Below are 144,179 nucleotides of genomic sequence, written 5' to 3' on the forward strand. Positions count from 1 at the left end.
CATATTGGTACAAACCCTTCTGGAGCGCCGTAAAATATGTCATACGTGATGAAGACTTTTACCTAGAGGTCAATATTTTGTATGACTTTAGTACCAAAATAACCAATATTCTACAACGAATTGTCCTTATCGATTTTGTCGAAGTCGAAGCATAGAAATGAAATTGAATTTGAGCGGTCAATCAATTAACGTCACATCAAGGAAACTTGTTAGCGGATACAGGAAGCTATTGCTATTGTAATAAAAATATTACGGAATAGGTAATTTCCATATCATTCACATGTTTTTCTGCACAGCTATATATCTCTGACCCATGTGAAAACGTACCCGCGGCTTTGCTAACAACCAAAAACGTAGTGCTTGTGTATTATTGTCTAGAATCTAGATTAAACGTTTTACCGGGCAGGGCTTTGAAATATAAACATAATCCGGATCGGACAAATACAACACGCTGAACAAAATTGCCGAAGTTAAACAAAAACGAAATGCTAATTTTCAAAGAAGGCTAGAGTCGTTAATTTTATGTCTAACCTGTGTGAGTTCTACACAAGACGATGCTAGCTGCGAGTGTGTACTTCGCTCCTAAAACGATGAGGCCCAAACATCCAGTGTATGGGAGAAAGTTGCAATTTGTGACAAGGTCGTATTAAGTCTCTATAGCAGCGATTTCAATAACCTCAACGTTAATAAAATTGTATTTGAATATACAGTAAGTGACGTATTTGCCAATGAAGCTCAGTCAAATATAAAACATTTTATAAACAACCATACGGCAGTGAGGATTCCATGTTTTCCTCTCACACTCGCAGGGTATTCAAAGGTGCGGTTGTGAGCGAATCCCTAACTCTTGCACTATGCGCCATACCGAAGAGCCGGGATTTAGTGTCTTACAGTTTCATAAGTAATTTTCATTCAGTTTCAAATTTTCCGAATACAGTATTCCGAGTATTCCCAAATACCTAGTTAACAATTAGTCACTTCTTATATACATATATTGATATTCGTCACGTTCTATAATTGAAAAATGCGGTAAACTTTTACATATGGTAGATACAAATATGAAACAATTATAATTCTAAATTAAAAGAAATTGATCTTTAAAGTTCATTTGAAAAAGATTAAATTTCATCATGTTTACACATGATTCAGAAAAAATTATCATGATGAAATTATGTTTACTATTATGTACACAAAGTAAAATATGGGAACAATTTTATTTCAGAAAATGAAACACATTGATATTCAAACTTTTTTATAGCAGAACAATCCTCGCTCAAATTTTAAATATTTGTTTGAAGCAGGACTTTATTGAGGATATGTGGACAATGACATATTTCAAAAAACAAAGAATGCAAATTTCGAGTTTTCATTTTATATAAGATAATTTTTTTTTGTGCATTGCATTATCACTAATCTAGTTTGCCTACGGGTACATTTGCAGAAAAGAAATGTGAAAGAAAATTGCGTGGCTATACTTGTATTTGACCGTTGGCGAATAATGAAGCAAAAACACTCTTCTAATGCTGACTTTTTCTTGCTAGTAAATTTCGATTATTCGGCTAATGATCAATGCCGTATGAGTTTTTGTTTATATATATACTAATTTTGCACTCATCTATTTAAATATGACGTCGTTGCATGAAAATAACTTCATATAAAAGATCGGAATACTGCCTTTGAAGGTAATGAAACGGACACTGACGTTTCTTTTTGTCTCAGAGTTGACATATTACTTTGTCCGTTTGTAAACTTGGTGTTATCATTCCTCCTCCTTCATTCATTAGATCTGAATCAACCAAATATACGACGTCTTTACCATAATCGTATTCGTCGTATTCCCAGCTAGTTGTTGGCTCTCCATTATCCGTTGTCGTGAATTCGTCAGTTGGCGAAGTTTGCTCTGTCTGAAAAATAATATTAGAAAGATACACGTAAATTCCATTTCTCAGTCAAGATTCATTTTCCCATTATCGTATCCCAACAAGTAATATTTGGAATAGGCCAAAATCCAACAAACAGCAAAGAAGCACAGCTGTGAGGATGAATAAATAAAATTATAGAAGATAAAACAATAAAAATGCCAGCACCCTCAACATGGCGGCATTGGCGTAAGAAATCGCATCGTGAACTACAAGTTAAATCAGAATGCATAACAAAATTCATTCTAGTGAAAGTAGGCATTGGTTTTGTGTACATGAATAAGAGGAATCAATCCAATGTTTTGTGAAAGATTAATGTTACCTTCTCAAAATTTAAAATTTAGCAACCACGTATAATCTCTTGGGACTTACCATAAAATTTATTTTCGAACCAATCCTTACAGTAATGTATCCACTTTTTGCGGAAAACATCGACATCACGGCATCATATTCCCGTCTATTTTTTATTTGTGCAATTGTTGACCAGTACTTCGCACACACACTGTAGGCCACATCGTAAGTCAATTCAGGTGCAGAGCCAGTCCAGAATAACTTGCCATCGACGGTGATATAATTCTCTGTGTGAAGAAATCATGAGGTAGTTATTATTTTACTGATAAATAGGCTTATGCTACAAAACACTCACAAAGTACGACACGGAAATTTATTGAATAAGATCAAGATATCTCTGCAGTATGTAATAAGATAAAAAGAGTCAATGAATCATTCAAATCGATTTATATTAGCCATTCCGGAAAAGCACAATAAAGAAAGATCACGAAATATTTGCATATATTCATTTGCAGAGCGCGAAGCTTTTTATTTGAGAACAGCATCATCACAAGACAATGAATAAACGCTGCAAGGCAATAATTCACCTTGTTATTTATAGAATTAGTGAATTCCGCTTATATAGTTTCGGAGCGATGCTGTTCCGACACTTTTTTATTGCGTTCCTGGGAAAAAGTTGAACACTACAAATTGAGTTAAAATTAGCAATTACCCGTACTCATACTGGTAGATAAAGAGAAAAGACGACGTAAAAATATCTCAATGAACATGACAAAATAGTAAAGATAACTAATCATGTCACTGAAATCATTGGATTTTTAATATTTGCATAATATGATAACTCTTTAATACCAAAAGATAAGTCATTCCAAACTTTTACCCCGGTGTATCTCGGAGTGCTTTGCGCCCGCTTTGATTTACACCAAAATAGACCCTTGGGATTATGATCGGGTGTGATGGCTATGTACGTACATAAGACTGTACCGTAAAATAATTATCCAAAGCTCTTGGTGATGAATTTGATGAGTATTGGTGCATTACTTTTGCAACTTCGAAGAGTCTTTGAATTTGAGTAGTTTGGAAAATCAAGAGGTACAACTTGAACGAGATGGGGAATTAGATGATATTCAGAGAAAGAGTTATTGAAAATATTCATTTCGAATTTTTTGGTTGTACATAAATATTTCTTATTCTCGTAATATCATGAACCTGTATAAAGAAGTATTGTAATAATATTACCCCCCGCCTTCATCACGACATCTTTTATCAAGTACACTTGTGCAGATTTCAAATCGTTTGATGCCATTTGAAGTTGCTCCAGAGCTGTATTGTTGACTTTCTTCAAATCATCTTCAGATATGCCCTGTTCTTGCAATCTTTTGTTAGTTGAAGTCACTTCACCTTCACGGAAGTGTAACTCCAACTGGGTGATATATTTTCTCTGCTCGTCAATGTATTGAACAAGGGTCGCTAGAGATTTGTTGCCGACTCCAACTTCTCCAATCGGTTGCGTTTCTTGATTTCTAGCTGAAAACACATTTTGTTATATTTTTAAATATTTGTCATATAACGTAACGTAGTTTGATATATGGTTTGTTTCAAACAATACGAAAAGTTTAAAAAATGAGATATTGTGAATGATGGAAAATCTTGAATGATTTCTCTTTTTTAACACCTCCGTTATTTTCCAAGATTCAATGTAAAATTCATGGCCAAACCATCTATGAATACAATTCTATGTTTTACCAACGCTTAATCAATATCCGTTTACGCTGTAGAAATGAAAGCACATTGAAAAGGCTTTGTTAAAACATCCAGTCAAAACATGAAGTTCGTGTGTAAGTGATTGACAAAAAGCGTTCATAAACGATTGGTAAGCACTTATAAATGATACCATGTTTCCCGAAAATAAGACCCAGCCTGAATTTTGAAAAAGGTATTAAAATAAGCCCTCCTTCTAAATTAAATAAGACTTAGTCAATAACGCGATTTTTTTTACCTAGTTTACCTACACGTTTTAAATGATTAATAATCTATGTCTTTCAGTTATTTTGAATAAAAACTGTTATTTATTGATAAATGGATATCGGTTTCCATATTTTGTACTTCTTAAAATCTCGTAATATCTCTACTTTGTAATTTTTTTTTTGATAAATGAAAATATGAGACATCCCCCGAAAATAATCCAAAACAAGCCCTAGTGTTATTTTTCAGAAGAAAATTGAAATAAGACCCAGTCATATTCTTGAGGAAACACGGTATTTAACTTACTCAGCATGTATACTGTAGTCAATCCAACTCCGAGCAGCGCTGCAAACGTTATTGCAATCAAGATGAGGCATTTTTTCTGGCGAACGACATCGCCTACGAAAATACAAAACAGCATGAGAGTAATGCTCAAATATATATGTATACGTTAGCACAATAGTTAAATCTCAAAACCTGGTTTCCGTGAATGCAAACTAAAGAGCAAAAGTTAAAATATCAGGCTATGCATGCCATAAAATTAAAATTAAGGGCCTTCGATATGCCAGTAAATAAAAATTTGTAATCAATTTGTGCAAGTTTTTTCTGGAGAAAAGAACTGAAAAATTCCCAATAAGCATCCTAATAAAAACTCTTTTATTCTTACGGAACAATCACTAATGACTGAAGCTTTAAATATCAACGTACGAGATAGCTTGGAGGTTTGCTTCTCCATATTCTTCACAGAGTTCGTCGTTTCTGTAAGTTCTGGTTTGTGACTTTCTGCAGCTGCATTACCAGCGCTTGTCTGAACAAAATCTAGATAGAACCCTTCATTACTTGCAGTTTGCATTCCACCTGGATAAAAATACAACTCTTTTGTTAGTAAGTTAATAAGGCAGTATTCGGCATTCTGGCATCAAATTAAATTTATGCGATGAACTATAAACCATAAGTTTATCAATATAATTCAATAAGGATTCCGGTATAATTGAACACGAAATGTACATGTGTATCAGATTGGTGAATTCTTTTTGTTGTTTTTGGTGTTTAACTTATTGATATAAATGGTTGTTACTGAGAAAAATCACCTTTTAAGCAAGTAGTATAGCAATCGTTTTCAATATTATATAGTTTTTAATGATTGCAATGAGTTTCGTCATCTGACTAAATTATTTTGCATTTTGTTCAAAAATATTGTGTATCAGCAAAGAAAATACAATGTGGATGGCTATTATATGAAAACGCGAGTGCGTGATGACAATTACTCTTGTATTTTCCATTTTCATTTCCTATTGTGAAATATAATATGTAAATGCAATTAAAATGCAAAATTTTTTGTTGGATTTCGTGTAGATGAGTAACCATAATGTTTAATTCAGCGAAAATTGAGCATAACGAAGATATTACACCTACCGTTTGTATTGTTGGATTTTCATTCATTTTCGTATTTTTCTAGTTTGTAATTTTCAAATCACAGTAAAAATTTCATTAGATGAATATTTATATGCATTGCTGATTTCAAAGTATGTGGTTGCTGATTCTCGCACACGTGCATTTTAGCTGACAACTGTGGTGTTTTCAGGTGACCGATCAACGACGCGGAGAAAAAAGAAAGAAGCTAAACCGCGAGCTGTCATCTTCTGCAAATGTTTATGATTAAATATACTGGGAGTTACATGTTTACAACCAAATTAGTAGACAATTTTTTAAACTTGGGTCTCTCCCATTTCGAAAAGCCTTAAATAGGCCAAACACTTCGTTACGCGCTATCAATTTTTTCCGAAGTTTTTGTAACTAGAATTGAATTTCTCAATTTGACAGATTCAAAAAGAAATTCAATAAAAGAAAAACATATTGCACAATACAATTTTCCGCGATATGGTGGTTTTGTTTGAAATGGAAATTTTCACAATATTAATATTTTTTTTACTCATCAAAGTGGAAATTTAGTAAGAGTATGATGTATATTTTGCCAATTACATATTTTGTTTGCACAATGAAAAATGAACTCTGTGAGGTCCACAATACATCAGCAAAAAGTAAAGACACATTCACGGTACGAGCGCATTCGCCGGTTAACCGTGAGCCGACGGCGGTCGACTTGTTATCAAAATTGCTACACTCTACTTAACCTGACTAGCCTTTCCATTAAAATTTGCCACATGGTGATTGCATCTAAATCATTGTCGAATTCATTCTGTTATATTTCACACAATAAATTGACTCTTATAGAATTTACCTACTGAAGGCTATTTCTTTCATTTTTTGGAAAACATTGCTCCTATCCTGTTGAATTTAGTTTCTTCGTCAAAATTGTTGCTGTTTTATTATTGGGGAACAATTTTTGACCGTTTAACTCTAAATATTGGTTCTATATCGATATTCCCAGCGAGCTATGTGGCGGTACCGACCGACGAGACCCTATTTTTAAGTATGGCCTTTTTGTTTTCAAGCAAGGGCATACAGGACACTCATTATAAGAATACAACTCAAGCATGTGATAAAAGTGAAGTTTTGTGTTAGTAAGTTATGAAAGTCAAAGTATGGTATACATTTCACGCACTCTGAATAACGCGCTATAGCAGTATGCAAAGAATAAAAGATGAACTGAAGACCATAAGTTTACCAATATCAGACAATAAGGACTCGGGTATAATTGAACAGCAAGTGCACATGCGTCGGGTTGGTAAATTTTTTTTTTTTGGTGTTCACCTTATTGCTATGGTTGTTATTGAAGACAAAAATGCCTTCTAGCAAGTAGTATAGCAATCGTTTCTAATTTCAATATGTAATGATTGCAATGAGTTTCGTCGTATGACTAATCTATTTTGCATTTTGCGCAAAAATATTGTGTATCAGCAATCAACTTTCAATATGGAGGGCTATTATATGAACACGCGAGTGCGTGATGACAATTACTCATGTATTTTTCATTTTCATTTCTTATTGTGCAAAATAGTATGCAAATGCAATTTAATGCAATATTTTTTCCGTTAGATTAATAACAATAATGATTGATTCAGCGAAAATTGAACAGGGAGAATATATTACACCTACCTTTTGTATTGTTTGATTTTAAATTTTTTCTTGTATTTCTCTAGTTCAGGGGTCGGGAACCTTTTTGGTCAAGAGAGCCATAAAATATACATATTTTCAATTGCATTTCGCGCGAGCCATATAACATTTCTTCACTTAATCAGGCCTGAAATGTTCACTCAAAAGTCAACACATACAATGTCAATATACATTTAATGTGATTTCTGATGCTGCATGTAGTCGCTGCGGGCCTTGAACGGTTGCTCACATGCAGCACAAGTTAAAATCTACGATACTCATCACCCTTTTTTGTTTAGGCATCTCCGTAGTGTTTTTAAAACTCTATCGCTTTGTGATGTCACAATATATGTTCCAGAATCCCCTTGTTTGTCACAATGCCTGTCTGGTAATTATCTTACATAACATAGACATGTGCTGGACGCGCGTTCTCAAACGTATTGGGAATTTCCTGTCAAATTTGGCTATAAAAAAGTTTGAAATCTCGTAACAATAGTGAGCTTAGTCTTGGGATATTATATTTTTCTGAGAGCCATATGCCGTCACCAAAAGAGTCATATATGGCTCGCGAGCCATGGGTTCCCGACCCCTGCTCTAGTTTGTAACATTTGAATCATAGTAAAAAAAATTCATTTGACGGAAATTCAATATGCATTGCTAATTCCAAGTTATTTGGTTGCTGAATCTCGTACACGTGTATTTCAGCTGACAGCTGAGGCCACGAGGCCACGGCGCGGATAAAAAGAAAAAAGCTAATCCTCGATCTTTTATATTTTGCAAATGAATCAATTTGAGTTTGGAATTATTATATCAATTTTGAAGAAATTTTTGTATTACTCATTAAAAAGGAAATTCACTAGAAAAATAATATATTGCCCGTGACAATCGAAAATTTTTCAGAGAATAAATATGTTTTATTACTCATAAAAATGGAAATATAGTAAGAGAATAATGTATTTTTTATCTTATATCTGAGTTTTTTTATACAATGAAAAATGAACTCCGTGAAGTTCAGAATAAATGAGTGATAAAAAAAAAATTTTCACGGTACTAGCGCATCCCTATATTAACCGTTATTAATCGTGAACCGATGTTGGTCGGCCGGAACATACCCAGAACGCCCAACGACTTATTATCAAAATTGCTACATTTTATTTAACCTTACTAGTTTTCGCGATTCTGACTCGCCTTTTTATTAAAATTTGCCACCTGGTGATAGCATCTAAATCATTGCCGAATTTAACATGTTATATTTCACACAAAAAATCGACTGTGATAGAATTTATCTAAGGAATGTATTTTTTAAATGGCTACAATGCCTGATTTTACGGCAATAATCAACTGTTACCAAACTGGTAAAACATTGGAAATTGAGCCAAACGATCAATAGGTCCACTTTTTACCAATATTATATATGTTATAATGCGCGCTTTAGACCAGGAATAGATAAGAAGAATACATACCTTCACTCACATACGTATTCTGTCCCGAACTGCCGGGTTCCATTGGCGGACGTGCACCTTAACAAAAGAGTACAAGATGATTTATTTCCCACAGTTATGAGATTGCATTGTGGGGATTTGCCTATAGAACATTGTTTTCAGTAAAAACTACAAGCTCTGAAGTTTAAAGTTAGTAAAAGTTTTGATATTGCACGTTTTGAAAAATTTATATTTATAGTTGTTGGCTGAAGAAAAGAGTGTTCTTCGCCAATCACTATATTCGACCAAACAAGTCGTTGAATCTTGCAAAGACTAAATTTCTAAAATTCTCTATTCCATACTTACTTTGTTGCTGTGTATTGAACACCTGTGGTTCCATATGATTTGCATAAATTACATCGGCCATTATTTACAGTGTCGTTAAATTAGCTAACAGAAATAACCTGGTTTCTAAAAAGAACTTAAAACACTTTACTTTTTATCTTAGATAATAATTTGATAAATTATTACTAACTAACATTTTCTTGATTGCATTGAAGTATGAAACCCGGTGATTAAATCTAGTATTATTTACTCGACAAAACCTTGCCAATTTCCTAAAAGTATCCGTGCTGGTTCAAATAGTTTCATTTTTAGATTATTTCACAACATTCAAAGCCCCGATTTTTTACTATAAATTTTTGGTACTCACGTAGTATGTAAACCAAGATGGCGGACACCGGACCGTAGTCGGTGTACCCGATTAGGGTTAGGCTATTTTTTTCAGATACAATTACTACAGGAGTCACTTAGCTAGCCTCCGAACTTGTAACAGAACTACAATAAGGAAAATTGGAATAAAATTATGGCCTAACCCTAACCTGGTACACATACTACATTCCGGTGTCCGCCATCTTGGTTCACATAATACGGGAGCGCCGAATTTTTTTCATCCCAAACGTCTTTCCGAGAACACTATGAGAGTGGTGTTCATTGCCCATAACTGTTTTCTTGAATTTTGTTAAGTCTATTATTAATATCTGTTTTCTGGCACGTGATGATCTCTCATAGTTTTAAATGGAATTAACGTTATTCATGGTATGTTTATTTTTTAGCTACTGAGCTTGCCCTTGCTTCGGCAAAGTGGAAAACCTACACACTGAATAAGAATATTACGCAGCGTCGCCAGAACTCTGTTTATTGAAATACTTTTGTAACATTGTTAAATAACGACACGGAAAAGATAAGAGCTCGCGATCATCGAAAAAGGAAATTTTCTGACTATTGTTTAACGAAAATTGTGCAAAGAAAAATCCAAATGCACAGTGACGTAAATGCGTAGAATTCAACAGTAACATATGGGCATCACGAAACTAAAACATACATTGCAAAGTTTGAATAAAGATGATTCACAAAAGAAAAATTCACGCAATCGACTCGAAATTTTATTGGCAATATAAATAATTGTTGCACAGGAATATAACTACTACACTGGCTTTGTTTAAAATACAAACTAGGCTACTTCCACGCAGATAAGCTATTATTACACATACCAATTCTGATGACTGAAATAACAATCAGAACAAAAACTGACACCAGCACTCCAAGTGGTTGACAAACTGGTGTATGCCATGACGACACAAAATGGCTGTAGCGAATTGGTAAAGTAACGTGGTTTAGTGTGTGCAATCCTACTACAATAGAACATAGTACTCTGAAATATTTTTATTCTTTTATCACATTTGAGTGACATACCTCAGAACGAAATCCTATTTGCAAAGTGTTTTATATTTCTTACAATAATAAAAAAAAAAAAATACAAATGCTAACCGGTATCTCGAACTCTGTTTTAATCTTCCTAATATTATTCTGATTTTGTTTCGAATGTTTAGGGTAACTATATTATAAAAAACCATTGCATTTGGGACATCGTATTTTCCTTTAACAGTCAGAACAAAATTCAAAAATTTAAAAACTGATGCTTTTCAACACTAGTGAAGTTACGTCGAAATGCTATTCTAACGTTTGGCGACTGTTGCTTTTTGACAGTATTGAAGATACTGTAAAATGCTAATTAAACGTTTGTCGACTGACGCATTTTGACAGTATTAAGGTTACGTTTAAATGCTATTCAAGTGTTTAACGACTGACGCTTTTATACAGCATTTTAACGAACACAAGAACAGTGTTAAAGGTGTGTTATCGCGGAAAAACTTTTGTAGTATGATACATTGGTATCGAAATAAACTATATTCTACAACGAATTGTCTTCATCTATTTTTTAAAACTTCGAGTCGGTACATTGAAATAAAATTGAAGCGACAAACAATCAACGCCACATCAAGGAAACTTGTTAGCAAAGACAGGAAACAATCGATATTGTAATAAAAATATTAACACAGTAGGGTATTTAAATATTATTCTCATGTTCTTCTGCACATCCCTGACCCATGTGAAATCGTATCCGTGCCTTTGCTAACAAATAAAAATATTGTGCTTGTGTAATATTTTCTAGATGTATTAAATTTCTTTATCATGCTGCAACGTCTTATTCTGCGAGCATTTCACCACTCCATATAACATGAAAGTGTCGAAAATAAATAATTTGAAAAGTTCATTACTAAAAAAATTTAATTTGAAAAAGACATAATGAAAAAAATTTGGCACTTCCGTAGTGAGTGTACCGCGTTAGAATTAGGCCATACCCACGTGAATATACACTCTGCCCATAGGTTTCAGTCTCATTAAACAACTTGATGTAAAGTAGGCGAACAAAATTAGTTATTTCCATATTAGTACACATACTTCTGGAGCGCCGAAAACTCACTTGATTTCATTAACTTTCCATTAAAATACTTGAGCGTATTATACCTGCCCTAAATATTATATAAACATTACAAATCTGGCAAAAATGTTTATTTTTATATCGATATTCAACTATAAATCGATAATATGCATCTGAATCAATTAGCAAATTATCATAATTCATGTACAGTGATTTGTTCATAAAGTGTTTTCACCTATCATTCAATATATAATGACAGGTTTTTAACGAGTAATTCCCAAATCAGCTTAAAGCTCAGGTATCAGAATCAAGCTATCTTCTGAACCAAGCTGGATGCGGTAGCTCAATTGCCTGATATATTCAATACTGTTGAGAAATATACGAGAACATTAAGATGCATGTAACATAGGTGATATAATAAACTACATGGAAACAGTTTTGCCATAAACAGATATGATGTTACAGCTTGACTAATATTAGCAAATTAAGATAATCTTTTGTTTGACGATTATTTACAAAGTTTCCCATTTTTGTGTTTCAGCTCGATTGCAAAGATGAATTTTTCTACAACTACTTCAGTACTAGAACCCACTGACCCAGTGTTCGATTGGAATGGTTCCATTACATTTGAACCCACGTACATTTGAACCCATGACAATTGCACCTGTATGCTATTGCACCTATGGAATTTTTTTTGTTTCACGGATAGTTAAACCCATACTAACCCTAACCCATGGGTTTTAGCACCCGCATATAGATTGAACCCGTGGATATACGCATGGGTTCAAATGTACATGGGTTCAAATGTACGGTCACCGATTGGAATAGTTACTGGATAGCATCAAATGCATTTGCTTTAGGATACTTTGTACTTACTACCTACATCATGATAATTCTTGTTATTGATATGTGCGTGAAAGGAGTTGAAATCAGCAGAAACAACAGTATCGAGAAACAAATTGGCGGATGGATAAAAATAACGCGGTTGTTTTTGGTTGTCACGTGCGATTTCCTCTATCTAACTGGTTGGCTGCTGCGTAATTTAATTGAGCTTTACTACCCCGAATATTGTCAAGTCTACAAAAATTGGAGATTTTGCCTAATCTCGTGTGCTGTAGCTTTCAGCTATTTAACGGTGTGGCTCAGACATCGTGTAATCTATAGCATGCCTGCAATGAAACATTTAACTAACTCTGTTACACGTACCGTGAGTTTAATTGTTCTGGTCTTGATTGTGTTTGTTTCAACCACAAATGGATTTGTCTTGTTGAGTTTTGCTGTGGCTAAAGTTACAAAGGGCACTGTGTGGTGGTGGGGTATACGATTTCTTTGCAAAAAATTCCGTCGTTGGCTTTTAGCATCTCATCTGTGTTAACGCAGCTATTGATGCTTGGACTGTTTATCCATCCATTGCGGCGACACCAAAGAAGCATCGGCGATGCAGCTGACAATTTGACGTCAATTCTAAAAACGTCTTTCTACTCAACCTTAGTATGCTGCGTCAGCGATACGGGAGCTTCCGTTACAATAGCTATGATTGGAAATACTGTGGCGGATGCATGTATGGAAACTACCTTCCTTCTGAACATCTTCATGATACTAATTTGCTTTGCTGAGTGGAAGACAACACTTTTCAGATGTGTCAAATCTACAACTGGAATCGAACCCTCACAGCAGAGCACACAGCAACGCCGAGTATGAACACAACTTACAAGAAGCCGATTATCAGTATTGGGAAAGCCGATGTCGGACTCAATTCATCAATTTAAACTGCTTGGTTTTTAGTTGATATGAACCGTCTTATATATAATATTTCTATTTTTCTTTCACTGAATAAATTTAATTTGTATAGATATACAATAACAAACTCAGCATACATTTTTATTCACGAAATAATATATATTGTAAGCTGAATAAGTCGAAGCCGCGATTAGGTTATGGTGCTGTTCCGTAGTGGGTGCCGACCATCTATACTTCTTGAATATTGTTCTGAATGCTGAGGGATAATACAAATCCTCGCTATTTTACCAATTTGCTACTGACATTGCTAGTGTTATTTTTTGTATTCATTGTGTAATAATAGGTTATCTGCGCAAGATTAGCCCAGTTTGTAATTCAAACAAAGTCAGTATAGTATATATATTCATTGCCATGCAAAAATTATTTATATTGCGAATAAAATTTCAAGTCGGTTGCGGGAACTTTTCTTTTTGAATCATCTTTATTCAACCTACAATGTATGTTCTGGTTTCGTGATGTCCATATGTTACTGTTGGATTTTACACATTTACGTCACTGTACATTTTAGCTTCTTCCTTCGAAGCCTTTGTCGATTAGCGCGATCTTTTATCGTTCCCGCGTCGTTGTTTAACAATGTGACACAGGTATGTCCATGAACGGAGTCGCTGCGTAATGGTCTTATTCAGTGTGTAGGTTTCACACTAACTAAAAAGTAAAGATACTATGGATAAAGTTAATTCCATTTAAAACTATAAAGGGTCACCACGTGTCAAAATAGAGAGATTAATGAAAGACTAGACGAAATTCAGGAAAACAGTGTCCTTGGAGTGAGTGTCCTTGGAAAGAAGTTTGAAATAAAAAATTTATAGTAAAAAATCGGGGCTTACGGCGCATTTTCGAATGTTGTGAAATAACCTAAAAACATAACAATTTGAACTAGCACGGATACTTTTAAGAAATTTTTTGTCATTCAAAGCAAAATTTTGCTAAGTAAATAAATTCAGATTTAATCACCGGTTTTCATACTTCAATACAATCAAGAAATTGTTGATTAGTAATTATTTAGATGTTAAATGTTTTCTGTTCATTTTAGAAACCATGTAATTTATGTTAGCTAATTTGACGACATTGTAAATAATGGCCGATGTAATTTATGCAAATCATATGGAGCCACAGGCATTCAATGCACAGGAACAAAGTAAATATGAAATAGAGCAGGGCTACTCAACTATTTTTACCAAAGGTCCATTTGGAAAACATCAAACTTACTGGTGTCTGGACATTACAGAAAATTTATTTCATTAAATAAATGAAACTTCAAATGCATTACTAAATTAAATACAAGACCAATGAATGACTCACAAATATGGATACAAGTGTCGCACATCAGTACCAGTAGGACAAACTGTGTAGTTGTGTATGTAAATAGTATCGAAAATTATCTAAAACTATAAAACGAGGCTTATGCTGCCAAAATAAATAAGCAGACGGTCCAAATTGAATGATCGAGAGGGCCGGATTCGCACCGCGGTCCGCCAGTTGAGTAGCCTGGAATAGAGGATTTTAGAATTTTCATTTCTACAAGATTTAATGATTTGTTTGGTTGAATGTGAGGATTGCAAAGAACACTCTCTCTTCTTTTTCTGACAAATATAAATGTAATTTCAAAACGTGGGATATTAAAACTTTATCGCTTTAAGTTAGAACTCATACAATGCTCTAGGCAAATCCACACAATGCAATCTCATAACTGTGAGAAAACGAAGCAACTTGTACTTATTTGTTAAGGTGCGTATCCGCCAATGGGACCCGGCAGTTCGGCACAGAATACGTATGTGAGTGGAGGTATGTATTCTACATATTTCAACATGATTTAAGACGGGCATTATAGCGCATATGATATTGGAAACGAAGTGGACCTCTGAAATCGTTTGGCTTAATTCCTAAACCGTCTGAATCTGGTACCCTTGTTGATCCCAGAAACATGGTGGATTAATGCTGTGATAATCTGGCATTGCAACCATTTGAAAATTCCGTTCGATAGGTAATTTTTATCAGAGTCAATTTATTGTGTGAAATATAACAGATTGAATTCGGCAATGATTTAGATTCGATTATCAGGTGGCAAATTTTAACAAAAAGGCAAGTCAGAATCGCGAAACTACTAAGGTTAAAGAAAGTGTGGCAATTTTGATAGCAAGTCGTTAGACACTCTGGGCTGGATTCAGTCGACCGCCGTAGGTTCACGTCGCCGGTTATGCGCACGGTTAATATGCGGCGGATGCGCTCGTACTGTGAAAATGTTTTTTCTCTTTTGTTGATGTATTCTGGACTTCACAATGTTCATTTTTCATTGTGTAAACAAATTCATGTAATTGATAAAAAATACATCATACTCCTATCAAATTTTCATTTTGATGGGTACCAAAAAATATTAATTCTGTGAATATTGTCACACAATACCACGATATCGCTGAAAATTGTATTATGCAATATATTATTCTTTCAGTGAATTTCCTTCTGATAAGAAATACCAAAATTTCGGAATAAAATGTAGACGTGCAACTAACTAGCAAACATAAATTTCTAATTTTATGAGTAAAAAAATTATTGAATCTGTTAAAATTGAGAAATTAATTTCTAGTTAAAAAAAATTCGGAAAAATTGTTAGCGCGTGACGGGAAAAGTCCCGAAATTAAACAATTGTCTACCAATTTGACTGTAAATTCAAATTCGCGTTTGCCAACATCAAAAATGATAAAATAATTCCCAACTCAAATTGATTCATTCGCAAAACATAAAAGATCGAGGTTTAGCTTCTTTCCTTTGTTCCCGCGTCGTGGCCTCGTTATTCTTTCATTGGAAAAAAACCACAGCTGTCAGCTGGAATGCACGTGTGCGAGATTCCGCAACCACATAATTTGGAATTAGCAATGCATATTGGATTTTCATCAAATGAAATTTTATACTGTGATTTGAGTATTAGAAACTAGAGCAATACTAGAATGAATTCCAAATCGTACATTTCAAACGATAGGTGTAATATCTTCTCTTTGTTCAATTTTCGCTGAATCAATCATTATGGTTACTCATCTAACTGTGATTCTGTGAAGAATTTCTAATGCATTCTAATTGCATTTACATACTATTTTGCACAATAAGAAATGAAAGTGAAAAATACATGAGTAATTGTCATCACGCGCTCGCATTTTCATATAATAGCCATCCACATTGTATTTTCGTTGTTGATACACAATACTCTGCGCAAAATGCAAAATAATTTAGTCACGAGAAGAAACTCATTGCAATCATTGAATATGAAAATTAAAAACGATTGCTATTCAACTTGCCGTAAAGGCGATTTTTCTCAGTAACAACCATATCAATAAGGTAAACACTAATATTGCTAAATTTATGGTTTCTAGTTCGTAGTTTTAAATTTAACATAATGCCAAAATGCTGAAATATACACCGTACTTTCACTTTTATAACCTACTAAAACAAAAGTTGTATTTTTATCCAGGTGGAATGCAAACTGCAAGTAATGATGGGCTCTATCTAGAATTTGTTCAAGCAAGTGCTGGTGATGCAGCTGCAGAAAGTCACAAACCAGAACTTACAGAAACCATGAACGATATGATAAATATGAAGAATCAAACCATCAAGCTATCTCGTAATTTGAGTTCGATATTTAATGCTTCATTCATTAGTTTTTGTCTTATAAGAATAAAAAAGAGTTTTTGTTGGGATGCTTGAGTTTTTATTCCTTTCCTACAAAAATTATATACACGAATTGATTGTAAATTTTTATCACTTGGCAATTGAAGAAGGATATAGGAGTCTAATAATTTTTATTTTATACATAAATAGCCCAAACTTAACATCTGTTTACACATTACTCTCGTGGTGTTTTATATTTTCGCAGGTGATGTAGTTCGTCAAAAAAAATGCCTCATCTTAGTCGCAATAACGTTTGCAGTGCTGCTTGGAGTTGGATTGGCTACAATATACATGCTGAGTAAGTTATGTATCATTTATAGCGGCTCACTAATTGTTCATGAGAGCTTTGTATCAATCACTTTCATACTTAAAATTCATGTCTTGGCTGCACCATTTGACAAAGCCTATTCAGTATGCTTCCATTTATCAGATGGGGCATATTCGCGTCAATGATAGATGGTTTGGCCATGACGCTTACATTCATTTATTGAAACTAATAGACTGGCACCGGTCCGCGTCAACCTTTCTGTCCGTCCACCAATATTATATCTCAATTGCCAAATACAAGACATTGACGGCCTGTCCATCTATTTGCCGAGTTTTACCGCTTATATTTCTGTAAGCCAAACTTGGCCAGAAGGCCCATTTCAGGCCACGAACGGCTGAATACTATTGTGACAGTTTTGTTTATCGCATGAACAAAATGTCCTGATCTCTGTGACAAATCCAGTAACCGCGTCGGAACCGCGTTTAAACACGTATACATAATATCGAAAAATAGCATCAAATTTCTTATTGAATCGAATTGCCTGCTTTGGACTTGCATACTTTAGTCGTAATAAAATTCGTTTAATTAGGTTTCTTGTTTTTGGTCTTTGTTTTTTAGGTTGATTTTGCAGGTTTACCGGTCCGTTTTGAAATTTTACCGTGCACAAAAAAAAGTTCGACGACAAACACTGATTTAGAACGAATGTTCAGAAATAAAACTGGGGAGACTAATTGGTTTTCCCGTATGGCGTGTACCATGTTGGGGTTGGGTAAATTTTACCGTGCACAAATTAAAGTTCGACGACAACCACTGATTTAGAACGAATGTTCAGAAATGAAACTAGTTCGGGGATAGGTCATAATTTTATTCAGATTTTCCTTATTTTAGTTCTAGTGTGAGTTCGGGACTGTCTGTGTTAGCCAAGTGAATACAGCCCCTACCTATAGTAATCAGTCCCTGTACACAACTTGATGTAAAGTAGACGAACGAACTTAGTTACCTCATTATTATACTTCTGGGGCACCGCATAATTAACCCAACAAAGTATTATTTTCAGCTAAAAATCAAGGAACGCAACCGATCGGAAAGGTTGGAGTCGGCAAAAAAACTCTTGCGAACCTTCTTCAATATATTGACGAGCAAAGAAAATATATCATCCATGGCATAATTAAAGATGATTTGAAGCAGGACAACAAAACAGTTCGAGAACGACTTCAGATAGTATCGAAGGAGTTGAAATCTGCACAAGAGTATTTCATAAAAAATGCCGTGATGGAGGCAGGAGGTAATATTACATTACAATTCTTGTGATCCGTTAGCTACAGGGTCATGATATATCAAGAAAGAGAAATATTTGTCTATGCAGCTATATGTACAACCTAAAATTTATTTTAATAATTCATTTTTCTCTTATATCATACTTTCCGATCAGATCTGAGTAGTATAACATTGAGATACTCGAATTTCCGTGAACGTCTTTCGAAAGTGTTATCCAACATATGTAATTTATCAGTAAAACAATAACTACCTCATGATTTCTTCACACAGAGAATTATACCATCGTGGATGGCAGTTTATTCTGGTCCGGCTCAGCACCAGGTTTGACTTACGATGTGGCCTACAATGTGTGTGCGAAGTACTGGTCAACAATTGCACAAATAAAAAATAGACGGGAATATGATGCTGTGATGTCGATGTTGCGCCCCAAAAATGTATTCAATCTCATTGAAGTATGGATTGGCTTGGAAATAAATTTTTTGGTGAGTCCCAGAAAATTATATGTATTGCAAAATTTTTGATTTTGAGAAGGTAGCATGTATCTTCCACAAAACTTCGTACTGATTCTTCCCACTCGTGTTCAACAATTTTATGTCGCCCAATAGTGGGATTAATATTTGTAATGGATTCTGATGTAGTTGTCACGATCCGATAGCTCACCGCCAAATCCGCCCTGTTGAGGTTATTAATTTTATTATTATATCCACAACTTTTATTTTAAATATTCACCCACACGGCCATGTTTCGCTGTTGTTTATTCGATTTCAAGCCTATTCTCAATATTATTTGTTGGGATACGGTAATATGCAAATGAACTTCGATTGGCCAATGAAATTAGTCTGCATCTTTCTAATATTATTTTTCAGACAAGGCAAATCTCGCCAACGGACGGATTCACAAAATGGAATATTGGAGAGCCAACAATTGGCCAAAATTATACAAAAGTCGTCCTTTTAGTTAGTTCAGATCTAGTGAGTGACGACTTTGATGGAATGGTGACCTTTTTACCAAGTTTGACAACGAACAAAGTATTATGCCAACTCTGAGGTAAAAAAGGAACGCCAGTGTCTGTTTCAAACGACGTCATATTCAAATATTCAAATGGATAAGTGCAAAATTAGATTATATGTTAACAATAGCTGATACGCCATTGAAATATGTCATTGTTAATAAAGTCCTTCTTCAAACAAATATTTACAAATACTGGCGAGGATTGTTCTATTTCAAAAAAAGTTTTGAGTATCAATGTGTTTCTTTTTTCGAATTAAAATTATTCCATATTTTACTTTGTATCTACCATATATCTAAAATTATCGCATTTTTTCAATTATAGAACGTTACAAATGTCAATAAATGTATATATTGAATGAATATTTGTTTATGTAGTGATATTTATTACTTGGGTATTCTGGAAATATTGTATTCGGAAAAGTCGAAACTGAATGAGGATTACTTATGAATCTTGGCTCACGGCACATAGTGCAAAGATGAAGGAATACGCTCACAACCGCACCTCTGAATATCCTGTGATTGTAAGAGGATATACGCCACTTTCTGTATATTCGAATACAATTTTATTACCGTTGAGGTGTATTAAAATCACTGCTGTAGAGACTTAATTTGATCTTGTCACAAATTGTAACTTACACTGGATGATTTGACCGCATCGTTTTAGGAGCGAAGTACACAATCGCAGCTAGCGGCGTCTTGTGTAGAACTCACACAGGTTCGACATAAAATTAGCGACTTCGTTGAAAATTATCATTCCGTTTTAGTGTAACTTTGGCAATTTTGTTCAGCTAGTTGTATTTGTTCGATCCGGATGATGTTTATATTTCAGAAGCCCTGCCCGGTAAAGCGTTTAATATATGTCTAGACCTAGACAATAATACACAAACACTGCGTTTTTAGATGTTAGCAAAGGCGAGGGTACGATTTTACATGGGTTAGAGATATATAGCTGTGCAGAAGAACATGTGAATAATATGAAAAGTGCATGTGCTAATATTTTTATCACAATATTAATAATTTCCTGTCTCCGCTAGGAAGTTTCCTCTATGTGACGTTAATTGATTGTCCGTTTAAATTTAATTTCTATGCTTCTACTTCGACAAAATCGATAAAGACAATTCGTTGTGAAATATGTTTGTTTTGGTACTAAAGTCATACAAAACATTGACCTCATGAACATTTTTTTTTATCACGTATGACATACTTTACGACGCTCCAGAAGTGTTTGTATCAATATGAAGGCAACTAATTTTGTTCGCCGTGTAAAGGGACTGGAACCTATGGGCAGGGGTATTTTTTCACTTGGCTAACACAGACAATTTTATAAAATCGACAAAGACAATTCGTTGTAGAAATGCCGGCTGTTTATTTTGGTACCAAAGTTATACATTGGCATACAAAATTGACCTCTATAGGGAAAATATTTTATCACGTATGACGGAAACATTTCTGTACAGTAACTGCATGCGTGAAATGGTTGACTTCATTTTGAAATGGTGTCGCTGATAATAATGTTCGTTGCTTTTCTTTGTTTACGCCATGAAGCTACAAATCAAATCACCGCAGGAATGAACATGAGATAGATAAGCTATGGCTATAAGTCTTAGAAAGAAGATAAATTCAACATAATAGAGTTTTTTGTGTTGTTTTGGAATTTTTTTTTTTCATGTAATTTTTTTTTTAGTTGTAGCTCTTTTTCGTTCGCATTTATCCTGTATTCTGCTTTTTTTTGGCATAAAAAACAACTTATATCTGGTGTCTTGCGCTGCTATTTAGACGGTGGACTTGATTTTTTGATCAGCTACACAAGACGTGTCTTAACTTATTCTACACCATTCCGTTAGAATTGACTTTTGAAATGGGATTCTTCATGATTTTAGCGAAAAACAGAATCACATACAAAAATTCATATAAAGAACGAGCTAAAACGGGATACCAGTCTAATCTAGGAAGTGGAACATCTCACCAATCAATAGCTCGATGATAATCGACAAACTTCAGTCAACTAGCGGTTGTGTGTAGCGCGGTTGGACGTCAAAAAGCCAAGGAATTTTATTAGGCAAAATTATACAATAGGTGGTTAGGATTTGCGAACGCACCTATATTAACTATGTTATGTATTCCTAACGCTTCCCTCAGCTTAGACCGATGCGTCAATTGTAATGACCTACACTGCTTGTGCAATCGGAACAAGCCAAAACATCACCTTCAGTCTACAGTAGTCGAGGCAAAAGGTCGAGTTATCGGTCAGCCCATTTCGTTTATTTCTATAAAGTATTATTCCTATTGCCAATAGAATTTGAAGTTGATTGTGCGAATTATCTTTGTTCACCATTGTTCACCTTTGCGCTCCTTTCGGTTACTATTGAATTTCACTCACTCGCACCACTGTTACATTCTGACCTTTTATTTGCACTATTTACGTTCAATTCAGAAATAGTCCTGAAGTTTCGTTTATCGAAGCCTTTTTTGATTATGGCCAAATTTTATCGTTCTGATGTCGGTATATGACTGTGTAACAGAGGTACTTTCATAATCAGAGTTCTGCTGCCGTTGTGTAATGGACTTATTCAGCTTGTAGCTTTTTTCCCCTCAACAATAACTCTGAAGTAAACGATACTGTTCTATGAGCAAGGTTATTTCCAAATAGACTTAAAGCGTGGCATCACGTGACAGAATAGAGCGATTAATAAAATATAAACGTGATATTATTGGATTGAAGTTTGGCATAAAAAAATAAAAGTAAGAAAATAAGAGCTCACGGCCCAGTTCCAAAATTTTAGTAAAGACCGAAAATAAAACTATTTGAATCAAAACTGATGCTAATTTAAGGAAGGTTTGGTCAAGTGGTATTTTCACCAAATAAATAAATGTAGATTTAAAAAAAACTCGTGCTTGAAAACATCAATGAAATTCTTCAAAATAATGACATGCTGGGTTCTGGCTAGGCAAACTAAAATTTATAAAACTAGAACTTAAAATAATCTGTTTTTAGATTTATAGAAATCTGAGATTTCATGTTATCTAGTTACTTAACTTTGGACAATTATGGCAAATGCGGTGTTTGCAAATGATTTGGAGGCACAGGTATTCAATGTAGAGGAACAATGTAAGTATGAAATGAGAAAATAAAAAATAAGGGGATATAGAACCGCAGAAATATTAGAATATATGTTGAGTAAACATTCCTTGTCAGACTAGTGAAACTTCGATGACAATTATAAAGAATTTTTTCTGTGCTTAACGTTTTGGTCAAAAACAAGTCTCTATGTAAATATTCGTGATTCAATATTCAAATTGTAATCACAGGTTGGCAACTTATACTTGTTATTAAGGTACATACACATCAATGAAGCCAGCTAATGACAGACAGTATACGTACGAGGAAGTGGGTGGAAGTATGTATCCTATTTGTTTAAACATTGGAGGAGACATTTTATTTTGCAAAGGGTGCCCGTCGTTATTTTTAAAAACCTCTGTGCACACTTTGGACTTTCCATCATTATTTTTGTATTTCTTTTCTCCTTTTTTTCCCCATCTTTTTGGTATAAAAAAATTGTATTTTTCACTAGAAGGCTATCACTTTTCATTTATTTCAAAAACTTCTGCGGCCTCTATGAAATTCGTTTTTTTTGTGTAATGACGTTATCAAAATTTTGGGGGAGTTTCACTTTTGCGTAAGTTTAAATCTGCTGCTCAATTGCGATACGGTGCCGGTAGGCTACTGTGATAGATTGCATACTCGTAACACCCCGTGCCCATATATTTGATCATGGCTCCCTTGTTTCATAATATTCTAGTATGACGTCGAAGACACAAATACTTACATGTCACACAAAAATTCACATGTCATGTGCGCACGGATCCATTCATTTTTGAAAATGAGAAACCTGTGAAAATTGCTTGTTTTGGATGTACGTGTAGATAAAATTTCGATTCCCCTTTTCCTAAATCTCGCTTTCAAATCGTCAAATATTGCATACTGGTATGCGCATCACATAATTATTGCCAGTTTCAATTAGTTAAATTTCACAAAAATAAATTACCAGCAAATATATTTCCATATGATTTCAAACGAGTCCGGCAGACCCTGTTTTAAATGAAGTTTAGAAATTTATCACCAGGAACAGCATATCTAAAATTATTCCAACTCGAAAAATGGAGACCAGTCAATTGCCCGCTTTCATTTTCCCACCAAATCTTTTGTATTGTGTGAACTGGAAATTTTTACTATGACTTGATTATCACAAATCAGAAACAAGCCTGCATATGTTCAAAATCAAATCTTACAAACAGCACATGTAATTCGATGCTCTGTTTATTTGTCGACGAATCTATCATTTTGGTTACACATGGAAACAAAATCCAATAAACAGTATTAAAAAATACAGTATTTTATTTCAGCGCATACCCTTTTCATACAAAAGAAACGAAAGTACAAAAATGCTTCGCACTGACAAAAAATAAAACAGCAAATGGATTGGCCAAAAAATATCTTAAATAAAAAGAAAACAAGAAAAAAAAATTACTTATCCGGTCCACATGTACACTTTGTGTTGGATTATTTCCGAATCCTCATTGACTGATATTGGTAAACTTATGGTCTTCAGTTCGTTTTTTTATTCTTTGCGTACTTTCATAGTGCGGTATTCAGAGTGCGTGAAATTTACACCGTACTCTGACTTTTATAACTTACTAACTCAAGAGTGGTATGTTTATCCAGGTGGAATGCAAACTAAAAGTAATGAAGAGCTCCATCTGCATTTTGCCCAGACAAACGAAAGTGACGCTGCTGTGGGAAATCCTAGACGAGAACTCACAGAAGAAACTAAGAACGCTGTGACAAAAATGGAGAATCAAATCTCCAAGCTATCCAGTAGGTTAAGTTCGATAGTCAATGATTCATCCAATGTTTTGTTCTGTGAGAGAAACAGATTTTGTTAAGATTTTTAGAGTTGATATGGATAATTTTTCATCGCAACTAATACAAATTTTTTTAAACTTTCCGTGTTTGAAACTTGAAGAGGGCCATATAATGACACATAGTTTTTATTCCGATATTTCGCCCAGACTCTTTATATTACATTCATGGGACAAATTTTGACATTTCGCCCTTTGTGCCTATATATTTGACCATTACTCTCATGTTGTTTTATATTTTCGTAGGAGATGTGATTCGACAGAAAAATTGCTTCATGTTGATCACAATAACGTTTGCAATAATATTACTTGGAATGGGATTGGCTACTGTATACATGCTGGGTACGATAAGTATCCATACAACGTTCGCTCACTAATCGTTGAGTTGATGCTTCGTACTTTTAAAGCTTTGACTTTTATTTATACATGATTATTGGTTCAAATTCTTTATCGTTTCAACCTCCTCACAAAATCTTTTTTCAGTATCCCCCGGGGCGGGTATGTATTTGGGTTTGAACGTTGAAAAAAAAAACTGGTTTGGCCAAGCAGTTCATATTCATTCCTGAAGATAACGAAGGTCTTGTAAAGGAGCAATCATTCATAATTTCACTCCATTCACAATAAATCAGCCATTAAATTCTTTTTAACGTGACTTAATGAAACAGATAAATATTGAACCACAATATACGCTATTCAAAACGACTGTTTAAAAATATAACCAACGAGTCAAGTCCACTTGAACTAACAAAATATCTTTTCAGTCAAAACTCAAGAAACGCAACGGATCGGAAATGTTGGAGTCGGCAACAAAACTCTAGCGAACCTTGTTCAATATATTGACGAGCAGAGAAAAGAAATCAATCAGTTGGAGTTACGTTTCGATGAAGTACAAGCGGATATCTCTGACATAAGACTGAAAGTACACGGCATATCCGAGGGTGATTTGAAGAAAGTCAACAAAACAGCTCTAGAACAACTTCAAATAGCAACAAACGAGTTGAAATCCGCACAAGGGTTGTTGATAAAAGATGTCGTGTTGGAGGAAGCAGGTAGTATTTTTCTATGGCCTGTTTTATCTATTGTTTGTACTATATTAAGACACTGGAATTTCAGTCGTTTATTTCTGAATGTCTTTTGTAAAACATCTATTTATAAGTAAACCAATAACTATCGCATCATCTCTTCGTACAGAGAAATATATCACCGTCGATGGCAAGTAATTGTGGACAGGCTCTGCACCAGTATTGACTTACGATGTGGCCTACAATGTGTGTGCGAAGTACTGGTCAACAATGGCACAAATAAAAAACGAACAAGAATATGATTCTGTGATGTCGATGATGCGCCCAAAAAAAGGTGGATTCTTTACAGTATGGATTGACTTGAAAATAAATCCTTTGGTAAGACCCAAGAGATTATATGTCATAGCTAAATTTCCATTTTGAGAAGGTAGCATGAATCTTTCACAAAACTTCGGATTTATCCTTCCCACTCGTTATTAATAATTCTATGTGTCTCTCACTAGAATCAATTTTCGTAATGGATTCTGATCCCATATCTTACCATCAAATTGACATTTACAGTATATTATTTTATCTGCTCCTATAATTTTAATCAATCCCCTCACAACTGTGTTTCACTGTTTTTTTATTTTATTTCTGGCCTATTCCAAATATTAATTATTGGGATACGATAATATGCAAATGAACTATGATTGAACAATGAAATTAACGTGCATTGTTCTAATATTATTTTTCAGACAGAACAAATGTTTCCAACTGACGGATTCACAAAATGGCGTGTTGGAGAGCCAACAATTGGCCGTAGATTCGAAAATCTTACGAACGTCTACATTCTAGTTCGTTCTGATCCAACGCATGATGATCAGGGAATGGGGAACGCTGAACGATATTGGTGGTTGAACAAAGTATTATGTCAACTGTGAAACACGCAAGTGTCGGTTTCGTGAACTTTAAAAGCAATATTTCCATCCCCCGTTTGAAGGTATTTTTATGCAACGACGTCATATTCAAATATTTTATCTAAATTGATGATTGCAAAACTAGATAATATTTAAACAAAATTCGTCATATTTCCTTACCCAAATAGTTAAAATTTGCTAACGAAAAAGGGCAGAATAGGTCTTTCTGCATTGATATTCAGTAACGACCAAAAGCAGAGTGCGGCCAATTTTATTTCGTATTGCTATGATACATTGGGCAAACATGTTGCTTTGCACGAAGCAACTTCTGGTATATGATGAAACCTTGAAGTTTGCGTTCATTGTTTACGAAATATCTAATTACCCAGGTATCCTCAATTTATATTCCCCTTACAATTTTAAAATCTCTTACTACATCTTACCACATTTATTTTTCAAATGAACTTTGGAGATCAATGCACTATTTTTCTGAAGTGAGTATGTTCCATTTTTTACATTGTATATAAAATATATATAAGTTTATCCCTTCTGTTTTCTATAAAGTTTAGAATGTCAATAAAGTGATTGAAGTAATGATTATTTAGTTTATTAGAATATTCCTGGATTGAAAAACACTCAAAATGTCTGTATGTGTAAACATAATAAAATTCAATTTTTTCCAAAGGAACGTTGACGATCTACGTCTTTCAATTTTGAATTGAAACTGTTTCATATTTCACTTTGTATCTACCATATGTATAAGTTTATCGCATTTGTTTAATTATTGTACGTTACAAATGTCAATAAATGTATATATTGAATGAATAATGGTTTATGCAGTAATATTTACTTAGATTATTGGAAATTCGGGTTGAGGCGGAATATATGTAAAAGTCGAATCTGAATTAGGTTTGCATATATAACGGTAAGAAACTCAATCTTACTCGTGGTCACAGAGAGATAGTTAATGGTAGCGCATTGGACGCATTATATGGAGGTTGTAATTCGTATGTATCAGATTAAAACTTCACGTCGTGACAACTCACCCAGAGTTCATCGAATCTGTTCCTGTTAAAACTATGAGGTCTCTTTGTTTCATTGCATGTCTGGCCGTCTTAGAAACGAGTTTTTTTACATTCACACTGCCAGCTAACGTCGTTAAGTGTGGAACTGCTAAGTGCACGTTCACGGTATTGACCACACTTTCATGAATAACAATTAGGGAATATAATATTTTGTTCAAATGAGCGCTTAATGTTTTGAGCACGATCGGAGTCGAACCTTACTGTCCTTCGCGATAGCTGTCACAGCGATTTTGAAATATTATGATTTGCAATTAAGCTGGTAAAAATTCGGCAAAACTTCTTTTTAATTTTGAGGTATTTACAATTATTCCATCTACATCTAGAGTGAATATTTAATATCCTGCTGTGCAAACTTCATCAAATTTATAGATTAATTCTATAATAAATCTGTCAAAAAACTTAATTTTAGAAATTAATTCCAAAAAAACAACTTATTACAGATTATATCTATCGGTCTTTCAGTATTAGCGTAAAAATGTAAATTATTCAATCCAGCAGCATCAATCGCCACTCAGCCGGGACTCCGACCTAAGGTGACAAGTAACTCGAGTAATAATTTGGTGACTTTAGTGACAAGAATTTATTTGTATAATGAATTTATCTGCATAATATTGGTCTAGTACTACTACACAACGCTGGAACATAGGTTTCACTAATTATATATAAGCGTGTAAAATGTGTCAGGAGTTTTTTTTATGTATGCATGAGCGAGCTTAAGTAACCGTTAAAGAAAAGTAAAAATACTAGCTTCGATAATGTCACGGGCAAGCTTAGAAAAATGAAATCAAAAATTAATTTGTTATACATTGTGCTGCTGAAATACCGAAGGTGCTGGAATAGTATAAAGTTAAGTCGCAAGTGACCATAGGCAAGGGCACTGCAGAATACTGATCAAAAACTTGAAAAAATCAGGCGAAAAAACTACCATGCCAAATAGAAGTATGACCAATTTTCATATAACACTTCCATTCTACAAATGAACCTCAATTAAGCAAAATAGATGTGGCAATGCGAAAAAGAAAATTATATTATTATTTATGACTTCAAAGTTTGCATTTTTGTTCTTGAAATATGTCATTGTCAATAAAGTTCTTCTTCAAACAAATATTTACAAATACTAGCAAGGATTGTTCTATTTCAAAAAAACGTTTTGAGTATCAATGTGTTCCTTTTTTCGAATTAAAATTTTTTCATATTTTACTTTGTATCTACCATATATTTAAAATTATCGCATTTTTTTAATTATAGAACGTTACAAATGTCAATAAATGTATATATTGATTGAATAATTGTTTATGTAGTCGTATTTATTAATTAGGTATTTGGGTATACTGGAAATATTGTATTCAGAAAAGTCGAAACTGAATGAAGATTACTTATGAATCTCGGCTCTCGGCACATAGTGCAAAGATTAAAAATACGCTCCCTACCGCACCTCTGAATATCCTGCAAGTGTAAGAGGATATACGCCACTTTCTGTATATTCAAATACAATTTTATTACCGTTGAGGTTTATTAAAATCACTGCTGTTGAGACTTAATATGATCTTGTCACAAATTGTAACTTACACTGGATGTTTTGACCGCATCGTTTTAGGAGCGAAGTACACAATCGCAGCTAGCGGCGTCTTGGGTAGAACTCACACTGGTTCGACATAAAATTAGCGACCTCGTGGAAAATTATCATTCCGTTTTTGTGTAAATTCGGCAATTTTGTTCAACTAGTTGTATTTGTTCGATCCTGATGCTTTTTATATTTCAGAAGCCCTGCCCAGTAAAGTGTTTAATATTTGTCTAGATCTAGACAATAATACACAAACACTGCGTTTTTGATGTTAGCAAAGGCGAGGGTACGATTTCACATGGGTCAGCGATATATAGATGTGCAGAAGAACATGTGAATAATATGAAAAGTGCCTGTGCTAATATTTGTATAATAATATTAATAATTTCCTGTGTCCGCTAACGAGTTTCCCCTGTGTGATGTTAATTGATTGTCCGTTTTAATTTCATTTCTATGCTTCTACTTCAACAAAATCGATAAAGACAATTCGTTGTGGAATATGGTTTATTTTAGTACTAAAGTCATACAGAACATTGACCTCGGAAAAATATTTATCACGTATGATAAATTTTACGGCGCTCCAGAAGTGTTTGTACCAATATGAAGGCAACTAATTTTGTTCGCCGTGGAAAGAGATTGGAACCTATGTGCAAGGGTATATTTTCACTTAGCCAACACAGACAATTTTATAAAATCGATAAAGACAATTCAATTCGTTTTAGAATAGGCCGGTAGTTTATTTTGGTACTAAAATCATACATTGGCATAAACATTGACCTCTAGGGAAAATATTTTATCACGTATGACGGAAACATATCTCTACAGTAACTGCATGCGTGAAATGGTTGACTTCATTTTGAAATGGTGACGCTGATAATAATGTACGTTACTTTTCTTTGTTTACGCCATAAAGTTACAAATCAAATCACCGCAGGAATGAACATAAGATAGATAAGCTATGGCTATAAGTCTTAGAAAGGAGATGAATTCAACATAATATAGTTTTTTGTGTGATTTTGAAATTTTTTTCTTTCATGTAATTTTTTTTTTAGTTGTAGCCCTTTTTCGGTCGCATTTATCCTGTATTCTGCTGTTTTTTCCCCATAACGTCAAAAAGCCCAGGAATTTCATCACGCAAAATTATACAATAGGTGGTTAGGATTTGCGAACGCACTATATCAACTATGTTATGTATTCTTGATGCTTCTCTCAGCTTAGACCGATGCGGCAATTGTAATGACCTACACTGCTTATGGAATCGGAACAAGCCAAAAATCACCTTCAGTCCAACAATAGTCGAGTCAAAAGGTCGAGTTAACGGTCAGCCCATTTCGTATATTTCTATAAAGTATTATTCCTATTGCCAATAGAATTTAAAGTTGGTTGTGTGAATTACCTTTGTTCAACTTTTCCTCTTTCGTGCTTCTTTCGGTTACTATTGAATTTCACTCACTCGCACCACTGTTACATTCCGACCTTTTATTTGCACTATTTACGTTCAATTCAGAAATAGTCCTGAAGTTTCGTTTATCGAAGCCTTTTTTGATTATGGCCAAATTTTATCGTTCTTATGTCGGTATATGACTGTGTAACAGAGGTACTTTCATAATCAGAGTTCTGGTGCCGTTGTGTAATAGACTTGTTCAGCTTTTTGCAAAAAGTTTTTCTCAACAATAACTCTGAAGTAAACGATACTGTTCTATGAGCAAGTTTAAATACAAATAGAACTAAGGCGTGGCATCCCGTGACAAAATAGAGCGATTAATAAAATACTTGAAGAAATTCGTTTAAGTAGGATCAGGATATGGGATGGTAAACACCACATACGTGATATTATTGGATTGGAGTTTGGCATAAAAAATTAAAAGTAAAAAATTAAGAGCTCACGGCCCAGTTTCAAAAGTTTAGTAATGACCAAAAATAAAACTATTTAAATCCAAACTGATACTGATTTAAGAAAGTTTTGGGCAAGTGGTATTTCCACCAAATAAATAAATGTAGATTTAAAAAAAAATCCTGCTTGAAAACATCAAAGAAATTCTTCAAAATAATGATATGCTGGGTTCTGGCTAGGCAAACTAGAACTTATAAAACTAGAACTTGAAATAATCTGTTATTAAATTTTTAGAAATCTTAGATTTTATGTTATCTAGTAAGTCAACTTTGGACAATTATGACAAATGAGGTGTTTGCGAATGATTTGGAGGCACAGGTATTCAATGTAGAGGAACAATGTAAGTATGAAACAAGAAAATAAAAAATAAGGAGTTTATTGAGTAAACATTCTTTGTCAGACCAGTGAAATTTCGATGAAAAATATAAATTCTCTGTGCTTTACGTTTTGGTCCAAAACAAGTTTCTGAGTAAATCTACGTGATACAATATTCAAATTGTAATCACAGGTTGGCAATTTATACTTGTTATTAAGGTACATACACATCAATGAAGCCAGCTAATGACAGGCAGAATACGTACGAGGAAGTGTGTGGAAGTATGTATCCTACTTATTTAAACACATTCAGGGAGGCGTGCAATATGACATGAATGTTGTTATTTTTAGTATTACTGGGGTGATTTTTTAATAAGATGCGCATTTTCATCGACTAATGAGGCAATTGATTTGAAATTCTTTAGACTTTAAAATGGGAAATGATCGTTAAGATTATTTATTTCATTTATTCTAATTTTTCGAAATTTTCTCTGAGCCGTGTGGAGTTCGATATTTCATCCATTATTTTGCCTTTTTATTTTAAATGATGAAATTCATTTTATGAAAATGAGAAGACATTTTATTTCGCAAAGGGTGTTTTCATGACGTTATCAGAATTTTAGGGGAGTTTCGCTTTTGTGTAAGTTTAAATCTGCTGCTCAGTTGCGATACGGTGCCGGTAGGCTACTGTAACAGATTGCATACCCATAACACTTCGTGCCCATATATTTGATCATGGCCCCCTTGTTTCACAATATTATAGTATGACGTCGAAGACACAAATACTTACATGTCACACAAAAATTCACATGTCATGTGCACACGGATCCATTCATTTTTGTAAATGAGAAACCTGTGAAAATATTGCTTGTTTTGGATGTACGTGTAGATAAAATTTCGATTCCCCTTTCCTAAATCTCGCTTTCGAATCGTAAAAAATTGCATACTGGTATGCGCATCACATAAATATTGCCAGTTTCAATTAGTTTTATTTCACAAAAATAAATTATCAGCAAATAATTTTCCATATGATTTCAAACGAGTCCGACCGACCCTGTTTCAAATGAAGTTTAAAAATTTGTCACCAGGAACAGCATATCTAAAATTATTCCATCTCGAAAAATGGAAACCAGTTGATTGCCCTCTTACATTTTCCCACCAAAACTTTTGTATTGTGTGAACTGGAAATTTTTACTATGACTTGAATATCACAAATCAGGAACAAGCCTGCGTATGTTCAAAATCAAATCTTACAAACAGCCCATGTAATTCGATGCTCTGTTTATTTGTCGACGAATCTATCATTTTGGTTACATATGAAAACAAAAATACAGTATTTTATTTCAGCGCTTACGTTTTTCATACAAAAGGAACGAAAGTACAAAAATGCATGAGTAATAAGAAGAAACTTATTGTCATCGAGCATTCGCGTTTTGATAATAGTCATTCACATGCTCCAGTTTGTATTCTTATATGGAGTGTCTCGTATGCCCTTGCAAACAAAAAGCCTTACTTACAGATATGTATTCGTTGGTCAGTACCACAACCGGGCTTGCTGAAAAGGTCGACATAGAACCAATCAAAAAATGTTCAGCAACAGAAAATGGATAGGCCAAAAACTAGCTCAAATAAAAAGAAATAAAAAAAAAATTACTTATCCGGTCAACATGTACACTTTGTGTTGGATTATTTCCGAATCCTCATTGACTGATATTGGTAAACTTATGGTCTTCAGTTCGTGTTTTTATTCTTTGCGTACGTTCATAGTTCGGTATTCAGAGTGCGTGAAATTTACACCGTACTTTGACTTTTATAACTTACTAACTCAAGAGTGGTATGTTTATTCAGGTGGAATGCAAACTAAAAGTAATGAAGAGCCCAGTCTGGATTTTGCCCAGACAATCAAAGGTGACACTGATGTGGGAAATATCAGACGAGAACTTACAAAAGAAACTAGGAATGCTGTGACAAATATGGAGAATCAAATCTCCGAGCTATCCAGTAGGTTAAGTTCGATAGTCAATGATACATTAATTGTTTTGTTCTGTGAGAGAAACAGATTTTGTTAAGATGTTTAGAGTTGATATGGATCATTTTTCATCTCACCTAATACAAACTAATTTCAAACTTTCAGTGTTTGAATATTGAAGAGAGTCATATCATGACCTTATACCTAATTGTATTAGACAAGGCTATTAGTTTTTATTCCGATATTTCGCACAGACTCTTTATATTACATTCATGGGACAAAGTTTGACATTTCGCATTTTGTGCATATGTATTTGAGCATTACTCTCATGTTGCTTTATATTTTCGTAGGAGATGTAGTTCGACAGAAAAATTGCTTCATGTTGATCACAATAACGTTTGCAATAATATTACTTGGAATGGGATTGGCTACTGTATACATGCTAGGTACGTTAAGTATCCATACAACGTTGCTCACTAATCGTTGAGTTGATGCTTCGTACTTTGGTAGCTTGGACTATTATTTATACATGATTGATGGTTTAAATTCTTTGTCGTTTAAACCTCCTCACGAAATCCATTTTTAGTATCCCCCGGGGCGGGTATGTATTTGGGTTTGAACGTTGAAAAAAAAAAACTGGTTTACCAAGCAGTTCATATTCATTCCTGAAGATAACGAAGGTCTTGAAAAGGAGCAATCATTCATAATTTCACTTCATTCACAATAAATCAGCCATTAAATTCTTTTTAACGTGACTTAATGAAAAAGATAAATATTGAACCACAATATACGCTATTCAAAACGACTGTTTAAAAATATGACCAACGAGTCGAGTCCACACTAACATAATATCTTTTTAGTCAAAACTCAAGAAACGCAACGGTTCGGAAATAATGGAGTCGACAACAAAACTCTAGCGAACCTTGTTCAATATATTGACGAGCAGAGAGAAGAAATCAACCAGTTGGAATTGAAATCCGCACAAGAGTATTTGATAAAAGATGCCGTGTTGGGGGCAGCAGGTAGTATTTTTCTATGGCCTGTTCTATCTACTGTTTGTACCACATTTAGGACACTGGAATTTCAGTCGTTTATTTGTCGTTTCATAAGTGTTTTGTAGAACATTTATAAGTAAACGAATAACTATCGCATTATTTCTTCGAATAGAGAAGTATATCACCGTCGATGGCAAGTTATTGTGGACAGGCTCTGCACCTGGATTGACTTACGATGTGGCCTACAATGTGTGTGCGAAGTACTGGTCAACAATGGCACAAATAAAAAACAAACAAGAATATGTTGCTGCGATGTCGATGTTGCGCCCAAAAAGTGGATTCATTGCTGTATGGATTGGCTTGGGAATAAATCCTTTGGTAAGTCCAGCTCCTACTTATGTTCACAAACCTTAAGTCTCTTTTTTCGTTATGCATTCTGATGTAACCTCTGCATGATTCAAGATACCATTTTACCTATTACTATTTATTTGCTCTTTAAATTTGAAGTAGTCACTTTGACTGCTGTGTTTTACTGATATATATATATATATATATGTATATATATATTTGATTTTCGGTTTATTCGAAGTATTATTATTTGGGAAACGCAGTCATGTGAAAATGAACATTGACTGGGAAATGGAATTGAGTAACATGCATCATTCCTTTTTTTTCAGACAGGACAAATCCGTCCATATAACGGATTCACGAAATGGTATGTTGGAGAACCAAGAGTTGACAAAGGATGCGAAATTTGTACAAAAGTCTCACTTGTAGTTCGTCCCGATCCATTGGATGACCACCAAGGAATGGTGAACGCCGAACCTAATTGGACACGGGACAAAGTATTATGTCAACTGTGAGACACGTAACCCCAGTATCATTTTACATTTAAACAATTGATGCACCCACGATCGCGGGAATAATATTTGAAACTTATTAGCGAGCAGAAGGCAGGCAGTAATTTTATTCGCATCAATATTGAGTATCGGTCAAGAAAAGTGTAAAAATATTTTTTTAACATAACTTTATTCCACAAAATGTACGGTAAGCAAACTAGATGTTTCTTTGTACAAAACACATTTATTTATCTGATACAGGCTGAAAACTCGAAGTTGCGTTTAGTGTTTTTGATATATGTCATTGCCGGTATATTCTAAATGCAGAGATCCTTTCTCAAATCAAATGTCTTTCTTGATACGAGCAAGAATTGTCCTTCTTTCAATAAACTTCAAAAATCAATGCGTTATTTTTCAAATTAAAATTTAATTATAAAACTGTACAACACTAATTTTCCATTTGTGAATGATGATTGTTTCTATTTCAAATGAAGTTTGACGAACAATGTGTTTTAATTTTGAATCAAATTTGTTCCATCTTTTACTATACTATGTATGAAATTATCAATTGAACTTTCACAATGTTGTTAAATGTATATAAAGATTGAATATTTTTTTTTTCTGTATCACCCGTTTAATTTATTTGAATATTTTTGGATTTTGGAAATATACTAAATATTTTACTTGTGAACGCGATGACCTTGTGGCATCGGCGCTGAACATAATTAACTGGGTGTCTGAGTTCGCCTATATCGGGTTTACCCCTCATGTTGTGACAAATTACTCAGCATGTAGCAAATCAGTTCGTGTTAAAACTTTGTGACTATCTTTGTTTTAGTTCCGGTTTGGGACGCACCGTTTCAGAGGCGAAATTGTACGAATTTACATTGTCAGCTATAACGGTACCTGTGTAGAACTGTTACGGGTACATTAAGGCCATTCACCATTGTATCAGAGACGACGATCAGGATTGTAATACTTGGTTCAACTGAGCTTTTAATGTTCTTGACTGTGGCATTTAAAACTTACATCGCTTCCCGATAAATACCAGTCTCACACAACCTCTTCTCAATATTTTGATATGCTACTTGAGCTGTTAAAAATTTGAAAAATAGAATTTCATTTTGCGGGGTTTATGTCAACAATGTGTAAAGTTAATATCATATTCTGTACTAAGTCGTTAAAAATATAGACTGGTATTGTAAACTTAGTTCAAATTTGTACTGCAAACAGTGCATCGCAAGTCGCTTTGTGAGAGTGAATATTGTTAATTACCGGGTATTACTTTGACGCCATACAGGTATTTCACTGACTTGTGACAAATTACCTCTAATCGTAATGTAGTTTCAAATAGTAATTCTGATTGTAAGTGACGTCCGTTAGCCAAGATAAGATCTGAAAGCGACAAATACCTTCCGACTGAGATGATCGGCTGATAGACTATTTAGCTTACTGTATTCCCAATTCACCTCGTCTGTATGTCTATAATGATTGATAGTGACTTGTGATATATAAATTTCGATATGAACACGCAGTTTCTTTAAATTTGATCTTTATTGACGAATGCAAACGATGGGATAAGCGACACACTGAAAGGCTATATGCCGTGGTACATGTATTATATTAGCGTCATGCAGTCATTGCTGTGAATTTAAAGAATTGTTCGATCTACTAACTACGAGCCAACAACTGTACGACCAATATGTTTGATTACCATTAGAACAAGTAAACAAACAGCTTGACATCCACTGACGAGAAACAAACTCAGAATTTGGAAACCTTACCTTTGCCAAAATCACAAACTAGAAAGGCGCTGCCGAATGCGAAATACAAATCGCATCATTGCACTGACACGTGATCTGTGTGTTGTCATAATTGGTACAATATTAAATGACCCGTGACATTGCCAGAAGCCAAAATACAGGAGAGGTTGATCGTTACACTAATCGAGCCAATCGTTCACAAACTTTTTCCCTGCTTGGAAAACGTTGAATCGGGCTGTCAGCTATCGTACAATTTTATACTATCATCAGCATAATATTACTTAGACAAGTATGGCCCGATCACTAAAGCACATATGAAAAAGAAATACTATATTTTAAAAGGGAATGTGACAAATGACAATAAGTTCTAATTATCTGATCGATAAAAGTGGTTTTTATAATGACAGACACCAACCACTAAAATCAAGGTGTGCTTGGCCGCAGCCATAACCGTGACCTAAGTAACAAGTAAACCCAACAAAATGCCTAACCTGCGAAACATAAGTAATAATGCTGGATAAGTGTTCAAAACACATCAAATGTTATTTTCAAAATTATATGTAATATACATGTTGTTGAGGTTTGTCATTTGGTGAATGCGAAAGTAATGGGGATTGATTGCAGAAGAATTTCCATATTCATCTCAATAATAATGGTCTATTACGCAGTGCTAGAATATTGGTTCCATTTATTTATTCATAGGCGTGTAATATTTAACAAATGAGTTTTTTGCTCACGCATGCATGAACTAGTTCCGGTAACAGTTAATGGAAAATAGAGAACAAATACTCACTTAGAGTAAGTCGCAGATAAGCAAAATTGTGAAATCAATATTTATATTATCGTACAAGGTGCTGAAAGAGGAAAGTAACTCGATAAATATTGAAGTTGCAAGTTACCACATGCAAGCAAGAATTGAAAATTTATGTTTTTTTTTTGTCGGAACTGACGCGAGATTTGAAGACGTTTAGTCTAACGCGATTGAAAGAGTTACTTGTGGTCGCTGAATTCCAAATAATAAGAAAAACTGGCTAATGAGAGTTGAATTTAGTTGCGTCGGTTTGCATTTCACTACTATATACGGAAACATGAAATTTTAAGTATAATAATCTCACATTGACACCCCATAAACTAGACAGCAATGCGCTTGCACTATACACGGTGGCTTTGACCCACCCACTTTAAAAATAAAAAATGTTTTTTTAAGTGGTTAATTAAACTGACATTATTTTAATTGGAATACGTCTGTTGGCAGACAATATATTTTGCATTTCATTTTTCCAAACTGAATATATACCGGAGTAATATTTTCAAAAAGTTTAAATCACATGTCGGCACTATAAAACTAACAACGAATATATATATATATATATATTATAACGACTTTGCGTGGATTCATATGTTATTATATTGTATTTAGGTTATTTTGGAGGGAAGTTGCGTACCGTATTCCCGAATTGACTTTTGGCAAGGAACGCCTACTTTATACTTATATATAGGAATAAGCGCAAATGTTAGTAGTTTTATCCTATAGTGACAAACACGTCGATGGAAACTGATGAAAACACCCACGATATCTATGTAATAGACTTTCGAAAACAAGGTAAACTATGCAATGCTTTTCAAAAGTCCCTAATGAAAAAGTACAGATAAAGGGGGCAGGCAATTGACATTTTGTTTTTGTTATTTTCCAAAATGGCAATCTACTTAATACTTTCTGCGTTTTTAGTAAAAGACCATTTTCAGAGACATTAATTTGCTCTTCAAATATAGGATATCATATACATTAGCATTCCTTCTGGGATTAACAAGACAGGTGTTTTACTACTTTAAATGATCATTTAAGTAAAGTTGTTTTTTGAATTTCAAACATTGACTGAGAACTTCAAACGAATGATATATATAAAAGTCAACTTCAATGTTTAAGATCTTGATTGAACTTCGTGAATATTTCTAGTATTACGCTAGTATATGCTAGTATTACGCCAAACAATATAGAAATTCTTTTAGTATGAACAAGCATGTATCGTCAAAATCATTCGAATATAAATTCACACAATGGTGAATTATTTTACACAAGCAAAGATGATTGGGTTATAATAACAGGACAGCTAGGTGTTCCAAAGACGTTTGAAAACATTATTACAACGGGAGCATTTAGGAAAGGAAAATATTTTCATACACTGTACATGAAACGACTATTTACATTTAGTATTGTCATGAATGACAAAGCTTGGCCAGTATCTTTGAACAAAACAAAACGAACAACGTTGGCATTCTCCGTGTCTAGAACAAAATTAACATATTTTAAAATTTTTATTTTAAACGGCATGTTTTGTTTCCTGCATTATCTATTTATGAATTTGACCTGTTTGTGCATGGCTGAAGACCGACTTGTGCAAATTTTGATTAAACCTGGTGCTTATTTTCATGCGAAATGTTTTATGAGACAACACTTTCACTTTGAACTGCAGAATTGGCACGCAACTCGATGAGAACAAAATCCTATGCAACTGCATAATAAAGTATAATATCAAGTACAGTTACGTTGCTCACAAAATTATGAGGTCAGACATAATTGCAATCTCCGTCTTATTGTTTTATTATGGAAATGAAAGCGATACATTGTACTGTTCCAAAGGCAATATAATAATGACAGATTTGAGAACCTATGCTTTACAGATATGTATTCCAATGTAACTAATTCACATTAAGTTTCATTTTATTAAAGCAGGGCTCATTTACATTTTATATAAATCACGGGCTCTTAACATGTATCCTATCGATTACCAATTGGAAAATCTTGAAAATAAAATTTACGCCATCAACTGGTTATGTTAACCGTAAGTGAAATGTGAGAAAGAAGTCTTTCCGCAGCGAAAGTGCAATAACATCTATCTTAAGACAATGGGTATTGCAATCCCGACAATGTTTTACTCTGCTATAAAAAAAAGACACTTTTGCTTATGTAATTTCTTGGTTGAAAAATGTACCCACAATTTCGGACAAATTTGGGTACTCCCGTAGTGTGTGTACCAGGTTAGGGTTGGACCATAAATTTATTTCAATTGTCCCTATTTTAGTTCCATTACAAGTTTGGGGACTGCCTGTATTAGCCACGTAAATATGCCCCCTGCCCATAGGTTTCAGCCCCTTTACACAACTTGATGTAAAGTAGGCGAACAAAATTAGTTATCTAAATAATGGTACATACACTTCTGGAGCGCCCGAATTTGCCCTCAAGATATTTACTCACTTTAGAAAACTGCTAATATAGAATATTAATGTTAATAATGTCACTTAAACCTGATACACTGCAAATTAACCTTTCTGTCATAACTGGAATGGGTATAATACTAGGATACTATAATACTCCATATGGGTATAATACAGCGTAGCACTAAATAGAACAATATTGTACAATCTAAAATATCGGGATTTCCTCTACGATGATTCTTGAAACCGAGTTCCATCCGGTTCTTTGTTTTCCTAAGCTGTACTCTCCCTCACAAGTGCCGATCCAGAATCCAACATCAACAGCTCCGCTTGGAATATCACTGCAGACACCAACAACTGTAAATTGATAATATATTTTTACAAGTTTTTTACCTGCTCTATAGAATACAAACTGGTTTTTCGGTACTTGTAGTAAGTACTATATGGTTCGGTACTACGTACGTAGTGTGTGAACCATGTTAGGGTTAGGCCATGATTTTATTTCGATTTTCCCTATTTTAGTTCTATTACGAGTCGGGGACTGTCTGTGTTAGTCAAGTAAATATACCCCTGCCCATAGGTTTTTGTCCATTTGCACAACTTGATGTAAAATAGGCAAAAAAAATTAGTTCTTGGCGCTTTTTCTTGGCGAAATCGTTTATTGGCTTCGGAGCTTTTCGAGCGGTCAAAGCGTCGGCGTCGCGAGTACTATGTCTCGCCACCTCAATCAGGGTGTAGTAAATTTAGACCTCCTGAAGTATGCGCACCAAGATGGCGCACAACCTGAACTCAACTTGTATTTTATTATTCCAAATACAGAGTTGAGATCGTTTTTTTAAATTTTGTACAGAAAGGTTATTTGGAGTTGATATTTTTATATATCCGGAATCTAATCCGGATTCTCATTTTCGCCACATCCCCTTTTTTTTTAACAATTTTCATCTCTTTTCTAAGTGTCTTCATCATATCGATGATATATGCATTAATTTTATTTTAGTAAGTATGGTAATAATTGACTCTTTTATAATGGTGGTTTGTAGAGTACATAGATTTATTTTTAAATGTTTGAATCTTAATGTTCCTCAAAAAATCTTATGATATGTCGAATGAATAGAAAACTGGTATCAATGTTATTGTATGTACTTCATTCACCTGACATCGATCTATGTATATTGATAGTAGAATTATTGTCATCCACAAATATAAGGCCGTCAATCGGTTGGGGTGTTGTGCATTCTCCGCCATTAAACGTAAAATACCTAAAAACAAAGACAAAATGACAGAATAACTCGAGAAAAAACCTTGAAAGATTCGATGGGAATATTGAAGCGAACAATAAAAGGAATCAGATTGCAGATTCACGTTCAGAATTTCCAGATAGCCCATTTATTCTTTCCATTCACCTTTATTTGTAAAATATCATTTATATATATTTAACACATGTTATGTTATATGTTTGACCTGCACTTTTAACGTGGTAAGCGTGTTATGATATAACAGCCTTATCATTCTTCTGAAATAAATATGTTAATCTTTCATTATATTGTACTATAATTTGCCACACTTTTGTCCAGGAGAGCGGTATCGACGCATTTAATTTGGAAAAAGGAGAATCCCAACGTTTTAAAGAGCCTGCCAAATCCAAAATTTGTAATGACATACCAGCTCTAAACTATAGATTTATCAACGCAGCAATATTTCAATCAAAGAGAGCATATCGATCATATTTTTTCATAGGATTTGCTAAAGTATAAGAATAAAGCGATTTGTTCTCTAAAAAATTAGCGTATTTCTTTCAATTTCAAACCATGATTTCTGGGAAGCTGGTATGAACAATATTACCGTGACAATTAAAAAACTCATTATTTTTATGTCTAGTCGTTTTTCTAAAGCATGTTCATGTAATTATCTTAAAAGCGTTACCACGCGTTATTTTTCTTTTAAGAACATACCATCTATTGCAGCATGCTGCTCCGGCCTTGCAAAGAATTCTGGTGGACCCGTACCAGCCAACTTTTAGAGAAGTGTGAGAACGTTTCTGAAAGAGATAAATTCAGAGACAAATAAAATATTTCCATTTATATATAGTAGATTTCATTCGGGTCACATAACAATAAATTATCCTGCTCATTATTGTACAGGAAGTGCGAGTGGAATTGCTTATAAACAGAACAGATTCTAATAAACCAGACCTTTATGGTATGATAGAACAATTTTTATGCTTTATATAAGAGTTACACTTTCAAACACAACACAGAAAGATATTGACGCTTATAAATGATTAGTGAACGTTTCCCTGGTTGAATGATTGCTAATTTTAATGGACAATAGATAGTTACAAAAAAAGCATTATCTCATCAAAACTAACTTTATCATAATATGATTCTTAAATACTAATATGAAAATGTTTAGAGTACGAGGCCAGAATAATTTAAGATCTCAATTATATTTTTGTTTTGTTGATAAAATGACGTAATAAGCTACGGTAAGTAAATGAAGAACAGTGATCGTTCCTGTATATTTTACCTTGTTGAATGTGCAAGTCTGGACCTGTCCGACTGTCATGGCAAAGTTCAGTTTGTTCCAAGCACATTGGTGGATATTAGGAAGAAAAAATTCTTCAGACTGAAAAAAAAAAAAATTAAAGCTCACATGAATGTATGAAAATAGTAGCTCAGTTCACAAATAACTGTAAACAACAGTGTAAATAGTTTCATTTTTTTTAATTTGTTTTACTTCCTTAGTTTTGTGAATAAACTTTGATAATTTTACCTGAGTAATTCTTCTAAGTTCTTCTCTGCAGTCACACAGACCTGGATCGCCCTTTGAACCCGGAATTCCGGGTACGCCATGTATTCCAGGATTCCCATCTCTTCCAGGTAAGCCATCACGACCAGGCGCGCCATGGTTAGGAGTTGCTGGTGGGCCCACTGGCGTACATGTCGTGGCCTGTCAACCAAAAACTCATCTTTTAATATGTATATAATCATTATTGTTTCGTTACAATTGATCACTGAAAAAAGCGATTCTTTATTCATTCGAAAACATACACTATTGAAAGTGCCTATTTTGTTGATTATTGTTGTTTAGAGCAGACACTTCACATTGGCTCGACCAGAATCAGTTAAATTTGAATGCCTTATTCCAGCGAAGGGCGTAATCATTGAATTGCCTCTGCCCAGTGTTGATTTGAAATTTACATATAACCAAATTGTTTTCTCCGACTTTGCTTAGATATAACGTTTTATATAAAATAACATATTACATACACCTATCCAACTATAGCCAGGTGAGACAATGATGGGATTCACCGGATTCGCATCGGTTCATCGCGTTACATTTGGTGTTCCGAAAGTTATGTATTAGATTTATTCAAAGCTTTTCATGTTAAAGTATAGCTTACGTAATGATATAACATACACAATTGTCGGGACAATCAAACCCGTCCTTGTTTTTTTGTTTGTTGACGACCACAGCAAATAGGTAATGTGTACCGCAGCTGACAACTAGCGATATATAGGTCATTCCAAAAGTTATTGTATTTTTGTTAAGTGTCTCGTGATGATGTAGCCAACGTAGTTACATACATAAATTTTTTGAAATTATGGGACATGTCATTCGATACAAAATATCTGAAATTTTTAGTAACATCAATGCCTAAGTCTTTATACAATTTTTCCGACAACCAATATTTCAAATTGTTTCCAAGTATTCCTCATTGCTTAAATCTACATAGAATCGCTTTTCTTGTGTTTTCTTTATGAATTATTCATGTGTGAGGAAGTCTAACCTTGGGCAGACAAAACGTTACAAAACTATATTTATTTATGTTAATGTGCAGCAAGAATCTTGAAACACTTGGAATGTCCCAAATGCCTATATTTTTTAAATACATACTGTTGTTTGCTGCAATCAAATAAACAAGTTTATAAAATAACACTGAGTCATACTTTTGTATCTCCTTCTTTTTCTCCGTTTATAGCAGGCTCGTCGTTGAGCTCAATCGGGCCACCAACATCATCATACAATTTGCCTGGCTTGGTAATCCCTGGCGCGCCAATGGGATCTCTGATCACTTTAGAAGTCTAAAATAAAAAGTATATTTTGAGTTTGAACAGCCGTTAAAAAGTAAATCCGTCCTTCAAGCGGTACTTCCGTAGTGTGTGTACCAGGTTAGGGTTAGGCCATAATTTTTTCCGATATTCTTTATTTTAGTTTTATTACGATTTCGGAGACTGTCTGTTTTTACCAAGTGAATATGCCCCCTGCCCATAGATTTCAGTCCCTTTATATAAATTGATGTAAAGTAGGCGAACAAAATTAGTTACCCTCATATTGGAACACACACTTGTAGAGCGGCCTTCAAGCTAAATTACCTTGGCATCATCAGGAAAGATAATGTCTCCATCATAACTCCCAATAAAAGCAAAATCTCCACTTGCATCGTTTGCAACTTCAAGTTTTGCTTTCACTCCTGGCGATGCGGTGTCTTCAGTTGTGGCAACTCCAATTAGTAGAAAAAATAGGATTCCACAAAGACGACAACGGGCCATTTTAGCGAAAATATTTTAAAGGTTTCTAAAAAGATCATCGCTATATTGAATTACTTTTCTGCTATATTTTACGTTTTTAGCTCGTTTGGCAAAATGTATTTCTGACATGATATTTGTAATTTGAAACAATTACGATCATTTCTTGGACAGTCTAGCGAGATAACCGTGTCTACTATTTTTATCAGTGCTCGATAAATAGCCTGCTTTGATTCGGAAATAATATTTCATTCGCAGTAACCTTCTAGTAGTAAGTCTGTGTTTTTTAAACAACTCAATGTTACAAGATAAGGTGTGACGCGACACGCAATCAAAATATTGTCAGGATTTTGGATGGCGTACGACAGGGGTGAGCAACCTTTAATACAGGAACGCCAGATGCAAACAACTGTTCAAAACTGCAGGCCGCACCTTTATTTAACAACGGCTTTCAAGGAGTTGAAAGCACGAAAATCTTGGTTATTGGTCGTATGACTTGCGTTGTTCGCTGCACATAAGCTAACTGTTAGGGTATTGTAACGGGATATGCGCAGATAATTAACTGGACTCGTCTCAATTGGACTAAATTATAAAAACTCGATTTGCGAGCCGCACAATTTTCCCCTGTTGGCTGTATTTGGCCCGCGGGCCGCAGTTTGCACGCTCCTGGTGTAGGGGTTCATTTTGAATTTTTATTCAGTGGTGAACATTAATACAACGCTGTTTAAAAGGTTTCCGTGTACTGCATCTGCATGTTTGATAAAAAAGTTTCAAAGTTACATCTCAAACGCCATCTAAGTATAGATTCTCTTTCATGGCACAAACCTGCAAATTTTACAGACTGTTGCATAATTGAACATTTACAATTAAAATGATGGTTATCTCCAATGAAAGCAGTGCGACATTCATCTTGAATTTTTTTTTTATTACTGAACACCTAAAACACTTTATGTTATAAATTTATTTCTAGTGCACCACTTTATATTTCAATACAATGCCAATTCCGACGTTATAAATTCCATATTTATTCTTTTCAGTACTCCAGTTGTCACAAACACATATCTTGCATATCTCACTGTCTTCCTGCTAAAATCTTCAAACTAGTCTTTCTCTCGTACATTTCAGAACTACTTTGTTCAGCGGAATAAACTGCCTAATTGACATTTATTTAATTACTATTGGAAATTCCAAAATCTTACTAGGCTTTCACATGCTTTAGTATTCAAAATTCAAAAAATTATACTAGAGTTTGATAGGCATTGGTATTCGAAATTACTCATTTCATGATTCAAACAGGTATGAATCATAAATTTCGGGAAAACTGAAAAAGCACGCCCTACTCTGACTAACATTTGCCCAATGGTTTCAAATAAAATTTGAAAGAAGTTCGATTTCCGTAATTTGCGTTGGATTTAAATGCTTCTTTCAACATGACGTAATTTGAATAACATTTCCTTGACGTACTGAACTTATGTACATCGAGTTTGGCCAGGCCGTAAATATGACGATTCAATGAATCGGGACATTCTGCTGTGTTGTAATTCAATGTCAGTAATAGAGAAACTGTCGTATTAAATTTGTATTCACTCACATTGCTCTTACGACCTTTAAACATTTCTATTTATGATGGTTATCAAGATATAGGATTGACTTAATTGCATTATTGGTGTATTTATGTAACATTGTTCGACAATTATTTTTCGCATAAAGTTAATCTCCTAACCTCATTTGCACCTACGCGGGTTCATCAAAGTATTCAAATAATTAGACTAAAGCAAGAAATGCCAGCTACCACCAATTAACAGTTTGTCCGTCTTTGATTTAAACAAGCTCTTTGATTGACGATGATTTCATCTAGTAATTCAGGAAATACTTGGGATCTTGACTATGACGTTTATTGGTTTGTTATTGGGTTGATTTTCACACGTTCTCGGAAATTTGTGTGTAAATTACTTTATCAACAAACTGATTTTGCGCGTGTTTATACAATAAACCTATTATTATAACCTAGGTGAAGTTGTCATTTTAAAATCCCCCATACTAATAACTCCATAGATCTTCAAACTGCAATTACAATACGTATGGGTAGTGAACTATGACAAGCGTTAAAATCTATACTGTGACGTTTATTGGGTAGACTTTTCCACATTTCACGAAGATTTGAAATTGTATGGCTAAATTATTTTATCGATAAAATGACTTTCCGGGTATTTAATCAGTACTTGCAAAAACAATCTAGGTGAAGTGGACATTCTCACTAATAACATGTTTACTCACTTACCTCACTAATAATATTGTTTCATAAATCATCATAGAAGAGATCATTTACTTGCAATCGCAATATGTATGGGCAGTAAACGATGACAAGCACTGTGACCTTGTTATAATACTACAGATTTGCGACTTCAAATGATTGTAAAATTAGTTGATACATTCGATTAAAATTGCAGGCTGCCTTGATGAAATAAAATATAGCACCCAAAACCGTCTAATGAAAGAATTAAACCTCATATATATCCGTGCAACAGTTTATTGAATTTATGTAGATATGCATGTAAATACAATTCAGCAGAGGTGCAAACTACAAAATTTGTTGTTCATAAAGCATAAGTCAATCAAATGTTGAGAGAACTTTGGTATAAGCAAAAATACACATACTTTGCTGCTACTTGAATATAAATGCATTTATAGAAAACGCGTTTGATGTCCAGAACCACACCACGTCTTTACTGATCTCAGAAGTTAAGCAACGTCGACTTTGGTTAGTGCTTGCTTACAAATATTTACACAAAATTTGTTTTCCAGAATATCGCCGCATGATGAGGCGTTAGAATTGGTTTAAGATCCTTCTTCACAATGCAAAATAGATAAAATGTTAGTAATTTTAGGATAAAAAAAGCAGTGGATAATATATTTGGCTATATATTTCATACACGTTTTGAGTAATACTAATAGTTACAGTTATACTACAGTTATAGAAATGATTGGGAAACTTGAAATTAGGATAAAGGTTTGTTTCCTGGTTTTATTTAACTCGAAATAAGACTTGAGTTGAATGAAGTTATATTTCTTGAGATTATCATGTGACTGACACATATACAAATGAACTCATTGTCTAATGATCTGCATAGATATTCGCAATATTGGCTAAACCAGGGTTTCCCAAACTGGGGACCGCGGAACACTAGGGGTCCGTGATGACCTCACGGCGGGTCCGCAATGATATGAATTGATGTAAAAAAAGTCAATTAAAATTTAATCGCTTCTTGCAACGACCTACATTTACTGGTACAATATACTGGTCGAGACTTGCCGCAAAGTCTGATCTACGAGTTGGCTCGTCACAAATTTCTCCGAGAATCGATAAATTGTGCAGTGAAACGTGGCCAAAAAAGTTTGAGAGACCCTGGGATAAACTATATTGTATATGATTACTACTAGTTGTGCATGTTTCGCTAACAAAATTCACGTTAGGTGCAACTGGATAAGCAATACATTTTTGCAACTTGATTTTCAAAATACAAAAATTGAAGAAAACAGGAATCATAATTCAGAACACGTTATAAAATTACTACCCAATACTGATATAACGAAATCTGGTGCTCCAAAAGTGTGCGCACCAAAATGTCGTACAACCTGAATTCTAATTGGTACACACATACTATGTTCAGGTTGTGCGCCATATTGTCCGAAATCTTAATATGTCCACAAAAAATCGATATGTGTGAATGCAGTGGTATTTTCTTCTTAAAGTCCCTCATGTATGAAGGGGTCTTTATCGATAGTGGGAAATATCCTTCTTAAACCCAAGGATGTATCCCTGATATCTGCTTCTCTACGTTTTCGTGAAGCTGAAATAAACAAATTGGATGATTGTCAACATAAAAAATAAAGAAATATAAAAATAGTCACGATTCAATAGTGTAGTGAAGGGGTGTGCAACCTTTATCACAGGAGGGCCAGATAAAAGTAACTGGGTGAAAACGCGGGCCGCATATTCAGTTAAGATGGCATTACCAGTAGTTGCGGAACAAAATTTTTTCCTTTTGTTATTAATCTCAAGCATTGTTAGGGGTCCTTGCAGAAATGGTGAGTTAGAACGCAAAATATTTCTGAAAAACACTTCTATTCAAATTCATTGTCACACCGAGTTCAAACGAATTCAGTGAAAAACGCGTTTTTATAACATTGTGTATTTTGCAACATGTTTTTGTTAGCTGGTTTAAATAATATGGTACTGATATAGACTTTGGGCCGCAAAGACATTGGAATTCCTTGCACGTACCAGATTAACTAAACTAAAAGCCTGTTCCGCGGGCACACCTTCCAAAATGGGCACTTCTCCTCGGGCCACACAATTTTTCATTGCGGGCCGCATTTGGCCCGCGGGCCGCAGTTTGCACACCCCTGGGGTAGTGCAGTGGTTTTCAACCGATCCTAGGGTCTTTTGGTCCAATTCTGGGGTTCCGCAGACACGGTCTCGGGGTTCCGATAGTAACCATTCGATTATTAATATATGTATATTGCTTGATTATAATCGAATACCTATCACGTTTGTCACTACAAGCAAACTTATCATATATTTTTGAAAATCATTTTGTTTTAGCAGTATTAGGTTTTATTTTTATGTATATTTATATTTTATAATATTCCATGTATCCATATCATAACATATTGTATAAGAAATCCGCGAGCCTCTGGGATGTATCGTGGAAGTTCTGCTCAACCAAAAAAGTTGAAAATCACTGGTGTAGTGTAATCCACCCGATTTTTATTTCTGTATTTAAAAAATTTGACCCAAAATAATCTCAGTCCAGTGGCACAATGACACAAGTTGACAGTGCAGGCCAAACATCGAATTTTTAAAATCTTAATTTTTCGGCACTTCGGAAGTATTTGTACCAAGATGACGCACAACCTGAACAACCCTGACCTGGTACACATACCATGCTCAGGTTGTGCGCCATCTTGGTACGAATACTTTGGGAGCACCAATTTTTCAACCCTTTTTATGATTGTATTGCATGACTCTAAAGCAGAGCCCAAGTTATTTGATTATTTTCTATTCTATACCAATAGAGAAAATACCTTTTGCGTAAAGCGTCCTAGATTACTGTCACCTTTGGGTAAAATTACAAATAAACAGAAGTTCGAGTGATTAAGTATAGATTTTCTTCGTTTCCGTGGTGGTTCAATTAAGGAATTTACGGGTACTATTTTTGAGGTCATCTTGCAGATATCCATAAAATGCACAACAGGTGCAAGTTATAAGCAACATACCATCAGCATTTCTTTTCTTTGTCAAACCGCAAAATTCCCATTTTGTGTTGGGATCAGTTGTGAAACACCAAGGACCTTTCCATCTATTGTTTGGATTTCTGCAATAATTCTCTACAAGATTGTGTTCCACGTGATTCTCCGGGTTGCTATAACGAATTTTAAAAGATTTTAATTTTACCGAGATCTTAATAGTCAATAAACAAGAAAATTTATTCAGACGATGTAAACAGAAAATATGCGAATTTTTGAAATTATCGAATGTATTCTGTTATTAAATAATTCAGTAAATTGTAAGTAATCCGTTCATATCATTAGAATATTTTTTTTTTATAAATATTCTCAAAATATTGTTCTTTGGTTTGAATCAAAACAAAACGTAGGACACCGTACACGTCACACGGTTTTGAATTTTAGATATCACAGTTGGAAAATCATTTAAAGTTAATTGTGTATAGTGGTGGTTTTCAATCTTTCTGATTTGCGCGTAAAAAACAACTGTTTGCATTCGTTAAAATAATATTTTTTGTAAAATTGAAAGATGCATGTTGTACCGTTTTTGAATATAACAATTCCTGTGATTTATCCATTTAATTGGATCAATAGAAAAATATAAATGATCTGTGATTTTTTTTATTCTTCATCAATGCTTCGGTAATATTCGTTGTTTATCACGCTGGTAGTACAGATCAAATTCGTTTCAAATTTTTTAATTTTTTTATTTTTTTATAAGCTTCCGCAGTGTTCAACAAAACTAAGCTATTAATACGTTTGGATTGATTCTGAAAAGTATGTTTACTTACAAATCATGTGTGTGAGGTGTCTGACTGTCCCATCTTTGACATTTTATACCAGATTCTGTGACACTTTTGTATCCACGATACGATACTCCCCTGTCAGTGTAGAAGTCCTCGCCTGAATCAGCAAAAGTAAGTGCTTCGTTAAATAGAATGATAATGAAGACGAATGGCCGACTAGAAATGCTACATTATGGGGAAACGGATGATCAAATAGAAAATCCTAAATTATTACAATTATTATACTAATGTAAAAAAGGATATATTCTGTCGCAATTTCTTGGACATTAGATAGAGAATCCATCTCTAACTGCGTATTTCTTACTTGAATACATCTGATAAAATTTAAATGTCTCACAACCAATGCTTCATATATATTTTATCAGTTAAAGTTATATTTACCTCTTTTAATTTCGAATCGTTGAATATCATATTACTCTTTATTTTAGTCGAAACTATAGAGAGACAGTAAAATGCCAACCAAATAAATGTATAGTGATATATTGCAAATCCCAACTGTCTTGGAGTAAAGTGCGTGAACATATAGTTGCTTGTTAGCTTACGCAAGAAAAAATCGTATTCGAAAATATTTCAAAATAGGGTTGTGTTCAGCACAGCCAACTTACCAACTAAGATAGAAGCTTTTTGAGCTCGGTTTGTGAACTGGTTATTTCTTGTGCTGAAATAATAAAAATTCCCAATCGATTCTACAGTTTGTGGACCCAAGTCGAAATAGGCTTCTCTATCGTCCAATGTACCGCCATCACCTGGATAAACAAACGTGTAAAGACTGAGATTCACATTATGACCAAGATGCCAGTTTGTAGAACTTTGTTCGTGGCTTAGTGCTTAACATGTTGAACTTGACTATGATGGCATCACAGTTGGAATTGAAAATATTCCAGTCCGTCCAAACTATAGTAGTTTCTTGACCAGCAGTGGCTGATTGGGCAGAGTCTTGTTCGGAGAGAAATGCGCATAAATAATTTGTGATTTTCAGAGATTGGTATCTGATGACCCTTGTTTTTGAATAATATATATTATTACTTATCGATCTCGATCGGTAAGTATGAGGATAGGTATTTGTCTGTTTTGTCCGTTAGACTTTTCGTATGTTACGCGATATATCACGAAAGTGAGGTTGAATCTGCTCCAATTTTGCATGTGCATTCAACATATCTCGAACCTGAAGCCTATTGATTTTGGATGAATTATGTCGTATAATTAGCGAGGTATTATTCAATTAGTGATTATACACGCGGTGTCGCTATTGAGTAAGAGCGAAGGAATCGAAACCGCAGATTGATAAGTTGGCGGTCTCTGATCGCTATCTCTTCATTGCAGTCATTGCAGGTAATTTGACGGAAATCTGAAAATCTGAATCGACTTTTCATTGATATTTTGATATCATTAAATAAACCTCCGTAATATAAGGATACTCCAGAATTCTTATAAGAAATTTTGTAATTACCTTACACAGGTAAACGCACTTACTTTTGCATTTTAAAAAGGCTAAATCATCAACATGATGTCGTGAAAACCCAAGAAATTCAGATTCAAAAGCTGGGTAGTTTGTCTTCAATGTGTTGTTGGTCAAATCGTCACCCTTTGGAAAAGTCTGAAAAAATATTTGTATTGTCAATTTCCGTGAATTAAAAGTAATGGAATTAAACTATACCATGAAAAGAAATGAGGTCGATTTATAAAATCTAGAGACGCTTGGATGATTAATTTTCATGGATTAAAAAGGATAAAATTGCACTGCAGAATGGGAAGCAATTGGGAAAATTTACAAAATCTAAAGCTTTATGTCTTTTATGGTTTGTACAGAAATACGGGAGGGAATTGTACCTTATCTATTAGTATCGATTGTTGGCTTGTGTCATCGCTTATTTATTTAGATAGGTCTTGGCATTACATGTTTCCTGGTGCCAACCAAACCTATTTGGCAAAAGGTAGCATAGCTTGCAGCTTTCTGGGCGCCCTCTGTTGCCACTGCAAGTTGAATTCCATGGGTGCAAACTTGAAAGCTTTTGGTACTTTTAAAATAAAGTAGTTATTCATGTACCAAAGGCTGCTTGTGTATAACCCTGTTCAAGGTAGTAGCATTATACGGCCAAATTTTCAGCCAACGTTTGCATATGATAAATGTACTAAATGAGCATTATTTTTTGCCACAGTATACAGTATAAACAGTAGACAGTATAAATGGACCCTATAGTTTGCTTTAACGTAACGCTTGACTAATATTTTTATTGCCTACATTTATTTTTTGTTGTTGTTGCATCCATAAAACTAACGGATTTTTACCCTTTGAGCCAGTTGCGCAATATTGCTCCTGTCAGTCTGTGCTTCTCCATTCCCTGCGTTATTTGCAGGATTGCTATCTGATCCAGTCCACTGGAAATGCACCAAATCTCCTTTCGTTATTTTGAGCACGTTAGGCACGAAATCGTATTCCGTCGCGGGGAATACCTTGATACATGGAAAAAATATGTTATTTGCAATCGGGTGGGAATTGAAAGAATGCCCGTCCAATTTTACAATTTAATAATAAGGCTCATATGAGATTAGTTCATGTTTTCCTACAAATTTATCTTTTGGACACGCTTGTCACAGTAAGTTAAAAGTTGTTCATTTTGAGTAATATTAAACGTTTTTCAAACCCAATAGTTATTTACGCCCCAGGTAACTAGCTAAACATTACATACTCGAGAACTGACTTATGCACAGATACTAAACAATAAGTTCGTGCACTGTGGTCTAACTCTTTACGGGCAACTGAACACAAAGATTACGCCCCTCGTGACGATGTGAACCCAATACTTAAAAACCTGAAACTTCAAACCGTATGAAAACCTTAGCCACATATTGTAAAATTCATAAAACATTGTGCAAAGCGTAACGACTCGGCAAAGTAGCGCATCGTGCTAAGCGTTTAGAATACGATCACCACCGCATCTCTGATTACCCTGCGTGTGTTCACAAGTTCGAATGCACGCGGGGATAATTATATGCGAGAGAATTGCTGAACTCCACGCCGCTTTAGGGTGGCTCACCTAATCACTGGGGGGTGATGGCTCCCGCCAAGTCCATGCTTTCGAAACAAATACCTGACCAACTAATCCCATACCCGACTTGAACCGGTAACCGTGATTCGCCATATGATTAGGCCTTCGATCCTTCAAATATGCAAAATCGGGTACTACTGTAGTATGTGAACCAAGATGGCGGACACCGGAACGTAGTATGTGTATCAGGTTAGGGTTAGGCTATAATTTTATTCCATTTCTCCTTATTTCAGTTCTATTACAAGTTCGGGGACTAGCCAAGTGACTCCCGTAGTATTTGTACCTGAAAATATGGCCGAACCCTAACGCATACTACGTTCTGGTGTCCGCCATCTAAGTTCGTATACTACAGGAGTGTACCTAAAATCGGTATTAGACTAACCTGTTGTAGATTTCCACGTTTGCCACGAACATTGAGATTGTGAATAGTTTCTCCGACGTAATCTATTGGACGATGATGAACATAAAAGACGTGCGACCTGTTAATAAGTATGTATGACAAATTAGGAATTTTTTAGGAATAAAAAATATGCGATTGATTTTCTTTGCAAATTTTGACTAAAACATCGTTCATGCCTATTGGGGCAAAAGTTACGAATATTGAGAGAGAAAGGTTCAAACAAGACTGGAAATCTTTTTATGAAGAAGTGAAAATTTTTACATAATTTTTTGTTATTCACAATTTGTTTCTGATGTAGTTTAATGTAGATGTCGTTGCAATGTATGGGTTGTTAATAAAAGGTCAATATTGCAGTATTGCATTGAAAGTACGATTCGGTAATACTTTGGAAAAGTTTTGAGGTACTCTCGAAATATGTGAATCAGGTTGGGATTAGGCCATAGTTTCAGGTACAAATACTACGGGACTCACTTAGCTAGTCGCCGAACTCGTAATGGAACTAAAATAAAGAAAATTGGAGTCAAATTTTGGCCTAACCTTAACCTGGTACACATACTACGTTCCGGTGTCCGCCATCTGGTTCACATACTTCGGGAGTACCATTTTTGAATCATCAAATAGGAGTCGAATCATCAAATATTATAAATATTTGAATCGATAGTGGAAAATTCATGACGATTGAAATTAGTCATTTTATTCCTATTGAATGTTTGAGCCAGACTAAAAATTATTTAAGGAATTTAGTAGCGTTAGGTGCGAAATATCCTTCGGAAAAGTGAAAAACACTTCTTTCTAACAACTGATGTTTGATATCATCACAAAGTTTTCATCCACGTCTATACCTGTCTTGGAATGTTCTTCCGAATTGCGCTACATTCACAGCAATTTGGAGTTGAAACTTTTTCTCTCGTTTGTAAGTTGCGAAAACGTCAAGCTTTGGATCATTTTGGTACACATAGCCTCGCTTTCTGGCCTCACGTTCGGAAAACCCTGATGAATGAACATAATTGTATAGGCGTCCTTAGAGTCTTAAATTTTTTATAATTGCAAAGGGAATTTATCGATACCATATATTGTTTTGGCCCTCACAGATGTATTAAATGAAATAAAAATACCTAAACAATTACTGATTAAAAAACAACAAACCTGGGTAATATATATTGAGAACTGACTTCACAACAAAATTGAAATTGTAAGGGGATCTTATGGACACCCGTATAATTTGTTATCTGGGTTATACAACGACCTCAAAGTTTAAACTCTAATTATTTAATTCTAGTCATAACCCAACAGCTTCAGGTAAAACAAACAAAGATATTTGATAGAGAATTGTAGAGAATAAATGACTAAAAATTTGATTTAATATATAAAATAGACATGCTTATATCGTATTATGACTTAATTTCTATTTAGTTAAGTGGATTTACTTAGATAAGTGGATATAACTAATTCTCTCTCTTTTAATTGAGGACCGAATTTACTTTTTTCAAACCTTACTTTACTATAGGGTGGTGGCTGAAAAAATAAAAAATTTGTCAAACAGCTATTTCTTTTTACAAAGAATAACTTTACAAAGTTTCTTGAAGGCATATATACACGCATAGATGCTCAAAATGTCATCCGTGCACTTCATAGCAGTGTCTTAATCTAGAACTCCAAGCCTATGTAGCGTTTTGATAGTCAACTTATGGGATATCGTTTGGAGCTCTTCCGAGCTCGTTTTCAAATTATCACTTGTAAACTAAACAACTTATTGACAAAATTTCTGTTTTTCTAGAGACCTATATACACGCATAGATGCTCAAAATGTCATCCGTGCACTTCATAGCAGTGTCTTAATCTAGAACTCCAAGCCTATGTAGCGTTTTGATAGTCAACTTATGGGATATCGTTTGGAGCTCTTCCGAGCTCGTTTTCAAATTATCACTTGTAAACTAAACAACTTATTGACAAAATTTCTGTTTTTCTAGAGACCACCCTGTATTGTTATTGTACATTGATTATTATTATTATTATTATTATTTTACCATATTCTGAATATATGCTTTGAAGAGCCAACGTATTATCGTTATGTTCTCCAAAAGTATTCCATGAATCGAAGTCGTTTGTTGAAATATTGTATCTGAGAATACATACAAATTGAATGACGTTATAATGAGGCAGTTGGTGAAATTAATTTAAATCAGTGAAAATTAAAACCCTGTGGCTCCTATTGGTTCGGTAAGATTTCAGTTTTAATATAGTAGCGTCAGTAGTAAAATATCTTAAATTTGAAACAATAAAATTCGGTACAAAAACTTCAGAATGTACAGTCTTATTATCTGTAGATATACGTACTAGTTGGTTGTTGATAAATACTCAATTTTTTCAGCTGCTTCATTCGTTTTTCAAAACTATCGTATGTTGTCAAAAATTAACTGTATACCCGAGCTATCAACGTTTATTGAAAATCAAGTACAAATACAAATCAAGACAAGTCAAAATTTTTTTTCAGCAATGGCGAACTCGCTAAATACAATGAAGAAAATAGTGACAGCGTGCTTTGAGATACTTCACTACATATTAATTAATTTGGCTGAAGTTTATAATATATTTTACTTTAATTATGTTTGTAAAGCTAAATAAATTCCACCTTATTCTGAGGACACATTTCTCTTCGTATTGTGCCAGATCTGGAATTGTCCAATCATATTTCGCAAAATAACCTCCGACTGTGTTGCCTTGATGATTGTCACGTGACCATATACTTTTGTAGCATTCAGGTTTACCGATACCATGCGACGGAACCCACTTCCATTCTCCACGATACTGTGGTATTTAAAGCAGAGTGAGTCATAATTTTCTCGCTCCCGGATATTAAATGTATTATTACTTAACATACATGCATGAAATATGGAGTTAAAAGTTATCCAAATTTGCATAGATAATTGTTTCATTTAAGACATTACGACAAAATTGTTCAAAAAGATATCCCAACAAAATAGACGTATGATATAAACAATTCAATGCGGTTAGATTTTTGACTAGATCACCTAAGTGGATTATCTTGTATGTATTATTGAGAACAGAACATTAACACTTTTCTAATTCCTTTAATTATAGTTAATTCATGATACAACTACAGACAATTTTGATCAAAAAATGTTCAAGTTTTCCCAATCTCAAATTTTGGTGAATAGCTCTCAGCCCCACGGTGTTTTTTGTCACCTGAATTCAGAAGTTCATTTAAAGTAACCGAATATTATGCCCATTTGCTGCAATGTTTATTTGTACTGTTATAAATTTTATCAATTTCACCACATTAAACTTACCGTCACGTTGTCAACGGTGTCAGTGGACGCTTCACACTTTTCTTTGTCTCCAAATAATACGATTTTCATTCTTTTTCGCTACAGTAAAATTAATATTTTTGAAGAGTTCTATTTTATAACTCCAATGCAATGTTTTATGATAGGAGTGTAATGACGTCATCAAACGGATTACGGCATACGTATCCGTAAGTATCAGTATCGAACAAAAAAATATTATTCATACATTTTGAGGCACTATGATTTCTACCGCGCAGAAGAAAAAAAGAACATATACTTTAGTCAAAAACGGCTTCGTTACTTTAGTCCAATATATTTATCGGATTTTTCAAATGTCAATGTTCAAATATCGCAGATAGTTGTCAATCCGAGGTAGTTAATAAATCTCTATTTCACAAAGATTATTACATTTTTCTTAGCCTTTTAAATTGCATATTTCTACCAAAACCTATTTATTCAATGCATTCAATAATGAGCCAAGGTTATTAAGATTTACATACGATACAAAATTTATTAGAAAATGTCAGAAATTCTCCCCACCACTTGCCAGTATTCTTCAGGGAAATCGCACTCGTATCTTCCTTTTTCATTTTGACTTTCCTCTTTATATTTTTCACATCTGGTTGGATCATTAGTGAAGACAACTATGTCCTGTGTGCAAAAATGGAAGTAAAATTTTTCATCTCAAATTAAATATTAAAATATATATCAAAAATATTTTCGTTATATATATATATAATATTTTTATTTTTAATAATTATATTTTTCATTTGGGAATAACTCTTGTTAGCGACACTATATCGCAAGCCCAAAATCACAAAAATGAGGATGCTGCAAGTTCTAATTTATTTACTGTTAGTGTACCACTGGACGACAAGTTAATTGCAAATAACAGTTTTATCCAATAACTTCATTTAAGCGAAATCCATTGCCTCATAGTGGGTTTTGGAACGATTTAATTTGAATTGCTTCAATTCTCGCGTTGATCAGTATTTGCTAACGCTTCATTCACCGCCATAATCCGTTTTATACTCTTATAAGTAGATTTTGAAATTTCTGTGGTCGCCCGTAACTTAGCTCAGCGATCAGCCAGGAGTGCACAAAATCTTGTTTCGATAAATTTATTGAAAAATAAAAAATAAAAAATAATCCCAAACCAATAATAAATACTAAAAACTTGCCAGACAAATATCTTTCGTCTGTATATTTACCTTCCATGGACTTGCTCCCCAATAAGGATAGTAATCCCTTTCTTCTGGGCATTCTAATCCTCTTCGATCGCCATCTCTGTTTTGTCTTGTACTTCTAGCAGATATCCGGACTTGGTGGTTCTAAAGAATGGAATTTTTAAAAATTTCATTTTCAACTCTTGCGACTGTTTTATTATGAGTAAAGTTATTTCTCCATGAAATTATATTTTGAAATTGCGTATGAACTATAAAAAGGCACATCGCAGAGCTATGGCCACATCTGGGCTAGTGGTGCCCTAACTTTCATGATCAGTGCCCCCTTGCAAAGGATCTTGACACTTCCTCTGCTATTTTGTGCATCGCTTTTAATAATAAAATCCTATTAAACACAGTCATTTTATAATGTTGTTCACCAAGTGAAGGCTTTTTAATCGTTGCCCCGCAAGAGATGTCCCGCGTTCATCTTGTGAGGGGTTTCAAGCTGAGTGTGAGGGCTGGGTTATAGAAAACCATCCTTCGACAAAAATGATTGGGTATATCATCAAAAAAAAAAATTTGTCTAACTAATTATTATTTCATAATTCTCTCCTTTATATATTTTTTAAACTTACGGCAGGGCCTTTAAAAAGTCCTTTGTTCCTCTCTCTTGCGGCGCATTTTTCGTAATATCGTAAATTTTCATGCTGACCAAATCTTTGATCGGTGTCGCAACTTGGGTTTCGACAAATCGTGTTTCCAGTTGTTCCATCTCTCAAATGATTTCCACACATATATTGAATTATGATTTCACAATTGTTGTTCTCATCTCCGCATGAATGTTGGTTGGACCTGAAAAGTGTTTTTTTTTTTAGTTTGTAAAGAAAAGATATAGGGAGGTATCATATAAGGATGTGTTTTTTGAGTGTGTGGAAATAGGTGTGCATTTTTCATGAGTGTGAAACTATGAGTATGAGTATGAATGAATGAAATGAAATGAAATGAAAAACTATGAGTAAGAAACATGAGTATGAAACTTTTGCCTATTGATATATGTGAATAGAAATATATTTGCGTATACGTGTGTTTATATGCATGTGTTAATATGCCTGTATATTTTCTTTCGTGAGAATTTACTCACAGTGACTCACTCGCAATTAAGTTAAAAAATAGTCAAGGCAGTCAAGGAAGGAAGTCAAGACAATACGAATATCTAGTCGGTAGCAAATCCAACATAAATGAACTCTTTGAGAAAACCCTCATTAATATTTCTTTGTTTAGAAAATGGTACAATGATAATAAACCTACTAGAGGCACGAAACCTAGTACGAAGGCTAAATACCCTTTGGAGAGAAACGTTCCGAAAGTTCAGAAGAACACATTGTAGCATATTATCTGTTCTTGTTACAATATATATTGGAGAGCATGTGTGATTGTTTGCCAAAGCGTGGGATTAAAAATACATGTGCATGAATCTGTGTGTTTGTACTCATTTTTGAATATAATGTGTTTGTTGGCATGTTTGTGTGAAAACATGTTTCCGTGTGTGTTTGTTTCCAGAATCAAACTTGCAAAGTGAGTGTGCGTCGGAGTGCTTTCGTAAAAATATGTGTATGAGTATATAAACGCTTTGTTGCGGGTATGCGGGTGTACGTGTTTGTTTTGGTACTCCCGTAGTATGTGTACCAGGTTTGGATTAGGCCGTAATTTTATTCCGATTTTCTTCATTTTAGTTTTATTACGAGTTCGGGACTGTCTATGTAACCAATTGAATATCCCCCTGTCCATATATTTCAATTCCTTTGCACAACTTGATGCAAAATAGGCGAACAAAATTAGTTTTCTCAATATTGTTACACATACTTTTGTATACGTGTGCAAGTGTTAACTTAAATAAAACGTACTTACCATTGTATTTGAAGTGTCGTCCCGTTGTAATAATACATCGACTGTTCTCCTACATTGTATCCACCTCTAGCGTTGTTTTGAGAATCGAAAAGTCGTGCTTGGTTATCCGTGTCTCGTTTTGACCCCTTATGTCGATTATTGCTTCCTCTGTGAAAAATAAGAAGGATCATTCAACTGTAAATGTCTATGGCTCACTGAGTAAACAATACCAATGCTACTATTTTTATTTGAGAATAAGAAATCTTTAGTTTTCGACATGTAAAATGAAATATATCTCTGCTGCATTGAAACAAATAAATATGTATAGTTCAATTAATCAAATGATAAACATTTTAAATAGCACTAGGATAAACGATTTTGGTGCTCCCGTAGTATTTGAACCAAGATGGTGGACACCGGAACGTAGTATGTTTATGAGTTCGGAGACTAGCCAAGTGACTCCCGTAGTACTCATACATGAAATTATGGCCTAACCCTAACCTGGTACACATACTACGTTCCGGTGTCCGCCATCTTGGTTCACGTACTACGGGAGTACCACGATTTCCACCACTTTATTATGAAATTCACTGCATTTTTGATACCGAAAAGACGATTCAATTCTTAATGTACATTTCAAAAACTTGTCAAAAAAGCAACCAAATTATCTTTAATATCGTTTATGTATAAGATAGATATTATCTAATTCCAAACTGAAATAATATACCTTGGGTTGTGCATGTAGATATCTGCTAGACATACTTCAAGCATGACCAATATAAGCAGAGAAAACTTCATCAGTATCGTCATTGTGTATGTGTTATGATGTACTAATAACTGTCTGTTAAGTAAACAATAATTAAATGAATCAATTTATATGTTTTCATCAATTTTTATTGTTTTCATCTTCATTTTCGCTCGGAACAAGGGGTTAGATCAGCAGTCACTAATACATTGATCATAGCTATTTTTGAGGTTGCAGGGATCTTTTTTCCGTTCGACAATGCCTAATGAAGTGGATTTCAGTCTTTATTCCATTGTAGCTAATTTTCATCGTCAAAATAAATCTTAGGCCCATAAAGCGCTTAGTAGAAATTGCGAGAAACATAAAAATATTATTTGTTTTAATAAAAACAATACAATGTCAATGACTAACTAATCCTTGTGCCTATTTACCAGTTTTTCGAATTGATATCAATTTGTCTTGATGACGTTTCGTTGGGGCTTACTGCACATGCGGGATCATGTTGGAAAACTTTTAATCGATACTATAACACTCCGGAAGTGAGAGTTGGCACGGAACTTTCTCCTGTGATGGCGATATAGATGTAGGTTACTGACGACTGGATACTATCGTGTCTGTAATAAACTACTGTTACGAACTCAAACTTTTGCCAACAAAACTTACAGTAAATGCGGGAGAAATAAACCTGTAACATGCTATTTCCGGTACCATAAAAGTTAGTTGACTCTCCTGCTTTTAAACTAATGAACTTGATATTTGCAAAAAAATTAGCCGCCGGCAATTTTAATTATAGAATATTAATATAATACGATGTCCATTATGTGGGATGAGTCATAAAAGCGGTGTCTTTGTTACGTCACACTACAATAAATGACATCATCATTGAGAATAAGAACCTGACTGTTGTTGAGAATTAAATATACCTTTTAGGTATATTATTAAGTCTATAAGGTCTGATGGGGTGATCATAAAAATTGAATAGATGGAAAAAATTAAATTTCTCATTCCAGCACATTTACGAAAGAATTCGATTTCAGTTTATTAAGACAATTTGTTGTTACAATCACTTTTATTTTCTGTTCCATTGTTACAGTACTTTTTTACGACTCTGTATTTATATTATTTAATTGTAAAAATCAACTTTATACCATTATTCAACAGTCTGCGATTTGAAAAAATTAAAATGAGTATATGTAAGTTGCACAAACTTTTATTTATTGAAGGCACATTAATATCCCCCGTCTATTCATCGCTCGCACTGCCATCCTAATCCTACTATTTTCTACAATAATCTAACAAAGTGACCAAGTGAAATCAACAGTCTTACGTGCAAAAATGCTACGTCGGTAATAAATTGAGCCGACGTCGATGTCATATCGTGAAGTTCGGTGTATACTCTACCTGGTACGAAATGTGTTTTTTAAACAATATCCGGAACAGAAAATACGCAAATTCTGCAATTTTCATTTGATATCAGTGTACAAAATAAACAAACATTAATCATCTTGTAATCTGGTTTTAACAACAATGAAAAAATACCACCGAACCACATTTGGTCTAATATGAACAAAACATGGCTGACATTCTAGGCAAACACAATCTGTATAATTCTAAACTGGTCATTATAGTTTATATTAATTGCCGTTTGAAGGTTCGTCACTCAAAAATCTTATGACTTTTATACTTCTTACTTTGATTTAAATAACCACTGTTAAATGTTTTTTCATTACAAATCAAAAACCGTCAAATTGTAGTAATTAACTCCTTATTTTTATGCGTATATTTTGCTTAATCGTAATACTAATGTGATGATCGTCGATTGGCAATGTTAGGTCCATCAATCACAAAAAGGTTTATTTAATTTCACTCAATTTCCGATTCTCATGCTTACTTCAACAAGCTGTATAAAATTTATTTTCTAGACGCTTATTCTCGCCTCAAAACGAAGCACTAAACAAACAGCCACTGATATCTATCAACAAAGTTCAACGTTCAAATTCCACGCAACCCCTAGAAATGTAATTCTGAAATGGTGATAATAGTTTATATTAATAATAGCTATATTTCGGGTCAATTATCTTAAAATTTCAGTAATTTACTTCTTATTTTTACACGTATATTTTGTTGACTATTTTGCTGAATTGAAATCCTAAGGTCACGATCACTGATTGATTTTGTCTATCATTCACAAAATGTTTTTTTTTAATACAGCTTATTGAATTTTTTCACGAATCTCATGCTAATTTCAACAATCTTTTTAAAATTTCTCGCATGTTCATTTAAATAAGACTCTTATTTATGCCTCTCGCTTCTAACAAGTTCATGCCCAAATATCGACTTTTATATAACGATAACGATAACGACATTGTCTTCAATTATTTACTCCATGCAAAAATTAACGTTACCATTGAATATTATAAAAATGGAAATTAAAAAAATCTGAGTATTTCACTGGTACTAACTCATTAGTTTTTCTTAAAAAAGGTGAAGCATTCCAGTATACAGCGTATATCAATCCATAATGTTGATTGAACTATTTATTTCGGCGCTGCAGAAGTGTGTGTACCAATATGGAGGTAACTAATTTTGTCTACTCCACATCAAGTTGTGTAAACTGACTAAAACCTATGGGCAGGAGGTATATTTACTTTTCCCTATACCCTATAATATCAATTTTGATACGGTTCATCGCAACGCTGTCCTGTTATTACTAAAAACTATTTGAAAAATATAAGTCATCCAATTTCGTGTTATGTGATTTTATATACCTAAAATGATCTATTCTAATTTTCTACTTCGTAAATGTAGCAAACTATTTTTCTGACTGATCGAAAATAACCGCATATTTGAATTGTCGGAAACGACATCTTATATAGCATATTATGACATCATAGCTGGGTCACATTTCTCAATATCCCTGTTGCAAAGTTGGTCGGGCATAAATTAAAGTCATTTGACAATTTTTGAAATAAAGAAAACTTTTAATAGTGTACTTCATTATAATTAGTCCAAAATTTCAAATTTATACACAAGCATCTCAACCCCAAGCATGGGACGAAGATATTCAGACAAGATGACGTAATAGGACTTGAAATTATAAATTTATTTTTAGAACCATCAAAGAGTTATAAAACTAAAACACCCGTAAAATCAAGCATAATTCGGTCATTAATAAATTGTAATGTGACCGCTGACCGACCATCAACATTTCTACTGATACATTACCTCAATTTTAGCATAAGGTCACTCGCATATCATAGTTTCGGGTTTAATTTTACTTTAAAACTAAGAACTACGTGAACATTACCCTAAATCGTATGATATTTTCCGCTAACGTTATAAAAATGCGCAGTGTGCTAGATTTTTGTGGAAAATTGTTCAACGAAATACCGACCATGCCTAAAAGAACACTATAATTATATTCGAATTTGTCTCATTTATAAGAAGAGTGAGAAATCACGGTGCATATTACTATGGTAAACTGCTTGTCTGAGGAAATCTGACTTTGGTCAGACGAAACGTAGCAGAAACAAACTTGTGTTAGTGTGCAGCAAGACTTTTGAACTGCATAGTAACATATTACAACATTAGGTTTGCTACCCTAACAGTTCGATGGCAGCGGTTAAAGTATTAGACTCGACTGTTTTGACGTCGTAGGTTAAAATTTTGAGCTTAAATTTCACGCCTTCACACGCGGTGCAATAAACATTTGTAAGGCTATGCCGAACCGGGAAGATTCCATTTTTTCCAAAAATACTTGGTCCATTTCACATCGTTAGATATCGGTGTCTAATTTTTATTCAAAGCGGAAAACGCGTCGAATAATAAAAAAATAATCTGAACTAATCTAGTAAAGCAATTTACGAATAAATTCATATGAAAATTTCTGCTTTATATTTCTACTATCCAAATCCTATATACTTTCAATCGAATATACCGGGTATATTGTTCCGTACTGTCCCGTGCAGATGAGAGCACTATTGCCTTCTACGTAGAAACGTATTAAACGAGCAAATTTTGTAAATATTCTTTATTTTGGGACACTTAATACGGACCTATTTTTCTAAAAAAAAAAACAGTCTTTACGTAACTCTATGCAATTGCAACCCCCATTTTACAGGGCAATGTTTAACCTACCTATTAGAAATAAACGGTTCATAGGATTCCCACAAATAAATTCGAGAAGTCTAGGGCACTTTATTGCCTCATAGTCACGCTATTTTGCGACCCCAAATCTATCTTTGGTAAAACTTAAGCTCGTGCTCTGTGAGGTATTTGATGAAACGTCGAGAGCCGTATTTACAAAATAAAGAAGGCTAAATGGTCCTAAGCATCGTCCCAATCGGCCACAGTAGGCAGGAGATCCAATATTGTTTAATCTGGTAATATTCGACGGATACGCGTTTTTACCTGTGACCACTTTATTAGCGACAAAGCGTTAAGTTGTCATTTTGACGCTGAAATTTGATCGCATTCACTTCTATTTACCAGGTGCAATGGTCGCAAAACATTACGGTTGGCATGACTTTGGTACACCTTATAAATAACTATTTTTTGCTTTTTAAACAATCCTGAGTTTATAGAAATAATAGGGATGATATGACTTTGATATTTGTATGACGTTTAATATATTTCATTTTTTTTTAAATAAAAAAAAAGTTTTAGCGACATAATAATATGTCTCATTTATTTAAGTTTACATTGCCTTTTATTTATCTATAATTTGGTAAGAACATACGTCTGGAAATTTGATGCCAATTTTCTTTCTATAGTTCAAGCATCTCGCTACAATGCATTTACATCCGGTAATTTGTATCGATATTATTCAAGCACATCGCCAATTACTTTTCACGCACTGTAAAAAAATTCAGTGGATTAACTTTGGAAAAAAGGAAATTACAGATCATGATAAGGTCAGCATATGTTACTGACCAATTGCTAACTTTTGACTTGCTTGTAATATCGCTTATTCAAAGAATATCGGCAATCATTTTTACCAGATAAAAGCAAGGAGATTAATTATTCGACAATTAGCGGCAAAATGCTATTCAAACCTCAATACTTTAAACAAGTGGTTTAGCGACTTTTCTGAATATAATATAAAAAAAAAACTCGGTACTGTATATTAATTTCGATTTCAGCTCCTTGTGTCACGTATACCAGTGCTTCGTTAGCATCACACAAAGCGTGTTATGTCATAAATTGACTCACTCATTACTCACATATTTCAATACAATATTGCCGCGTTAAACAGTTGATCAACACAATGCTATCATTGGACGTTGCTCCATTTCAATAGTTTTAGAATAAAAAGATCCATTCGAAAAGTTCGTTTTTCTACCTTACGATCAGAAGATGTCAAATATGAAACCTTGTCAAGTTACCGCTCCGTAAATGACACGGAGAACAATGACAAAATATATGTTCTTTTATCTTAACGTAGTCCAAAGCATCAACACCGCGATTGTCGGAGTAATATTTCCTAACTCTGCTGGGATAAAAGCATTGCTGTCATATGACTAGTATTGCATTTATATTACAACGACTGCAAATAGAAATGAATGTCTTGAAAATAATTGCAATTTAAAATAGAGGGAATACATCACTCATCAAACCAATTTTCCGATTACCTTATTAACGTGACTACGTAATTTGGATAGAAACTAACTTCCCAAAAAAAACGAATATATTAGTATTCTGTACATTGTCCACAACACTGTCATATCGCATATTTCTTTTCATAGATTCCTCGCGTAAATCTTTGCTGCCGTTGGTGTATTCCCAATTATACCCTCTCCATGAAACATCGATCGTTCCTTGTTATTACCGGTATAGTGCAATGAATATGATGATTTGCGTGCAAAGTGAACTCCTTTACCAAACTTTCATATATACTTATTAGATTTTTTGAATAGTGTACATAAACAATAGATTACGCACCATGAGTTTGACTCAATTTTCATGGCTTCAATACTGGAGGAATGAATTTTATGTAAAGAAGCTTTGGCGCTCCAGAAGTGTGTGTACCAATATGGCGGTAACTAATTTTGTACGCCTATTTTACATCAAGTTGTGTAAAGGGACTGAAACCTATGGACCAGGGAATATTCACTTGGCTAACACAGACAGTCGCCGAACTCGTTATAAAACTAAAACAAGCAAAATCGGAATAAAATTATGATCTAACCCCAACCTGGTACACCAACTACGGGAGTACCAAGTATATAGTATGATGGTGAAGATGAATAAAAGGAAGTTAAGTGATTGCTGACGTGTAATATGACAAAGAGAACTTTGCTTAGTATTTACGTGATTCAATATCAATTTACATCAATTGACGCAATACTACAAGGAAGTATTGGTTGATGCAGGCTGGTGGCTCATTGTAGAGCGCATATGCTATAGGCAATAGGCTTTGTGTAAAGAGACATTTTTGCCGAGCGCACAGTGAATTAAAGATCGCAGAAAAGCGACGTTTCAAAGTAATTTACACTGTGGCAGATCTCAATTGGACTCTGCGGCTTAAACGAAAATATTTTATCGTTAAGCTAGTCTGTCAGTGCTTCACTAATTTGGTGTTAGCAAAATGTAAATTGGTGACGTTTCTATACAGACAAACTTAATCAGGGAATAATATGCACTGGCGACGTGGCGGCGCGTGGTCATTTTGACAACCGGGGCAAGCTACTGCGGGACCAAGTCACCTCCATCTACGGGGACAGGATGAGCGCTGTAAGTTCTCCCATCATTTTAAGAGTATAAAAACCATTCCATCGGTAACAACCAATCCGCAAAAGCGACAATTTTTAACGATAAGAAAGTGTCTTTAAAACCAGTCCAAGTCAAGGGATTAATAAATATAGACATAGTTTATTTTGAAACCTCTTTCAAAAGGAAAGGCAATATTTACCCAGATAAATACAATGACATATTAACAGAAACTTCGGGAAAGCAGACAAAACCTAAAATAAGGTTTAAAACGTTACTATGAAGAAAGGAAAGATAAAGCAAAGATAAGGACATGCGTCGCTCACTCATAGATATATATGCTGCTAGACTTCTACTGCTTGAACATATATGCAACACGCCGCGGTTTCTTGGAAGCAAAATGCTCAATAACGCGCTGATTAAAGTCATGCATCCCAGAAATAACGTCTCTGTGAATGGATAAAACAGCCAAGGAATTTAATCTATCTTGCTTCATTGTGTTTCTGAGATACGTTTTAATACGCTTCAGCGTGCTGAATGTTCGCTCTGCGTCGGCGGAAGAAATAGGCGTCGTCAAAATGATGTCCAGAAATTTTGCAGACGCCGCAAAGGTAATTACTAGAGTGTTATCTATGAGGAACCCATAGAGCGCGCAAGTTGATGTGATGTTCAAAAAAGTTTGATTGGTGTATATACATTGCAATTCTTTTTCCAATTTACCCACGTTCATCATGGGGTAAAATTTGGAGACAGTAGCCAACAAATGGATGGGAAATTGACGTGCAAATTTTGAAAAATTTCATCAAAGAGAACGCGGCAAGGTGTTCAGTGCGCAGACGATCGCCTATTTGATTCACCAGAATGTCACAGCATTCCTTTGCAGACAAAATCAAACGCTGCGTTGTTTGCCCGCGGCGTAAAGAAGCACTCCATGTGTCGTCGTATTTTATTGTTTCCCGGATACGAGATACAGCATCGCAGAAGTCTGAAATACACGACTGCACAGACGCTCCAACCATTAGCCTTGACTGCAATGCGCCATATAATACATCCACGTGATAGAATATTGTAGAGAAAAAAGCGAGAAAAAATGAAAACTCACCATCTTCTAGCAAACGCTTTAGACCTGCCGCCTCCCTCACCGAGCGTTCGTCTCAAACCGGAGAGCTCTGAATGCCATTGAAACACTCAATGAGCTCAGACCTAATTTCGGACACGCCCTGCACCACGCGTGATTGGAAGTTCCAACGTGTTGGTGCACAAGCTGGGAGACGGCGGCTACATATCTGGCGAAGGAGGTTAGAGCGCTTCGGCGAAACGGAAAAAAATGAAGAAAACCCCGAAAGATTTGCAAAAAATATACGGACGAGAGGGGTATCAAGACACATATTTTTAATAACGAGGTTAAATTGGTGTGCATAACAATGTAAAAAATGCGCATGAGGAAAATCTTCTTTTATATAAACTTGAACACCATGTTTCGACCCACTCATGACTGCCGCGCCGCCATAAGTTTGAGCTATCAATTTTGACTTCGCGTTGTAAGGCTGTAACACTTCTTTCAGTACAGCCGATATCCCGCAGGCCGTGCGATCAACGATTGGTACAAAGCTGTGAATTCTCTTGGTAGGTTTACCATCTTTCACAAACCGAAAAATCACAGCCAGTTGGGAAACGCACGTGATGTCAGTTGTCTCGTCAGACTGAATCGAAAGGAACTGGCAATTCTCAATTTCCAGAGCCAAATGTTGTAAATAAGTTTTATACATTGAGTCGAGCAAATCATTTTGGATATCCTTAGATGTCCCTTTCGAAACAGTTGCGGCATCAAGATGATCTCTCAATACTGTATCTAGGGATGCGGTGTATTCCACCATATCCAAAAATACCCCTCTATTAGAAGAGCCAGCCCGTTCATCGTGCCCACGGAGGGACAGCTCGTGACAACCAATGAACTTCAAAACATCTATCAATCGACCATGAACATGGCGGTTTTTCTCGACGTTTTGGTTGTGCCGACGAATAGAAACCGCTCGTCCTTCATCCAACTGTGCTGCAATATTAACATTTCCGAATGTTCGGTATTTTACTGCATTGTCCAGATGCTCCATAGAAGATTGATGATCCCTGGCACGCTCGGAAAGATGTTTAAGATCTCTAAAACCAAATTTACACCAACGTGAGTCACAGGCGGTAGCACAAAGTAGGCAATAAAAACAAAAAAAGTGCATTTTTGTCCTCGCTGTAACACAACCATTCGTGTTTTTTATACCAAGTTTCTGCGCAGAATTTACGCCGACGCTTTCCTCCGTCATGGGATTGTTCCAGTGAACAATTTTTTGGTTGATAAGGCCCAAGACGTTGTACCTCTAATTTTTGTTCCAGCGGCAGCTGCGAAAACGGAGTGCGAAGTAGTGCATCAACCGTATTCATTATGAGGTCTAAGGCTAAGAAATGCGAAGCCGGAAAGAAGTGAGGAGCTCAAAAGGAATGTGGAAAATAGAAAGCAAATGGACTAAAGGTCTCTAACTGATTCAAATAGCGAAACAAGCGACGAAAACGAAGGCGAGGAAACTATCAACTCTTCAAGCAACCAACGAACGAGAAGGAATGCGTGAATATGTCAACACGTTGTTGGAAGAAACGTCGGCATTGTTTCGTCATAATTTCGGGGCTAGCCCCGATGATTAGTAAAAGAAACAGAAAACAAACGAGACAAACGCGGCGAGTGGAAGATAAAAGAGAGAATACGATATACAATGAGCAACCGGGGCAAAATCGGCGTCGCCCCGTCGACGTTTGGCGAAGGCTTTGCGAGCGAAAAATGAACCATGTCGGAAGAATATGGCTAGTGTAGACAGTCTGTGCAACCGATATTGAGGTATTTTTCGAATATTTTTCATTATACCGAAAAAACAACCGGGGCATTGCCCCGGTTGGCCCTATTGACGCTCCGCCACTGACTGGCGTATATATATATATATATATAGTAAGGTAAATTATCACAGAGAAAAATCTAATGTAAAAACGCGTTACCACAATGACGCAGAAATTTTTTCAGAATAATCGGGCCAGAGGAAATGGACCAAAACGGGCTTTTAGTGGTCGGACCGTGGTTACCTGCAGGTTACCTGCCGTGGTTATGCGGACTTTTTTTTACTTCTACCCCCCAGTCACGCCCAGCCAGGGATTTTGGATTATTGCAGGCCTCTGAATGGTCCTATTAAGAATCTAAAGACATGTGCATAACGAGAAAAATTACTTGAATAGTTTTCAAGTCAAACTTTTTTCTTCTACCCCCCAGTCACGCACCAGCGATTTTAGGCCATATCGCGAGAATGGTAATAGACAGAGATGCCATATTAGGGTTAAACAAGGTAATTGAAGTGGAGATTAGAATGGAAAAAAAATCGTTAAGGTTGAGCGCTCACGGATCCTAAAATTGATAAAATCAGAAGTGATGAGTTTATGACGTGTAAATTAAAAAGTTTTTAAAATGCTTAATTAAAAAATTAATATATTTGTCACGTTTAAAAACTTTCAAACTTTCATTTTACAGTGCTACACAAAAATCATCGCAACTGTATCTGTTGGGGTAATAGGAGGTATATTAGCTGGAGGAGCAGTTTTGAACCCTGTAGGAATACCATTCTTCGTTGGTGCAGGGACCTATTTTGGTGCAGGCGCCCTTTTCGTCAATAAAGTTTAATGTGTGAAGATTGAGAATTTATTGCAATCATGTTGCAACCAAATTTGTTTCCCGCGGTTCCCCCTCAGCTGAAATGCTTATTCCTTATTTATTACAATTTTTAATTTGAAGTGTTCTTTCGGTATATGGTGAAAAATTAACTACTGACTACTGTAATTCATTGAATAAAGAGGCAAATATTGAATACTGTATAGAGTTATGGGTTCCATTAGTCAAATTCTGACAACGTTGCTATAATTTAAAAATAAATTGAATATATTAGCTTTCAAGTGTTTATGTTCTTGTCGCGTGAAGTTTGTCTGCGATCAATAATTGATCGATGCCCGTTCTTTTGAGCAAACAACGATATGGCTCGTATCTCCTAATGTCTGACGTATACGATATAGTGACGCTTGAGCGCTCGAGTATATTAAAATGAATAGTGAAAAAGCGCTGGTAGCATTCGGATACCTAAATGATTGATTGCTGACGCCAATACTGCAAATATCAGGTACGCACTAACTCAGTCAATAGCGGCCATATGCTAATTTTCTGCGTCGTTTTAATGGGCCACAGCAGACCGACTAAAAATCGAGGTTATATTATATTGCTAAACAAACACTCCAAAGCACTGAAAAATAATGGAAAAACCCCCAAATTGAAAGGCTGATATCAGGTTCAGAATTGGTTTCCGCACAGCATGGTTCAGCAATCACTTCTCTCTATCACTTCGCTCTAGACGAAAACGCCAGTGATGAGTGATATGATTCTAGAAACAGATGAATGTATAATGTAGTCGCTGAATTTAATTTTGTACAAAAATATCAGTTATAATTTTAAATATTGTAGATAAAAGCAACTTCGCATTTTGGCTCAATTTTTTCCAAAGCACCAATATCAGTGCAACAAATACTATATATGCTGATTTTTAGAATATTGTCAGGTGCAAATACTAAACAGGCAGCGTTCGTGTGAGGAAATGGATACTATAGTGTGTTGGATCTGGTCATGTTTATGTCACGGTTTAAACATCAAAGGTTCGAAACCTAATTTTAGGCTTAAGAGCGCAGCCAGCCCCATTTTTTTTTAGAGGGGTGGCAAAATTTTATTTTTTCCCAGAGTAATGACGTATTACGACTCTTACTGGTGTCTTTTGCTTTGAACAAAACCATATAAGCAGCCACTGATATCTAGCAACATCTTGAAGAATTGTTATACAGACTTACTACTCTGCTGTCTAAGTTTTTCAAAGTATATAAACGCGCATTTTCATTTATCTCGGTGGTTGGTTCACTTGGTGAAAGGAATATAGATTACAAGCCAGGAAACGTTCGGTTTACAGTAAATCGTTCAAGAACAGAGCGAAATTTAAGCCCCATTGCAAATTCCGCAAAATTACATTTAAAAAAACAATGACGAAACTTGCAGTGGGGGGGGGGGGAGGGAGATCGAATCATGTCTCTCCAACCTAATATTGGATATGTCTACGCTTAAGCGAGAAAAACATCGAGACGATATTTCGATGCCACGTTGGTTGGCGTATTCAGCCGTCGAGCGAACTCAACTGAAATATGTTTGAATTTCTTTATGAGATTGCACGCACACCAAAATGACACCACAATTATGGACAATTTGGCATTAAATTAATATCCCGTTGCGAAAATAAGATCTCGTACCATAGTAGTTTTACGGCGCTGAGATTGCATGCTAAAGTAGCACCAATATTTCTATTAAACATTACAGTCCTTCAAACCTACAGTCGCTTATGAGTTAGGATCTTATATAACCTTTTATGTTTTGTTTTGTTCGTTAAATTTTGCAGGAATTATTATCTATCCTGAATTGATTAGGTCAAAACTTCTATTCAACATTCCAACAACATTCTATACAAAATGATGTGAAAAACTACGTTTATATTGTTGCTGCTTTTGGTGGGAAATTTTGTGGTCGAGGCCCATGTGAGTCGATTGTACTTAAAATAAACTGGTTCATAATCCTAATGTTTAAAAAAATATTTTAGCATATGAGAGGACATTCATTTTTGCGAATCATTTGCACAAAATTACCCCAATTACATCAATACATACATAATGGGTACTTTTTTAAGTTCCAAAATTAATAACCAAAAAAAGTTGCTAGCACTATTTTATATGATACCATATGACCACAAAAGCCCAGGTCATTTGGCACATATTTTGAAAAGAATATCTTTGAGAGAACTTTTTGCAAAGCGTCGTAGGTTACTGAAACTTCTTAGTACAACCATATATAAATTGAAGTTCAGATGTTAAATAACTTTTTTTCATTTCCGTATAAGAAATTGAGAAATTTAGTGTTTCTGTTTTTGTTTTTACTTTTCTGAATTGCCCTGCATGACTGTTTATGCAAAATGGATTGATTAATAGTCAGGCGTTTAATTTTGTCAACCACTTTGCTCAGCAAAAGTGGCAGTCAAATAAGAAACCACACTTCCGTTATTCATAGCCTCACATATTTGGAAGTAAATATTGTTTCAAAATTTAAATATTTCATTTTAGGTAAGGGGCAACGGTGAAGGATGCACTGTAAGTAAAATTACTTTAAGTAATCCGCTTAGATGTGGAAATTAATTGGAAAGTTTTAATTGCTGAAAAGTTCGGACATGAAATGCTTTGTTGCAACGATTCTTTCATTTAGTACTGCTCTCAAAACACAGATCAGGAAAAAGAATAATTAAACTTAAAAGTTCTTGTTTTCATGAGGCCAGACCATCAGTATAAGAACTGATTGTAACCTTAATCCATATATTTCTAATTGACTAATTGAAGGAAATTATTTTGTTCAGTGCACCAAAAAGACAGTAGCTGGTTTCCTGGTCGGGGTGGCGGTCGGTGGCTTTACCGTGGCTGCATTTACAAACCCAGCCACGGCCACTCTAGTTGGCGTAACCAAAGCTGTCGGAAGTATTGCTGGACTCGTGAAGGCAGGGTCGATGTTCGTTGATAGTGTGGATTGCGGAAGATAGATTGATTTTTGTTTTTAGCTCTTGCTTTTTTGCGACAAACTACTACTATTTACTACAGAACTGCTTGCTATTGAACTTAAAAGCAATTTGTAATCCTATGAAGCAACCAAAGCACAATTAGCCCGGTAATGTAACAATTTTTCACCAAAATCGGCAAAAAAACCCAAAGGAAATTACAAATGTTTCATTTCTTTTGTACAAAGCCCCTGCAGCTATTGCGAAAAATGTGAAAGGAAATTCGAGAAAAACACACCCGCCACTTTTAAAAAATGATTAAAAAAATGATTTAAAAAAAATATTGGCGGGGGCTTCGTGCAGAAGATCCTCATTTAGTTATTGTCTGTTATAGTGTGCTTTATGTTAGATACCGATGATTACACAATTATTATAGTGTGACAAAAATTTTAGAAATTTTTGTATGATAAGTTTGAACTATAGGACCTTAATGAGATAGAAGCAAAACCAACTAATATTTACTATTGCTTTGCTACATCTTTTAAAAATAACAAGATGCCTGCCTAATCACTATTAAACTCAGGCATACATAAATGAAAAATTATATAGTTTTGGCTTCTTTGGTTGGCATTATTCATTATTAATTGTGTATTTTGTTATTCAATTTTGGAAATAAAAATTGTGCTACATCTACGAATGCTGTTGTATTGTGAGTGGGAAATATGTTAATTGGGAAAATAAAAGGGAAGTCCAAAACTATTTAAAAATTTTACAAAAGTAGAAATATTATCAAACTCAATCTACTCATTTTGAGTTATTCTTATTTGCAGTTGTAGTTTGAAATTCTTATCTGTAGTTTTTTGAATATCATCTTTATTGAATTCCTAAAAGCTTGAATAGTCTCAGAGATGTTTATTAAAGAAGACTGCTGTCTAATATTTGCAACTTTTTTTCAGTAGCCGACTAATATCACACCTTATTGTAACACTTGAAAAAGAAAAACCCACATATAATATATTGAAAATGATAAACTTACATGAAATACGTTAATTCATAAAATGTTATTATCAAAAAGTAAAAACAGTAGTCCGTCAACTTTACAATTACTTTATAAACGTGATTAAATAAGTTGGATAAGAACTAGCTTCCCGAAAAACAACGAATACAGTAAGATTCGTTACATTGTTCACAACGCTGTCATAACCAATAGGTTCTTCACATAAATTTTTGCTTCCTTTGGTGTAATTACCAACTATAACCTCTGCATAAAACATCGATCGTTCTGTGGCCTTACCGGTGTAGTGCAATGAAAATGATGATTTTCGTGCAAAGTAAACTCCTTTGCCAAACTTACGTCCTGTTATACAATTCAAAAATGAAAGTGAATTATTATTACTGACATTTACTTTAGCAGTGGTTTTCAATCGGCTTTCCGCTGAATCCCCAGAGTTGCGCCAGTAGGCCACTATACAGGGTTTCCACAAGATTTCATTTGAATCGAGATTATACATAATATTATATGCATACTGTGTAAACATAATCTAATACCTATTGGGTTTGCCGCTATCGTTCAACTTGCTGCACTTTACAAATCAAGTTGATGTGATAGTGTTAGGTTTGCTTATGTTTATATTTATAGTTTAATCGATTAAGACAACAAAAGACAATTAAATTAATGCAGAGTGTTTTTTTTTGACCGGCTGAAAAATAACATTGGGGTTCCGCGGCACCAGAAAATAGGAAAATCACTATCTATCCATATCTTTGTAGCCCTACTGATATGAGAAGATACTACCGTATCCGCTCAAAAATAAGACAGAGTTTGATTTCAATTTTATTTCGAAAATCAACACTAGGGCTTATTTTGAGGAATGTTTTTATTTGTAGTTATCAAAAACAAATGTAGAGAATAACAAAAATTTCGAATACATAAAATATGAAAACCGATATCTAATCGCAGACTCGCTCGCGATCCTAGACTGTAAAACACATATATACGACCATGAAGATTTTTACCCCTGAAAAATTAATTTAATCTTTTTTTATCAATGGGTTATAAAACTAAAATATTACATACCATTATCTTCTGCAAAACTCACAACGAATCCCGATGAACAAATGCTTTCAACGTGGCGGCCTTGCGTTCCATGAAAAAGAAATTTTGTTACTTCTTGGCCGTTGTATTTCTCCATCACGTAACTCTTTCTGTTTTTGAATTGCTTGAAAATCATTGGATTTTGTATTTTTTCAATCTTAATGTAAGAATATTATTATGTTAGTAGGCAGGGACTTATCTGCAAGTAAGGAATTAAATGGAAATTAAAAAATGTTGTGAAATGAAATTGTAAAAAATGATTTTTGTTAATTCTCACAATTTTTTAATCTTTGCTTACATGTTTGAATCTTCTCTTCCCTTGCGCAATTACGGTAACTTATCAACAATTAATAAATAATATGATTTTAAGACGAGAAATATATATTCCAGGTAACAAAAAGCAAAAGTTTAAAGAGTGTCGTATTTCATAACCATTTGATGGTGCCCAATATTTCAATAGAAGATATATAGGAAATGTACGCTTATTTTCATTTTACCCTCATCCAAATATATTTGAAAAAAAGATTTTTGGGATTGATCAAGTTTACAATTATATTTCATTATAAGCAATATTTAATTAATCTACAAAATGCAAAATTTAAATTCTAGATCTAGACATAAGGTTTACATTTAATTTGTGAAGTTTTTGAAAAAACTACAATTTTATTTATAGTCTATTTTCCAGTGCCCTCCATATCTCAAAAGTAACTGACCAATTTTAAAAACAATTTTATGGAGAATAGAAACATCTAACTTTAACTAATTAAATTGAAGTTGATGTTTGTAATGTTTTGAAAAAATTTAGATATTTTAATTGAATAAATGTAATTGTTTAAAGATAATTGATTGAATTTGAAAATTAATTTTTATGAAAAAGTTAATTAACCTTTGATACTCTGCAATGCGGTAGTCCGTTTTGTTGAAATGCTGCTAACACGTCATTATACTCTGGATCTCCATGAAAAATTTATCTCTTGTTGTATCCGGTGCCGACTGGTATGTTGGTCCAGTCTGGTGGTAAATCTGGTAATAGCAATATTAACATTTACCTTTACCCGTACGTTTCTTGCTGCACTATTACGGATAAAAGTGAATCATTTCAAATCTAATGTTCAGGCATCAAATTTTTCGGGTCATGTTCACAAAACGACGTAAGTACTTCTGGTTGACGTGGCTAAACTCTTTTTATATATCTTATTCGTAACTCCCACCTGGCTACGTCATTCAAAAATTACGTCACTACGACGTCACATTACGTAATAAGGCCCTCCAATCTATGGTAACTGCCATCCAAAACGCGCAGTCGATCACCGGAAATCGAACAAGCTATTTCTCTCGTTTTCTCTATGAAACGATCCCGATATGAGAGAGATCGCTGGGCCGCTGGCGTTAGTGAGATTCGTTATCGTCGGTGGAGATGCCATTTCGGTCGATCGTAACTCTACTTTGGCAAGCTCCTTGATGTGATTGTGAGGTCGTAGTGACGTAATCTTTGGGTGACCCAGCCAGATGAGAGTTAGAAATAACATATGCAAAAATTGTTGTGGCACGTCAAATACATGTACTTGTATGCCAAGTTTTCCATATAGCATATAGAGTATAGCATAAGGAACTGTATAATATTCAGAAAATGCCTTAAAAAAATCCCCATATCTGTCTCACCTGCTGCAATTGAATTGTTTATTTCTTCGATATCTTCGACTTCATCTGCAAAAAGCAAATTAAAAACTTAGAAATTGGATCTTTGTCATCATTATAATTATAGATTCAGTTTATTTTGATTTTATTTTGTATGCCTTATAAAATAAAATATAGCACAAACGCACTATCGACGGCACAATAACGGAAGAAAGTGACAGATTGGGGTGGAGAGTTTAACTAATAAGTACCATATAAGACTAGACTAGTAAGCATTTACCGAAGTTGTGTATATTTCTCACATCCTCAAAAATACCATCAACGTGGTTTGCAATATCTCTTTCTGCAAGACAAAGAAAAACATCAGCAATGTTGTTTAGTTTATAAAACAATAAAAACGAAATGGGAATTTTACTCTAGCTGCTGATATTACATGATTAATTACTGGGTTGCTTCAGCCATGCTTCAGTAAAATATTGGAAATGCACCTCGTTTAAAAATTGAGAATATTTACAATGCAAAATGAAATAATTGGCAAAGTAAAACTGCAAAAGAGTGTGTACCAATATGGTGGTAACTAATTTTATTCGCCTATTTTGCATGAAGTTGTGTAAAGGGACTGAAACCTATGGGCAGGGGGTATATTCACTTAGCACAGGCAGTCCCCGAACTAGTAATAGAACTAAAATAAGGAAAATCGGAGTAAAATTATAGCCTAACCACAACCTGGTAAACATACTACGGGAGTACCAAATAATGAATATGATACCGAGTTTAAGAACTTTATTTGCGTATAAAAAAAATGTTTGATATGTGAACACTAGATATTTATTTGAGAAACATCGATTTGAAAAACCTAATGCTCGCCACTTCGACCAGTTTTTTTTTTTTGATAAATTGAAAATTTAAACAACAATATTCCAATTTGTTGAAAAAGTTAACATATTTTCAGGCAATCTGTAAAATAAATGACAAAAAAATTGAATGCGAATTTATTAATTGTAATCTAATTTATATTACACTAAATACTCAAACAAAAAATCACTTGAATAGGATGTTTTTACTCCAAACTTTGAAAAAAAAAAACAGACACTATTTTTTATTCATAAAAATACAATAAGAGTTTGCATTTCAAATTTATTTTAAACTTACTTATCCATATCCAACATCCCCATAAAATTGCAACAAATATTCCAAATAGAGCAGCAGAGAATGCTGCTAGAATTTTGAATACTATTTCCAGCTCGTATCCACAAGCTCGGTTACCTGCTAAAATGTCAGTGACAGTTTTAAAAACTGTTTGACATTTTAAAATAATCAGATTAGTTAAATCGTTTTATGTTAAAAACTAACAAGACTTATCATTCGTAAAGCTCAGTTCAGAAAACAAACTATGTTTGCTTCAAAATTGTGGAATGATGTAATCAGATCCACATTTTAGAATGACAAGTTAAGTGTTGAATATTTTTATAATACAAATTGACAGGAATTTGAATTTATTGAATTAATATATAAGTTCTAAATCTGTTTTTTTCGAATATATTGATGGATGTTTGGCCAGGTTCTATACCTTGGTTATAAAAGAATTCGAAGATCTGTTAGTGATACAATCGAAACAAGAGATCGATGCTTAAATATTTGAATACGAAAGCCAAAACGAAGCAGTAGGTTATGGGTATGCAATCTGTAACATTCGACTACCGGTGCCGTACCGCAATCGACCACAAGATATGAACTCCGGCGAGAGCGCAATTTTTAATTAAATAATTATCCTCATCAAAAAAATAAAATAAAAATAGAGGCCACAATTTTTTTTAAAACAAATAAAAATAATAGCCTTTTAGCAAAAATACAATCTGTAACCACTGGAAGTTTCAAAGCAATTGGTTCGGTAGTTAACTATAAATTCGATTTTTTTCGTATCAATAAGAATGTCTAACAACAACAATAACAACAACAACATAATAATAATAAATAAATGATCCATAGGTTCACTTCGTGTCTGTGTCCAATAAATGAAATATATCAACATTTTCAAGATTATTTTTAGCTGTGATTACGACGATCACACGAGATAGAGAAAGCAAGTTGACAATTCATTTCATGTATGTAACTACTTAGTGGTGTATTAGCAAGTTTGTTGAATATCGGTTGGGAATATAATGGGAACCGGATCCATAGTTATAATCGGAGTAAATCCAGAAATCATCTTAGTATTTACTGCGCAAATATGGCGAGTGATAGTCACACTAGAAAACAGCATATGCCTGTTGTTTAAACTCCGATTTACAAAGCTATGTTCACTTTTTATTCAAAGGCAATCAGTGACAACTTATTTACTCTCGAGTAGGTAACACAAGAAACCATTTTATCGATTGATTGATAGCGAACAAAAATTTTATTTGGCAAATTGAACATTATTTACCTCCTCTAGCCGCTTTTGTTACTTCACTTGACTCTTGAGGGCAACACGAAGCAGCTACATCAATACTTGAACAACAGATATCCACATCGCATGATGATTCGGTGCAGCGATAAATTTCTGTTAAGTTGGACAAATTCTGTTAATATATATTCGAAACGGGTTAATAAACGTAATTTCTTAAGAACACTCTCAAATCATTAAAGCAGATATTATAAATAAAAATAAAATTATTTGGCTGAGATACTTTCGGAGTAATAACGATTTTATAAATTGGAAAAATAAACATAGATATACATTATTCTAAGAATTATTCTATTTAATGGGTAAAGTGATTGGAATATAAATTTCAAATGCTCACTTGAATGTTGAAATAGTGATAGCAAAATATAAATGCTCATGTTTTTAGCATTTACCGTTGTCAGTACTGGTAAGGTATATTGAAACAAGGCAACTCATCGACGAATACTGTCCGTTATGAAATCTTGTGTTACCTATTCTAAAGTTAATCTAAACAATATACTAAATCAATGTATAATAACGCCTTAACATTTTTTTCGAGGATATTTGGTACGTGGATGAAACGCCTGAATATAGCAACAGATCTGGTATTAAACTTTTCTGGCTCTATAACGAATGTCCTTAAAAATAGTCATATCACTGAAGATATATGTTTGAATTAAACATAAATTATTAATACCATAAGCGTTTCTAATTGACTAAAGAACCGCCTTCCATTCTGTGTTCTAAAAATTGCAAAAGTATTCTCAGCAAACAAATCGTTCATATGTCACTCAGATCTATGTTATTTATCCTATGTATTACTGTACATACTTATTTGAATGGGATTTGTAAAGTTAATTACCGTGCAACGCTGTTAATACTTATTGTAATTTGTAATATATTAAAATTGAACTAAATTTTAAAAAATTCACTGTACACATTATTAAAACCGAAATTCTTCGAACTTATCAATATTCAGAAACACTTGCATATAGTATGCCAATGTCATTCTTTGTAAATTACAAGTAGTTTGAAAATTGACTTTCATAATCCCCATATATTGGAACGTGGGAGATAGTCTTGGGTAGTCTCGCCACAGATGTATCATGTTCGGCTATTAAACACCGAAGTCATTCTTCTTCTAACCAGTTTCATATACACAACAATCTAACAAGTCGTATGGAAAGTTTTGTAAAGTCCTGCGCAAACAGTGCTCATCGTCCACACGATCCACTAATACAAAAAGGTTTTCATGGTTTCGAAAGAATATACATGATACTTTACACACTGAGTACAAAATTTAAAACACAGGTCTTTAGTCGCGAAACGTATAGTTAGTCACTTGGATCTAATAACGTTGCCATAGCGCGCGAAAAGGTATATGAAAATGTTTGAATTCTTTCCAATTTTGAGTTGTTTTGCAGGTCATAACTTTGATAAAGGAGTTTGTTTTGCAAAAGAATGATCGATGTTTTATGCAGAGGTTATAGTTGGGAGAATACTTCAACGGTAGCAAAGATTCAAGCGCGGAAATGAGAGGAAATTTACAATATGATAGTGTTGTGGACAATGTAGATAATCCGAATATACTCGTTTTTGGGAAGCTAGTTCCTATTCAACTTCTTTGATCATGTTTATAAAGTAGTTATAATGCTGGGTGAGCACTGTTTTCACTTCTTTTTTCAATCTTGATAATAACATATTATGAAGTAGTGTATTCCATATAGGTTTGATCATTTTCAGTATAATATATATGATTATGCAAATCAAGAGTCTTGCTGCACACTAACGCAAATGTATTTCCGTAACGTTTCGTCTGAGGAAGTCTGATTTTGGTCAGACGAAACGTTACAGAGATACATTTGTGTTATTGTGCAGCAAGTCTCTTGAATTGCATTGTGTAGCCATGTTTATTGCTGCTACAGCATCCTTGCATTATACTATACAGATCCACTAGAACATAGGCATTGAGGAAGGATTGGGAATTAGTCTCGCGCAACCTCTACTGATAGTAATTTAAGTAGTATTCTTATAACCCTTTGAGCAAATTTTTAGGTAAACGAATCACCGGCCAGGATCTCGGTCACAAGCATAACTTTGTCTCCAAATAGATAAGTTATTTAATCACTACCAGCTACGCCATGTAAATAAATTTATTTGAAACATGAGTTCTGCCGTTTGCCTTTTGCCTTTGGCAAATTTGCATAGCGCAGTAATTTTGAAATATTGTATATAGCATATTGAATCAAACTGATCTCTATGAGACCGTATTCTCAATTATTTCCGGAAATTATACACGTCGAGGTAACTCCATTGTGTACGGTATAGCAAAATTCTTTCAATGAATCAGTGTGTCATTGTCTTGGAGGTTACTATGGATCGTACATACTGATCACAATTACGCAACAAAATATGTTCATAACGGGAATGTTGGTGGAAAACTGTTTTGTTCAAATGTTGTGATAATAGCAGCCTGGTTATCACGGCATATCATTGTACGATGCTGGTGATATAAGCGTGTGGCATTTCTCAAATCCGATGCCATAGTGTTGGCAAAATATGATTTAGCTTTGCTTCAATTCTACAGTACTTTACTGATGAATGACACAATGTTAAGAACCTATCAAATATTCGCACAACGGTTATGTATAGGTGGAAATGTCTTTTGTCCGAGATTTGTGATAATAAACTATATTTATCCCGACATATAGGGTGTCCATAAATACTTAACATTTTTGGAAATTGCAGAGGTATTTTATCGATACCATATTTTGTTTTGGCCCTCACAGATGTATTTATTGAGTGAAGTAAAAATACCTAAACAATTACTGATTTAAAAACAATAAACCCTTGACTACTTACTATGACGTATTGAACATTCTTTTCAAAACAAAATTGAAACTGTGAAGGGACATTATAGACACCATGTATTACTGTGTTCTGCTGATATTGAGGCATGTAGCTTTTTCCAAATAATTTAGTTTTTAGAATGATTATGTTTCAATTCTTCAGTATTTTATTGATAATTCTTAATACGGTATAAGGTTGAATGAGAAATAAATTCTTGAATAGACACTTCTTCAATGGTAAGTTTGAAAGTGCGTGATTAATTAATTAGCAATATGCCACTATAAAACTTTAGATAAAAAGCATATTGACACTTCGATCGGAAATACTCCGTGATGGAAAATAACCTGGATCTAACACATTGATATAATATCACTCACAGGCATAAAACTTGGGGTTTCGATGCAATTGTAGAAAACTGGCAAAATTTACCTTGTTTACCATAACATTCAACCAGGAGTTAACAGATAAATAAACAAATAATTTCAATGTGCAACACAAAATAGCCACATGGTACATAGAGGCAGGCAGGCATAAGAAGTGAACAATTTCTTATGATATTCATCATCTCTCTCTTCCAAGCTGAGACACACACAAAATTTTATAAAATTCTATATCAACGTTGCACGCTGAAAAAAAAGTGGAATAGTGAAATCTATAATTATAATTTTGGTCTATGAACAATACAGTGGTTCTATTAATCTCTTTAGCTCGGTCAGATTTTAGTTTGGCTCACTTCAAAGAAATATTTTCTCAATGTTTAAAGTTATGGTAAATAATGCTTTTATCTCAAGCATAATGAAAACAAAGTATAAAAACCTAATGAAAAAAATTAAAAAAACAAAATGAAATTAGGAATAAAGCCACTTAGGACCTAACAGCCATGAATATAATGGGCCCAAATACCATGATAATATATCAAGTTAGAAATAAATCATCCGACCATGGAAGGTAGGGAATATAAATATGTTTTGAAAGCTTGATATATTCATTAATTAAATACCTTTTTTTTCATTTCCGTTTAAGTAATTGAAAAATTTATTGTTTTATTTTTTATTTTTACAAGACAATGTAATGAATTAGAGCCACGTTTTGAACATCGGATTTCGAGCCAATCCGAATTACACATACACTAAGTTATACTTGGGATGTTTTTTATGTAACAAAACAAGCCACAAGTAGCCATTTATGCGGGGCCACATGCTAGTTCAGCAAGTAACTCATTAGTCACTATCATTTGCAAATTTATTGTTGGAAGTCGTTTTTGTAATTTGTTCTTCTGGTATTCTATCACCCAACTATTATAATTATTAATTTTATTAAATAACAAACTGCGATGATAGGTGTATCTAAAATCAATCCTGCAGCCTATTTTAATGCTGTTGCAAAACACCCCCCCCCCCACCCTAAAATGAAAAGCTGGGGAACATACTGATTCTGACAGACTGACCCATTGTGCCCCTGGGTCTGTCCGAATATGCCCCACAATTGGAGCACAATGGGACAATTGACAGACGTTTTTCAAAGCATTTTAGTAGTAAGATGTGTGTCGCAAGGGAATTTCTTAGTCGCTGAATAAAAACTACATTATGCATTACTCTATGCATTAGTCCATCAAACTTAAAGTGAATATGCAGGATGAACGGCTCAAAATATGCAAAAAAAAAAAAGTGTCCCAACCTTCCTATAGTTAGTCACTTGAATGTAATAACGTTACCACAGCGACCTAGAAGGTATATGAAACTTTGTTTCAATTCAATCCTATTTTTGAGTTGTTTCTCAGATCAGGTTTCAGGTCAGAACAGGGAGACTTCGAATTTGAAGATATAATATTTTTAAAATAAATGTTCAACTGAAATAATTCAGATATTTTAACAAAAAATTTCGCAAACAAATTTAATTATTTCTTTCCTCGAATCTAAATCTGGAAATATTATTGATTCTCGAATATATTCTATATTGGGCCATGGGTCGAAAGAAATCATGATATTACACAAAATTTGACGCATCTCTATGTCTCTAAGCACTTATTGTATCAAACGCTGTCGAATTGTGCCATGTAGGGCATGTCCCACTGAACCCAGGTCCATTGTTCCCCATAGAAAACAAATATTTTCAGACCATCCCACTGCAAAATTCGGAAGGCACATCCACTCGCCAACGTTATGAATATTTTACAGTGGAGTAAAGCTGAAAAATATCAGACGGTGCGGTTTGTCATGTTGGGAAGGCTAAAGTAGAAAAAATGAAAACTGGAACGGTGAAATTTTAGTTTCAACCTCCCAAAACCAATTTCACCTCATAGCTTGCGCCGCTCTACCCGTCCGTTGTCTGTTCGCGGGGACGTTGTAACTCACCGAAGGGCGGATTAAAACATCGAACCGCGGACAGGATTGCGGATATAGTATCAGTGCGAGAGCTGATTTTTCACTGTGCCCCATGTCCCAACGTGCCCCACCTTCCCCTACATTTCGCGACAAAAGACCTCGGTTTAAATCTTACACGTACCATCAATCTCAGTGTGAAAGTATTATGCATGCTCTTGCGAAACCATGGCACCCTCTTGGACGCTCGGAGATATTCGTACCATGCTTGTTTTAAGTTATGGTAAATAATGCTTTTATCTCAAGCATAATGAAAACAAAGTATAAAAACCTAATGAAAAAAATTAAAAAAACAAAATGAAATTAGGAATAAAGCCACTTAAGACCTAACAGTCATGAATATAATGGGCCCAAATACCATGATAATATATCAAGTTAGAAATAAATCATCCGACCATGGAAGGTAGGAAATATAAATATGCTTTGAAAGCTTGAAATATCCATTAATTAAATAACTTTTTTTCATTTCCGAATTGAGAAATTTATTGTTTCCTTTTTTATTTTTACAAGACAATGTAATGAATTGGAGCCACGTTTTGAACATCGGATTTCGAGCCAATCCGAATTACACATACACTAAGTTATACTTGGGATGTTTTTTATGTAACAAAACAAGCCACAAGTAGCCATTTATACGGGGCCACATGCTAGTTCCGCAAATAACTCATTAGTCACTACCATTACACATACACTAAGTTATACTTGGGATGTTTCTTTGTAACAAAACAAGCCACAAGTAGCCATTTATACGGGGCCACATGCTAGTTCCGCAAGTAACTCATTAGTCACTATCATTTGCAAATTTGTTGTTGAAAGTCGTGCTTGTTATTTATTCCTCTGGTATTCTATCACCCAACTATTATAATTATTAATTTTATTACATAACAAACTGCGATGCTAGGTGTATCTAAAATCAATCCTGCAGCCTATTTTAATGCTGTTGCAAAACACCCCCCCCCCCCCACCCTAAAATGAAAAGCTGGGGAACATACTGATTCTGACAGACTGACCCATTGTGCCCCTGGGTCTGTCCGAATATGCCCCACAATTGGAGCACAGTGGGACAATTGACAGACGTTTTTCAAAGCATTTTAGTAGTAAGATGTGTGTCGCAAGGGAATTTCTTAGTCTCTGAATAAAAACTACATTATGCATTACTCTATGCATTAGTCCATCAAACTTAAAGTGAATATGCAGAATGAACGGCTCAAAATATGCAAAAGAAAAAAAGTGTCCCAACCTTCCTATAGTTAGTCACTTGAATGTAATAACGTTACCATAGCGACCTAGAGGGTATATGAAACTTTGTTTGAATTCAATCCTATTTTTGAGTTGTTTTTCAGGTCAGGTTTCAGGTCAGAACAGGGAGACTTCAAATTTGAAGATATAATATCTTTAAAATAAATGTTCAACTGAAATAGTTCATATATTTTAACAAAAAATTTCGCAAACCAATTTAAATATTTCCTTCCTCGAATCTAAATCTGGAAATAATATTGATTCTCGAATATATTCTATATTGGGCCATGGGTCGAAAGAAACCATGATATTACACAAAACATGACGCATCTCTAGGTCTTTAAGCACTTATTGTATCAAACACTGTCGAATTGTGCCCTGTAGGGCATGTCCCACTAAACTCAGGTCCATTGTTCCCCATAGGAAACAAATATTTTCAGACCATCCCACGGCAAAATTCGGAAGGCACATCCACTCGCCACTCGCCAACAAAATATCAGACGGTGCGGTTTGTCATGTTGGGAAGGCTAAAGTAGAAAAAAGAAAAATTGGAACGGTGAAATTTTAGTTTCAACCTCCCAAAACCAATTTCACCTCATAGCTTGCGCCGCTCTACCCGTCCGTTGTCTGTTCGCGGGGACGTTGTAACTCACCGAAGGGCGGATTGACACATCGAACCGCGGACAGGATTGCAGATATAGTATCAGTGCGAGAGCTGATTTTTCACTGTGCCCCATGTCCCAACGTGCCCCACCTTCCCCTACGTTTCGCGACAAAAGACCTCGGTTTAAATCTTACACGTACCATCAATCTCAGTGTGAAAGTATTATGCATGTTCTTGCGAAACCATGGCACCCTTTTGGACGCTCGGAGATATTCGTACCAAGATGACGCACAGCCTGAACAGCCCTAACCTGGTACACATATCATGTTCAGGATGTGCGCCATCTTGGTACGAATACTTCGGGAGGACACCCTTTTGTACCAGTGGATGGTGGTTCTAGTGGACGATGAGAACTGTCGGAAAATTTAAAAAAATTTGTAATGCTAGCGACATAAACGCTTTGCAAGAAAGATCCAATTTTGCGCTGGGCTTCAAAAAACCTTCCATGCGATTTTGTTAGGTTGTTGTGTATATAAATCTGGTAAGGGAGAAAACGACTTTGATATTCAATGACCGAGCATGACACATCTGCGGCGAGGCAACCCAAGACTATTTCCAACAATCCAATATATGGTGATTATGAAAGTCACTTTTCATACGTCTCGTAATTTACAATTAATGACCGTAATACCACTACAGTAAATGCAACTGTATGCTATCATATTAGCGTCAGTATAATGGCATCTGTGGATTTGGTCAAGCGTTAAAAAATGGGGAACTATGGTAACGCACGGCATCAAATAAAAACCGCGTGGAAGACTCTGAGATTAATTAATTAATAATACTGGAACTACGATTTCTTAGGCGAAAAATAGACAAATGTGATAACATTTTGTAGATTGTGGGGAGGTGTAGGATACTTTGGGAAACGCACAAGTGTTTCTGAATATTGATAAGTTCAAAGAATTTCGAATTTAATAATGTGTACAGTGAATTTTTTAAAATTTAGTTCAATGTTAATATATTACAGATTAAGATATATTACAATAAGTATTAACAGCGTTGCACGGTAATTAATTTTACAGTTCCTATTTAAATAAGTAAATAGTATATTAGCATACTATGGTAATAGTATTCAGTGTATGTATAGTGATACATAAGATAAATAACAAGGTCTGAGTAACATATGAACGATATGTTTGCCCATCACATCACAATGTAAACTGAGAATACTTTCGCATTGGTCAGAACACAGAATGGAAGACGGTTCTTTAGTCAATTAGAAACACTTATGTTATTGGTTTATGTTTAATTCAAACTTATGTTATGGCTATCCTCTAAGGACATTCGTTACTAAAGCAATATGGAGCCAGAAAAGTTTAATACCAGATCTGTTGCTATATTCAGGCGTTTCATCCACGTACGAAATATCTTCAAAAAAAATATGTTGAGGCGTTATTATTCATTGATTTAGTATATTGTTCAGAATAGGTAACACAAAAGTTCATAACGGACAGTATTCGTCGATAAGGCGGGGTTTCTGTGTTGCCATGTTTCAATATACCTTACCAGTACGGACAATGATAAACGCTAAAGCCGTGAGCATTTATATTTTGCTTTCACTATTTCAACATGCGAATTCAAGTGAGTATTTAGAATTTATATTTCAATTACTTTACCCATTAAATGATGCTTAGAATAGTGTATATTTATGTTTATTTTTTCCTATTTATAATATCGACGGTATTATATTCATATCGGTATTGCTTCGAAAGTATTTCAGCAAAACAAGTTTTTTATTCATGATATATGCTAAATGATTTGAGAGTTTTCTTGAGAAATTACGTTTATCAACCCATTTCCAATCTATCAAGATATTAATCGCTGCACCGAATCATCATGTGATGAGGATATCTGTTGTTCGGGTATTTATGTAGCTTCGTGTTGCCCGCAAGAGTCGAGTGAAGTAGCAAAAGCGGCTAGAGGAGGTAAATAATCTTCAATTTGCAAAATATATTTTTATTGGTTATCAAGCAATTGAAAAAACGTTGCATTTCGTTAAACACGAGAGTTAATAAATTGTCACTTATAGCCTCCGAATAAAAGTGAACATAGCTTTTTAAATCAGAGTTTAAACAACAGGCATCTGCTGTTTGCTAGTGTGAATATCACTCGCCATATTTGCAGAGTAAATACAGACTCCTGGATTTACTCTGATTATAGTTATGGGTCCGGACCTAATGATATTCCCAAACGATATTCAACAAACTTGCTAATACACTAAGAAGGCACATTCATGTATCGAATTGTCAACTTGGTTTCTGCATATCAGGTGATGGTCTTCATCACATCTAAAAATAATCTTGAGAATGTTGATATTTTTGATTTATAAGACACAGAAACAAAGTGAACTTATGGATCGTTTTGTTATTATTATTATGTCGTTGTTGTTATTGTTGTTGTTAGACATTGTTATTGTAACGTAAAAAAAACGATTTTATAGTTAACTACCGGATCAATTGCTTTGAAATTTTCAGTGGCTAAAGATTGCATTTTTCGCTAAAAGGCTATAAGTTTTATTTAATTGAAAAATGCGTTCTCGCCGGAGTTGATATCGGGTGGTCGGTTGCGGTACGGTACCGGTAGTCTGATGTTACTGATTGCATACCCATAGACCTACTGCTTCGTTTTGGCCTTCGTATCCAAATATTCGAGCATCGCTCTCTTGTTGCGATTGTATCACTAACAGATCATCGAATTCTTTGATAACCAAGGTATAAAACTTGGCCGAACATCCATCGATATATTAAAAAAAAACAGATTCAGAATTCCTTTTTTACTCTAATAAATTCCAATTTTTGTGAATTTGTGTTATAATGATATTCAACACTTAACTTGTTATTTTAAAATATGGATCTGATTACATCATTCCACAATCTTGAAGCGAACATAGTCTGTTTTTGGAACTGGGCTTTATGAATGGAATGATAAAGATTAAATTAATTAAAATTCTTGTTAGTTTTTAACATAAAACGATTCAATTAATACTACTATTGTTTTAAAATGTCAAACAGTTTTTAAAACTGTGAGAGACATTTTAGCAGGTAACCGAGCTCGTGAATACGAGCGGAAAATAGTATTCACAATTCTTGCAGCATTTCTTGCTGCTCTATTTGGAATATTTGTTACAATTTTATGGGAATGTTGGAGATGGATAGGTAAGTTTGAAACAAATTTAAAATACATTAAACTCCCATTATATTTTATTGATAAATTGGTATCTGTTTTTTCAAAGTTTGAAATAAAAGATCCTATTGAAGTGATTTTCCGTTGGAGTATTTAGTGTAATATAAATTGGATTAGAATTGCAAAAAAAAAATTCGGATTCAATTTTTTTGTTATGTATTTTAAAGATTGCCTGATTTGTTTTTCAACAAATTGAAATATTGTTGGTGAAATCTCAATTTAATAAAGCCGGGTTGAGTTGGCGAGCATTAGGTTTTTCAAATAGACGTTTGTCAATTAAATGCCAAGTGTTCACATATCCAGCGTGTTTTTTCTCGATATCATTTTCATTATTTGGTACTCCCGTAGTATGTTTACCAGGTTAGAGTTATAACATAATTTTTTTCCCGATTTTCATTACTTCAGGTGTATAACGAGTTCGGGGACTGCCTGTGTAAGCCAAGTGAATATACCCCCTGCACATAGGTTCGCACAACATGATGCAAAATAGGCGAATAAAATTAGTTACCACCATATTGGCACACACTCTTTTGCAGCGCCAATTATTTCATTTTGCATTGTAAATATTCTCAATTTTTGAACGAGGTGTATCTTCATTATTATACTGAAGCCTGGCTGGAGCAACCCACTATGCAATCATGTAATATCAGTAGCCAGAGTAAAATACTCATTTGGTTTTTATTGTTTTATAACATAAACAACATTGCTGATGTTTTTCTTTGTCTTGCAGGAAGAGATATTGCAAACCACGTTGATATTAATGAGGACGTGAGGAACAGACACAATTTCGGTAAATGCTTACTAGTCTAGGCTTGACAATTTTGGAATGCCATTTCCATAGAAATTAATGAGTATTACATTTTATTTACCGTTAGTATCAATAATATTGGTATTATTAGTTTTCAATTTACAGGACTTTTGATAGAAATTATTTATTTTGTAATGGAGTACTGAATGAATAAATGCAAATTTTCGTTAACATTAGATATCAAGCCTATCCATGGGATTTTCATTACCAAGCGTCCCATGGGAGGGGATGCAACAGGCATAATTTGTGATGGAAATGAAAAATATATCCCATGGACAAGCGTGCTAATTACACGCAAAATGCAGAGAATTCTGGGAGTTACGAATTGCACAATTTTGACATCAAGCCATAGTAGTTGTATATTTTATTTTAAAAATAAAATTTAGCCAAGTAAATGATACACGACATGTAACTTAAGCTTAATATTAAGCTTGTGCGGGATGTGGCTAAAGCTAATTGTATCGTGACTTCAAATGCAAATTTCAACTCGATGGCAATGATGATTTAATCAAAAAATAAAATCTAGTTTAAAGTATTCTCATATTATATTTCTCCCATTTTATGATAAAATTTTATTCGAATAAAATCTGCAGTATTGTATAAAAAGGAGACCGCAGTCGGGCTTTGTTTTGTTATTGTGACGTCGGCAGTGTATTCGTGCTATATTTTATATTATAAGGCATACATGATCATTTCAAAATAAAGTGAATATATATTTATAATGTTCAACAAAGATCCAATTTCTAAGTTTTTAATTTTCTTTTTGCAGATGAAGTCGAAAATATTGAAGAAATAAACAATTCAATTGCAGCAGGTAAGATAGATATGGGGATTTTTTTAGGGCATTTTCTAAATATTATACATTTTCGTATGCTATACTCTATATGCTATATTGAAAACTTGGCATACAAGTACATGTATTTGAGGTGCCACAACAATTTTTGCATATGTTATTTCTAACTCTGAACTGGCTGCGTCACCCAAAGATTACGTCACTAAGACCTCACAATCACAACAAAGAGCTTGCCAAAGTAGAGCTACGATCGACCGAAATGGCATCTTCACCGACGATAACTAATCTCACTAACGCCAGCGATCTCTGTCATATCGGGATCGGTACGCAGAAAAAAACGAGAGAAATAGCTTGTTCGATTTTCGGTGACGTAATTTTATAATAACGTAGTCAGGTGAGAGTTAGGAATAACATATGCAAAATGGTTGTGCCACGCCAACTAAAAGTACATACGTCGTGTTGTGAACATGGCCCGAGAACTTTGTTGCGCAAACATTTGATTTGAAATTATTCTCTTTTTTCTGTAATATTGCAGCAAAAAATGTAAGGGTAAAGGTAAATGTTATTGTTGTAATCAGCAGATTTCCCACCAGACTGGATCAACATACCATTTGGCACCGGGTACAACAAAAGAAAAATTGTTCATGGACATCAAGAGTATGATGACGTGTTAGCAGCATTTCAACAAAATGGACTACCGCATTGCAGAGTATTAAAGGTTAATTCATTTTTTCATATAGATAAATTTTTGATTTTAATAAATTACCTTTTACAATTACCTTTATTCAATTAATATTACATTACAAACATCAATTTTAATTTAAGTAATAAGTGTTTCTAGTCTTTTTAAAAAAAAAATTTCAAAAGTGGTCAATTAAATTTTAGAAATGATGGGCTCTCGAGAGTAAACTGTAAATAAAATTATAGTTTTTTCAGAAATTTTCAAATTTAAAAGTAAACCTTATGTCTAAATCTGAAATTTGAATTTTGCATTTTAAGATTAAATAAATATCGTTTATAATGAAACATAATTGTAAACTTGATCAATCCCAAAAATCTTTTTTTAAATCGCTTTGAATGAGGGTAGAATGAAAATAAGGGTATATTTCCCATATATCTTCGCACTTATGGCCCCTGTTTATGATTACATGATATTTGTAGTGTTGTTTTGATTGGTAGAATCCAAATCACATTATGTTCTAACAATTCCTGCTCAACAAATCAAAACCCTACGTAAAATACCCGTGTGAAGCAATGAAACCAGGAAGAACGGGGAGTTTTTTGTGAATTTTTTGTTAAAAATAAAATTACTCATGTTCCCACATAACTCATTCACATGTCCCTCTTTCCAATGAACGTAATATATTAATCATATAACAGGGAAGACTGTTAGAATTGCGACAGGTTAGGATATAATTTATAGGTTTATCCCAGGGGAAAGGAAAGCCGATAAGACGGCTTAATCATATGACAAATCTTTCGGTTACCATTCAATGTCGGGTTTGGGATTAGTCAGCCAGATATTCGTTTCTGATGCATAAACTTGAAACTTGATGGTGGAAGTTAACCGTAACCGATCAGCGGTTTCATGAACCACCCTACGGCGGCAAGGAGTCAAGCAATTATCCCCACGGAATTCGAACCAAAGAATTCACACAGGGTAATCAGGGATGCATTGCCGAGCGTATTCTAAATCCTTAGCACAATTGACTTTAATTTCCATTTAATTCCTTACTTGCAGATAAGTACCTGCCCAGTAACCTAATAATATTCTTATATTTAGATTGAAAAAATACAAAATCCAATGATTTTCAACCAATTCGAAAACAGAAAGAGTTACGTGATGGAAAAATACAACGGCGAAGAAGTTACAGAATTTCTTTTTCATGGAACCAAAAGCCATCACGTTGAAAGCATTTGTTCATCGGGATTTGTCGTGAATTTTGCAGGAGATAATGGTATGTCCTATTTTAGTTTTAATACCCACTGGTAAAAAAAAATTAAAGTAAATTTTCAGGGGTAAAATTCTTCATGGCCTTATGTATGGGTTTTACAGTCTGTGATCGCGAGCGGGTCTGCGATTGAATATCGATTTTCATATTTTGTGTATCTGAAATTTTTTTATTCTCTACTTTTGTTTTTGATAAATGAAAACAAAAACATCCCTTCAAATTAAGCCCTAGTGTTGTTTTTCGAAAGAAAATTGAAATAAAACCATGTCTTATTCGTGAGGAAACAAGATAGTACCTTTGTATTGTTCCATTGTTCTCATGTCAACAGGGATACAAAGGTTTAGATAGATTTGAAGTTTTCCTATTTTCTGGTGCCGTGGAACCCTAATATAACTTTCCAGACGGCCAAACAATCCCTATGCATTGGGTAAACTAATACTAAGCAAACCTAATACTATCACAACAACTTGATATATAAAGTGCAGCAAGTTTAACTACAGCGGTAAACGCAATAGGTATTTGATTATGTTTACACAGTATACATATGATTATATGTGCTCTCGATTTAAAATGAAAACTTGTGGAAACTCTGTAGCCTACTAACGGAACTCCGAGTATTCAGCAGAACGCCGGTTGAAAACCACTGGTTAAGTATATATATGTCAGTTATAGTGATTCACATTTATATTTGATTTGTGTAACAGGACATGCGTTTGGCAAAGGAATTTACTTTGCACGGCAATCATCCTATTCATTGCACTACACCGGTAATAGCAGAGAACGATCGATGTTTTGTGCAGAGGTTATAGTTGGAAAATACACCAAAGGAAGCAAACATTTACGCGAAGAACCTGTTGAAGGAAACTTGCGTTATGACAGCGTTGTGGATAACATGAATGACCCTAATATATTTGTTGTTTTTCGTGAAGCTAGTTCGTATCCAACTTATTTAATCACGTTTTTATCGTAAGGTTGGATGATCATTGTTTGGCACTACTTTAGCGTGAGGTCTACCGCCATATGCAGTCCACCCAGGTGCCACATGAAACAATACAGCAATAGGCCTCCCGCTGAAGTACTGACGGGAGGTAAATCTCACGCTGAAATACTGTTTTTGCCTCTATTTTTAATTTCGATAATAACATTCTATGAATTAAAATTTTGATGTAGGTTTAATCATTTTAAATAATATACCAAATTTTATTTTTCAATTGTTGCAATAACGTAATAATATTTCTCGCTAAAGTGCGGTAGACCTCTCGCTTAAGTGGCAGCCACTGCTTTTACTTCAATTTGAAATCTTGATTATACCATTTTAAGTAATATTGTATTTCATGTAGGTTTGATCGTTTTCAATATATTATATGTGAGTGTTTTTCTTTTTCAATTGTTGCAATGTGACAAAATGCAATAATAGTATTGGGGAAAAGTTGCATAAATGAGATTATGTAATGAACATTTCTGAACATCAGGGTTTTTAGGACTTCAAAGTTACCCCTGTCGAACATCTCGTTAAAGGAATTATAACAATAGTTTGGTGAATTCTAGATTTCACGTAATTTTGATAAGACTCCAAAGTGGTCATTTGTAATATATGTTTTGGCCATATAGAAGAGTTAGTTTAAACACTGTGGATGTAATAGTAGCCTAGGTACATTGAATCTTCGCTAAAGGGAGCCCGCTATTCCTACTCTTTCTGTGTGTCTAGCTGTAGCGTATAAACTAGAGGACATGACCTATTCTCGATGTAATTTTTCACATGGATTATTCTATCATCCGAGTAATGTGCGTTTTACCAAAAGTGCGGATTCATGACCGTTGTCACGACAGCGGGGGGGAAATTGGTCATTGGCCCCGGTCATTTGAAAATTTTACGAATTTTTTAAAAGTCGCTATTTTCTCGTAAATTATAACAAAAATTAGTGCTACCCTGCACGTAAATAAATAAATCAAACTGAATTTCGTCTAGATACGATACTTTATATACAGGAGAAGCCAGTTTTAGTGAACATGTTTTAATCATTAACCGCAATAGTCGGTACTCTCGAAGTATGTGAAATAAAATGGCGGACACTGGCCTAACCCTAACCTGGTACACATGCTACGTTCCGTGTCTGCAATCTCGGTCTACATACTTCGGGAGTACCCAATATTCTAACACAGGAATGCTTGTCACAAGATGAGCAGAGCTCAAATGAACTAATGGCTTCGGTAAGCTGTTATTGCAGTACGCTGAGTTATAGGTTTGCAAATTCATCCTGGTCGCAAACCTACTGTTATTTCAATTTGTGTTTAAGCCATTGTCACGTTGATACAAAAAGTTGATACAAAATTTATCAAAGCAAAAATTGTACAAAACCTGTATAAGAGGCAAAATAAAAATGAAAAAAACGTCCTGATATGTGCCTGAAGAATTTTTTAATCTTTTGGTCTGTGAAATTTCGTTCAAAGCGTTATTGAACCTTAGCTAACCAAACAACTTTTTTGAGAGTAACAACTAAATGGGTGGTTGCTTTTAATGCGCCTCAATAATAGGCAGAACAAACGGTGCTGAGAGAAATTACCATATAGCAGTATGTTGAACACACAGAAATAAAAATACGTTGAATATATATAAGTTCCGTTTACGATTATGTCGACCCATCTTAAATTGAATAACGGTCTTTTTGATTCCAATTTCAGTCTTCACATTGAATTGTATTGACGAAAAGGGCGCCTGCACCAAAATAGGTTCCGACACCAGCAAGGAACGGTATTCCTACTGGAGCTAGTATAGCTCTTATTACTGCAACGGTTGAAGATGCTATGATTTTTGTATAGCGCTGTAGAATAAAAGTTTGGAAGTTTTTTAAGCGTGACAAATATATTATTTTACTAATTACCCATTTTAAAACTTTACAATATTCCAAGGTATTGAAAAACCCCTTCACATACATATATATATATTTTGACACTGTGCTAGAGCGTGATGAGGCAAGTGCTATCGTTGTGTTAAAAATAATGCAAACACTATGATTTTAAATATTTGTAAAAAGGGAACCCGTTTAGACTTCATTAAGATGAAACGGGATAAATTATTATCCTGGAATGTTTCTAACTTATACATGCCGAGAATATTTTAACGTTGTAACGTCATATGGTGCAGTGGTTCTTAAACTGGGGGGCGCGCCCCCCTTGGGTGGCGCGAGAGGTCACAAAAGGGAATAGGAAATTTTCATGCAACGGTTTCGTTGAAAATGACGGCTTTTTCGCGTAATACTAAATTTTTCTGTCTCGTAATATTCAATCTATGATATTCAATCTATGACAACTACAAGAATTCGAAATGTTCCTTTATTTTAATGCATTTGTGTTCAAGATAACTCGAGGTTGCGACGACTCACGATAAAATAAATCATTACCGTTCTATAATCCACACCATTCCGTGGACATATTAATGCGAGATCAACTGCCCAATTATATTTTGTTTTAATATATATTGCGCTCATGCGATTTCGTTTTCCTCTTTAGAAAGATCTGGTGTAAAATTCCAGAAAGTATATATTTAATTTAGTACAATGAAAATACGTATAACATATATTAGTAATTCAAAAATACATATTCATCGCCCCGAAATCCATGCGATACGACCCCTAAGTCATGCAGTTGTCGAGATTACACCACTCGTTAAAACAGCATGAAAATGTGCCAGATTACACTTTGTTTTGATTTGTATTATTGCAAATTAGACCAATATTAGCTGTCCCACAAAGTAAAATTTATTTCAAGTCGGTAGTTTTAGAAATCTACAGGCGTGCTACAGGCACAAGGTAGTCCTGAGATTTGCAATGTCTAAGAAAGTATTTTTATTCTGTTGCGGTCCATCCTAAAACAAAACTCATGATGTTTTGCATTTAATTTTAGTATTTTATAATGCTTCTTTTTCAATCAAGAAGCCTTTGGTAGCGGATCTACTTTTTTATTCTATCGTTAGCATCTAGACGCTGATGATCATATAAAAAAAATTAACTCGTTTTTCTCACAAGTATCATGTTTCCTTGGAAGAACGAAAAGAGTAATTAACATCGTCTTTGCGGTACAAAACTTATTTGGGGGAAATTTCGAATTTAAGGAGAATAAACATCTAAATAAAAAAAATTACGACTTAAATATTACGAAAACAATCGGACATTTAAACAAAATGCAATCACAAACGTCATTAGCAACTTTAGTTTGACTCTATCAGATATTGCAAACTGAGCGGGAAAAGGAGAATGTATGATGACCACTATTTGAGTATGGCTTTATACATACGACAGTGAATGACAAAGTTGTACTCCGATGCGTTTTATGTCTAAGCAATTTGAGCAATGACGCTGTGCGACCAACACTCTTACAGCGCCAACTTAATATGAAGCAACCTGCCCATCACAAAAGCAGTGTTTCAGAAACGCAAAAAAAAAGGGGGGGGGAGGGCGCGAAGCTTGTGAAATTATTCAAAGGGGCGCGCGGCTCAAAAAGTTTAAAACCACTGGTATAGTTTGTCTACTTATATTGGTAAATACCTATTCATATCCATCCATCAACACATCATCCATTAGTTACTATATAACAGAAGATATGTACTACCTAAAAATCTCCCAAGAAAACAATTTGGGCTACTTCCATTGGACAAATATATTACATCCGGACTAACATCAGAATAAGATTCATAAGTTTGAATATTGTAATTATATTGTTTTGGATATAGTGTAAAAATATTCAAAGCGCAAAACGCCCTTCGAACTAAAACTCATTTAAACTGTGCATTCACCTTGCGTCCGTTGCTTATGGTACTGTTTGTATTGTTCGCGGGCCACAATAGTGCTATGAATAGGTTAACAGTGCAATACAAAACGAACACTTTTACCTTCCAAAGACATTTATCACTATTTGTCACATATTAACCTAAAACGTGCAAAAAGCACCAGAAAACTTACTGAAACCTGTAAAAGGTGTTATATATCTACATTAAGTGTAAGATTAAACGTGAAGACCCAAATTCTTTTTGAAAGCAACAACTATTTGGAGGTTGTTTTTAAAGCGCCTCAATAATTGTCAAAACAAATGGTTCTGTTTCGTTTTCTTCCTGTAATACATTCCTCATGTAATTTTGATCAATTTCGTTTTGTCTTTGTGTCAACAGCAATAATACAAATATTGAACAAGATATTGAAATATTTATACTATTTTTAATACCTGGGCATGTGAGAACATGACTTGAACAATGTCTGCAATTATTTGCGAGTATTTTTCAAACCCACTTTTCCCCTGGAAAGATAAATGAAATGAGTTATATTTTATTTTGCGAGGACCGTAGTTAAATTGCGTGTTAAACCAAGTCAGGTCAACTCGAATTTACTAAAAAGTAAAAGAGAATAACTCGTATATTACAAAAATAAAATGTCAAAAATAATAGAAAATATTGAATAGTCACGAAATAATTATAAACAAAAGCATTATAGTGCGTTATAGTTTTATCAACGATTATGTTAAAATAAGCGTTAGGTTCTGCTCAACTTACAATAGCTCCTGTCACAAGTAATGACAAAATGAAAATCTTGGTGGAATTCATTATGCAGATCTGTGTTCAGTGTTCAGGGCAAATAACCCCTTAGTTGTTTTGACTATAGTCAAAGACTCATCTAACGTTCTAAAAATAAATGACTCAGATTTAAGATGTGTACCAAAAGGTGAAAAAATCCGTTGGGTTATAATAAATTATTATATAATATTTTTCGTCTCACAAAATCATTTTATGTTATCAATTACTAAAATATACAAAACTATGAGGAGTTTTCTAGACTATAGACAGCTCGACGACTGGCGCATCGTGATAACGCTTTCTATGTGCTGCCGTCCCGGGCTGGGTGACTTCTTCTAGTTGCTTATGGCTTTTATAATTATTCAAGACCTCGCATTGGGAAAGTAACTATCTCTCATATCGTCCTGGATTGGCGATTAAAATAACAACTTAGCCAGATAATTGATTCCGTTATTTGGACGCACAAGAGCAGGGGTGGCCAACCCGCGGCTCGATAGTCGCATGCGGCTCTTGCTCCAGTCTCATGCGGCTCTTTTCGCCTTGGATATTTCAACGAAAAAATTACTTGCAAACTACGATTTATCATGTTTTGAATAAACATGTTATGATTCATCGTGAATTTTTCTTTTACGTCGAAAAGACGTTTTTTTCCAAGGGATGACAGAAGCCCCATGCATAAGTAGCATGCATCAAAATAAATAGCTTGTAAATTTCTGTCGTGACCTTGTTGGTTTGTGACATTTATAATAAATTAGCATTTTGACAGGGCTGAATGAAAAAGGTATATTTGATGTTCAAGTGTGTTCTTGTTGTTAATGTGGCTCTTCGCGGTAAAAAAAAGTACAAAATGCGGCTCTTGGTCTCTGACTGGTTGGCCACCCATGCACTAGACTAGAGGAAAAGAATCATTCACGAATCGCGACACATTAACAAATGGGAGAATTTGATGAATGATAAACTCCTGTGAATAAAGCGTTATTCAGATAGTCCTCGTGTTTGTCCGAACATTTGCCAAATTACTTCTATTATATATTCTATCAAGTTTTTAGATTCGATTTCACTCTGTGATAATTGTTTACACTATATAATATTCGCCAGTGTCCTTTCCATACCATGCCCTGATTAAGTTTGTCTGTATAGAAACGTCACCAAATTACTTTTTTTAACACCAAATTAGAAAAAGCACTGACAGACTAACTTCATGACAAAATATCTCCGTACGAGTCGCTATATCCAGTTCAATTGAAATTTACCAGAGTGTAAATTACCTCAAACAATTCAAATTCCTGAAATTTATTCTGCGATAATTCACTGTGCACTTGGCAAAAAATGTTCCTATACACAACGCCTATGGCCTACAACTTATGCGCTCTACAGAGAACCACCATCCGCCTCATTGCTTCATTCAATACTTCCTTGTAGTATTGCGTCCATGATTTTATTCCGTTTTTTCTTATTTTGGTTCTATTACGAGTTCGGCGAGTGTATGTGTTAGCCGCATGTGAATATCCTCCTGCCCATAGGTTTCCGTCCCTTTACACAACTTGATGTAAAATAGGCGAATAAGATTAGTTACCTCCATATTGGTACACACACTTCTGAAGAGCCCTATATTTTATTTAATAGGAAAACGATACTCAAATATAATTACACGATATTCGAAACGAATTAATACAGGCTGTTACAGTAGACTACTGATACCTGGTACTGGAAAAGTTCTCTTTGTTTCATTTTCCACGTCAGCAATCACCTTACTTATTTGATTTTTAATAAGTAACTTTATCAGCACAAATACGTTTCATACTAGATCACACTGTACATTACAATTCAACACTTCAGAAGATATGTCGTTTGCTATACGTGTTTGATTTAGGTAACATAAACTGAACATGTCCGTTATTAGGGTAATGGAATTATGTTTTTATATTATGAATCGACTTTTAAAATGTCCTTGATTTGGTACTCCCATAGTGTGTGTACCAGGTTAGGGTGAGGCCATAAATTTTTTGCGATTTCCTTCATTTAGTTCTATTACGAGTTCGGGTACAGCAAAGTGAATATATCCCCTGCCCATAGGTTTCCGTCTCTTTACACAGCTTGATGTGAAGTAGGCGAAAAAAATTAGTTACCTCCATATTGGTACACATACTTCTGGAGAGCCTTGGATTTATATGGTAAATTCCCTTTCATGAACGATAATAATTGATAAAACGGACCATGGAAATTGTGTATTCGACTAAACTAATCAAGGATTGTCGCTATTTCGAAAATTACCCTTTTTTGTTTTGAATGATATGCTTATTCTGTTTGCATTACAGGTTACAGATATATTCTTCAAGTCAATATACAGTTGTCACGTCTCCGACTTTGTTCAATTATTATTCGTATAAGCTTGTGTTCTCATATTTACTTTTCAAGCATCGGTGATGCTTTCAGTTTTTACATATAAATGACGTCTACCTCAACTTTTATAAGAAATACTTCATGAAATAAACATAGACCATGGAGATCAACACAAATTATCTTGAATGATATTCAGTTTTGCTCTCTTAAACTTGATCTGAACGTTTTGGGATTGTTTGGCTATTCATTTTAAAAATTTAATATTTTTTTAATACCGAGAATACATTCATCAAAACAACTTGATGGGATTAATTATGTGAATTTGACTTTGAACCCTGACGCCTCTGAGCGAAGTTACTATCTCACCCTGAAGGTTCGCGGCGCAGTGTCGGTAGGACAATAAAATTCTTCAAAATATTGGTTATTTTGAACGTTTATAACTTTTTAGCAATTATGTTTAATGAATTGACGGATATCTCAAACGAAAGCAGACAAAATTTTATTGTGCAGTGAGATAAAATGTTATATTTTGAAATAAAGTTTGTCAAAATGTGTGAATTTTATTTTAGTCTAAACATTTTATTTCTGCTTGTAAGTAAGTTATGATACCAATTCTCGTATTTTGCTGAGAAATATAATATTACCAATCCGATAGAGCGTATTATATGCTTTTAGCTGATACTTGAATTACCTCCATGGTTATTGTATAACCAAAATTACAGCGAAATATGTAATTCTGCATTCTTGTGTCGGATGATTGAGTTCGATAAGCGGCCATGACGAACTGATTACGTACTACGCAATAGCGATCACATGACTGGCGTCACGGGGATGTTGGTACGTATAGTTGAGACGTATTGCGTCGCAAACTGCGTAAGATAACAAATATCGAAAGATTTATGATCACATTCTCAGCAGGACATCAGTTGACAAGTTTCGATAAAACTTCAAGTATTACGATTTTAAGTGGTACATTTTTTTTTATCATTTTGGATATAGATAGCGGGATATAGATTTTCTTGTTTACATGAAAAATCAAACAAAACAAGTCAACCGTGATTATTTGAAAGTAATATTACCATCTAATGTTATACTGCTTTCAATTTTTATTACCCGGTCGAGCAGGACACGAATGCAAGCATAAGTTATTTCCCCGTATACTGGTCTATTTAAACTTTATTTGGAGTCAGCAAGAACGAATGGCAAATATTTTACAAATAGGTCGTAAAATAGATAAAAGACAACTCAAAACTACAAAAAAAGTTTGAAATTTTTTTAATAAATTTTAAACAAAATTTTTTTGGAAACATGTCATTTCCGCCACATATTATTTATTAACCTTATTTTATGCGTCCAAAATAAAATATCAATTTTGTTGAATTAATGCCAGAAAGGCTAGTTAGTTTGCTGTATGGAATTTTCGATGAACATTTGTGCATAGTGTAGCCTACACATTTATATGTCCAATTTTGTGAAAGAAAGTGATATTCAAATACGTCAAAAATGATTGCAGTCTTTCAAAAAGTATTAACATTGAGTTATATAATTCGCCTTAACATTGCCATGAATTTTTACAGCATTCTGAGTTGGAACCATGACGTAATCCTGTGGGCAAATACATTGAGTTTTGTATAAATGTTCAATTTTTTTCTTGCTTATTTTATGATCCCAAACAATAAGGTTTTTTATCGTCCCAGAAAAAGCTTGACTTGCTTGAAACCCTCCTTCGTCTTGGTCTTGTTCCTGCCCCAGTATGACTTTCCCGTTTCCACGAATAGGTTTTTTATCAACATGAAATCCTTCTGTCATCACAAAGCTGCCATTTACATACAAACTCACAACATTGTTTTTAGTGGATACAAGTAAACATATATGAGATTTATAAAAAAAGATATTCTCAAATGTTGGTAAAGTCTCGCGTTTCTCATAATTCACATACACTTCAAGGTTAAAAGGTGCGTTATCGTTGAAAAATATAAGAAAACCGTTTCCATTGAAGCTCTCACTCATGAAATAACTGTATACAGCTCCGGAAAGCCGCTTTCCTGGAAGTGGAGTCAACCATGCACAGACTGATAATTCCTCAATCTCGGGGATATTTTGAATCATATTAACTATAACGTAATCCGTGGTTTGGTTGTCGTTAGGAAAATGATAAATTGAGCCAGGACAATCTGAAATACAAATATGAAATTAAGTGCTATTACTCATTTCAAAAACATGAATTATGGTTCACGGTAGATGAATTACCGACATATGTATTTGTTGGCAACGTAGCGCAAAAAGATTGATTAATTATGGCAACGTAGCGCAAAAAGATTGATTAATTAGGCTTCCCGCTGCTTGTCAGCAGGGAGCCTATTGTATTCCTACGTTTTATTATTATTATTTTTTATTTATTATTATTATTTTTTCAAATTGGTCCTACAAACTTGAAATTCACCTCAAATGTGCAGAAGTTCTCAGCTAGCAATAAAATGCAAATTTTTTTTCACGCGGGAAGCCTGTTAAAGCTGCACGCAGCTCTAGTATTTTATTTGATCTTCCACATTTATAACTAAGTGATTTTAAATCGGTACTCATGTAGTATACGAACCAAGATGGTGGACACCGGAACGTAGTATATGTACCAGGTTGGAGTTAGTTCTTAATTTCACGCACAAATACTTCGGGAGTCACTTGGCTAGTCCCCGAACTCGTAATAGAACTAAAATAAGGAATATTTGAATAAAATTATGATATAACCTTAATCTGGTACACATACTACGTTCTGGTGCCCACCATATTGTTTCACATACTACGGGAGTATCTTTCAAATCACTTCTTATTTTGCAACTTTCAGAGTGAGTGTGCAGTACTTGCGCATACACCACATCACTTCACAAATACTTTCAAATAGGCCTAAATTAATTAACAAAAGACTAACAAAAGACGTCCACCTGTATTGGCGGATGCAGATGTTAATTGTTCAGGTGGAGACAAAGTGCTTGCAGTGGGTTTTTGGTGATTAGGTGTCTGAAAAATACTATTTTCGGCAAATTCAGCTACTTGCTTTTCAAGATCTGAAGAAGTGAATTTTCGACATTGTTATTTTTATAATATGTTTGGATTTTATATAACACTTTATATCACACTAATCGAATTCAAAATTTACGTCGGAACAGGGAGAAATCAGCTTTAAATATAATGATAACAAGCTAGTCCCCACACAGTCAAACTTATGTATTAATCGAAATTGCTCTGTGTGCCAAAGTATAGCAACCTATTTTTGTTGGACTAGTTCGTTTTTACTTGGAACCCAAAATATGTTATTCTTCTAGAAATGTACCTATTGAACTTGCGACAGAAACTTACCACTCTCGACCAGAGCGGATCAGGGTTTTAATTTCATATAATTTTTGCATTTCAATATAAGCAAATTATTTATAAATTAATTTTTCAAATTTTAAAGTATATGTTTGCAATTTCAAAACTAGCGGACCAATGGACACATTGCTTTAAGTATTATGTTTATTCAACTATAAGAAATGATATAATTGGTAGAAAACTCACCATGCAGATTTTCCTGAAATTTTAAGTTTTAATAGCTTTATTATTAAAATAATTTGCTACTTATAATAGGCGTATTATCTTGATCCATAACTTGTGTTATTAATACCATTTCATAACTTATAATCATTTATTTTCTATTAGTCCTAACCCAGAACATATTTTCGTTTGTTCATACACAAGCAAATGAGGTGGCGAAATGTACAAACTGATGCCTTCTCATAAGATGTTACTAAAAATCGCAAAAAAAAAATATTACAAATTACATGCATATAATTATAAGGTCACCTCATACGTGATAAATTTTTGGATAAAAATTTTCTGAAATTATAAGCCTGAAATTCTTTGAGTGTATACGAAAGATTTATTTATTACTTCAGTTTTTTCAAATTTTTTTTTTGTTCAAATACTCACAGAAGTAAAAATGAATTCCTTGCAATGTTTATCGTTTTTATTACAGGTTCCATCAAATGGCGTTGTAATTTGCTGGATCTCATCAGCTAAATTTTGAAGAACAAGCTTTGTGAAAAATTCATTGACATGAAGATATGAAAATAAATATGAACATTTCGGAAAATTTACAAATTAATATTTGTGTTAAGATGAATTTGTTATTTTTCTTGAAACTGTATATACTCACATTTGCAGTTGTTTGTGTAACCTTCAGCAGAAATGCAACTGACATAGAAAACAACGTATATGATGAGGTAAAATTGCGTAATCATTTCGAAAACTGACCGGTGAAATATCAAATTATCTATTAATGTATAGGTGTACTATACATGAACTTGATTTTTTTTTATACTTGATTTAGATGCCTAATGAATGCTAGGTCTATATAATAGAAACACAAAACTTTCAACTACAATTAATTAAAATACAAGAAACGAAGAAACGAATCTGAATAAATATCTTCATAAATTTAACTGGTTCCAAAAAATCCAAATCGTGCTACAAAAGTACTCTGCCCCCAATATCAAGTTTCATAAAAATCACAAAAGGCAATCAATTTAAACTGTTTCCAAAATAAAGTCCTGCATCAAAAGTACTTTACTCCCCATGCGATCGCATGGGAAAATCTCAAAAGCATTCTTATTCTCCCACTAAGAGCTGTATATTGACGTTTTAATCTTTTCACTCATACATGCCGAACAAGTCTCTAGAAAAGTCTAGCTAGAGCATCCTATGTGGGTTTCGACTTCAAAACTAGGTCACCTGAAAATCTTCTTGAGTCGCATGCTTTTCAACAAAATTTTAAATGGTACTGATTTACTTTTTAAGTAAATTTTATTGTTTATTTTATATTTGGTATAGAGGTGCTGCTCAATAGTAATTGTATAGCAAAAAAAATTGGAAAAATTTATTTTTCTCAAGAACGCCACCGTACGATTTCAAAAGCTTCCTGATGGCAAACAAGCACAGCGTATTCAGTTTGAAGTAAAGCACGAGAAGTCGTTTAGTATTTGATCATATCCTTTTGCCGCAAGATTTCAAACAAATTCAATATTTGAAAACTTTGGAGGCTTAAAAAATGACGCGAACCACTGGTTAAGACAATTCGTAAGACAATAGGTGAAAGATTACATTTTTTACAAAATCTAGTTAAGCACAACGCCATTTCTTCCTTACACAGCACACTGTTTATACAATTTATTGCAAATTCAATGAGGTTATGGACATGAAGGTCGACGATACCAGGATATTCAGGATTAAGATTGTAACAGTTACGTCTGCACTACCATGATAATTTAATGCTTACTAATCTATCAGTCTTCAGGAGTCGTGCTTTATAATGAGAGTGTGTTGCATCGTACGTGTGCTTATTTTTTCATACACTCGCTTTACTTCGCTACACTTCTTTTTTATTCAAGTTAACTTTGGAATTATTGACATGAAGCCATATAAGGTTGTATTTCATTTGAACTCTCAATATTTACAGAAGTCATTTTACAGGGTCATACATTACTGATAATTCAGTTTTGCTGCAAAGTGCACGAGCTGAAACATATTGTTCTTATTTTCTGTAATTTAATTTTAGTCTTTCCTTAAATGATTATGATTATTGATTATTAAAATAATTATTAATTATTACAAATATTATTTATTATTATTCATAGCATGATAATTGAACTTATTACATGGTTTTTTTTTTTCAAATTATTTTCAGTCTATATACTGTAAGCTTCGTCTAAAACCTCATTCCATCTAAGAAATTATTTTTCAATAAGTCAAGCTGCAAAATAATTTTACTATGCTGCCTTACAACGTATGGTTACTTAGACTTGTGTGCCGTTGTAGTGACCAGTTCGTCCACAGCGTGATGTTGCTCTTCGGTTTTGTTAGACAAAAGGGGTATTAGTCATACGCCAATTCGATGTCTAGTAACATTCATAAGTGGCGCATCGAGAAGTAATTTATCGTTCTAAACATTTAGCGCTTACGCTTACGAATGCACGAAGTCTCAAACGTAAAGAACTATTTACAACGCTGCCAACCCAATATGAACCTGCACTTGAGTATTGAATCTGGATTTTTAGACGAGGATTATTTACACGATTGTTTATACTGCGTAGAAATACTTGCTTCAATTTCACCTTGAAAATGGTTTAATTGATGTGTGTAGGTTTAAAGTAACGTTTCGGTACTCTCGTAGTTTCTGAACCAAGATGGCGGACACTGGAACGTAGTATGAGTCACTTGGCTAGTCCCCTAATTCGTAATAGAACTGAAATAAGAAAAATTGGATTAAAAATATGACCTAACCCTAAGCTGGTACACATACTACGTTCCGTTGTCCGCCATCTTGGTTCGCATACTACAGGAGTACCAAAGTTTCGACATAGATTGATTGCAGAGGTAAAAAACATTGGCATGCTTACTCATTCGTGGAAGCTTTTCAACTCCCACTGTGATAAAACCATCGCGATGAAAGTATATTCGAATCTATTCAGCTATAAATTTCACTTCTGCTCAGACTTCTGTTATTATTTTTGCTTGGCTTTACATAAAGAAGTCTTGCCGTTCGGTTCCGTAACCCAATATCACAAATTTACATAACTTTTAAGGTCTCAGCGTTGTTTAATATGATTTTCCGTTTAAATACAAAGCAAGTAATATATAAATACATAGAAAAGTAAAGAAATATCAAACATATATACTGAAATTGCCCATGCGTATAGTTCAACTTCAATGTTTATACGAACAAAATATCAGAACGTGGTAAATACTAAATTTTAATCATTTTTTCACAAAGTTATGTACTGCAACATTCAGAGATTAATTTTATTATTCACAACAAATTATAGTCCTCGTATAGCTAAATTATCCACTAAATACGTACAAATAATATCTTGGATAATAAAATGCGACAAATGTGATGTTGTTATTAAACATGCAGACTGCAAAGTAGCTTTGTTCGGGGAGATCTGTGTACGACTGTTTTACTGTAAATGATTTCCGTTCTTTTTCATATTAGCATCTGAAATTTTTATGTCCTTCTTCAGAATTTCTTTTTGGTTTAGTTACATAAATGATAAAGTTGATTAGCAATCTTTATACGTAGCATTTACGTTCCCGTGAATTTCAAACAAATCACGAGTTGGTGACAAGATAAAATTACTCACACAATCACACTCTGCAGCGTGTATTTTATTGATCTCGCTATCATCGAGGATACGATTCCACATTAGAAAATTCTCCACTGTTCCAGAAAATGATTGTTTTTTATCAAACGCACCCCCGTTATCGTCTTGTTCTTGCCCAATTATAGCCGTCCCATTCCCAGGTAAATTCGATTTGGCGAATGAAAAATTTTGTTGTCCGTATATGCTGCCGTTTACATACATTTTTACATTATCAGTAATAGTTGAAACAACGACACAGATATGACTTCTTTTACGAGACGTCCATAAAAAACTCGGTGCAAGTTCTGCATACCGATAATTAACATGCACTTGGAGCTCATTCTGATTTTTCGGAAAAAATAGTAGAAGTGTGTTCCCGAGATAACTATGCTCTGTAAAGTAGCTGAATAACGCCCCTGAAACCGTTGAGCTTGGAAGTGGTGTTACCCAGGCACATATTGTAGCTTCGGTCAGTGTCGGCATCGTTTTGTTGATTTTAACGAAATCAGTTATTTGATTTTTATTTGGAAAATAGTAGATGACTCGGAAACATTCTGAAAAAAAAAATGATGTATCTTAGGAAACAAAGACAAAATAGTCTAAAAGTGATTGAAACACACAAAGAGTGTTTTATGTTTTTTTTTTCGAGTAAAAACGTTAAGACTGAAATGGATCGAAATGGATCGACAAATTTTGAGCACAAGAAACTGTTAATTGCGAAGCTGGTATATCAACCTGTCTATGACTCATGTACTTTATAAAATTGTAACCGCTCTTTTTCAAAATTTAGATCCAAATATGGTTGAATACTGTATAATTTTGATGACTCATTATATATTAGTTCATGACTCATTAAATCATGAGCACCGAATACACACACCATCACAGCGTATCGAATTACTATGTAATATAAATTTGCGTCGGACAATTATAAATTATCAGAATATAAAAAAAAAACATTCACAATATAATATCTTTTATGCTTGATATAATTCTATTATCATCTTATTACACTCAAAAAGCAGGTTAATCTATTTTTAAAAATTCATATTGATTACCATTATGACATTTATAGTAATAAAGAGCAACATACGGTGACTTTCCGAAACGGTGCTAGCTTGTGTTGTGTTCACTGGTGCTTCAGACGTCATTTCTATGTCAGTAGATAATGACTCAGAAGATGTGGTATAGTCTTCAGGTATGTTCCCACCGTTTGCGGGTTTCAATATTTTGTTTTCAATATATCTTGCTATATCTCGCTCAAAATCTATATAATTGACATGAAAATATTTAATTATTAGAACGGTGTGTAATATAAGATAGGATACGATTTCCCTACATGTCCCAGGGGAGAGGGAAGCCGATAATACGACAGAATCATGTCTTGTATGTATATGGAAGTTTCCTGGAATACCGCTCAATGTTTATGTTGAGATAATTAAAAAAAGCGTTCATTATATTTTTAAATGAAGGTGTCGTAATATCTTTAAATGAATCTTTGAACGTTTTTTTGACAATTTACAGGCATATTATAACATTTTTTAGACTATCTAATATAAAAGATAAAATATAAAAAGTTACCTTCCAGGTTTTTCTGAAACAAACAAGAAAAAGATCATGTTAATTTTTTTTAATCAAATAAAAATAACGTTCGTTGTTTCAGTTTTTAAGACTAACAAATTCCGATATTTAATTCAATGTTTTGTGATTTGTAAATATTTTATTTGATTTTCAAACAAACCATACTTGACAACTGTCAATTAGTATGCTGACTGTATAATCAGGGCTGGCCATGGGAAATTGGACCAAAGCATTCTTGCGTCACGTGGTATTTTCAGTAATTGCCGTGGCGTTTAGTAATATGCATGACGTTTACATGTGCAATAATCGCACAGTAAATTTGATTTAACTGTGATGTTATTCTTCTATTGTTCTATTACAAAATCCTAATTGTCATAATTACAGTTAATTTTTGAAAATTATAATTTTGCTTTTATTTTGATTTATTCCCCAATATTTCAGACCAGCATTTGTTTTGGACGACAATCCGTATACTTTGATGAGCCTTATTTCGTCACTGTGACGTTGTAGTGACGTACTTTTTTGATGAAGTAATTTAGGTGAAGTTAGAAATGACATGTGCGAAAAGGGTTATGCCACGCCAACTAGAAGTAGCCTACCTCACGGCGTTTGTTGGACTAGCCCTCAAATACCTGTTGTTCCTTGCCAGTGCAGTGTCGAATTTTTACAAGTCTCGTATCATCAGCTATCCACTTACCTCTCTGTCACAAGGACTCGACTAGACAATACCGAAACTCTGGCTAACGTGAATTTTCCTTTAAAATTCGTATAAGTTACTATCACAATTGACCCAAATTCATGCAGTTTTAAACAAATTTTTGAGAAAAGAGTACATAATATAAAGCATACCCCATCAAAGATAAACTCTTGACAATTGCCATCACCTTCGCTGCAAGTCTCACCGAATGAAATCGAAACATCGGTCTCATCTGAATAAGAATGCGTTTATTAGAGATCTTATATCACTTCTGCGATGTTTTGATGCGCTTGGCAAGTAGCACACTGTGGATGGAAAATTGTCAGAAGAATAAATCTTCATTGTACACAGAGGCAAATAAATCCCAAAGTCAATTCTGTAATATGGCAAAATTTCACCTACCTAATATATTATATACAATGTTGCAATGTTATAGAATGATACGACTAATATTTCAAAAGCTGTTCAGGAAATTTCTATCATCACTTACCTGTACATTGCTCTGTATTCCCACAAACTACATTGCAATATCCAATGTAAAACATAAAGATAAGTGCAATGGACGCGGCCATATTATATTCACTTTAGGTTTAATTCCGACTTCTATAAACTATCTTAACTGAGAAACACAAGAAAGACTTAATTTCTTTTTTAACTCAATTCTGCTGTCAAAGTAGAGCCTGCTGGGAAATAATATAAGAGCCATTGGAAGTATTTGTGTTTGTATAATATTCGGTAGTAATATATTTGCCTCTAACTAAGACAAGGGCACACCACGGTCCGCGGGTCAAATTTAGTTTGGGCACGAGGCTCATTTTTTCCACTTTTGCTCTCCTAATACTGTAAATAAAATTCTGTTCATAAAGTGTAATTTTTTAAGTCAAAATTTTGGCCCTTTGTCCAAAAACCCATTTATGTTATACCTAACCGATATATAATTGGCAGACAGAATGCCAGGTTGACATATATAACTGACTTCCTACCAAGATAAACGATTTATAGAACGATTTTATATTTTAGCTCTTGTCGTATTGAAGCCTGCGCGATAATAGGAGAGCTTCCGGGTTTCTTTTCATTTGCACAATTAGAAACTCTTCATTCCTTCCTCGCTACGTATAAGACGGTTCATATTCGTAGAGCAATTTTTAATGAATCACTAGCTGGTAATAAACACATTCTGTGATTTGTAGTTTGAATAAGACACAATGTTTCCATAAAGATTATTACAATAATCTTAAATACAAAAAATATCACCAATACTACACGCAAGCACAAAGTGAAATTTCCTCCCCTAGAACAGTAAAGATCCTCCTACTTGTATGAGAAACGGTATAATAGTTTGATACATAAGTAGCGATATTAGTGCAATCTGGCCGAATTATTCTTTGCAGACAGTGCTGACTAAACTACAATATGGATCGTATTCTGTATAGATCATAATATATATCGGGTGCCCATAAACTGCCTTTACAACTTCAATTTTGTTGTGAATTCAGTTTTCAATAAATCTTACCCAGGTTTGTTGTTTTTACCTAATAATATTTTAAGTAGTATTCTTATTTTATTTAATACATCTGTGAGAGCCCAAACAATATAAGGTATCGATAAATTCCCTTTGCAATTTTAAATGATTATAAGACTCTATGGAGGACCTATATATTTGTTAACTGAATACAAAGTCTTGAGAATGTTGGTATTCGAGACGATAAAAGCATTTTGCTATCAAAATCATTATACCTATACTGATCCAAGACTACTAATCCCGTGCTAAAGCTATACACAAATCTTACAGCCCCCTGTGAGTAATTCAACGCATTTGCAACTCCCTTATCCTCAACTACTTTGCTCTGAGCAAACTCTACAGAAACGGCTTATAGGCCTAAAGAATCAGCTTATCTGTGTCTCCTAAATGGTAAGTTACCTAATCACTACCAGCTACGCCATGCAAATCATTTTTTCGAAACAACAATTTTACTTGGCAAATTTGCGTAGCTCAGTAAGTTTGAAATATTGTAAATAGCATATTGTGACAAACTGATCTTTATGCGACCGTATCCTCAATTAATTCCGGAAATTATGTACGGTACGGTCACTCCATTGTGTACTGTACGGTATAGCAACATTCGTTTAGTGGATCAGTGTGTCATTATCCCAGAGGTTAATGTGGGTCGTACATACTGAACAAAATTACGCAACAAATACGTCCATAAGTGGGTGGAAAACTGTTTTGTTAAAATGTTGTGATGATAGCCTGGTTATCACGGCATATCACTGTAACATGCTGGAAATAGAGGCCTGTAGCATTCTCCAAATCCTACGCCATAGTTTTAGCAAAATATGATTTAGCTCTACTTCAATTTTACAGTATTTCAATAATGAATGCTACAGTAAATAAGAACACATCAAATAATCGTATAGCGGTAATGTATGTAGAAAACAGTTTTACCATAGTTTTGATTTGGCCCTCACAGATGTATTGAGTGAAGTGAAAATATCTAAACAATTACTGATCACAAAAACACAAACCCTTGACTGCTCACCATGATATCTTGAGAAATGTTTTCATAACAAAATTGAAACTGTAAAGGGACATTATAAACACCATGTATTACTGTGTTCTGCTGATATCGAGGCATGTAGCCTTTTCCAAGTGTTTTTTTTTTAGCAAAAATTGTTCCAATTCTACATTACTTCACTGATGGTTATTGATACATGATTAAATAAGAAATAAATTCTTGAATGGGCACCTCTTTAGCAATATGCCACTATAGAATAGAGATAAATAGCATATTAACACTTCGATCGGAAATACTCCATGACGGAGAAATAACCGGGTTGTAATACATTGATATAATACTACTTACTGGCATAAAACTTGGGGTTTCGATGTAATGGTAGAAAACTGATAAAATTTATCTTGTTCACGACAACATTCGACCCGGAGTTAACAGATAAAATAACAAATAGTTTCAATGTGCAACACAAAACAGACAAATGACACCACATATAGGCAGAATGGCCTAACAATTGAACAATTTTTCATGATATTTATCCTCTCTCTCTTCCAGTTTGAGACACACAAAACAAATTTTATGTGAACGTCGCACGCTTAAAATATGCACGTAATCAAACAACAACAGCAAAAACTACAGTTATAATTTACGCCCTCGAGAACAATAAAAGTTTATAGTGACGCGCTTACTTGAAAAAATATTTTCATTGTTTGAAGTGATGATAATATATTTAATTAAGGCATAAAGCCACATACGACCTAACAGCCATGAACATAACAGGCCCAAATACCAGGATGATATATCAAGTCAGTAATAAATCACCCGGCCATGCAAGGTGAAGAATATAAATAAAGTTTTGAAAGCTTGAAATATCCACTAATTAACAAATCTTTTTTGAAATCTAGACCAGGGCTACTCATTGTACTCAACTGGCGGACCGCGGTCCGAATCCGGACTTTTCGAGTATTTGATTCGGACCGCACCTAATTCTTTATTTTGGATCATTAGTCCCACTTTACAAGTTTCATTTTGTAAAATGACGTTTATTGTTTTGAATATATATGAAAAGAACTATAACACCATAATAAACAATCTTGATTAGCTGATAATCATTAGCCGGTCGAGGAATGTGTGCGTTCAAGGATGCCGAAATATAAATTCTGGAAAGCCCGGACCCAAATAATTTTGAAGTTTTGTATGCGGATCTCCAGTAAAAATAGTTGAGTAGCCCTGATCTAGACTATACAAGGTTATTGTTGCGTTGATTTGTTTGCAAACGCTGAAATTGAAAAATCAAATGAGTAAGAGGTCCAATTCTAGTATTATTCAAAACTAAGATTTGTCCCAGAATCTTTATTTTAGAAGTGCAATTGAAAAATTGTCCACATCGGGAACAACAACTTAATGGCAAATCGACAAAAAGACATTCTATGACTTGTTTGCTGTATCATTTACATTTACAGCCTTTCGCCTGTATGTTCGACCCGGCGTGATAAGTTATCGATAAGGACACAGACATGAAAAACGTGCTTGAAATTTTGATTGATTTAACGTCTGTTCGTCATATGTCATCGATTACAATTTATGCAAAGTATTTGAATGTTTAGTTGTAAAATGGGAATGTTTTGTGCATTTTATTATCGCAGTAGTGCTATTTCGTCTTCTTAAATAGGCTTTCAGTTTTTATCGAATTTTTATTCGAATATATATACATATAGAGATTCTGCGCGACTTTTAACGACACAATTTATATTCATATAGGTAGTTAGGTGCTAAGTTAGGAGGATGCTCAACAAAGTTGTAGTACGCCCTAACACTGTTAGACGCACAGAGAAAGTACTGCTGCGAAGTAATCCTATCTTCGCCCGTTGCTGCATTTGAAATACATTTGCGAATTTGGCCAAAGTAGCAGACAGGTAATCTAAATTGCTAATAATAACATAGTGGGAGTATTGTGGCAAGTGTCAAGTGATATTATGATGAACAAAAACCTTCGCGACAACAAAAATATGTGCGATTCAATTTTCTTTAGCTGGATGTATATTAGAGTAGCATGTCATATATAAAGTACTATGATAGCTGATGGTAAGAATATGTTGCAATCGTTAGTCATTTAAAAATGTTTGACCGACCAAATTGTTATCTTTTCCACTCCCTAGTCCTGATATATATTTGCTCATTAGCATGTATATGATAATGAAAAGTTAAATATAATGCCCAACAGTATTTGCGTATTACATTCATTCGGATCGACTTGAATACTCTGATATCTCAGTAATATCAATGAGAACAATGGACACAGGCAGTAATACGCCACTCGACGCTATTCAATTTTGTTCTATGTTTATGTAGAGAAAACGAAGTACTCTCAAGGTGACGCTGTACAAACGAGACTAAGAAATATATTTTGTCAGATATACTCCTTCCATGACAACGCGTATTGTAATAACGAACGCATATAAACCTTAATTTTTGAGCATAATAAATTGATGATAGTTTTAATGAATGATGGTTGAATTATATATGTCTGAAGAAGTCTAAGCTTGGTCATACGAAACGTTACAGAAATATATTTGTGTTGTTGTGCAACAAGAGTCTTGATTCACTGAGAACAGTTATCGTTAATCTTGTAAAGTATTCCTGTATTGTAGGCATACGGATCGGATCCACCGACACAAAATCATACAAGAAGGATAAGTGGTCCCGTATAAATTAAATCAATATGACAAGTTTTGATGAAACTTCATTTCAATTTCGGCACTGTTACTTTTCTACGTATTATTTTTGGAAATTTATCCTTTTAATCAAGAAAGTAAAATTTTGATTGTCGAATACACTTGCTAATTTCAATGTTTTTTTCAATCTCACATTCAGGAAGGAAAAATAGACTATTTTAGTTTGTGATAGTGTTGTCTACAGTTTGTCTGCACCTCTGGATATAAGGTTTTTCATACGCTGAAAATGGCGGTAGGTATGGGGAAAAAGTACAATGAGATAGATATTGAGAACAATTGGACACACGTAATAGATTTTCGCCTGGCTAGTCGATACATTTCATAATAATAATAAAAAGGTTTAAATAGAAATACACGCAATTTTAATTTCAAAAGCATTTTAATATCGAGATTAATAATGATTCGAATAATTAGTAATAAATTTGAATTTAGATGAATTGGTTTTGATGAAAATTTCAGTCTTGGCTAATTATTTGTCTGTAGATGTTTAGTGAATACATTTTTTTATTATGAAAATTTAAAAAGGCATTTCAAAATGAGGTTATATCTGTAGAGACTGTAGAGAATTGTTGTTCAATTAATAAAAAAGACATAAAAAATTATTTACTCAAAGCTGGCTTATGGACCGCATTTGTCCATATACCTTAAGTGTTTTACATTGTAAAATATATCTCAAAACAAGTTTTGATCTTTTCTTCGTTCAACTATCATTATAGTAGTCCCACAAAATTTGTTTTGTATATTCCACACGCGATATCACGCACAAGCATTTCTTAAGCATGATGCAAGAATACAATTGCTTGTATGTGATCCCCATTCTTGTATGATACTGTTGGGTTCATATAATTGGCTATTGCGAAATTCCCCGCCTTTGAACAATTTCTGATTTGTTTCAGTCTTCCATTTCGTTTTCAATTTCTATACTATAGCCACGATGCCACTTATTTACTCCTTTGTCCTGCATTTTTAATGAGCCATCATATATCCACAAATATTCGTCAAATATATTTTCTAACTCTGTTACCTTTTATTTAGAACCAAGCACCTCCGCCTGAATATACCGAGCAGCCTAAAGTGGCACCAGGTCAAGGCCAACCGATGTACCCACAGCTATCCCAACCTCAACAACAGCAACCTCAAGCTATGGTGGTTACACAAACAGTGCAGAAGGAACCAAGTGCAATGAGAGCAGCCATTCCAGCACTTCCTTTAGCGCTTGGTATCATATATGGAATACTGAATTTTTTAATTCCTGGTCTAGGTAAGTTACCTTATCTATTTATAGTTTACAGATCTGAAGCCAAAGTGAATTCGTAAGGAATTACGATTTATACGCTTCATTTTACAGTCTAGTAGTCTAAGCATGGGGTGTGCAACTTGCGGCCCGCGGGCTAAATGTGGCCCACAAGTAAAAATTGTGCGGTCCGCGGTGAAGTGCCTATTTTAAATCGTGTGCATCGCGCGAAACGAGTTTTTAAATTAATTGAATCTTTTAAGTGCAAATAATTCCAATTTCTTTGCGTTGCAAAGCCTATACTGGAGTTCAATTATTATCTTTGTATATGACGTTAAAATGCCCTAAATTTTTGTGGCTGCAACTACTAGAAAGCCTATATGCAATAAAGCTGCGTCCCGCGGTTTCACCCTGTTATATTTATCTGGCCCTCCCGTATTAAAGGTTGCACAACCTGATCTGAGCTATTATCTATATATTTTGGTCACGCTCATTTGTTTTCCTGATAAAGGTTTTTTTCCAAGTTGTTTTGTAGACATGAACTCTAAAATTCTAGAAAAAATTTGTACTTTTACGAATCAAGAACGTTGGGTTTAATTCTTTTTACGTTTCTGATATACGTGCGTACGGTCATTAATACAGCTTGATGCTGCATATACTCGAATCAGACCGAGAAAAGCACAATCAATTACTCATACTGCAATATTTACATGTTTGGAACTATTCCAAATTCTAATGTCTCTTGAATGATGGCAAATTACCGAATGGAAATAGCAAACAAAATTTTAGCACGAATAACGTATTGGAATTTTACGTATCGATATATATTATGTGGAGCAATTTTACTAATACTAATTATATTAAAATTATTCGCGTCCGAGCGACTACACAGGATAAAATGTTTTTCATTTTGCACGATAATATGTGATATCATTCATTTATTGAGATTAAATCAATTTAGGATAAAAGTTTTTTTGATACGACCTACAGATCGTTTTGTCGTATCATTTCTTGTTTTCACGACTGTTGTTGTCGCAGAAGAAAAATAGCTTTTTCGTTGAACTGAAAGGCCAATCAATATTAAATTTTGAGCACTTGAAAAAAAAGTCGCTAAGAGGCCATGTTTGTTTATATTTGCTCGGAGTTTAATGAAACCCAATAGTTTTCCGTTTATATGAAGTTTGGAACACGCATGGGAACACAGCTCTTTGAGTTACATAAGTGCATCAAGTCGGTAGCATGTCCGTTCTTTAAACTCACAAAATGTATGTGCAAACTAGAAATTATGGTATTAAAAATTATCTTTATAAATAAAATTAGCTTTAATAAAACTTTATACCACAGGTATTTATACCACATTTGCTAAAGGCAGCCACCCAGCATATAGAACGTGTAATAAATATATTTGTTACTTTTTCACAGAAGTGCTATATCAGTAGCAATAATATTTTTGAATATAATATAAAATGCACGAATTAGAACTCGGAAAATACGATTATGAACCCAGAAGGTTCTACACCTAACCCTGCTTTCCAAGACATCAGAAGTAGAATCGACTTGAGTGTTTTCAATTGGTGAACAAAACTGTCCGCCGATGCGTGTTTATCTAGCTCTCTTTACGATATTCTCATTTGTCTGTACCAATGCATTCCAATATATTTCAGGAACAATCCTGGCAGGTTTCAGCGTTCTATGCTGTGGCAACGCTGGTCAATCTGGCGGTGGACGAGTCGGAACATTCTGCATCAACTTCTGGGTTGGAATTGTGCAGATAATATTGGTTCCAATTTTCTTGATCGGATGGATATGGAGCATCATTTGGGGGGTAGCACTCATTACTCTAGCAGGTTAGTACTGATGTGAATTATATTTTGCTATTTAATATACCGTCGCATTAAAGATACTTAACATTTCAGTAGCAGTTAACGAAATATTTTGTCAATGTTAAAGTTCCTCTGAGCCTTAACCATTGCTAAATGAAAACGTATCATATTTCATTCAGATGAAGAGGGATATTAATTTATTATTATTAAAAACGAACTTCACCACACTTCTGAGGTGTTGATAGAAAACAAATATTTAATCACATTATTATCATAAAACAAGCGAGAACAAGCTGTAAGTAATTAGCATGAATTAATTTGTTTTGATTGATTTGTTCCTTTTATTTCAGCTTCTCCAAACAAATCAACAACAACAACAACCGTCGTTGCAGCTCAAGGTCCCCAAACGTCAATCGTCACAGTCAGCACTTGATCTAAGCAAACTAGAATATTATTCAATATTTCAAACTTTTATGACTCCATTTGCTTTTTTACACCCTGCATGACCAAATTTTGCATTTCCGTCTCAATACCCAATGTGGGATTTTTTTATTTGTCAAGAAAAGAAAATTTGCAGATGCCAGACCATAGGTGGCTTCATTCCTAGTCTAATGTAGGCATTTTTTTTTTGCTTTTTTATTGTCTTGTTGTTTATGAAAGAAATGCACGAGTCAATATTACTTCAATTTAAAATAGATAAACTTTCTGTAGATAAGTCAACTACTAATCTGGTTATTAAATGAAAATGATTAGTTGAAGGCTTTAGTACTGCTAATCAATTTCATTCAATATTTTATCTTCACATTGAATCTAATGGTGTGTCGTAAACTGATTCGTGGTGTCCATGATTCATGTGACTCTTTTGAGATGAACATTACAAATATTTCTTCCATTCTAGCTTATAAGTCAATTCTGTGTCTAATCTTTTTTCGCGAATGCATGAATTTGTCATTCATATCTATCTTATTAGAGAAAAAATGTGTTATAAGAAAAGAAAAGACAAATATGTTTTTCTAAAAATTGTGGCATGGGATTTTTGAAATGTGATATATCGACGCAATTTCAATCGAAACATTGAAGTATATTTCTAATTCAAAAATGAATTTCGTATCCTTATATCCCCCATTAGTAAAGAAAGTCGAAGTAAAGCAAGGAAAATTTAGTTTTGCTAAAAGTTGTAGCATAGGATATTAAAAATATGAAATATCTGAAATTTCAGCAGAACACAAGGCAATCACAGTGTTACAAATTACTTCCTCCCTTGTGAACAATACGAAGGTAATTGGATGCGAGGTCGTTAGTTTAATCTGATAATGACGCACAAACATATGCCTAAAAGTTGATATACGGTACGCAGTACAACGAAGTAGCAATTTCCGCGTTTAATTTAGAATAAGTTCTCACTGGAATCAGTATCACATTTGGTTTAGAAATACGATTTTGTCGAACTTAGAAATAATTTTTTCAGAGAAAAATTATTTGCAGAACGCACTTGTATATTCCGACTCTCGATAACGTAGTAATTGCGAGAAAAGAGAAACGCCATTGGGAAAGGATAATTTTTATCGGAGAGATTTGTATTTGCTCGAAATTCTGAACATCAAAATTTTCCCAAAACGTAAGTTCCCTCCTAAAACAATATAAAGATGGAAGAGGTGAGAATGAGTGGAATTTGACAATACAAGGGTTCATCTTATTCTTGAGTTCGTAGTCTCGATTAAAGTTTTCGTGGCTTTATGCCAATATAGCCACGTAGCTTTATGTTTGATATTGATGGAATTAATAAAGAATCACTAGAAATATTGAGCAATGTAAATTATTCAAAGAGCAACGCTCATATTAGTATACGCCTGAGATTGAAATTATTTTTTTATTTACCCGTAAATTTGAATTGCTGGCTAAAAGCCTGCGAAATTCCTGGGTATTTATTTTGAGGTATCTATCAAAAAATAGAATGAAAACTTTATTCCTTTGAATTCAATGAATTTAAAAGTATAGTTATTCAAAGTCACGTCAAATGATGTAACGTAAGGCTATAAAATATACATATCATTATTGAAAAATTCCTAGGTATTTATTTATTTTAAGGTATCTATTAAAATAATGAAAAACTTTATTGCTTGGAATTTGATGAATTTGAGAGTATAACAATTCAAAGTCGAGTCAAATTTATATTTATTATTACTAGGACATTTTGAGACACATATTGCATATTTCAGACTTTCTCTCTCTAGAAACGACTTCGCGAAGAATTCACGTACAACCAATTGTTTTTATTTTATTATATGATATAATGAGCACGCATTAGTTTATAGCTATAGAAGTTTTATTTTCACGAAACAAGCAATGCAAATACTTAATAGGTATATAATCCACGATAGAATGTATAATTTAATAACATAGAATTTTGCAATAATCAAAATCAGCTTTTTGATAACATTAGGCCAACGTTTTATTTTGAACCAATGACAATTTTTTTTCTACATTTCTACAACATAGAAAGAGACTTAAAAATATGCTAAGAATGTTACTGATTGAAGGAATTATGTTTCTCATATGCATTGGTGGTTCTCTGGCACAGCAACATAATTGTAGGTGTTTATAATAACATTTTTGTACAGGATACATATGCATGAGGCTCTGATATTTGATTTCAATACTTTCATTTGGGACACACGTATGTACAATTTGATTTCAATACTATTTTCGTTGAACGCGTTGAACAAACAAAAAAAGAAATTGCTTCAAAGATATTTGAAAGAAAAACTGCAGCAAAGTTACAAGCACAAATCAGTACAAACATGAATTGCCAATTTGGAATTTTGCTAAATGTGTTCTGGGCTTACCAAAAACAAATTGAAATAGGATAAATAGAACATAATTTTGGCGGATTCGGACTTTTGAATCTTCTAAGAATTGTAGTAAAAAGTATTTTCAAATTTCACTAGTGGATGATGAAGATGTCTTACACAAGGATTTTTCTGAAAACTTTTTCTAGATTTCATGTGTTTCTTACGATATATGGTATTATATACATTTAGGTGAATTTCAAATTAGTGCTCTAAAAGTTGGAAATTCTTCCGATTTAATTGTTCAAGCTAACGTTGATATTTGGAACAGAAATAAAAGATAATTCTGACACGATTCAAAATTAGTTTGTCATTTATTCAATAACATCCAACTTGCCTTGCATACCTATTTAATGCAGTGAGGAAAAAAAAATATATAAAGTTTATTAGCTTATTTCAGGTATAAGTTGTTACAGACACCAAAGTAAATAATGTCTAATACATGATTAAACCTTCTTTAGTTATATTTATCAAAGAACGATGGCGTGACTTAGAGGCAAACCAGGATGGGGATAAGTTCCTTTGGTCCAGCAATGTTAAAATGTTGCCGACCCTTAACTTGAAGTGAGATAAAAGCTACCATAGTGACAATAAAATAAAATTTTGCATATAATTGAAACTTTTTCAAATGGAAATATATTGCAAATGAATTCAAAACTACTGTGATTTTTATTTTGTTTTGAATTTCAGTTGAAAAGCAGGCATTATTGGAAGTAGTGCTCTTAGTCGATGGATCGGGATCTGTCGGAAAAGAAAACTTTACAATAGTAAAAGAATGGCTTGTAAACCAGACATTAAAAATGTATAAAGCTTTTGGAGACTCTGCACATATTGAAGTATTACAATATGCATACATGGACAATCCTTCGGACGGGTAATATATGCTTTTATTTTACTATTACATATATTGGATAACATCATTATATCCCGTGAAATTAAAACATTAAAATTATTAAATTTGTTTTTAAAGAAAAAAGTAATAACAAATACAGAATACAGATGAATACACTATTTAATAAATATCTATAATTTAATTTGTGTTAATATTTTTATACAGCACTCGAGTTCTACTCTATAATTTGGTGTATTTGGTAAAAAGTCTGCGACTCATTTTCTAGGGTTTCCATTGAAGATTCAAAACAGTTTGTGATTCCACTTGTGCTGGGTGAATGCGTGAATAATGCATCCTGTTTCACACCAAGGATTATGAACATGACATACCTGGGTTGGACAACTCATACACATTATGCACTACGGAGAGTAATGGAGGTGAGGTGGTCTGTGCAATAGAAGAACATAAGTAGCAAAAACGCAAGAGTAAGAGTGTCACTTCTGAGAATACCATGAGTTGAAACTTTTTTTATTCGAAGCAATAGGGGAATCCAAATGACAAATACTATCCTTCAAAACCTATATTTCAAGTCGTTTATTGGGGGAGTATAAATGTCATCCAAAATATTATATCCTACGTAAAAATATTTTCGCTCAATTAACCGACAAAATATATATATATGTTAGTTTGGACTAAATATACGAACTATTTGATTTTGACTATAAACAGTGATTTTTTTGCTGTGTTCGTTTTGCTACCCTCGCCAAATTATTTCATTGATATTACTTGCGTTTATATTAAGGTTGAATTTCTAAAATCTCAGAGTTTTAACATTTCCAAGAAAGCGGTGATTATTGTGACTGATGGTGAGGCAGATGATGGGGATTTTCTTCGTAGCTGGTGTGTAACTAGGTTACCTGTTATTATCTTAGGGTTCCGAGGAATAATTGTCCGTGAATTAAATCAAATTTAGAATAATAAACAAGTTCCCTTTTTTTCATTTTATATATCTGTGACACAAAATGATTATCATCATTAGCACAGTTGATATTATGATTTGTGACGTGTTTTCAAATTGAATAACTACGAAATTTGTTTAACTCTTCGAGTGCTCATATCTAAAAACCAAACAAGCTAATAAAGCTTGCTTGTCACTATGTAGTAGTAGTAATGTACATTTCACATCTACTGTGTGTGGCGAAAGTTTAAATATTTTACATTGCTCAAGAATTTTTATCACGAATCTAGTCAAAACATGTACGCCACTCACAAGTAGGGATTTAATTTTCATCTGAAAATAATACGTGTTAATAAAATGTGATACTGGACCAACAATATTTAAATTTATTAAAATAAAATTGATATCACAAATTCATCTCTGAATTTTTTGCATTGTAACACTACTATTTTTAATATATACACAGGGCGATCAGACCAAGCGTAGACAAATGTTTATTAAAATATCCACAATATAAATGTGAGAGTAAAAAATATTTTGCAGAAAATAGCACTGTAAAGATAAATATTAGAATTCATTGATATTTTTTGCTATATCCTCCCTTTGGCTTCGCTAAACTACTCGATCTGATTGGAACTTGACTGCACGAGGCACGTATGGTTTCTTCTGAAATTTTGTCCCAACGAGTCATCAAATCATGCCTTAAGACAGTTGTTCTCAATCTGAGTTACGCGCGCCACTAGTGATACACTGGTACAGCTTTTCAAGTAGTACGTAAGCAGCTTTGAGTTATTGCAATAATTTAACTTGCGATCAAACAGCAATAATTGCAATTAACAATTTAACAGCGTTCATAGTGCTACCAATCCTTTTCCTTATTGATCGCCCACGCCCGTTACTGTTCACCTAAAACGAAAAGGGCATGTTTTTGCCATTTTGCGCGTTACGTCACAATACATCTTATAATAACAACTAAATTATCCAAAACCTTGGACGAATACACTTTGATCATTGCTAGTCGCTATCACGAAAGCTATTTGCCGATTTGTTAATGCAGACGCGAGAACATTTTTGGTGGAATGTAACGGGCGAGGGCGATCGTTAAGGACAAGATTAATAGCGCTATAAACGCTGTTTGTTCAGCGAATACAAAAGGTAATTCATGCATTAATTTAAAGCTGCTTGCGTACCACCAGTGGTGCGCCTACCTCATGTTGGGACCAATTGCTCTGAAGCCGGGATTGGTGACTTGTTGGGACAAAATTTCAGGAGAAACGCGCCCCGTGCGGTCAAGTTCCAACCAGTTTGAAGCATGTAGTGAAGGCAAGGGGAAGATCTATCGGAAATAGCAATGAATTCAATTTTTTATCTTTAAAATGCTATTTTCTGCAAAATATTTTCTTTCTCTCTTACATTTATATTGTAGATATTTCATCAAACATCTGTATACACATGGTCTGTTCACCCTGTAGATTTCTTAGTTTTGAACACCTCCTTATAGAGGCATTGCGATAGCTTTGGTTCCAACTGTCTTACCGTTTCGCATAGTATTCACAATTTTTACAGACTTATAGATACAATGTCGTATGAGTTCTCAATCCACTGCATAGCTAATTAACCATTCTTTATTTAAGGCATGAAAAATACAAAGATACGGTTACTGCGTTTTCAATCGGAGTCGGGAATGGAATATCTTTAAACGAATTACGAACGATCGCAAACGGTGGAACGGGAAACGACAGAGTATTTACCTATCAGGATTTCAATGCACTACGTGAAAGTTCGTTCGATGTTATTACTGCTCTCATAAATTCAACAGGTACGTCATTAACTGATGCAAATCTTGTCTCAAAAAATGCCCTTCGTAATACGACATATCTACAACAAACAATAAAAAACTAAACTAGTGAAGTAAAAAATTAATAAAATAGTGTTGCTCTATAGTCTACAGTTTTGTTCAAAGGCTGTTCACATTTCTCAGACTGGTTGTATTTATGCTTTATCTATCGTTAATTATTTGTTTGTTGCATTTACGAATTCGCCCTCATGCTGATGTAGTGATCTCAAGCTTTGTCTAAATGTTCATTAAAGTTTCATTGCTAATTTCTGCCTAGACCTCATGTGGAGTTACTGGTCGCCGTGCTCAGCATCGTGTTCACCTGGTATTCAAATGCGAACAAAAACGTTTAAAAAAGCAACAAGAACATTGAGTGGAAGTGTCTTTATAAATCAGGTAAACCAATTTGCAACATATGGAAAGATATTCTAGATTGGTTTTTGAATGAAATTAAGTTAACAGTATAGCCGATTTCATGTCGTACATTTAGAAGTATTACTATCTAGCAAAAAGTCTTCCTTCAACCGGGAACACGTATACAAAAAAGAAGGCAACTAAGTATTACGATTTATTTGCATTCAATTATTCAAAGATAGCACAGAAAAAATAAAATTATCGGAACGTTTCATGACTCAAATAGAATAATCTTTCCATTCTGAGTCACGAGTTTCATATAAAATCAATTTCCGCATGTTAGATATCATTTATAATATGATATTAAAATGCACTGTTAGGATGGATGATATTGCAAATCCGATATTCATAAAAGGCATGTTCTATTACACACAGACGAAAGCATGTAACCAAGATTTGTGCGCGCTCTACTATGATAATGACTTGCGATGTGCGGGTCCCGGTATCATTCCTACCCAGTGCTCTGTGGATGCATTCAGAAAATTTCTGTTGAAGAATGTTAATTGGGACGAAATAGGACAAGATGAACGTAAGTGTGTTATTTTTACCGTTGATGCAATGTAACAAATAAAATTAACGAATTTAAACAAGAATATTCAAAATAATGTTAAAGTATAAACAATCGGGATGATTCATGAACATATTATTTTTGTTTTCAGAAATATTTGAATCACCAGTTAAAGGACTGAGAATGAAACTCAAACAAATCAAATCGCCGGGAATGAACATAAAATTAGTGAATATAGAAAGATATGACGCTACGAAGCCTTAGACAGAACATGGCTTCATCATAAAATTGTTTTCAAATTGCTCACTCTTTTTGTTTTTCTAACCATGTAAACTTTTCCACTTAAAGTTGTTCAGCAGTTTGAAAACGTTTGTACCTTTTTCGTTTCTGTTACGGATCTAAAAAGTTTACTAAATTCCCATTTGTCTTATGATATTTCGTTATCCCATTAGTAAACTAAAGTTTGGAATTGTGTGTATTTTTCCGTATTCTATTAAAATGTATATAAACTATTTACTTGTATAAAATGGCAGATTGTCATTCCCTATTGTGTTAGGCTATTTCTTCGTTGCATTAGTAAACTACTACTACTATTAGTAAATCGTAATCGATGGAATGGAATTAGTTTATTTTTAACGAATGATATTTAATGCCGGATTTTGTTCTTGTTTTTCAATAATCATGTGTATATGTTTGATTTCATTTTTGGAAAGAATAAAGACATTTTAAATATTATGTAAGAACTCTGCCATAAATATTTACAGAATTTCTGATTGGAGTTCATCGCGTAATAATGTTGACGAATACATTCAGTATCGTGTAAATCAGTTGTCTGCAAATGGTTTTTACTATCTAGCAAAATATACATATTTCGTTAGTGTGCAACCTGTCATATTTTCGCGTATGAACAATCGCCACCTTAAACTGTATTACGCACTTGCAACTGTTATTTCTTTGCTTAGCATGTGCCTCAATGCGTGAGACTGATTTTCATTAATTATCAAAAATCAAAAGTGTTTTTATTTATTTATCACCAATGTAAAGGATATTGCGGTCCGCACTTTGCCCATGGACCTCACTTCGCCGAATCCTGATGTATTTTATCCTGATCAATTTTATTTGCTCTTGATGCGATCCAAAGCTTTTCAATTTTTTTCGCAAAATCCAAATTGAGAATTGTTTTAATCAACTGTAAATTCAAACTCCTATTGGTTTTGTACATTTCATAAATGTACATGTAATTTCTATTTCACTCATTATATATCTGCGCCTTGAGTCTGGATTGAGTCTGAATTTTTTACTTATCGATTTTAATCGGTAAGTATGTTGATAGGTATTTGTCTGTCTGTCTGTATGTCATTCTGTCTGTCTGTCTGTCTGTCTGTCTGTCTGTCTGTTAGATGCACGCGATATCTCACGAAATCGAGATTGAATCTGCGCCAGATTTTGCATGTGCATTCATCATATGTCGGACCAGAAGCCTATTGATTTTGGATGAATTATTAGCGAGTATAATTCATATATGTCATCGTTTATATATTCGCGAGTCGTATAATTAGCGAGGTATTAATTAATTAGTGATGAGACACAAGGTGTCACTATGGAGTAAGAACGCTTTTTGGGGGATCCCCTAACTTCCGATCGATAGGTCTTCGGTCTCTGACCGATATTCTCGTTCATATTTTATTATATATTTTACATTTAAGTTTTGATTTTTATTTGGACAGTGGTAAATTGCTCGAGAACATTCTAAAAAAATATGACGTGTATGCGATCAAAATAGTCAAAAAATGATTGAAAACAAAAAGGATATATTTTTTTAGCCAAAGCGTCATGTGACATAATCTACGTCTAAATACCCGTCAACTGTCCATATCAACAGATTTTGTGCAAGAATAGATTAATTGACAAGCTGCTATATTGACTGTTTCTGAGTTACAGTTATTCATATTTTACTGCCAATTTTCTTTCAAAATGAATCATTAATATATCACAAGATAACAGCTTCGAATTCACTAAAACTCAGAAATCTCGAATATAACATAATCAAGTAGCATCTCTTATCAAACTATATGATATAAGATTTTCCATTTACTTCTGACGACCATAAATGATCATATTATAAAGCAATATTTTTTAAATGTAACCCTTCATATATTTTAACTATGATTCAATATTTTTCAACATTTTTTGTAGAGCGGAGCTCCCAATGAAAAATACTGAGGACGCGCGTGACCCTATAGTTTATTTTTTCTCTCAAAAGTGGCAAACCTAATAGGCATATGATTATATTTGAAAATTATACATTTATCACAAAAACTTCACAATTTGAATGGAAACCACTGGAGCGTACGTGCGGGACCCTGAGGGACCGCGAAACCCCGGTTTAAACCACTGTTATAAATCATAAACTTATATTCAAGATACGAATAAATTTGAATTAATTAATCAATATCAAATAGATTTCATAAAGCTGTGATCTTGCATATACTGATGAAAAGCAATATATTGTGGTATTCTAATTTGATTATCTTAGGTAAAAACAGTCATTCACATAATTGAGAAAAGTTTGCGAATCAAATATCATTCTCAACCAGGGCTGGATTGTCCGTTAGGAAAAATAAGCATTTGCTCAGGGCACTAAGAGAAAGGGACACCACAGAAGTTTTCGTAGTAGAATATTCAATGGCGCCTCAGTGTTTAATGAAATAATTCAAGTCTTACGACCCAGACCTCAATATTGGCCGGGTTAAAATACATTTTGCTTATTTTTCGTTCTCAAGAACTTATGTATCATTTTAAACCTGTCTGTGGGCATGAGATATTTCCGAGAAATATCACGTAAATTAATCATAATTTCGCCGTAAATCAGTAATGAATACTAAAACTGCCTATTTAATTTCTGTTAACATGGAACACTAGTTTTATTACATATATATATATATTATTGCTTCTCATAGATAGGGCACCAAGATCTTAATTGATTAGGTATTCTAGAACTGTAAAAAGCACGATCCACCCTGGACACGACATTTATCCATGGACACTACTCCAGTTCTAAAAACTGGGATGTACGAAAAACTAGTATCATGAGTTTCATGAGTTGTGGTATCAACAAACACAGGAAGCCAGCTAGAATGAATATTTTTGCAACATTCTGGTCACTATATTTAAGTCACAACAATACAATATTACGATTCATGCTAAATATAAAAGTCTCTAAATTACACAAATTTTGAGTCACAACGGATCCGTACTACAATTAGTCATTTCATTCAGAACATGAATGAGTAACTAGATCACAGAAATTTAAATTTAAAATATAAAAGTCTCAAAATTACAGAAATTAACGTCACAACGATCCAATACTACAATGAGGCAGTTCAGGCAGAATAGAAAATTTCACTAAAAATACAGAAATTTAGATAAAATGAGCTAATATTAAAAAAAAAACAGGTCAGTATAACAAAATATTGATATGATGAATTGACAACAAGGGTCGACAGATAGCATAGTTGTATTTTGGCATACGCTGCCTTAGATTTTATGATTTTTTTAATTTTTTTTTAAATGCGTAGCAGTACCTCCACATATATCTGTGGGGTTATAAGTGAGTTGTTACAGTAACTATATATCGTATGATGATAAGCCTTCGTCTAACCATGAGAAAGATTTAGGGTGCTCATAAAGTCCCGCTACAATTTCAATTTCGTCATGGTTTGTGCTATTCTATTTTTTTTTATTTCATTTGAAAGCTATATAGCGTAAAGAGTATATTTACAATTTGAAAAGTATCAAGACTATGTGAACAATCTGTATTCAACTTTCGTAACAAACTTTGACTTGGCGTGCTGTGAATTCCTAATTTCAATTTATTTTTTAAAAATTGACAGATATTAGAGATACAAATAGTAAATTTAAAAAAAATAAGGGAAATGAGGATAATAAGTATTTTGCTTTTGATTGTCTTGCCTGGAGCATATACTCAAGATTCGACAATACAAAATAGAGAGTGCAAAGGTAAACAAACTATCTTTATAACAATTTCCAATAGTATATTAATTACCGGTACTAGACATCTAGGGCAGGGATGTGCAACCTGTAACCCGTCCACAAAAAAATGCGGCCTGCGGAGACATGCCAATTTCGATTTGTGTGCGGCCCGCGGAACGAAATTTTAATTTAGTTTAATCTGGTACCTGCGAGTAATCCCAATCCCATTGCGTTGCAAAGTTATACCTGTTTATAATTTTCATGACGTTACAATGCTCTAACAGCTAGCTTTTGCAAAGCAAACAACGCATATCATAAAAGATCAATGACAAACTAATTGAAAGCCTATGTTAAATAAAGGTGCGGCCCGCGGTTTATCTCAATTATTCGAATGTGGCGTTCCTGTATTGAAGGCTGCACACCTTTGATCTAGCGCATATATTTCACACGACGGCTATTCAGGTATTTTTCTCAAGGCCCTGTACAAGGGACCACGTATAGTTCGCTTTTCTCAATTCTTGCTATTGTCATAGAGATAACTATTGGTATCCAAAAAAAATCCGTATTTTCTCCTATACAAAGCGACCAATTGATATTAAATTTATCAGCATTTGCTAGTTCAAGTCGGTACAATCCTTTTGTTTTTCAAATTTCCGAGTTCTTTAAGATCGATACGTCAGACAGAATTTTTTTGTTTTATTTCAATGATAAGAACACTCTATATTAAATATGGTGACACACTTGTTCACCGCTGTTATGTTTGGGCGAACTAAAACCGTCGTTTCCGTAGTATATAAACCAAGATGGTGGACACTGGAATGTAGTATGTGTACAAGGTCAGGGTTAGGACATAATTTTATTCCAATTTTCCTAATTTTAGTTCTAATAAAATTTCTGGGACTAGCCAAGTGACTCTCGTAGTATTTGTACCTCAAATTATAGCTTAACCCTATTCTGGTACACATACTACGTTCTGCTGTCCGCCATCTTGGCTCACATACTACATGAGTACTCTACAATCTTATACAATATTGGTGCTTAATAACACCTAAGGGGATACCCTGCTCTGCAAATGCGTGAAAAGCACCATGCGAATATTTTCTTAATATTTCACTCTTGTCTTTCCTTAATTTCATCGAATTGAAATTCCCTGTTTATTGTTCAAAACTTTTCTTTCAGACGCAACAGATACTAATTCCGCACCATCGTACAAAAATTGTGATGAGAATGACATTAATTGTAAAGAATTTTACTTTGATGCGGTAAGTTACTACATTTAACATATTTCATGTGACACACAAGAAATCGGTTTAGATTAGAAGTTTAAGTAGTCAGGAAATGTTATCAATTAGGTTTGAATCGTTGCAAATATGAGCGAATGCGCTGTAACTGTTGATTTTGTTACTAAATCGTTACCTATCACTAATCTAAATTTTTAGACCTGGATAAATTCGATACGAAACAATCTATATGCTAAGTTTTGTAAATGGACCTCAGGGACACGAAGCAGGGATGAGAGACCTAGGAAACCCCCAAAAAGGAAAAGCGTCTTTATTTCATCATGATTATTATAAACCGCGTATGGACATGATGAACTCATGTTGAGTGTCATCGATTTCCAAATTTAAAGTTATTTGTTGCAAAAGGTTGTCATTCTTAAATGAGTATGAATTGTAATATATTTTTGATTCATTGATGCCTCTCTAGAGGCAAAATACAGATATAGACTCAATCGGAAAGCGAAAAAGGTTGCCGACTCTCATCATCCTATATGAACATAAATTTGCTTGAAAATACTCACGTGCATTCAGTCAAAAGTAATGGTAACTTACTATTGTCCAAAGCCACGGGTGCACCTGAAAGCTATTGGAAACATTCGGAAACACGACGGTGAATACCACTTCACGCGACAACGATTACGTCAAATTACGCAACTTCTGACGCAATCCTTCCACTTAATCCACTTAAACTTCTCATCTGTCACAATAACCGGTATTACCGAAGTATGTCAACCAAGATGGCGGACATATGTGTACCAGGTTAGGGTTAGGCAATAATTTCAGGTACAAATACTACGGGAGTCACTTGACTAGTCCCCGAACTCATAATAGAACTAAAATAAGGGGAAATTGAAATAAAATTCTGGCCGCACATACTACGATCTGGTGTCCGCCATCTTGGTTAACAAACTCTGGGAGTACCAGATAAATTTTTTATTCAACATAGGCAGTGTTATATCATTAACCAAGGACGCCTCTCAAAACGCTAGATTTTTTGGTAAACTCAACTAATAGATGATTGAATATTTTACATGTTGTATTGGTTTTTCGTCGTTTCCAATTATGCTATGCATGTGAATCAATAAAATCATTTTACATTTCTGTGTCGTTTATTTTCTGCTACGCAGAGCCGTCTCTATTGTTACGTAACTGTTACGTAACAATAAAGATATACAATACTTGCTGCACATCCGCAAGCTGCAATTTATTTAACAGCTAAACCGAGTTTAGCAAACACGAGTGATTTTTTCATTCAGAAGTATTTACATTTTCCTTTATTTTTAGGCCTACATGTTTACAAAATTTAAAGAGCATAAAGTAGTCTACACAATATCGTTCAAAAAATTGAGTTATATCTAAAAACAGCATTTTTTTCGTGTTAGTGCGCTAGGGGAATTTTCCTGATAATTTCGCGCCGTACGATTAAAAATTTGGGAACCGGTGACCTACAAAATTAAACTTTTTTCTTTTATTCTGACAGGAAAATCTGGAAGGTGAGTGTATATTTGTGTATTGACAGTATAAAGTGAAGCCGTGTGGTTATGAGGTGTTAAGTTCCAAGAAGAGATCTTGTTTGACTGAAAATCAGGCCTTCCTGAAATATGCGTACCAAGATGGCTGACAGTGGAACGTAGTATGTGTACCAGGTTGGGGTTAGGCAATAATTTTAGCTACAAATGCTATGGGAATCACTTGCCTATTCCCCGAGCTCGTAATGAAAATAAAATAAGGAAAATTGGAATAAAGTTATTAACTAACCATAACCTGGTACACATACTACGTTCCGATGTCAGCCATTTTGGTACGCAATGCCCCCCAATAATAAAAAGGTTGACTAATGTCACTTAAAAAACTCCTCGCATAGACATATTTGAAATTGAGTTCATGTTATTCAAATAGGGAGGTGCTAATAGACGCGGAGGATACCTATGCATCGATCTACTAATTTGTCGTTGTTGCTGTAAAATAATAGCTTTTCTTTGCTAATGGAAAATTCGATTTCAAATTTGCAGTACGTTGAGGTGGTTGAGATCCCAATGGAGTGTTTTTTACAATTTCTTTTACTTTCTATTTCCAATATTCCATGATATGCTGTTTTATATGAATTTATAGGAACACTCCTACATGATTTAGGGAACCGCTTCTTTGACTTTCGTGCCCATATATTCAAGCATTGTTCGGCTGATTTCAATTCCATTGCAACCAAATGATTCCACTGCCTTTTATTACTCAACGGGCTCAAAATAGAGTTATTTCCTCGTTTTTGCGATAATTATACGAACAAAATTGCGTAGTTTCATATACTTACTGCTCGTGTTGTGTGTAACTCTATATTTTATTAACCTGATTCATACAACGCATCAATTAGGTCATATTTCCTTGTTAGATCATTTGCTTTTGATTTGAAATATATTTCACAGTTGTGTGCTGGGATCCTTTTTATATGATTTTATAATTTCTCTGAACATACCTAACTTTTGACAATTTTACCATTTTTTTTAATATATAGAATATAATATTTTATGCTTCTTGCAGTTTTGTAAAATTTCTAGTTTCGGTGGCAGATTTTACATCTTTATGATAACTAATATATTTTATTTAAACTGGTTTATATTTTTCAGACCTCGAACGAGAAGTCTCAGCATACGTTGAAAGTCAGCTAGTCGGCAACAAAAGTATGTTAAGAATGATTATAGTCTACTTTGAAACTAATGGTTTATCTGGCTCAGCATAGTTCCAACTCTATGCATTGCATAAAAGGTCATTTACAAAGTACTGTACATCGAAGCATGATTTCCGGGATTGATTGCACACTACAACTTAAATTCTATTAATCCCATTACACAATTTCAATTAATTTCTCTTAATAAAAGTGGTTGATTTTAAATTCCAATATGGAGGTAACTAATTTTGTTCGCCTACTTCACAGCATGTTGCGTAAATGGACTGAAACTTTTGGGCAGGGGTTATATTCACTTGCTTAACACAGACAGTCCCGAACTCGTAAAAGATATAAAATAAGTAAAATTGGAATAAAATTATGCCATAAGCCTAACCTGATACTACGGGAAAACCTAAATCCAGCTGAAATAAACACAGTAGCTGTGCTGGAGTAGTCAGAAAACAGATTTGTGTGTTTCCTTTAATTCTTCATGTTATTGGAATTAATTATTGTCATTTGTTTCAGAATGTCCCCAGTATACATTTGGTTTTCCTAATAGACGTCAGATACAAGATTACGTCATCGTAAACGCATCAATCCCGGATATGACCGAAGCCACTGTCTGTGCTTGGGTATCTCCGAGTCATGACAAGATTGTAAATGGTGCCGTGTTCAGCTATGCAACAACTGACCACCATAACACTCTACTAATCGAATTTGAGCCAAAACTGAGAGTTTATTTATATCCAAACAAATTGACTTTCGATGGAATTGAAAACAAAAACGAAAACCATATCTGTGTTGTTGTTTCCACAATAAATAACTCTGTTCATCTATATCTCAACGGAACCAAACATTCACGTAAGACATTGCGCCATAAAATTACTAAAATTAAGGGGCAAGGAACTGTAGTACTTGGGCAAGATCAAGATAAAATTCTGGGTAAATTTGAAGTTAGAGATTCTTTCCTTGGTTCCATAAAGAATTGCATGCTCTGGAATCGCACTTTAACCCCTGGCGAAATTGAAGATATGCAAGATGAATGCAACTGTCCGAAAGATTACATCATGTCTGCCAAAAATGGTGACCGCATATTTGGCAATGTGACTTCTGAATTCTTCGATACATGCTGAAACAGTATTGTGTTGGAATACCCATAATAGGGGGTTTTGTTATGGATTGTTGTTTTCGTATTCTATTAAAATGTATATAAACTATTTTCTAGTATAAATGGCAGTTTGCTAGATTGTTATACCCTGTTGTGTTGGGGTATTTATTTATCCCATTAGCAAACTACTTTGCATAATTTGGTTTATTTTTATAGAATGTAAGTTAAATTTTCAACGAATGATATCTATTGGGTTATTATGTTCTTGCTTTTCAATTATCATTTGCACATGTTTGATTCAAGAATAAATAAATGAAAATATATTTAATGATATGTATTAACTGTTTAATAAATATTTTCAGCATTTTCAGTTGATGTTACAATTTTAATATTGTTGGCAAATATTTACATCAGTGAAATGCAAACTTTATCTAACATTAGGCCAAATATACACATTTCGGACGTTTGCGGGCCATGTGTTTCAAGTAATGCCAGTTGGTTCAGTTACACATTATCAAAATATTTTACTGTTGAAAACAAACCTAAAATTGGAATAACATTGTATCTCTGAACACAAATCAGACATATGCGACACCGATCCATTGCAGCATTTCCTCAATTAATTCCGGAAATTACCTCACATTGGGTTGTATATCAATTTTCACTTCCTGGGTCAATGTGTCAGTAATATTGTTCTGATTCGTACAAATTAATTACAAATGCGCATCAAATTACTTTCATAATGTTAACCGTTACGAAAGTAATGTAGGCGGATAAAATTGCCTCGGTGTTAAGAGTGCAAGTAAATAAGTCGTTGGATGATATGCGATATATCCTCAAATATTTATCGTTTCCTACCTTTTCATCGTTTCTGTAGGGGAACGTGCTAAATTACATTTTTCACTAATAGATAGTCAGATATATTTGAGATAGATATTTGACTGATTATCGGTAAAAAATACGACACAGGCTATTATTCCACAAGATTGTTGTCCATATTTTCTACGTTTGGCAAGAGACCAGACACCAAATGCCATAAGGGAAGGTTCGATGAGATTCATAGGATGAAATACGTTCAAGGGAGCAGTCAGAATTACAAAAGCGGGAGGGTGCAATTTGCAATGCAATTAGACAGGTCACTAGGAATAAAAGCCCACTTTTTCGTTGGATAATGTTTTTTCGGTTATGTTAACTAATCGATCCACGGCCGATGCGAACCTTTTCAGTGTCTTGTCATTTTTGTGCTCATGATATATCGCTGTAAGAAGAACCGAAAAAATTCACGAGAAATTTATTTTGGTACAATTAAAAATTGATTGGACTTACTTTACATTGATTAGCAGCCAGGATTCAAAAACACATATTTGTCGCCTCTAAGACTCCACGGAACATCTTTTGAGGCGATTGCCGCGATTACGCTACTCACTAAAGGGCCCACCCTTTTTATGGGGTAATGATTCTTCAGTTGCGCAAAATATTTAATTGACAGCCAATACGAGTCTATTTATATTTTCTTGTTTGATCAATTTAAATGTCGAACTGCCCCATTCAATCTAAATTTAGTTCGTATTAATCTAGTTTTGATTCGTATTTATGCGACGTTACGAATTATACAAATACTTCCTGGAATTGCAATACTCACATCGCTATTTAACAGTGATATCACCTAGGAATATTTTCAAGATATCAACATTAAAGTTTTACACTTGTTTGATTTGCTTAGTCAAAATAATGAAAGGAAATTGTTTAACAACCCACATATCAAGTGTGCTGTTTGTAGGCTGGAATCAAAACTGAATAATTCGTTATTGATGACCAAAATTGTGCCCAGAGTTCGATGAAAAATTTGTATATGTTTCATTTTTGGAAAGAATAAAGAAATAAATAAGGAATGAAATAATATGTATGAACTCTGCCATAAATATTTACAGCATTTCTGGTTGGGTTTGAGACGTAATAATGTTGGCGAATACATTCAGTATCGTATAAATCAGTTGTCTGCAAACGGTATTTACTACTGGGCGGAATATACATATTTCGGTACTGTACGGCCCGCATATTTTTTCGACTATGAACAATCGCCGTTTTAAACTGTGTTCTTGTTCGTTGGAATTCACTAAAACTCAGGAATATAGCATAATCAAGTATTCTGATTTTCCATCTATTTGTGACGGCCATGAATTATTATATTATAAAGCAACATTTTAAACTATGATTCAATGGTTTTCAACATTTTTTGTAGAGCGGACCCCCTGATGAAACATACTGGTGACTCTCGGAACCCTAGTGCAATAAAAAATTCTTTCAAAATTGTTGAACGTAATAGGCATATGATTATATTTAAAAATTATACATATATTATTATGAACTTCACGATATGATTAGAAACTTGCCGAGCCGCTGGAGTGAACGGGCCGGACCCTGAGGTGTCGCGTAACCCCGTAACTGGTAAATCCTCAACTTATAATCAAGATACAGATAAATTTAAATTAGTCCATAAAATGGATTTAATAAAGCTTGTGGATACTGATGTACAGCAGTATGTTGTGGCTTTCTAAAACAGTGCTAGTCATTTGTGCGTATAAGGTCTCAGAATACGTGAGTCGTGATATAATAGTCTTCAGGTGTATAGCCACCGTTTGTAGGATTCAATATTTCACCTGTAATATAACTTGCTAAATTTTGATAGGATTTGTATTTAATAGGAAAAAATAATTTCACGGCATGGCTAAATTTATGCAATTTCATAATTTAGTTTACACTTTATCTTATATTAAAAAAATGCCCTATATTTTCACCAAAACAACATTCTAGCGTTTATTACTTTTTGACTCAGCCGTGCTTATTACCTTTCCATTTCATAAAAATCCCATTAAGACTCCCTATACTGTAAACATAGAAATTAAAATCATGTTGAAATATACTTTAAAATATTTGAGCAAAAATAAATCATAAGAAGTTAGCTTCCAGCTTTTCTTGAAATACAAAATAGCATGCTGGTTGTAGTTCAGTTATACATTAGCCAAAGATTTCACCATCAAGAACAACCCGTAGTAACGTAGTAATTCCAAACACAAATGATACATAAAGGCTACACACTGACCCCATCGCGGTATTATCCGATATTGATTCCGGAAATTGCCTCTGTATTGCCTGTGGTATATCAATTTTCTCTTCCTGGGTCAATCCATTAGTAATATTATTCTGATTTATACAAATCAATTACAAACAGGCATTAAATCTCCTTCATATCGTTTATCCTTAGGGAAGTAATGTAGGCGGATAAAATTGCCCCGTTCGAAATGCTGTGACGAGAGTGCAAGTAAATAGGTCGTTGAATAATATGCGATATATTCACAGATATTTATCGTTTCCTACATTGTACCTGTACGAGTACGTATTAAATTACATATTCCAATATTGGATAGTCAGCAATACTTGAGATAGATATTGGACTGATGAGCGTTAAAACTAGGGAAGCAGACTATTATTCCACAAGATTATTGTCTATATTTTCTACGTTTTGCAAGAGACACATTTGATAAGTTAATGTATATATTAATCAGATATGTTGTTATTATTCTAATGAATTTTTAAAATATATTGATATTCTAATAGCTGAAATCTGAACTTTAATTATAGTAACAATTTATAAAAATTGTTTAAAAAACAAAGTAGTCACGAGGTTTTTACTTAATTTAATTTTATATATGTTATAGAACAATTCTATTATCTTTGTAATCCTTTGTTCATATAAACACTAAATTAATCAGAAATAAAAAGATAAATAATACTAATATAATACTAAGCGTTAACATAAATCGAACAAATCTCCTTATCAAGAGACAGCTTGCTGTTTAACTTATTATTTAATTTCTATATTCCAGTCACACGGTTATGATTATATTATCATTTGAATTATAATTTTATAATTTGATTAAAGCTATAAATTTTTAAAAGCTAGCCCGCAATACCGGACAATTTTGAAAGGCTATAAATCGGTAGACCTAAACTTTAATAATTAGGCTTACATATGCCTTCGATGTATAGCAGTGGTTCCCAACCTCTTTTGGCTCGCGACCTCCTTTGGTGGTTTACAAATACCTCGCGACCCCCTGCCTTACTTTCTATACTTCAATAAAATAAGCGGCAAAGAGGAGGCGAGGTTCTTACAACTTCATGACAGCTGCTGCCACGATCGTACCGATGGCAGCTCTTGCCGTGGTTATGGCGCTTTTATTCACAAAGTCGTGTACCAGATTTTAGTGCATCATGCGGAATTATATCTACTTAAACCTGAAACCTAACCCCAAATCCATCAAAACTGTATCCATAAGAAAAATGTTCCAACCCAACCCATATTTATTGCCATCAGGGACAGCCCTACCATCACAGCCGACATGCCGTGGTTACGGCAGCAAATTTTCAGCCGCCTTTGGTTTTCAATTTGCTGCCGTGGTAACGACATCTCGCCATTGATTTGTGGCAGCTAAAAAGTTAGTCGCCATATGTTTGGCCATAGCGGCCATGGTTTCAAAATCCCGCCATTGCTTCGGAGCCCGCGTGTTTAACACCTCGCGCCGCTTGCTTGGTTTCCAAGCAATGGACCTTTCCCCGACCTTTGACCCCCGGAAAATTCTTCCTATACTTTACCATTGCAAAATTTTCAGTGCTATTTTAGGAGTGCTTTTGCGAGTTGGCGCCTGTAAAATGGGGTATGTGTTTCAAACCATCATTATGATTCATTGCACACAACAATCGGTTTTTTCAAAGTACCGGTAAAGAATTTCAGGCTAGTCTATCACAGCTATTTCTACACTAATTTTTATTACTGCAATTAAATTGAAACTCCTAGGAAGACAGAGTGATTATTGAATTATCTGATTTTTATTTAAGCTTCCGAAACACAACTGAACACTAACGAATAGAGTTCAAAAACGCGAAAACGAGGTAATGTTTACAACCACGCTTGAAAATCTGTCTGAGTGAGAAAAGTGTCTGAGCGGATGCAAAAGGGGGCATTGTTACGTCATTTTTTTCATCTTGCTGATTGGCCAATGTCACGAAGTAAACAAGGAAGTCGATGCTCGGGGAAAGGTCCATAGGCGACATTCTGGGGTCTCACAGCAGCTATTGAAAATCTCTCGGATGCATCCGAGAGTCTATTTCAGACTTCTTCGCGTTCTATTGACAATATTTAACCTAAAGTTTTGTATTATTTTCTACTGTTTTGTCAGACCTTCGCTACCCCCCTAGAAACCCGCCGAACAACGAACGAACTTGGAGCAATGAGGCAAAACATTATGTTTAGATTTGCTTTGGCAGAACAATGACAGGAAATATCAAGTGTGTTGTTTGTAGGTTAGAATCAAATCTGAATGATTCGTTATCGGTGACCAAGATTGCGCACAGATTTCGAAAGGAATAGCGCAATAACTTAAGAGATACCGAGCGATAGAAAAATCGCTGCTTCATGCAATGGCATCAATAGCTCCAAATAACATTTTTATAAAATGCTGTCAATTAGATTAATAAAAATGTCATAAAAAGATTTTTGAGGCATTTAAAAATAAATTATCATCGTTTTAGATCAGGGGTCTCAAACTCAATTGACTTGGGGGCCGCCGAAACGAAGCCTTAGTGAGTCCCCGGGCCACATCGAGTTTTTCACAATAAAATCATTAAACTTAAAAAGTTAAATCTTTTTCATTGTTTTTTCTATACGCAAAACATGTCAAAAACATAAATTGGAGTAATATCGCGATGGACCTTTCCCCGAGCATCTACTTCCTTGTTTATTCCGTAACATGGGCTAATCAGCAGGACGCGAAAAGTGACGTAACAATAGACTTTTACGCAAACGCTCAGACACTTGTCACTCAGAAAGATTTTCAGGCATGTTTGTAAACATTACCTCGTTTTTGCATGATATTTGTTAGTTTTGGGTTGTGTTTCAGAAATTCAAGTATGAATCAAAGAACTCAATGATCATGCTGATTGCTTAGGCGTCGTAGCTTAATTGCCGTAATCATAAATTAGTCTAGAAATAGCTGTGATAGACTAGGTTAAATTTCTCTACCGGTACTGTTATAAAACAGGTTGTTGAATGTTTTGAATCAAATTGATGACGTGAAACACATACCCCAGTTTATAGGCTTCAACTCGCGAAGCCACCTCTAAAATAAGCACCAAGAATTTGCAATGGTGAAGTATAACAAAATTTTCTTTGGGGTCAAAGGTCTATCGAATATCATGCCTACAGGTACGGTACTAGTAGGTTATCGTACCGCATATTCCTTTCGGTGGATAGATTATAAAATATTTTGTTTTGCTCTACTTGTCCTGATCATATATCAAATGCATCAATCATTCTAACTTAGCTGAGTGACTTACGGGCCGCACTAACATTAAACTTTCATACCAAGGCGGGGGCCGCAAACAATCGTCCTGCGGGCTGCAATTGGGCCACGAGTTTGAGACCACTGTTTTAGACAAATGTGCACTTCACGGCCGATTTATATATCGGTCACCGCTGCTTTGAAGATACTAACAAACTCAGGAATTAGATTCATTTGAATTTTTGTTTTGTATTAGATTATTACAAAAATGCTACTCATTGTACCAATTATATTTCTCACTTTGATGGATTTTTCTCTGACACAACAACATAATGGTGAGTATTTATAATTGTCAATAATACAACTGTTGGACAGGATGCATTAGCATATTGCTTCAAAAACCAATTATACAAAATCAATACTAACAGTTGAAAAATTAGTTAAATAATTTAATATCAAGTTTTCGAGAAAAGTCAACAAAATGTAAAACTAAATGAAACAAAGATGCTTTTGAAAGGTTTGTGTGATTACTTTTTCTAGATTATTAAAAAAATTGTGGGGATTAAATATGAACTGTTGCATAGTTTCATCGAGTAAAATTTTGTGTAAAAACAAATAACAGATTTCAAGATTTTGTAAAAATGTTTAGGTAGATCGAGAAACCAAAGTATTATTGAAATTTTATAATTAAAAATAAAATTCATAGCAAGCATTGGACATAAAAACCAGAAGTGCGAATTATAGCATATTTTTGTTGTTTTTATTTTAATTTTAGATCAGAAATCATTGCTTGAAATAATCTTTGTAGTCGATGGATCAGGATCAATCGGAAAATCAAACTTTTCAATAGTAAGGGAATGGGTTGTGAACCGTACAGTAAACATATATGAAGCTTTTGGAGACTTTGCACATGTTGAAGTATTACAATTTTCAAACAAAGACAATCCTTGGGACGGGTAATATGAAATACAATATATATATTATTTATATATCGGATAATGTCACTTTCATATTTAATATTCTCGTGCAATTTGAACCTATTAAATTAACTGATATTTTGAATAGTATAAATGGTGATGAATTCAAAATACCGAAATAAATATTAATATAAAATAAATTTTGATCGATGTTAACGTTAGCTTTGATTTTAATTTAGTTTGGTTAATTCTATAACAATTATTTCTAGGGTTTCGATTGAAGATTCAAAGAAGTTTGTTATTCCATTTGTGCTGGGAGA

General features: G+C 34.1%; 12 protein-coding genes and 2 long non-coding RNA genes across 19 annotated transcripts in view; 8 read left to right on the top strand and 6 right to left on the bottom strand.

Moving 5' to 3' along the window:
• Nucleotides 1-1,010: 1,010 nt before the first annotated feature.
• LOC144422086 (uncharacterized) lies at nucleotides 1,011-9,141 on the bottom strand. Its single transcript, XM_078111884.1, has 7 exons — nucleotides 9,020-9,141; nucleotides 8,696-8,752; nucleotides 4,884-5,033; nucleotides 4,478-4,574; nucleotides 3,450-3,733; nucleotides 2,292-2,497; nucleotides 1,011-1,904 (listed from the first exon to the last, which is right to left on the bottom strand). Exons 1-7 carry the CDS (start codon nucleotides 9,078-9,080, stop codon nucleotides 1,716-1,718), a joined length of 1,044 nt encoding a protein of 347 aa, XP_077968010.1. The 5' UTR covers nucleotides 9,081-9,141; the 3' UTR covers nucleotides 1,011-1,715.
• Nucleotides 9,142-14,253: 5,112 nt separating this feature from the next.
• Nucleotides 14,254-19,592, top strand: LOC144422087 (uncharacterized). 2 transcript variants are annotated; one of them, XM_078111890.1, is made up of 7 exons: nucleotides 14,254-14,376; nucleotides 14,967-15,023; nucleotides 16,702-16,851; nucleotides 17,104-17,196; nucleotides 18,224-18,451; nucleotides 18,715-18,926; nucleotides 19,311-19,592. In XM_078111890.1, the coding sequence occupies exons 1-7, from the start codon at nucleotides 14,316-14,318 to the stop codon at nucleotides 19,488-19,490; spliced, it is 981 nt and encodes a 326-aa protein (XP_077968016.1). In that variant the 5' UTR covers nucleotides 14,254-14,315; the 3' UTR covers nucleotides 19,491-19,592. The 2 variants fall into 2 exon arrangements, with proteins under 2 accessions (XP_077968016.1, XP_077968017.1); XM_078111891.1 differs by lacking the exon at nucleotides 14,967-15,023 and having other exon boundaries at nucleotides 14,271-14,376.
• A 13,885-nt stretch (nucleotides 19,593-33,477) lies between these two features.
• On the top strand, nucleotides 33,478-35,129 carry LOC120327048 (uncharacterized). Its single transcript, XM_039393430.2, has 4 exons — nucleotides 33,478-33,569; nucleotides 33,984-34,145; nucleotides 34,291-34,496; nucleotides 34,796-35,129. The coding sequence occupies exons 1-4, from the start codon at nucleotides 33,503-33,505 to the stop codon at nucleotides 34,979-34,981; spliced, it is 621 nt and encodes a 206-aa protein (XP_039249364.2). The 5' UTR covers nucleotides 33,478-33,502; the 3' UTR covers nucleotides 34,982-35,129.
• A 4,101-nt stretch (nucleotides 35,130-39,230) lies between these two features.
• LOC120326747 (uncharacterized) lies at nucleotides 39,231-44,516 on the bottom strand. Its single transcript, XM_039393088.2, has 7 exons — nucleotides 44,313-44,516; nucleotides 43,887-44,021; nucleotides 42,709-42,885; nucleotides 42,463-42,561; nucleotides 41,889-41,974; nucleotides 41,089-41,195; nucleotides 39,231-40,293 (listed from the first exon to the last, which is right to left on the bottom strand). Exons 1-7 carry the CDS (start codon nucleotides 44,487-44,489, stop codon nucleotides 40,145-40,147), a joined length of 930 nt encoding a protein of 309 aa, XP_039249022.2. The 5' UTR covers nucleotides 44,490-44,516; the 3' UTR covers nucleotides 39,231-40,144.
• A 2,459-nt stretch (nucleotides 44,517-46,975) lies between these two features.
• On the bottom strand, nucleotides 46,976-61,212 carry LOC120327113 (protein DD3-3-like). The gene is made up of 16 exons (XM_039393511.2): nucleotides 61,099-61,212; nucleotides 60,393-60,539; nucleotides 59,120-59,336; nucleotides 58,530-58,649; nucleotides 57,859-57,969; nucleotides 57,322-57,399; nucleotides 56,643-56,818; nucleotides 56,038-56,132; nucleotides 54,853-55,000; nucleotides 53,993-54,089; nucleotides 52,850-53,014; nucleotides 52,034-52,157; nucleotides 51,166-51,306; nucleotides 50,546-50,657; nucleotides 49,746-49,891; nucleotides 46,976-48,316 (listed from the first exon to the last, which is right to left on the bottom strand). Exons 1-16 carry the CDS (start codon nucleotides 61,179-61,181, stop codon nucleotides 48,213-48,215), a joined length of 2,064 nt encoding a protein of 687 aa, XP_039249445.2. The 5' UTR covers nucleotides 61,182-61,212; the 3' UTR covers nucleotides 46,976-48,212.
• A 12,101-nt stretch (nucleotides 61,213-73,313) lies between these two features.
• Nucleotides 73,314-75,164, top strand: LOC144422014 (uncharacterized). Its single transcript, XR_013475098.1, has 3 exons — nucleotides 73,314-73,470; nucleotides 74,050-74,076; nucleotides 74,337-75,164. It is a non-coding gene; the product is annotated as an uncharacterized LOC144422014 (long non-coding RNA).
• A 1,414-nt stretch (nucleotides 75,165-76,578) lies between these two features.
• On the bottom strand, nucleotides 76,579-78,673 carry LOC144422290 (uncharacterized). The gene is made up of 4 exons (XR_013475258.1): nucleotides 78,485-78,673; nucleotides 78,229-78,273; nucleotides 77,453-77,589; nucleotides 76,579-76,723 (listed from the first exon to the last, which is right to left on the bottom strand). It is a non-coding gene; the product is annotated as an uncharacterized LOC144422290 (long non-coding RNA).
• A 10,300-nt stretch (nucleotides 78,674-88,973) lies between these two features.
• On the top strand, nucleotides 88,974-95,838 carry LOC120326580 (protein mono-ADP-ribosyltransferase PARP12-like). 2 transcript variants are annotated; one of them, XM_078112099.1, is made up of 8 exons: nucleotides 88,974-89,347; nucleotides 89,578-89,691; nucleotides 90,778-90,921; nucleotides 91,680-91,739; nucleotides 92,527-92,571; nucleotides 93,129-93,268; nucleotides 94,334-94,508; nucleotides 95,207-95,838. In XM_078112099.1, exons 1-8 carry the CDS (start codon nucleotides 89,254-89,256, stop codon nucleotides 95,470-95,472), a joined length of 1,038 nt encoding a protein of 345 aa, XP_077968225.1. In that variant the 5' UTR covers nucleotides 88,974-89,253; the 3' UTR covers nucleotides 95,473-95,838. The 2 variants fall into 2 exon arrangements, with proteins under 2 accessions (XP_077968225.1, XP_039248834.2); XM_039392900.2 differs by having other exon boundaries at nucleotides 93,132-93,268.
• A 7,739-nt stretch (nucleotides 95,839-103,577) lies between these two features.
• On the bottom strand, nucleotides 103,578-105,483 carry LOC120326740 (neuronal pentraxin-1-like). The gene is made up of 2 exons (XM_039393079.2): nucleotides 105,348-105,483; nucleotides 103,578-104,582 (listed from the first exon to the last, which is right to left on the bottom strand). The coding sequence occupies exon 2, from the start codon at nucleotides 104,515-104,517 to the stop codon at nucleotides 103,936-103,938; it is 582 nt and encodes a 193-aa protein (XP_039249013.2). The 5' UTR covers nucleotides 104,518-104,582; nucleotides 105,348-105,483; the 3' UTR covers nucleotides 103,578-103,935.
• Nucleotides 105,484-109,021: 3,538 nt separating this feature from the next.
• On the bottom strand, nucleotides 109,022-112,498 carry LOC120326372 (jeltraxin-like). Of its 3 annotated transcripts, XM_078111842.1 has the most exons (4): nucleotides 112,349-112,497; nucleotides 112,011-112,090; nucleotides 110,674-110,847; nucleotides 109,022-110,134 (listed from the first exon to the last, which is right to left on the bottom strand). In XM_078111842.1, the coding sequence occupies exons 3-4, from the start codon at nucleotides 110,729-110,731 to the stop codon at nucleotides 109,500-109,502; spliced, it is 693 nt and encodes a 230-aa protein (XP_077967968.1). In that variant the 5' UTR covers nucleotides 110,732-110,847; nucleotides 112,011-112,090; nucleotides 112,349-112,497; the 3' UTR covers nucleotides 109,022-109,499. The 3 variants fall into 3 exon arrangements, with proteins under 3 accessions (XP_077967968.1, XP_077967969.1, XP_077967970.1); XM_078111843.1 differs by lacking the exons at nucleotides 112,011-112,090; nucleotides 112,349-112,497 and adding an exon at nucleotides 111,162-111,987; XM_078111844.1 differs by lacking the exon at nucleotides 109,022-110,134 and having other exon boundaries at nucleotides 110,728-110,847; nucleotides 112,349-112,498.
• A 4,741-nt stretch (nucleotides 112,499-117,239) lies between these two features.
• On the top strand, nucleotides 117,240-121,272 carry LOC120326480 (protein SPEC3-like). Its single transcript, XM_039392782.2, has 4 exons — nucleotides 117,240-117,338; nucleotides 118,142-118,367; nucleotides 120,005-120,187; nucleotides 120,514-121,272. The coding sequence occupies exons 1-4, from the start codon at nucleotides 117,333-117,335 to the stop codon at nucleotides 120,594-120,596; spliced, it is 498 nt and encodes a 165-aa protein (XP_039248716.1). The 5' UTR covers nucleotides 117,240-117,332; the 3' UTR covers nucleotides 120,597-121,272.
• A 1,394-nt stretch (nucleotides 121,273-122,666) lies between these two features.
• Nucleotides 122,667-128,623, top strand: LOC120326983 (collagen alpha-1(XXI) chain-like). Of its 2 annotated transcripts, none has more exons than XM_078112109.1 (8): nucleotides 122,667-122,840; nucleotides 123,703-123,886; nucleotides 124,131-124,281; nucleotides 124,647-124,744; nucleotides 126,437-126,621; nucleotides 126,917-127,035; nucleotides 127,429-127,582; nucleotides 127,713-128,623. In XM_078112109.1, exons 1-8 carry the CDS (start codon nucleotides 122,792-122,794, stop codon nucleotides 127,823-127,825), a joined length of 1,053 nt encoding a protein of 350 aa, XP_077968235.1. In that variant the 5' UTR covers nucleotides 122,667-122,791; the 3' UTR covers nucleotides 127,826-128,623. The 2 variants fall into 2 exon arrangements, with proteins under 2 accessions (XP_077968235.1, XP_077968234.1); XM_078112108.1 differs by having other exon boundaries at nucleotides 122,667-122,754.
• Nucleotides 128,624-131,496: 2,873 nt separating this feature from the next.
• Nucleotides 131,497-136,866, top strand: LOC120326975 (neuronal pentraxin-1-like). Its single transcript, XM_039393335.2, has 5 exons — nucleotides 131,497-131,581; nucleotides 132,734-132,816; nucleotides 134,315-134,327; nucleotides 135,456-135,509; nucleotides 136,022-136,866. Exons 1-5 carry the CDS (start codon nucleotides 131,497-131,499, stop codon nucleotides 136,627-136,629), a joined length of 843 nt encoding a protein of 280 aa, XP_039249269.2. The 3' UTR covers nucleotides 136,630-136,866.
• A 6,345-nt stretch (nucleotides 136,867-143,211) lies between these two features.
• Nucleotides 143,212-144,179, top strand: part of LOC120327254 (matrilin-2-like) — a 4,679-nt gene continuing 3,711 nt past the window's right edge. Inside the window, exons 1-3 of the mRNA XM_039393711.2 lie at nucleotides 143,212-143,277; nucleotides 143,718-143,898; nucleotides 144,129-144,179. The exon at nucleotides 144,129-144,179 is cut by the window's right edge and continues 100 nt beyond it. Of these exons, the coding sequence (XP_039249645.2) occupies nucleotides 143,247-143,277; nucleotides 143,718-143,898; nucleotides 144,129-144,179 (263 nt within the window). The 5' untranslated portion in view covers nucleotides 143,212-143,246. The remainder of the gene's footprint in view (nucleotides 143,278-143,717; nucleotides 143,899-144,128) is intronic.

The sequence above is a fragment of the Styela clava genome, chromosome 4 (genome assembly GCF_964204865.1).
Source record: "Styela clava chromosome 4, kaStyClav1.hap1.2, whole genome shotgun sequence".
Lineage (NCBI taxonomy): Eukaryota > Metazoa > Chordata > Ascidiacea > Stolidobranchia > Styelidae > Styela > Styela clava.

Excerpts from the sequence above, each read along its gene's own strand:
- LOC120327048 (XM_039393430.2), top strand. The coding sequence starts at position 33,503 with ATGTTGATCACAATAACGTTTGCAATAATATTACTTGGAATGGGATTG. Across the intron at positions 33,570-33,983 it reads GGCTACTGTATACATGCTAG|TCAAAACTCAAGAAACGCAA; the intron begins GTACGTTAAGTA and ends ATATCTTTTTAG. Across the intron at positions 34,146-34,290 it reads TGCCGTGTTGGGGGCAGCAG|AGAAGTATATCACCGTCGAT; the intron begins GTAGTATTTTTC and ends TTCTTCGAATAG.
- LOC144422087 (XM_078111890.1), top strand. The coding sequence starts at position 14,316 with ATGGCCGATGTAATTTATGCAAATCATATGGAGCCACAGGCATTCAAT. Across the intron at positions 16,852-17,103 it reads TCAAACCATCAAGCTATCTC|GTGATGTAGTTCGTCAAAAA; the intron begins GTAATTTGAGTT and ends ATATTTTCGCAG. Across the intron at positions 18,927-19,310 it reads GCTTGGAAATAAATTTTTTG|ACAAGGCAAATCTCGCCAAC; the intron begins GTGAGTCCCAGA and ends ATTATTTTTCAG.
- LOC120326372 (XM_078111842.1), bottom strand. The coding sequence starts at position 110,731 with ATGACGTCTGAAGCACCAGTGAACACAACACAAGCTAGCACCGTTTCG. Across the intron at positions 110,135-110,673 it reads CACCGTTTCGGAAAGTCACC|AATGTTTCCGAGTCATCTAC; the intron begins GTATGTTGCTCT and ends TTTTTTTTTCAG.
- LOC120326740 (XM_039393079.2), bottom strand. The coding sequence starts at position 104,517 with ATGATTCAAAATATCCCCGAGATTGAGGAATTATCAGTCTGTGCATGG.
- LOC120327113 (XM_039393511.2), bottom strand. The coding sequence starts at position 61,181 with ATGACGATACTGATGAAGTTTTCTCTGCTTATATTGGTCATGCTTGAA. Across the intron at positions 58,650-59,119 it reads GACTTTTTAAAGGCCCTGCC|AACCACCAAGTCCGGATATC; the intron begins GTAAGTTTAAAA and ends TCCATTCTTTAG. Across the intron at positions 49,892-50,545 it reads ACACCTCACACACATGATTT|CAACCCGGAGAATCACGTGG; the intron begins GTAAGTAAACAT and ends AATTCGTTATAG.
- LOC144422086 (XM_078111884.1), bottom strand. The coding sequence starts at position 9,080 with ATGGCCGATGTAATTTATGCAAATCATATGGAACCACAGGTGTTCAAT. Across the intron at positions 8,753-9,019 it reads GTTCAATACACAGCAACAAA|GTGCACGTCCGCCAATGGAA; the intron begins GTAAGTATGGAA and ends TCTTTTGTTAAG. Across the intron at positions 4,575-4,883 it reads GCAAACCTCCAAGCTATCTC|GCGATGTCGTTCGCCAGAAA; the intron begins GTACGTTGATAT and ends GTATTTTCGTAG.
- LOC120326747 (XM_039393088.2), bottom strand. The coding sequence starts at position 44,489 with ATGGCCCGTTGTCGTCTTTGTGGAATCCTATTTTTTCTACTAATTGGA. Across the intron at positions 44,022-44,312 it reads TCTTTCCTGATGATGCCAAG|ACTTCTAAAGTGATCAGAGA; the intron begins GTAATTTAGCTT and ends TTTTTATTTTAG. Across the intron at positions 41,975-42,462 it reads AGACTTGCACATTCAACAAG|AAACGTTCTCACACTTCTCT; the intron begins GTAAAATATACA and ends TATCTCTTTCAG.
- LOC120326975 (XM_039393335.2), top strand. The coding sequence starts at position 131,497 with ATGAGGATAATAAGTATTTTGCTTTTGATTGTCTTGCCTGGAGCATAT. Across the intron at positions 131,582-132,733 it reads ACAAAATAGAGAGTGCAAAG|ACGCAACAGATACTAATTCC; the intron begins GTAAACAAACTA and ends CTTTTCTTTCAG. Across the intron at positions 135,510-136,021 it reads TCAGCTAGTCGGCAACAAAA|AATGTCCCCAGTATACATTT; the intron begins GTATGTTAAGAA and ends CATTTGTTTCAG.
- LOC120326480 (XM_039392782.2), top strand. Across the intron at positions 118,368-120,004 it reads TTTTTTAATTCCTGGTCTAG|GAACAATCCTGGCAGGTTTC; the intron begins GTAAGTTACCTT and ends AATATATTTCAG. Across the intron at positions 120,188-120,513 it reads AGCACTCATTACTCTAGCAG|CTTCTCCAAACAAATCAACA; the intron begins GTTAGTACTGAT and ends CTTTTATTTCAG.
- LOC120326983 (XM_078112108.1), top strand. The coding sequence starts at position 122,679 with ATGCTAAGAATGTTACTGATTGAAGGAATTATGTTTCTCATATGCATT. Across the intron at positions 122,755-123,702 it reads TCTGGCACAGCAACATAATT|TTGAAAAGCAGGCATTATTG; the intron begins GTAGGTGTTTAT and ends TTTGAATTTCAG. Across the intron at positions 124,282-124,646 it reads CACTACGGAGAGTAATGGAG|GTTGAATTTCTAAAATCTCA; the intron begins GTGAGGTGGTCT and ends GTTTATATTAAG.
- LOC120326580 (XM_078112099.1), top strand. The coding sequence starts at position 89,254 with ATGTTTCAATATACCTTACCAGTACGGACAATGATAAACGCTAAAGCC. Across the intron at positions 89,692-90,777 it reads AGCAAAAGCGGCTAGAGGAG|TTTTTAAAACTGTGAGAGAC; the intron begins GTAAATAATCTT and ends AATGTCAAACAG. Across the intron at positions 94,509-95,206 it reads GAATTTTGCAGGAGATAATG|GACATGCGTTTGGCAAAGGA; the intron begins GTATGTCCTATT and ends TTTGTGTAACAG.